At 34.5% G+C, this 144,179-nt stretch overlaps 2 long non-coding RNA genes across 4 annotated transcripts; both read left to right on the top strand.

The window, feature by feature from the left end:
- The first annotated feature begins 57,474 nt into the window (after positions 1-57,474).
- On the top strand, positions 57,475-83,986 carry LOC112653741 (uncharacterized). Of its 3 annotated transcripts, none has more exons than XR_004814508.2 (4): positions 57,475-57,551; positions 67,158-67,448; positions 69,894-70,116; positions 83,885-83,986. It is a non-coding gene; the product is annotated as an uncharacterized LOC112653741 (long non-coding RNA). The 3 variants fall into 3 exon arrangements; XR_003132470.2 differs by lacking the exon at positions 83,885-83,986 and adding an exon at positions 70,766-70,940; XR_003132469.2 differs by lacking the exon at positions 83,885-83,986 and having other exon boundaries at positions 69,894-70,940.
- Positions 83,987-84,342: 356 nt separating this feature from the next.
- Positions 84,343-116,977, top strand: LOC118354176 (uncharacterized). Its single transcript, XR_004814191.2, has 5 exons — positions 84,343-84,624; positions 90,485-90,660; positions 107,595-107,689; positions 109,393-109,588; positions 116,847-116,977. It is a non-coding gene; the product is annotated as an uncharacterized LOC118354176 (long non-coding RNA).
- The last annotated feature ends 27,202 nt before the right edge of the window (positions 116,978-144,179 follow it).

The following is a 144,179-nucleotide window of genomic DNA, read 5'->3' as shown; positions in this document are numbered from 1 at the left end:
AAGATAAATGCTTCTAAAAAAGTATCACTTTTATACTCATACTATCTATCAGCACAAAGCAATGTATATTGCTATAAAATAAAGGAGTAGTATAAGACAGCATCAACCACACTTCTACTTGTTATGTCCAGTTGACTTAAAAATATTTGTTTTCCATTTGCATTAAACAGACCTGCCTTAATTATATGTACTCTTCTATTTGATTTGGTAGAGATGACCTGAATGCTTTTGAAAATGCAAAATAATGAAGGTGATGATTTTTAATGTTTAAACATTCTTGTCTCAGGTTAAATTGTCATTAGATAAATGTTCTAAACATTTTATTCCAATTAAAGCAGATTAAAACTATTTTAGAAAAGTGATTCTCTATTTCCTCAGTTCTTGTTTTTTTGTTGAGTAGTTCAATCAATTTAATGTCAATGCCCCAAATGGGATTGAAGCTCCATAAACTAAATAATAGACACGTTTCCTGTGTACATTTTTTGGCCATAAAATATGAAGCTGAAAGTCCACTCTTGAACTGGGTGAGTAAGCTTGATGGACTTTAGATCAGAATATCTCAGGTTGGAGAAGTATACCTTATACAGGAGGGAGAAGGAAAACACTTTCCAGATATAACTATCAGAAATTATTTCTGTGGGGGTCTTAAATGCACAGAAAATTGGGAGGAAATCAGTTTTTGTGGCTCATGCTCCAGTTGGTTTTTAATTGGAATTTCTAGTTTATAAAACATTTTAAAAGTCAATGCACTGATTGTTATTTTATACACTTAGGGTGGTATGAGAATGAGTGGAGACATAAATGCTGCACACGTTGTAAATTAAAGTGTAAAGTCTCACAAGTTTAATTAAAAATGACAAGAAAGCTGAAACTCCAGTAGTACTCTTAATCAATGGTCAAATTTCAATGGATATGTTATCTTGAATCAAGAGCAATGACTAACCTGCAAGAATCATGGTTCATGAAACAATGCCAAATTAATATACTGGCCAAGAAAACTATTATTTAATAAATTAAGGAGAATATATATATATATATATATATATATATATATATATATATAGCAAATGAGAAATTCAAATCTTTCTCTCACTGAAAACTCTTTATCTTGGTACAGTTAATTAAGTCAGACAACACTTTCCTCCAGCATTATCTCTAACCTCCTTTACATGATATTCATTATTCATACTTTTGGTCTTGACTTGCGGACAATTATGGTCCAAGTCCTAATTCTGAAGTGTTCCTTAATCACTTCATTTTCCCTCTTATTAGCTGTGCTTTACATAAGAGACCACTGAGTGCCAATTCATTTTGCTCTGAAAGGTCAATTTTATCTAAAAATAACAAACTTTGTCTTGTTTGATTTTCTAGTAGGAAGAAGTAAGATCTTCTAAAATTATTATTGTGAGATAATACATATGTTTTCCAGGAATTTCCTGGACCCTTTAGAGATTATATGGTGGTAACAAAAGCCAGTAGAGTTGCCCCCACCTTGTCTGCAGGCAATATGTTCCAAGACCCCCAGTAGATTCTTGAAACCACAGATAATACCAAACCCTATATATACTATGTTTTCTTACACATACATATATGTGACAAAGTTTAATTTATAAATTAGGCACAATAAGATATTAAAATAAAATAACAAAATAAAATAATTATACCGATATATTGTAATAAAAGTTATGTGAATGTGGTCTATCTCTCAAAATATCATACATATTGTATTGCACTTACCCTTTTTCTTCTTATGGTGATATGAGATGATAAAATGTCTACATGATGAGAAGTGAGGTGAATGATGATGGGAAGCATTGTGACTTAGTGTTAGACTTCGACTGACCTTTTGATGCTAAGTCAGAAGGAGAATCATCTGCCTCTAGACCACAGTCTACCATGGGTAACTGAAACTTTGGAAAGTCAAACCACAAATAAGGCAAGTGACTGGTGAAGACCACAAAATGTGCTTTACTCTAGGCAAACTGGTATCCTCCTAAAATTTACATGTTGAACCTTTAACCCCCAAATTGACTGGATTTGGAGATACAGCTTTTAGGAAGTAATTAAGATTAAATAAGGTCACTAAATAAATAAATAAATAAATAAATAAATAAATAAATAAATGTTACAGGATGGGATCTAATCTAACAAGACTGGTGGCCTTCTAAGAAGAAGAGATCTCTTTTCCACATGTGTGTATGCACTGAGGAAAGGCCATGTAAGCACACAGCAAGAAAGCAGCTGTCTGCAAGCCACGAGAAGCTCTCACCAGAAACCAAATGAGCTGGCACTTTCACCTTGGATATCCCAGCCTCTGGAACTGTGAGAAATAAAAATATCTTGTTTAAGCCACTCAGTATAGTATTTTGTTATGGCAGCCCAAGCTGAGTAAGACAAGCTTATACTTCAAATCATTAAAACAAATGAGACTAAATAAATATATTTAAAAACCCAATATTTAGGTTTCTTCCTTCTTTTAAATGGAAACCAGAACTCTTTGTCACACCAGCACTCAGACCCTGTAGTTACAGAGCAGTTACAGTGGTTACAGACCACTTTGATACTTACTAGCTCTGTGGCTTTAGGTAATTTAGTGAATTTACATAAATTGACAAGAGATGTTATATAATTTAGTCATTTACTTGAATTCCATAAATATATATGAACATGTGATTTTGAACATGTTTATTTTTAATAAGATTTACAAACTTTCATAACTTGCTTGTAAAGATTTTGTTTTGGGGAACATTTTAATACTGAAAATAATTTTTTCCATTCAAATATCTTTTTTGTATATTCATGATGCAAAAGGAAACTACCTAAATCCAACTGAATAGGAAAATCTGCCTACAGATGTGAGTTTGCTCAATATAAGATGTTTGAGTAAGTTTCAAACTTCTATCATAATTATTAAAATATTTAACCCATTTCTTAACTGGATTATTTGTTTTCTGAGTGTTGAGTTTGATAAATTCTTTATAGATTTGGAAACTAACCCTTTATCAGATATGTCACTTGCAAATATTTTCTCCCACTCCCTAGGTTACATTTTAGTTTTGTTGAGTGTTTCACTGTGCAGAAGCTTTTTTATTTTGATTAAGTCACAATCACTCATTTTTGCTTTTGTTTCCCTTGCTTCTGGAGACATATCTAGTAAGATGACATACAGAAGGCTAATAGACACATGAAAAGATGCTCAACATCACTCATCATCAGGGAAATCCAAATCAAAACTACAATGAGGTATCACCTAACATCTGTCAAGTGTTGGCGAGTCTATTGACCTCAAGTTCCCAACCATAATCCATGGAGCTTCTAAAAAATGATTACAAACCACCTTCTTTGTGACTCATGTGATAATAGGGGATTCTAACATAATAAATTATGTAACCTGAGCATAATAACAACACTTTCATGAGGAAGTTGAGATTTTTTTTTAAAGATTTTATTTATTCATTCATGAGAGACATAGAAAGAGAGAGAGGCAAAGACACAGTCAGAGGGAGAAGCAGGCTCCATGCAGAGAGCTCGACTTCGGACTCGATCCTGGGTCTCCAGGATCACGCCTTGGGCTGAAGGCGTCACTAAGCCAGAGCCACCCAGACTGCCTGGAAGTTGAGATTTTAATACATATCCCACCTCAGAAGTGTTAGGGACACTCTTAGAATAGTAATTGATTTTCAAGGATGAAGTTAGGTCACAGTTTTATATCCTTGAATCAGGAGAGAGGTGATAGTGAAAGAATGTGGCCCAAGATTGCAACATGCTAAAATTATATTAATAATATTAGCTAGAGAAACACGGGCAATCTCTTTGGCAGGTAGAGTAATAATTCATTCTATCCAGTTTCTAATGATGTTTGAAAATGCACAAAGTATGTAATTATGGTTGGTTTCACTGAACTACAAAATGATTATGAATCTATCTGATCATATTGGCAGCCTACTATGAACAAGAGAGTTTGATTAGGTCTGAGGAAGTGTGACTAATTTGTAAAAACAAATGAAAAATGTTTTCTGCTCTTAAACAGTGTCAAGGTTAGACAAAAACTGACAAAAATTAGTCAAATAGAGGGGCACTGGGAGGCTCAGTCAGTTAAGAGACCAACTCTTAATTTCAACTCAGGTCATGATCTCAGGATTGTGAGATGGAGCCCCATGTAATGCTCTTCTCCCAGCATGGAGTCTGCTTGAAATTCTTTCTCCCTCTTTTTCTCCCTCCCTCAAAAAAAAAAAAAAAATCCTTAAAAAATTGTCGGAGGTTGAGGGCTTTTATCAGGTGACGCACATCGAGAACACCTTAAATCAAGAAACTCACAGAACTAAGAAAGATTGGAGTTCTATACAGTTTTATAGTCAGTTTTATACTATTTTATGGGGGATCTTATAGGGAAGGGAAGGTTGTTTGACTTAGGGTCTTTCTCAGCTTGCTATTTTATTTTTAACCATTACAAAAGTTGTGGTTGGTACATTTGGGAGATTATTTGTTTTCCTTGTCTCTGGTTCAGAATCTTTGGTATAGTTTTATTTTGGCAGCTGTCAGAATAGTTATTTTGAGAACTATCTTTGTAAGATTTATGAGTTATCTATAAAATGTCTAGTGCCAATTAAGTTTCAAGGGAGTGGGAAAGGAAAAGGAAAGGATGGGGAGAGAGAAGAGACAAGAGAAAAACAAAAAAGGTCAAGAGGCAAAGAGATGAAGCCAGGAAAGCTGGGGTTTAATTCATTAATAGGAGTTTAGGAGCTAATAAATTTTCAGTTTAAATTCTGTGCACTCTACTTTGCCAACTCAACTCAAGCTAAAAGTATTAAAATTCTTGATTGTCAGTGTTATCATTTGTAAAGGGAGAATAAAAGTTATTGTTATAATCATATGTCATAATATATTTCAAAGTGTTCTGTAAACCACCTTTTGTAAAACTATAAATAGTGAGAAAAGGTATATCATTGTAATTGCCATTCAGATATTTTAAATTATAGGTTTAAAGAAAAATAGAAGTCTTTATAAAAATTGTGGGGAAAAAAATTGAATGGTCAAAACAATTGTTAAAGTCAAATTGTTCTATACTCATGAATTTTCCAAAAGACCTAACTCAGTTCTGATGGTGAATAGATAGGTGGAGAGAGATAATAATCTATTGGAAAGTTAATAGTGTTCTTAAAAGAAAATCAATGGCACAGCAAATGCTAGCCTTAGTTTTGAAGTAGAGTAATACAGAAAAGATCCAGATTGTTATCTATGACTTAGACATTCCTGATAGAGGAAAGAAATCCATTGACAGCAAGGGAGGAATTATTAAGATGGCTTTGTAATGCTTCAGTCTATTGTTGCAATATCATTCTTATTTGAGCATCATTTTATGATTTATAAAAGCCTGACTTTTTTTTATATCTTGTTTGAAATTATTGTCTGTCTTGTATTGTAGGTGGACCAGGTATCAGGGTCATTATTTTGGAGTGTAGAAAAATGAGGATATGGGACTTCAAAAACCTCTTTCAAAGTTATTTATCCAGTCACTGCTGACAGTAGAATTACTATTTGTTCTGACATTTAGCCTAGTATTTTTTTTTACTATTAGACTTTAGGTGCTAGGTAGGCACAGGGAATGTGGTAAATGTTGTTTTGTTTTTATTTATTTAACTATTAATAATTGAGCCTATTTCATGCCAAGTATAATACTAGATACTGGTTCCAGAGGCGAATGGAGATCACACGGTCATCATGTTCATAAAACCCACATTCTAGTGGAAGGAAACTGACAATAAACAGATTAAAAAATTAGACAATCCTCTGAAGTATAATGAAGACAATGTTGTGATAGCTAAGGTCAGAATGAACTGATTATGATGCCACAGGGAGAGCAAAGCTGTCTGAGTTGATAAATTCATGCTGGAATTTGAACAATGCCAAAGACACAGTGATCTAATGAGTCAAGATATTTTAGAACAGAGAACATAGACTGTGCAGTGGTATTAAGATACCAAAAACATACAAATGTTGGTAGATTTCAGAGGCGAACAGAGACCAATGTGGCTAGAGAAAATGAATGGTGGATAGTTAACTCGAGATGAGAAAGGAGAAGTAAGAGGGACAGAAAGATCCAAAAGGATCCTATGGATTTTTTAAAATTTTCTTAAAGATTTTATTTATTCATTCATGAGAGACACACAGAAAGAGAGACAGAGACAGAGGCAGAGGGAGAAGCAGGCTCCACGCAGGGAGCCTGACATGGGACTCGATCCCAGGTCCCCAGGATCACACCCTGGGCTGAAGGTGACGCTAAACTGCTGAGCTACCCAGGCTGCCCCTGTATAGATTTTAGAAGGAGGAAAGAGGGATGCTTTTGTGGCTCAGCAGTTGAACATCCTTCAGCTTAGGGTGTGATCCCAGATCCAGGGATCGAGTCCCATGTCGGGCTCCCTGTGTGGAGCCTGCTTCTCCCTCTGTGCCCCTGTCTTTCTCTCTGTCTCTCATGAATAAATAAAATCTTAAAAAAAAAAATAGGAGGAAAGAATTTGAATTTATTTTATGGTTTGGTAAGCAATTAATGTTTTAATATTTATTTTAAAAAGTAGCTTAATTGTGATACAATTCACATATCACAAAATCTACATATTTCAAGAGTAAATTTTGATGGATTTTTTACTTTCTTCATGAGTTCTGAAAGTATCAAAATAATCTAATTTTAAAATTTGTCCATTATCCCCTGCTCTCCCCTCAAAACAAAACAAAACAAAACAAAACAAAACAAAACAACAAACTCTGTAACTACTAGCAGTCAGTCTTCTCCCTAAACACTCTCCTGAGTCCTAAACAACCAGGAGTCAACTAGTCTGCTTTTTATTCTTTAAATTTTCTATCTTGGACATTTCATTTAAATACAGTCATACAATATATGGTCTTTTATGACCGGTTGACTTCACTTAGTATAACATTATACTAAGTGAAGGTTCCCATATATTGTGTATTTCATTCCTTTTTGTTGCTGAATAATATTGGATTGTATGGCTATCCCACATTTTGTTATCCATTCATCAGTTGATGGACATTTGGGTTTGTCTGCTTCTGGGCTATTATGAATAACACTGCATCCCCATCGGGATTTAATTTTATTTTTAGGGACAGAAGTAAATTTATGTAGATATCCAGGGTTGTCTTGATAATGATGTGATCTAATGGAATGAAAAAAAAAAGGAGACAAATATATTTCAATAATATATGTCAAGAAGTCAGTAGGGATATACTACATTTGAGATACTTCTGAGATAAAACTTGTGGAGGTAGACTGTATTGGAGTTCAGAGGATTAAGTGGGATTCATCAATAAAAATAATAAGTCAACCAATAGGCAGACACAGTCAAATAGGAAGAGTGAAAACAAATAAACAAAACACAGGAGTAGGGAGCCCCAGGAGGTTCTGTATAGAAATTACAGTGTTTGAATTTGAATAATAAAAATGATCAAGGATTGGCTTTTGAATTGAAGAGAACTAAGAAAAGTTATCAAGAATAAGAGAATGGCAAGTATGTTCACCATATTTGGGAACATTGAGTCTGTTTGTAATTTTAGAACTAAATGGGACTTGTGGGTAAGGAAGAAATATTGTATGTTGAACAGTTATTTAACTAAGGTATTAGAAAAAACAGAAAGAAATAACTGCTTATACAAGTTTACCCATAAACATGAAGCCGAAAAATAGAGCAAAAGCTGGAAGGAAATGAATTATCTATGTTATGGTTGTTTCATGTATTATGTACAGTTTAATATGTCCATATATATGATTCATAAAGTAATAAAAATACAAGCATATTTTGTCTACTCTCCTTTACTTAAAGGTTATTCAGGGAATTAGCTTCCCTTGTTCCTGCATGACAACTTTTGTTGGACCCATGGATCCAACTTTTTCTTATCACTTGCTCTTAAGAAATATATTGTCCTAAAGATACTTTTGGAAATAAGCACAGAAATATTGATTCAGAAAATGAGATGTCTAGTTCCATGTGATAAACAAAGCTCCAAGTCCCACACACCTACAGCTGAGCAGAGAGGAATGGTGGTGGGACAGTTCCTTCTTAAAGAGGAAATTTACAAATCTATCTTTGTTTCCTTGTTGTGTAGGATTCCAACAATTACTTAAATATTACCCATTCTTGTCCAGAAGACTCTGCCCTACCTTGACTTTGCCTGACTTCTCTCTCTACTCGTCCTGACTTGGGGAGAAGCAACTCTATTCTGAGTGACGGTTCCCGAATCCTTCTTTAGCTCTGGCATCTAATGACACAACTCGGACATCTTTTTGTTCATGTTTCTTTGTCCCTTCAGATCCCAAGATGACTACATGCACTGTATTTATACAAGACAAAAGGCCTGCATCTGGCCAGTGGGAACATCCATATATGTTTAGTTTACTCACACTCCGACAGAACACTCAGCTCCCAACACCCACCACATTCTCTCTTCACAGTCACTGATGCATGTAGGCATCATTTCCCATTCTCTTGTGTCTTATCCACAGTCTATACAGATGCAATTAAGATTTTGGTACTCTGTGTTTCTAATCTAAAGGGAAATCCTTTAAAACTTTGTAAGCACTCTTTGTGAAGTCTCTTTCAGTAGTTTTGAGCTCAGACTATGTAGCACATTCCTCCTTCTTCCAAAGAGTAGATGACGATTCAGAGCACAGTGACTACTCTCTCTTTTTTTTCTTTCTGACCCCATTGTATATTTTCTATCTGAGTTGTCAAAACACTAGGAAAGAAATTGTTGGAATTGTTGCTTCAAAATCTTACACAGGAGAGATTTCATCCCAAAATCTTTTAGAATCCTGTAAGATGTTTGCACTTTAATTGATGGGATCCAGGTGAATCCCATTCCAACAGTGTCCATTTATTACCAGGATGAAAGTTTTTAAACCACCAGATGAATCATTTATCCCAGAAAAAGTGTAGCTATGATCTTGCAATTTGGGATTTTTTTTTAAAGATATTTATTTATTTATTTATTTATTTATTTATTTATTTATTTATTTTTATGTATTTATTTATTGATTCATGAGAGACACAGAGAGGCAGAGACATAGGCAGAGGGATAAGCAGGCTCCCTACAGGGATCCTGATGAAGGACTCGATCCCAGGACCCTGGGATCATGCCCTGAGCCAAAGGCAGATGTTCAACCACTGAGCCACCCAGGCGTCCCTGCAGTTGGGATATTAAAATTATATATGGGAAATAATTTCTGATCTAAATATTGATGAAGGATAAAAAATAGGTCAAAATAAATATGCAAAGAGCAATGTTCCAGACAGAGGGTACATAATAGAGTTATAGGAGATTATGAGAGGAAGAGTTTTATATCTGCACCAGTGAGAACTCAGTGTAGGAAATTTAAGCCACCCTATGTACCTTAAACAAGAAGAGCTTTAATACAGGGATTTAGTGCCTCTGAGATAATAGAATGGACTGAATAACAAGTTCTAGATTGATATCTTAAAATTACTCCAGAACATTGTCAAATTAATGTTCTGGACTATTTGCAGCCAATTCTAGAGCTAGACCAGAAAGAAGTCATTGCTACTATAACTGTCAGGAGATTGGAGTATAGACAGTTAGGCTCTCAGTATCTAGGAATATATAGAGTAAATACTAGTAGAATAAACATCCCAAGAAGACCCATGGTATATATAAACTTTCTTACAAGAAGAAAATAACCAAGGCATGCAAGAAGAGAGCCATCACCACAGTTCTACAAGACGCCTAATTGGTAGCATGTATCTAATATCTAGAAACCTAGTTGCAAGGAGTTCTGGGAAGCATACTTTTCCAGATAAGAGTAAAGAAATTGAAGGGTAAATTTAGAGATTTATTTGAGGAGCAAAAATGTTTTCTTTTTGTCTTGTTTTATTTTGTTATAAGCTGAGTATGTCGAAGTCCTAATTTCCAGATGGTCTCTGGAGTAATTTAATTAAGTGAGGTCTTTAAGGTGAGACCCTAACCCCATATGACTAATGTCCTTATAAGAAGAGACAGCAGGGCCACACCACAGGAAGAGGCAGCAAACGGGCAGCCATTGGCAAAGTAGAGTGACATGGAAGGAAATCAACTCTGCTGACATCTTGAACTTTCAACTTCCAGAACTCTGAAGAAAAACAAAAAATGTGTGTGGCTTAAGCCACAATGTCTGTGGAATTTTGTCATGCAGCCATGACAAACAAATACAGCATGTTCATTTCTTTTGGCTGGGTGTTTCACTGTGTCAGAGACTCATCAAAGTTTTACATATACTTGAAATGAGGAGACTTGGTATTTGAAGTAAATGCTTTATCAGACAGGAAATTATATCAGTAACAACAATAAATATGCATCTCTCCAGAACGCGTGTCTCTGAGCCTTCAGGTTGAAGCAACTGTACCAAATCATTAGCTATACTTGACAAATCCTTGCAGAAGTAATGCTCCATGGCCATGTCCGATACTTATTCTGTAGTAGGTTTATATGTTAAAACTGCTTCAGTTTCAGTGATTTGATTATAATGCAGGGCCCCACATTCATTTTTGAGCTTTTTGAAATGGGTAAGTATGAAAAGAAGAGATATCAATACATAACAGAGGCACTTGCAATATATTTAGGCATTTGTGCGACTATGTAGCTAAACTTGACTTTCAGTCTTATGTATAGTTCTATATTAAAACTAGTAGCCTCAACCAGTAGGTATTGCTATATGGGGCAGAATCAGTTATACTAATGGAATATTCCTTGTAAGTAATTTCCTTATCTGATTGTCATTTGCTTGGATGTGCTGAATTTCACTTTCTTTTATCAGAGTCATAGTCAGAGTGGTTAATTATTTATAATTTTCCCCTGAAAAATTGTGATTAAGTCATTTTATCTAACTCCATTCCTAAAGAGGCCAATATACAATTAATTGTGTTCAGTGATGGATAAATCCATTTTGTTTTCCTCGGAGCCCTATCAACTCAGTGGCTGAAATTAAAAAGAACCAGAACAGCACTTAAAGAATGTGAAACATAGATTTAAGTATTTCCTTCATGTGACAATGTGAGTCCAAAGATGATTATTGTGGTATAAATCAAATAATATGTTTTATAATCATAAGACTTGATTGTGGGTGGTTTGCAATGGTTTCCCCAACTGAAAAAGATTATTGAGTTCCCTAAGAAATAAGACCTGGGAAAGTTGTTCTAATAATGAGATAAATAGGTTTAAGCCTCAAAGCAAGTTCAAAATGGAATGTCAATCTTGATTGGAGAGACATAGTGCTATAGTCAGAACATAGTAGGCATTTACCTCATAAAAATGAGTACATAATTAGCCAAAGGGCCTAAGACAAGTATAAGATGAAGAATTTCATGCACAGAGAATAAGTGATCTGTGGAAGAACTATTATTAGTATTCAATGTCACAGCAGAGTTTTATTCATAGGACACTCAGACTCTCAGATAAGTTATTTGTGCCTCAAAGATCAGTTGTACAATAAGAACCCAATATGTTAAAACTATGCTATAAGGCAGACATATAGATGTTGAGGTGCTAGGATAGCAAAATCGGAAGTGTATCAGGGCACTATCTAACCTTTAAGAATTACTAAATAAGTGCATCAAAACGTCCTTGTCTAGATTGAAAATTGGTTTCAAAATTTTAAGCTATAAATAAGCACACTTTTAATGGGGTAGAAATGTTTCCATTACCAGTGGATTAGTTCTAGGGATAGAATGATGGATTTACTTGACATAGGTCACTTTAATTAACTCTAAATAAGATTTATGATGAAAAAAGAGTTCATAGAATTTTTTTTTCTACTATAAGATGGACACATTATGTCTCCATTCTCTGGGTAACTCATTTGATTCAAGAAAATACCCAATAGGCTTCCATCTGGATTTTGATTCTATTATTTACTCAAGGCAGAAGAAAACTTTTCCATCAAAGCACATAATTATATGTGACCTCTTTTTTTTTTTTTTTTTTTGGTCAATTTTTAAAATCATACTAGTCAAAATAAACCATTGTTGTATGATGGATGCTGGAATTACATTTTGCACATCATTTCATATAACTCTTAAAAAGACTATAATATACATATTATTATTACTACCATAATTTTAATGATGAGATATAAAGGTTTAAACATTTTGAACAACTTATTCAAATCATGGGACTCTGTGGAAAGGAATGTGACAACTGTAGGAAATCAACTGTAGATCTGAAATTCTTAGCCACTATGCCTCTGATGCCAGACAATAAATATAAGTCAAATATTCAATAAATGTTTTATAAATATTAACACAATTAAGAGCTTTTCTAAACATTCCACTTGAGGAATGATTCAGTAACTCTTACTGATTTCTAATATTTTCTTATCTATTTGCTATTATTTCTTTTGTTACTGCTTATTCTGATTACTTTCACTAGAATTAAACCTCCATGATCTTAAGGACCATTTCTATTGGCTAGCTCAATAATTAAAATGGTGCTGATTGTATTGTAGATATTTAATAAATATCTATAAAGGGAATTAAAGATAGAGAGATCCTTAATTATGTGCTGCTGAAGAGATATGAAAGGGAGAGCCAGGTGCTATTAGTATTGTTTTATTTTTAACATTCATTAATTTATGATAAATGCATGTCTATTATACATTTATATTATTGTTAACATTTAAGATAATTTATTGAATGCCAATTCTGTATAAGTTTTAATGTAGATCTGGTTAAATATGGATATTATGTCCATAACTATATAATACTTTTGTGAACATTATTTTTCATATTTTAGAAATAAAGAAACCAAATTTTCAAAGAATGTAATTTACTAGTACAAGAACATAGAACCCATAAGGAGGATATCCTTGATTTATACTCTTCACTTTGCTACCTTCCTACATTTTCACTTACCAAACTAATCTATGTGGAATCTTTATTTTCTTTCCTAATCAGTTTTTTGGCCATGCATTTTATTGCCTAACTACATTGCTTAACTCTATTCTGGCTAAAGTGCTATTTTTGAACTGCTCTACATGTTCATTTGAGTAAAACATGAGAATCAGACCAGGTGGCAGTGCAGTTTAGACAACAGAACAGCATTTGAAAAATAACCTATTTGGTGCTGGATCAGATTGCCTATTTACTTAAGGACAAAACTGAATTGAAATTCTGCTTTTGAATTAGATGTATAGGCACTATTTGGTGAATTCACACTGGGAGTGCCACAGAGATTTGGGAACAGGAGTCATTTAAGAGCTCACAAAAATTATTCCTATATGCAAATTAACAATTTTGTACACAGTGATAAAAAGGTTTTTATACTTTTCAAAGATGAAAATGCTTTGCCTTTGATAATCTTGTCTCCAAATGGATATCATTTCAGCCTATCATAATTAGACTTAACTTTTCCATGCAATTGCAAGGACTGTGTTAACTCTACTGAGTGGTTATTATTTGCCTGGTACTTATAATGGTGAGCATTTCTTAATGTATATAATTGTTGAATCACTGTGTAGTACACCTGAAACTAATATAATATTGTATGTCAATGATACTTCAATAAAAAAAAAATTACCTTCCTCCAAGAGGGGATAGTATTAAGATATACCAATTTAATGCATACTCTTTACTTTTTTTTAAGACTCTATTTATTCATGAGAGACAGAGAGAGAGAGAGAGAGAGAGAGAGGGGGGCAAAGACACAGGCAGAGGGAGAAGCGGGCTCCATGCAAGGAGCCCAATGTGGGACTCGATTCCGGGACCCCAGGATCACACCCTGGGCCAAAGGCAGGTGCTCAACCACCGACCCACCCTGGGATCCCCATTAATCCATACTCTTTTCAATAAAAATCAAACTAGTCTGTCACTATTTAAGTAATACAGGTTAATGTTAAAAATTCAAACAGTGCAGAAGCATGAAACAGAAAAGTCCTTTCCTCTCCTCCAAAAATTAAATATTATAAATTATTAATGCACATGAGATTGTTTTATATGGAACATCAACATTTTTAATGTGCTGGAATTAGAATATTATCTTCCCATTTTTGCTTGAAGGTAACAAATAATTCTGACCAACATTTACAGATCATATAAAACTATACCAACCCCAGGATTTCATGAACATATTCACATTAGAAAAATAAGACCAGTTGTTATATGACTCAATTAATTTTAGAAAGATAAATAGGACATTTTTTTTATAACACTGTGATATTTTGCATTGAGTTTTTATTTAATTAGCCATGCTCAGGAAAATTAATTCCTAAATAACTCAGTATATTTGTTCTTTAGTGGGAATAAGGGAAGCTATAATATGGTCTGTAGACTTTTAAATGGGAAAACTGCCTCTCTTCATTATTTCTTCCCCAGGTAAACATGTATGTTTTCTTGGTTTAAATCTCTACTGGAAGATTGTGTTTTTTGATCATGTTCATCTTGAATTCAACTCGTTGTCTAAATCAACATCAAAGAAGTGTGAACTCATTTAATCTTTTTGCAGAGTTACAAACAAGTTTGTGTATACCAACTGCAAGTTGGCTAACATGTTTGTGGAAAAATTTCAGACTTGAGCTATGTCTTTCTAAGCTATGTAAGTAAGCACGCTCCAAGTGGAATGGAAGAAATGATGTAGAAAACCAAAAAGTAGAGAAAGAAAGAATACCACTGAGCTTATTGGGTAGTTTGTTGTGTAGTAACTTAAGGATAACACTTAAAAGATAATAGATATATATATCTCATACTTCAAAATGTGATTACATAGGCATTGGAACCTTATGAAAAAATAATGTGTTGTTCTTTCTTATTGGCTCTATGGCCAATTAATATATGTAGGCTTTTTCTTTCTTTCTTTTTTTTAAGATTTATTTATTTTGAGAGAGAGGTGGAGAGAGAGAGAGAGAGAGACAGAAAGAGAGAGCAAGCACAAGGGTGGGGGCAGAGGGAGAGAGAAAGTCTTAAACAGACTCTGCCGCTGAGCTCACAGCTGGAAGTGGGGCTTGATGGGGGCTGGATCTCAGGACCCTGAATCACAGCCTGAGCTGACAGGAAGAGGTGGATTACACCACCCAGGCACCCCAATTAACCTATGTAGAAATTTACACAATCTCTCTGTATCTTAGTGACCTTTTTAGTAAAATGGAGATAATGATAATATTACTCATAGGATTTCTGGGAAGATTAAAAGAGTTAATGTGGTTAATCTCTTAGAAAAGTACCTGGTGCATAATAAGTTCTATGCAAATTTTAGCAATTGTTGACCATATTCTACCAAGGTAGGTATTTATTCATCATGATAAAGGTGCTATTGTACTAAGGATCAAATTAACAGTTAAGAAAGCTGTATTTTTATTAAAATGTTATGTATGGTACTGGTGGCCAATAGTGAGGCAGTAAAATCTATGAATCCTGTGTAAATGTTTTAGAATAGTGTCCTAGATAGTGATATACATAAAACAGGCATATTCTTTGAGAAAGTAGTTTGTAGTGATTAAAGAGTAAAAAGGAAAAAAGTATTGATTTTCATGAAGATGATAGGTACTCTTTGTTAATAATCATAAGTCCATAAATATACTTTAATTATTACTCTATTAATAGAATTTAAAGTCATGTTTAACTTATTTTGAGTTCTCTTTGATGAACATCCTTGTATGAAGTCTTCTCTATCTTGATGCATTACTATATTTCAGAGACATATTTTCTATAGTATGTTGCAATGTCAAGAGTCCAACAAAAAAATCTCCCACACCAGAAAGTGACAATACAATTGGAGAGAAAAGATTGATTAAAAGAGTTACAATGTTAGCTATTGGATATAAAGGATACAAGGATGGTTACAAGTGATTTAGAGGTTTAGAAACTTCATAGATTACTTCTGCATGAAATTTCAAAGAGAAGTTAGAATATGGGTTCAACTGAGAAGGGGATACACAATGCCCTTCCTTCAGATCTGAGAGGGGTACAATACCCCACTCTTGATCAGCTATTTATTAATAACAAGCAGACCTAAAACTTTGTAGCTTATAAGAAAAATGATTTATTGTGTCTCAATTCTTCAACTGTGTCAGGAATTTGGGGACAATTATTTTTTGCTCCATGTGGTGTTGGTTGGAATAGCATGTGCAGCAAAATTCAGCTGGATGTTTAGCTAGGGTCTTAGGAAAGGCCAAGACCTACCCTCCAGGAGGGTAGCCAGGCTTCTTACATGGTGGTTTAGTGCTCCAAGAGTGAAAGCAGAACCTGCCAGACCTCTTCAGAGCTAGTCTTAAAGTTGACACAGCATTACTCTGACAATATTCTCTTGGCTTGGCTTAAAGCAAGTTTTAAGCCAGTCCAAAATCAAGAGGAGAAAAAAATATATTCTATTCTCAGTGGAAAGTGTAGTAGGTATACATAGAACTTCAGGGATTGAGGATTGGTTACCTTTTCGATCTGAAAGCTACCATATTAGTCCAAAAGTACCGATTTTATCTTTAATTTTCATTGACTCTATCCAACATTTTGTAGTATTCTCTTTATTATACTCATCTAGAATTACCCAGCCTAAGTGCTTCCTGCTAAGATATTGATTGATACAGCAATCAGTACCTAGAAGTAGCCCCAGGAGATAAACTTTCACAAAGGGATCCTGGGTTTGGATTGCTCATATATTTGGGAGATGCACCATAGATTCTTTGTTTGGGAACACAGATATCTGTAGCATGCAATTAAAATTACAAGGCTTGTACTTGGAGGCCATGTACCAGCAAATTGTAAATGCTTAACAATTTCTATCAGTTAAGGGACGCCTTGGTGGCTCAGCAGTTGAGCGTCTGCCTTCAGTTCAGGGTGTGATCCTGAAGTCCAGGGATCAAGTCCCACATCGGGCTCCCTGCATGGAGCCGACTTCTCGCTCTGCCTGTGTCTCTGCCTGTGTCTCTCTGTGCCTCTCATGAATAAATAAAATCTTTAAAAAAATGGTTAAGAATGGAGGAATATTATGGAAATGTATGGGTTCTAGGATATTGAGTCAAGAAGGCTAACACATAATACTGTATTGGGTTGAATTTACTGACATTGTTTCACCAAACAAAACCTCAGTATTTAATGTACCAGCTTTGGTGTGGCATATGTACTAAATGAAGTCTAGACTCTTTAATGGCTTAGGGTCAATGAGGTAGAAATCCCAGAACTTCCTAGGCATGCTATAAGAAAAGAATTCAAAGCAGGAGAAGAAAATGTTGCATGCAATCTGTTAAGCCACTCTTTCCATACCAACAAAAGGAATCAAAGGCTACTATCTAGAAGATATTAAGAAATGCTTTGGTGGGAGAACTATAAGCAGCCTTGAAATGTTCAGTGGTGGCTGTCTTCTGTGGGCCAGGGATCACTCTGTGGTTCTTTATTGAAATTGATCTCACTAGGAGTAAGGAGATAATAAAGCAATAAAAGAAGATGATATCTATTAGCCATCAGAAACAAGGTAGGAGGAATTATCACAATAAGTCATAAACAGGAAATAGTGGTCAGTGTTTGTGCCTACAAGTATATATGATGTTGGCTAATTCATCACAGCCCTGCTAGAAATGAAGCTAATATGCTGCTTGACATATAACAGCAAAAATATATTAATATCAAGTGGGTGAAAGCTTAATTCACTGCAGTGAGGATTCATAGTCTTGTATTCAGTTCCTATATATAAACCAATTCACAGAATTGGTAACTTGACCTGGGGGAAGCTGGGTCCTTTTGAGGAAAACAAAACAAAACAAAACAAAACATTGCAACATGGCCTCAAACACACATTGTAAATTGCCTCCAAGTTTTCCCAGGAGTAATACTGATATTATTAATATTGTTAATATCGATATTTGCAAGGGCAATCATATAGTGGAGAAAGCAATGGACATTCCTCTTGTAGTTTACAAGATTTTGATTCTTTACTCATAATAACTTCCAGATATTCAAACTTCATCCTTTGTAGGTTGCTTCAACTACACATGTCCTTCTACAAAAGCTCTATTTTTTTTTTTCCCTTTCCCATCGAGGTTGGGTAATATCACTCCTCTTTACCAGCCCAGGTGTCCTGAACTGTCATCCGTTGGTTTTCTTAAATCCCACCCACATTAAAATAAATTCCTTTTACTACAATTGCCTCAAATTACTCACTCTGTCTTTGACATTTGTTTCCTTAAGGAATCCTGACAAAATCAATTTATTATCAAAATAAACCTCATTTTCATCAGCAAGGGCTAAGCAAGCAAATAAGAAGGCACTCTGACTGAACATGAATGTGACAGTCAATTGTGTTAATTCTTATAGTTTTCATAATTATTATTATATATGAACATCTTTGGTGTCTTTGGTAATTGAGTCTATCCACTGATATAAGTATTGCTTCAAAGAGTTGCCATTTAGCCAGTATTTCTTTCAATAACTAATATTTTCTTTGCTTTACATTTTTCTTTCAAATTTTGAAACATGTTGCACAGAAACATTTTTTTTCAATGTGCAAAATTGGCTCCTTGTATGAAGACTGTTTACTTATAATGTTTTCTGGGTATTTTGCTGATTTCGTTTCTAACAGAATACAGCAGAAGACTGTTCCTTACTACAGCTCTGCTTTCTCTACAGCACTTTTCCCTTAAGGCCAAGATAGAGGCTTGATTGAAAGAACAATCTGTGTTTTCATTTTGCATAAGGGCTGCCCCTAGAACCTTAATTTGTTCTGACTCATAACTATTTGGGGTAAAAATAGCAACATGTCAAAATATATTGAAAGGAATCTGCCATTTACATTGATATGGTTGTCATATATTTTCATAACTACTAGCTGGGAGAGTGATATCCTAGTTTCTGTGTATGTGTTCTGTAAACTGAACATTTCAGCAGGTTAAAATGACTCCTGATGAACCAAGTATGTATTTCCAAAATTTCAAATGTGTTCTCAAAAACATGACAAATTTTAAATATAAAAACATGACACTAATCTTTCAATGCTGAGGTACTCCATTTTTAACAGTGTTCCTGTTACTAGTAGGTATTAGGGTATAAAAATGATTAGATTAGAGCATATTCTCTATCCTTGTGAATTGATAAGATATGGGCTCAAGGTTTTGTCTTTTACTAAATTGTAACTTTCCATTCAGACAACACGTATGCATACATATATCCTAACAGAAAAATTATAGACCTTGAACTTAAACATAAGTTTTGAATCCTGGACAGAATTTTTACCTGTGTTTTCTTTGGCATATTTCTTAACTGTTCTGAGTTTCAAATTGCTCATCTGTATGATGAAGATAGTAAAACTCACTTATTAGTTTGTTCTAAGACTTCATGAAGAGAGGTAATGGGACTAAAGCATCTAGAGCCATGCCAGATATAATAGGAGCAAAAATTAAATGTTTCCTTCTCAAAATCAATTGAATTTAATTTAAAGATATGTTTACCTACTTTAAGTATCTCTTAATTGCTTAATGTTTTTTTCTGATTATTGAGATCAACTATTTTACTTTTTTATTGATTTGTAGGAATTTCTTACACATTTTGGACACTTGATTTCCTTTTTTAAAAAAACTTTCTTTGGGATTGGGATTGTCCCCTGCATATTCTCAGACCATAATGCCCTGAAATTAGAACTAAATCACAACAAGAAATTTGGAAGGACCTCAAACACGTGGAGGTTAAGGACCACCCTGCTAAAAGATGAAAGGGTCAACCAGGAAATTAAGGAAGAATTAAAAAGATTCATGGAAACTAATGAAATGAAGAAACAACCGTTCAAAATCTTTGGGATGCAGCAAAAGCAGTCCTAAGGGGGAAATACATCACAATACAAGCATCCATTCAAAAACTGGAAAGAACTCAAATACAAAAGCTAACCTTACACATAAAGGAGCTAGAGAAAAAACAGCAAATAGATCCTACACCCAAGAGAAGAAGGGAGTTAATAAAGATTCGAGCAGAACTCAACGAAATCGAGACCAGAAGAACTGTGGAACAGATCAACAGAACCAGGAGTTGGTTCTTTGAAAGAATTAATAAGATAGATAAACCATTAGCCAGCCTTATTAAAAAGAAGAGAGAGAAGACTCAAATTAATAAAATCATGAATGAGAAAGGAGAGATCACTACCAACACCAAGGAAATGCAAACGATTTTAAAAACATATTATGAACAGCTATACGCCAATAAATTAGGCAATCTAGAAGAAATGGACGCATTCCTGGAAAGCCACAAACTACCAAAACTGGAACAGGAAGAAATAGAAAACCTGAACAGGCCAATAACCAGGGAGGAAATTGAAGCAGTCATCAAAAACCTCCCAAGACACAAGAGTCCAGGGCCAGATGGCTTCCCAGGGGAATTCTATCAAACGTTTAAAGAAGAAACCATACCTATTCTCCTAAAGCTGTTTGGAAAGATAGAAAGAGATGGAGTACTTCCAAATTCGTTCTATGAGGCCAGCATCACCTTAATTCCAAAACCAGGCAAAGACCCCACCAAAAAGGAGAATTACAGACCAATATCCCTGATGAACATGGATGCAAAAATTCTCAACAAGATACTGGCCAATAGGATCCAATAGTACATTAAGAAAATTATTCACCATGACCAAGTAGGATTTATCCCTGGGACACAAGGCTGGTTCAACACCCGTAAAACAATCAATGTGATTCATCATATCAGCAAGAGAAAAACCAAGAACCATATGATCCTCTCATTGGATGCAGAGAAAGCATTTGACAAAATACAGCATCCATTCCTGATCAAAACTCTTCAGAGTGTAGGGATAGAGGGAACTTTCCTCAACATCTTAAAAGCCATCTATGAAAAGCCTACAGCAAATATCATTCTCAATGGGGAAGCACTGGGAGCCTTTCCCCTAAGATCAGGAACAAGACAGGGATGTTCACTCTCACCACTGCTATTCAACATAGTACTGGAAGTCCTAGCCTCAGCAATCAGACAACAAAAAGACATTAAAGGCATTCAAATTGGCAAAGAAGAAGTCAAACTCTCCCTCTTCGCCGATGATATGATACTCTACATAGAAAACCTAAAAGTCTCCACCCCAAGATTGCTAGAACTCATACAGCAATTCGGTAGCGTGGCAGGATACAAAATCAATGCCCAGAAATCAGTGGCATTTCTATACACTAACAATGAGACTGAAGAAAGAGAAATTAAGGAGTCAATCCCATTTACAATTGCACCCAAAAGCATAAGATACCTAGGAATAAACCTAACCAAAGAGGTAAAGGATCTATACCCTCAAAACTATAGAACACTTCTGAAAGAAATTGAGGAAGACACAAAGAGATGGAAAAATATTCCATGCTCATGGATTGGCAGAATTAATATTGTGAAAATGTCAATGTTACCCAGGGTAATATACACGTTTAATGCAATCCCTATCAAAATACCATGGACTTTCTTCAGAGAGTTAGAACAAATTATTTTAAGATTTGTGTGGAATCAGAAAAGACCCCGAATAGCCAGGGGAATTTTAAAAAAGAAAACCATATCTGGGGGCATCACAATGCCAGATTTCAGGTTGTACTACAAAGCTGTGGTCATCAAGACAGTGTGGTACTGGCACAAAAACAGACACATAGATCAGTGGAACAGAATAGAGAACCCAGAAGTGGACCCTGAACTTTATGGGCAACTAATATTCGATAAAGGAGGAAAGACTATCCATTGGAAGAAAGACAGTCTCTTCAATAAATGGTGCTGGGAAAATTGGACATCCACATGCAGAGGAATGAAACTAGACCACTCTCTTGCACCATACACAAAGATAAACTCAAAATGGATGAAAGATCTAAATGTGAGACAAGATTCCATCAAAATCCTAGAGAAGAACACAGGCAACACCCTTTTTGAACTTGGGCACAGTAACTTCTTGCAAGATACATCCACGAAGGCAAAAGAAACAAAAGCAAATATGAACTATTGGGACTTCATCAAGATAAGAAGCTTTTGCACAGCAAAGGATACAGTCAACAAAACTAAAAGACAACCTACAGAATGGGAGAAGATATTTGCAAATGACGTATCAGATAAAGGGCTAGTTTCCAAGATCTATAAAGAACTTATTAAACTCAACACCAAAGAAACAAACAATCCAATCATGAAATGGGCAAAAGACATGAAGAGAAATCTCACAGAGGAAGACATAGACATGGCCAACATGCATATGAGAAAATGCTCTGCATCACTTGCCATCAGGGAAATACAAATCAAAACCACAATGAGATACCACCTCACACCGGTGAGAATGGGGAAAATTAACAAGGCAGGAAACAACAAATGTTGGAGAGGATGTGGAGAAAAGGGAACCCTCTTACACTGTTGGTGGGAATGTGAACTGGTGCAGCCACTCTGGAAAACTGTGTGGAGGTTCCTCAAAGAGTTAAAAATAGACCTGCCCTACGACCCAGCAATTGCATTGTTGGGGATTTACCCCAAAGATACAGATGCAGTGAAACGCGGGGACACCTGCACCCCGATGTTTATAGCAGCAATGGCCACGATAGCCAAACTGTGGAAGGAGCCTCGGTGTCCAACGAAAGATGAATGGATAAAGAAGATGTGGTTTATGTATACAATGGAATATTACTCAGCTATTAGAAATGACAAATACCCACCATTTGCTTCAACGTGGTTGGAACTGGAGGGTATTATGCTGAGTGAAGTAAGTCAGTCGGAGAAGGACAAACATTATATGTTCTCTTTCATTTGGGGAATATAAATAATAGTGAAAGGGAATATAAGGGAAGGGAGAAGAAATGTGTGGGAAATATCAGAAAGGGAGACAGAACGTAAAGACTGCTAACTCTGGGAAACGAACTGGGGTGGTAGAAGGGGAGGAGGGCGGGGGTGGGAGTGAATGGGTGACGGGCACTGGGGGTTATTCTGTATGTTAGTAAATTGAACACCAATAAAAAATAAATTAAAAAAAAAAAAACTTTCTTTGGGATGCCTGGGTGGCTCAGCAGTTGAGCACCTTAGGATCAGGGTGTGATGAGTCCCACATTGGGCCCCCTGCGGGGAGCCTGCTTCTCCTTCTGCCTGTGTCTCTGCCTCTTTCTATCTGTGTCTTTCATGGATAAACAAATAAATCTTTTAAAAAATCAAAATATTTCTTAAAAAAAAGATTTTTCAAGAGCACTTTAGATTTAGAGCAAAATTAAGAAGGAAGGTACAGAGATTTCCTATATATTTCCCCTCCATACACATGCATAGCCTACCCCATTACCAAATATACCCCGACCAGATTGGTATATCTGTTACAACCAATGAGCTTATATTGATACAACATAATCACCCCAAATCCATATTCTACATTATTGTTCACTCTTGGTCTTGTACGTATGTGTGGGCAAATGTATAAAGACACAATTCATTATTATGGTATTATAGTAGATATTTTCATTGTCCTAAAAAACCACCTATTGTGCTCCACCTATGTATCCCCGGCAGCAATAAATGAGTCCTTGCTTTTTCACATCTTCACCAGCATTTAGTATTGTCAGTGTTCTGGATTTGGGCCATTCTGATAGGTGTATAACGGTATCTTGTTTTGATTTGTTTTTTACATTGCTTAAAATTCTTAAATTTCTATCTTTAGAAATCACAAAAGTACTCATAAGAGTGTTGATTTTTAAGGAATTTAAACTTTGTAACAAAATTATTATTTGAACTGGGCTTTATTTTCTTCACATATAAAATGCAGAGTTCTGATCAGATGATTTCCAGAATTTTAAATCATGGAAAGAAAATACACTATTTTCTAAAATATTAGAGAAATTCTAATTTTTATATAGTCTTTTTAATTTCAACAGAGATTGCTACTTCCTTTACTGGAGTTATACACTTGTTTTTACACATTATATTGTACCTGTTCCCTTTATACACATGTAGAATTGTCACGGAGATAGAGAAAGAAATTAGTAGGGGACACACTTAACGTGGTTTTAATTTTTCCAGATCTATGGCTGGGTATTACGTAGCCTGTTTTATATACAAAAACACATTTTTTTAAACTGTTGTGTAGTGACTAATTACTGAAATCAGAATTATTAAAACATACTTGCAATAGAAACCTTTAAAAGTAATGAAGTTATTACTGATATTTTTCTAAAAGTTTTCAGAGAAAAATTCAAAATAAATCAAAAATTCTAATTTTAGTTCAAGGATTAGTTTGATGAAAATTTCTACAACATGCATTGTAGTTCTCTTTCAAGTGGGGATTTAATTCAGAATTCCAAGAATAGGAGGGAGGGTGTCAGATCTTGGGTTCCTCAGAAAACAGACCCTCAGGCAAAGATTTGAGTCATGATGGTGTATGGGGGAAAGCTGGAGGGATCATAATTATAAAGGCAGAGGGAAGCGGGGTTGGGCAGGACAAGCAGTTGAACTGCAATTTGGTTCCAACAGAGGCTCCAACGGATCACATAGGAATTCTGGGCAGATGGACCTTCTGAGATGTCCTGAATTAGAAGAGGAGTCAGATTTATATATCACTATGTTGACCAAATATTGAATGAGCACTGCCAACTGGGAAATTCTCAACCTTAAGATAGGCAGCTCCTCTCTGCTGAGGGGAAATCTCTGGAGGGGGACTCAGCTGTGAGTCCTCAGCAGTGACATTTCACAGTCACTGGAAAAAAAGAGAGCTTCAGTCCTGCAGGGCAGTCTGGGCGGCACATCTCCCAACCTATATAAATGCATTAGGGGAGTCTATGCACAGATAGTCAGCTTTTTCTTGATTTTGTGTTCAATATCATTCTTCCACATGGGATCTGCATATCAGTGGATACACAGGTAGACAGAAATACCTGAATCTTAATCATAGTTTAGAGATATGAACTCAGCCAAATGGTTTCATTTTTCTAAGCCACATTTGTTAAAATAAATTTTTATAACATCCACCTTACAATATTTTTCAAAGGTTGAAATAAGATGGCATATGTAAAATTCAACCCAGTGAGTAGAAATTAATATGTACTCTGCAAATGGTATCCATAATGGTATTTACTTTTTCTTTTTTTTAAGAATATTTAAATTGAAGAAGGAAAGTCATTGTATATGATGAATATAATATATAATTAATGTATATAACATATAGTTAAATGATAATAATTCTTAACTTTTTACTGAGTAGGTTCTGTGGTGGCACTATTCTAGTTGTTTTACACATGATAATTGACATTATCTTCACATCAACTCCAAAATATAGATATTTCTCTTTATTCAAATGAGTGAACCTAGACACAGAGGTGTGACACTATCTCACAACTAGCAGGTGGTGAAGACAGAGTGAAAACAAAGGCTGATTAGCTCTAAGCCAGTGTAAATCCTTATACTGTATATCAAATTTGGTAGAGAAGCTTTAAAATGGGAAGACATGAGATGCCTAAGTGGCTCAGTTGGTTAAGCATCGGTTAAGCATCTGACTGTTTTGGTTTCGGTTCAGGTCATGGTCTCAGGGTCCTGAGTTAGAGCCCTGAGTCTGCTCAAGGATTCTCTTTGCCCCTACCCTCTCTCACACATTCTTTCTCTCTCTTAAATAAATACATCTTTAAAAGATAAATAAATAGATAAAAAATAAAATGGGAGGAGGTGATTTTGTGAACATAAACACTTAAGAAAACTTAAGCACAGTGATGACTTTGATCTGGTTAGCAAGAAAAGAAAGAATAGAGTGTAGGATAATTATGTTATCATGTTATAAGTGCTATACACCAAGGAGACTCATTGATGGCACATGGGGAAAAACTACACCGAAAATTAATTTATACTTGAATCTCTTCTGGTTACTAGGATTACAGATTTCTCTTATTCATATATGAAAACAGAACTTCTATTAATTTTTTTTTTCATATTGGGCTACTTGTTTGTACTTCCCCCTGCCTCCCAAGGTTTTATGAAGATTTTCCAAAGTGTAAACATAGACATATGTTTAAGAGACCTAGCTTTAAGAAAATAAATTTCCAGACCTTAACTTTCCCAAGTATTCTTTCTAAAACTTGATCCCCAAGTACATATCATGGCTGCTGCTTTTCCCACTTCCTCTTCCCCAATTGCATTTCTGCCACCATTCCCAATCCTACAGTGGACCATTGTTTTTAAGCAAAAATGACCTGTGGTATCAAATCAATGGAGGGTTCTAAATATTGGTATTGGCCTTATGAAGTGAATGAGATTAATGATTGGGTAGCAAATGCTTTAGAAATTCAGATGTTTGTGATTCTTTATTTTTGCCAAAATTAAAGGAGAACCTAATCAAGTTGCCAGCTGACAGATCATAAAATAATTTCTAATGATAGATCGCTATGTGATTTTGTTTATAATTCAAAAAGAATTCAAAGTCTTTGACATTTAGCAAGATCCAAATTATTTTATTTTGTTTCATTTTATGTATTTATTTGTTCCCCAGGGTTCTCTTCTGACAAATTGTGATTGATTCAATATTTTAAGTCTTATTCGGGAATCAGACTACTTGTATTTTAATTCTAGCTTAACCAATTACTAGATGTGTGACTCTGTGTAAGAAATTTCACTCCTCTGTACCTTACTTTTCTCTTCTGTAAAATGGAGATTATAATAGTACTTATCTAAGATTTGTTTTGAAAATAAATAAGTTCATATCTAAAACATGCAAATTACCCTTTGAGCCATACTAAGAGCTACATAAGAGTTAGCTACTCTTCTTATCATTGTAATTATTACTATAATTATTTGTATATGTCAGGCTTATAAAGCTCATTGCTTTACAGAATTGTCAGAGAAACTATGCTGTTCTTTGCATTCATCTCATCCCCTTCGGGAATGAGCTCCTTTACGCATAACTTTCTTAAAGCACAATACTCTAAAAAATTCAGTTTGTGTAACTTAGAAGCATGGAAATTTTTAAATAAGAAAACAATTATACATAGTAACCATTCAGAAAAGTATAAAAGCTAACAAATATTCAAATGCTTCCTAACACAATTTTCTTTACAATCCTACTCTTTATTTTCTTTAACCTTTCTGTAGGTGAAAAAAAAAAAAAGTTTTGTCAAGAAATTATTTTTGGATTGAATTGAGTGATGCAAAGGATGATTCTTTAGAAAAGAACAGTGTTTTAACAGTTTAACCAATTAATTACACATTGGAGGGTGTGGATGAATGCAAAGGCTTAGAGAGAAAATAATAAGAGGAGAATAATTAATGAAGAATTTGAAATTAATAAATAACTAGCTATTCACCAAGTCAGCCATGGATGTGGGTAGTTAATGAGTAATATTAGAGAACAAAAACAAAGGCTATTTTTGTGTTAGTCTTCCACTCAGCAGTTACAGTCCTAGAGTCCACATTTATGTGACCATGAAGTCTCTGAAGGCATCAGTGATTGATTACAGGGGGAATCCTGAGCTCTCTAAATGGTACTTAGAAGGCCCTTATGGGTTGTTTCCCTCTTCTTGCCTTTCATGCTGAATGAATGAAGTCTCTAATAAATAACCTTTGCATAACTGTAATTAAATTACCCAACAGGTTTAAAACACATTTAATTTTCAATAGAAATAAATGTGTGCATTTCCATCTATATTTTGAACTTCCTACATGTAAAGCAATATGCTTCCAAATGTCATACTTGCAATATCATCTTGTTTTTTTTTTCCCCTTGGTTCTTAAGACCAAATAAAATATGTTGCATTTGTCAAATTGTTTGCAGTGCTGAAGAAGCATATCATACAGACACACACAAACATATGCATATATACACACACTGTTCCCCAGCTATACTTTTCTCATGAGCCACAATTTTAATTAAAAATGAAATGGTTTCTTAGAGCTGGTCAATTGCTTAGAAAATGTTAATTATCTGATGAATACTCACTGGGCACATTGTTAACTTTATCTAACTATGTGTGAGGACATTTTATTACGAATACTTGCATCCTGTTCCTTTAAAATGTCATTTTATCTCATTGAGAAACATTACAACCCATAAAACTTTCAGCTTCCTCTGAGACTATAAAAGAGTATCTTGTATGGATTAATAATAGTTTCATTGAAACATTTAGTGGGTGTCAATTGATAAGATTTTTTAATCGTTAAAGAGTTATGAAAACAATATCTGATGAAATACTTAACCATTATTCCACTTGATTATAAGGTTTTGTAATGAACTACAATTGATAAATCTAGGCCTGGTTATTAGTCGTAAAATAATTCATCTGTAGACTTCACAGCCATTAATAATTGCAGAAGAAACCTGAGTGAAATCCAGAACCCTTTTACAAGAAATAGTATACAAGGAAGAAAATATGATCAAATACTAGAGCTGACATTTTGTTTGTGGAGCCTGAGACAGAAATATTTAAAGAAACTTTAAACACAGCCAGGATCTGGCCATCCATTCTATTTCTTATATTGGTCCAGAGCCCACATTTCTTTTAATGTGGAATCTGGCCCTAGGCTAATATGATCTTACTTTCCAAACCATATAAACTTAGAACCAAAACAAAAAGATGTCTTTATGCCATGAAGCAGCTGGAAACTTGCTAAAATGCATATTTTTAGGAACCACAGGTAAATTATATGATCCATTTGATCCCAAATCAGACCCAGAAATCATCATTTATAAATTATCCCATCAGGAGATTTTGAAATAAATGGTCCATGGATTATTTTTAATAATAATATTAGTTTAATATTATTAAATAATAGTCAAATAATAATATTTTGATAATAATTATTAGTTTATTCCTCTAAACTAATATGTTTCAAATACCTATAATACTAAGGTTGTTTATCTTTAGCACTTAGAAAAGTACCTGGTATATAAGTTTCTCAATAAATATTTATTGAATGAATGAATTAATGCACACCTAATTTTTAAAAACCCTATTGTTCCTAAGTTATTTTTTTTTTTAACTATAAACTCTAGGGATGCCTGGGTGGCTCAGTGATTGTGTGTCTGCCTTTGGCTCAGGGCATGATCCCGGAGTCCTGGGATAGAGTCCCTGCAGAAAGCCTGCTTTCTCCCTCTGCCTATGTCTCTGCCTCTGTCTTTGCCTCTGTCTCTGTGTCTCTCATGAATAAATGAATAAAATCTTAAAAGAAAAAGAAACTATAAACTCTAATAATTTCATAAAAAGTTTTAAGTCAGTCTTGAAAAAATTGTAAACAATTTATTCTCTTTAAAAACAAACATCATTTGTGATTCTTAACGTACCATTAAGCTTGGTTGAGCTTAGAACTTACACAAAGCTTGACAATACACACATAGGCTTCAAATGATGATGGGGGAGTTGTTAAGATTCCCCCTACGAACTCAAGGAGAGAGGTAAGATCAATAAAGTAAACCTTTGGAAAACTAGGAGGCTGATATTTATATAAACTGGGGAAATTTATGTCAACATTTTTGCAGTCAGAGATTTTTAAATGTCAAATAGCTATTCAAATGTGTGATGAGACAATCTAGACCATAAATTTTTAATATTTGCTATCCTCCAAATGTACAATTTTCTAGCTTAATTATTTTTCTCCCATTCTCAGGGAAGTTTTAGCAATGAATCCATAACCAGAAAAAAAATACTTTTGTATTTGAGAGATTGAATTGTTATAGTGGGAAAAAAAAAAAAGATACAAAAGGTGTTGGGGAAAATAGATGCTCTGCTTTCCAGGTTCATCCATCTGGAATGCGTTTCACATTCCAGTGGCTAAATAAAATTGGATTTCTTCAGTCACATAAACATAACCCAAACTTAAGAAGAACCCCCTGCCTGTAATGTTGTGACCTAAATACCCACTCAAAGAACAAGTCATCGTGGCCTTAAAGGAAAGCTATGCATCCCATTTTCAACCCAATGAGCTTTATTCATAAGGTGATTACAGTAATGTTATAAATCATATTAACTTGTTGGAAAAGAGAAGGAATTATGGAGCCAAATTAACAAATTTGGTATTTTTTCCTTTAAAAATACAATAATATTCTTTTTTTGTTTTGTTTTTGTCCAGGTGATAGGGGTAGGATAACAATATGAGGCTGATAAGTTAAAATGCTAAGAACATCCGTTCAACTTTTCAGATTATAAATGAAATGTGAGATATTTTTACTTGAAGAAAATGTAAATTTCTACCACAAAATCAAGAATTAATGGTACAAACAACTTCATGCATTTTACCTAGTTTCTACCATCTCCCTATAGTTCCTGAAATTATTTTTATAATCTACCTACATCCACTCACTCCATAACAAAGGTCAGTGCTGAAAAAAAAAAAATCAATTACTACAATTGGAAAAAAAAGTTATCAGCATGGCATTCACATTCTTTGCCTTTTTGTCAGTCCTTAGCTAGACAAATAATAGCAAATATCTACACAGCTTACTGAAATCCAGTCATGGCTACTTATATATTTAAGGTTAAAAAGAAATATACTCCAAATAGCAATAAACATTCAGTCAATATGGTATGCTATATATTTGCATATATACTACTTTTTATTTATACTATAGGGACCAGAAATTATTTAAAAGTAGCATTCACTTTATATCTTTAGATGTGTGAATTTCTTATTCACTTTTAAAGTCATATGTTTTCTACTTCAGCTGTGTTTGCTTCTCTTTCCAATTAGTAGCTTTAAAAAAATACTCTTGGGGATCCCTGGGTGGCTCAATGGTTTAGCGCCTGCCTTTGGCCCCGGGCGCGATCCTGGAGTCCCGGGATCGAGTCCTGCATTGGGCTCCCTGCATGGAGCCTGCTTCTCCCTCTGCCTGTGTCTCTGCCTCTCTCTCTCTCTCTATGTCTATCATGAATAGATAAATAAATCTAAAAAAACAAAAAAAACAACTCTTTTGGGCAGCCCCCGTGGCACAGCGGTTTAGCACCCCCCACAGCCCAGGGTGTGATCCTGGAGACCAGGGATCGAGTCCCATGTCAGGCTCCCTATGTGTGTCTGCCTGTGTCTCTGCCTCTCTGCCTGTGTCTCTGCTTCTCTCTCTATCTGTGTGTTGCTCATGAATAAATAAAGAAAATATTAAAAAAAAAATACTCTTTTATCCCAATTATGGAATATGTCTAGGCAAACATGGACTAACTATATTATTGGTGTTAAAGAAACTTTATAAATAAATCAATTTCTATTTAAGGCATTCCTTGATTTATTGACTCTTGCATTATGCCTAATTAAAAAGAAGAAGAAAAATCAGCATCATGAATGTACCAAATATTTGTGCACCTACTTCCATACCATGGTGAAAAGCACAAAGTAGAAATATTTTACAACATCCCTGTTCTCAAAATAAAAGTTTTACTTGCTCTATTTTATCTTTTTTTGTTGTAATTCCAGCAGAAACTGTGGCCTCTGCCAAACGTGGCCTTTGAATTCACCCAGGCTCAGCTGGATTCACTCCTAGTAACCCAGGAGAAACTAACACTTCAAATAAATAAAAGAAACTAAATTTTCTCTTAAACTCACCTATGTGCACAGAAGCAGCTTTTCCCCGTTAAGCAGAAATTTCTGAGTTAACAGGTATATTAGCCAGAGCCTCAGATACTTCAAAGACTTCTTATAATTTAAGGAACATGTGAAAAATTTTAATGTGAAAGAATATCTAATTTTATCAATGACTGGTCATATAAACTATATAATCATCTCAAAGGGTTAGTTCCACTGTTGAAAACAACAAAACATGTAAATTATAAGTATTAGAGCTGAGCAATAAAATGTATAGGATTTGTCATTCATTTTTAAAATAAATATCAAGAGAAATTTTGAAGAAAAGGAAAACAAAGAAAATTAAACAGCCGTATTTAAACAATTGATTTCATATTCTTTTAAGTTTATATGTAGTTTGTTAATATAGAGATAATAGGATCTTGAAAAGGTGAAGAGCCTATACAGAAAATTTCCTGATAGCTGTGTGCTCAGTAGAATCATCTGGTAAGCTTCCTTAACAACTGATGTCTGAATTTCACCTTCAAATCCCAAGTTGATTGGTCTGAATAGGATAGGTCAAAGGATGGAAAGTTTCAGTTGTGCAACAAGAGTAAATTCTGGGGATCCAATTTGCAGTCTGGTGACTATGATAACAATACTATCCTGTATACCTGAAGTTTGTTAAGCAGGTGGCTCTCAAGTGTTCTCACCACACATGGAAAAAACAAAAGAATAAAAAAGGTATGTGAGACAATGGGTATGTTAATAAGCTCGATTGTTGTGCTCATTTTATAATGTTTACATATTTTAAAACATCAGACTGTACACCTAAAATGTATAAGATTCCTATTTGTCAATTTTACCTCAATAAAACTAAAAAATAAGAAAAAAACTTATGTTGATTCAAATCACAGTCTTGAGAACTGTGCTTCAGAATGAAGACCAAATAAAACAAACAAATTATCCTAATATTCGTTCTTCTGCAAAATGTGTCACATTTTATTCAGTAAAATTACTGTGCTTTGTTTTGTGACAGTAAATTTCCATAAAATATATCCTGGTAACTTCTTTTAATTTTTGTATTATTGCTGTTATGTTGATTATAAATTTATTTCAGTTTATGAAGGACCAAAATAAATTAATGAATTCCTAATATATTTTGTTTATATATGAAGCAAAATATTTCATCCAATTTTTATAGTCAGTTATTTGTTAAGCTTCTAAACTTTATGTGTGCTGTATTAAACATTCTTTATAAAAATCAAAACAATAAATTGAGAAAGGAAATTTCTAAATGTAAAGAATAAACAATAGTCAATGAAAACTGCATTAACTGTTAAAGCACAATTTTAATGAAAAATGCCAGTATTCCCCTTTGAATTGAGTAGTTTAACTAAGTGTATATAACCTATATTCACTAAATAACTACAAATTTCCTACTTCATTCTGTACTCTGAAATGTTATCAAGAGAGTATAGTTTCAGATTACAGTTCTTGAAGAAAAGAGGTAAAATTTACTTTCCTAATTTCTGTATTTTTTTCACCAATTACATTTTCAGTTCATTTACATTTTCATTTCATTCCTAACAGTTGTGGTATTCTGAATATGAAGACCGAATGCCTGTTACTTGAATATATTTAGCTTAGTATCTTATCATGGTGCACTTTACATTGAAATATCTTGATAATTAAAGTTTCAATGGGTGATTTCTTAAATTTATTAACTACATTATCATTTTATGTACATTTTAATTTACAACCTGAATTAGTAGCTTGTATTATTGTCATTAAGAAAAATAGAAAAAAAATACTAGCAATTATAAGCAGTATGAGTTGATGTAAGCATTTTTGTTAGCCCTGAAGCAGTTCTGATAGTTTTATTGTCTTAATCAACTTAGTCAACTCTCTTTATTGCTCTTTGGAGGTGGTAGTTTTGAACACATGCTGGGGTGTTAGTTCACTGCTGCCAAATTAAAAATGATAATTCTCATGCGTGAAATAACTGTATGGACTAATGACCAAATATCTTTATAATGTGAGACACTGTTGCAGCAGGTGGCCAAACAATTGCACAACATAACATAATATATCCCTAAGGTAAAGGAAAAATAGACACTTTGATACAATCAAAGCAAAGGCATTAGAAAGAAAATATACGTATAAATAGATAATATCATCAATAATTAATACAAACTGAAGATTTAACATTTTATTTTAAATAATAAAAAATCAAACCTCTATCCTAAATGTTTGATTCCATAGGTATTTATAGAATATATATTTATAATGCATACATGAGAAAAGTGAAAATGTAATTAAAGAACCAAAATGATCAGAGCTCTTGACCTTGTGGAATTGATAATCATTTTTCAGGGGATTTACCTCTGGTTAAGTGCACCATTGGCTAGAAAAATTTCTGAAAATAAGACTGATTATGGCAAATAAACGTCTGGGAAGAGTGATTTGGGGGTAGGCAAAGTGTAGATCATGAAATGTGTCACATTTAAAGTTTGACATTGAAATTTATCTTGAAGGCAAAGAGTAGTCAAATAAAAAGTCTATATTTTTGGATCAAGATGTTTGAAGAAAGTAGATTGATTAGGAGTTTTCTGTAATAATCCAGATTAAGTTTTAGTGTAGGCAGTACTGAATTAATGGCTATGAATGGAGATCAGAGACCAGATTCAATTACTTTATAAAAATTAAATGTACATAATTTTTACTTTAGACTCCCTAAAGACCTGTTGTATCAAAATCTATACTTGGGACACCTGCGTGGCTCAGCGGTTGAGCGTCTGCCTTCAGCCCACGGCATGATCCCCGAGTCTCAGAATTGAGTGCCACATCGGGCTTCCTGTATGGAGCCTGCTTATCCCTCTGTCTATGTTTCTGCCTCTGTGTGTGTGTGTTTCATGAATAAATAAACAAGATCTTTAAAAGAAAAACAAAAAACAAAACAAAACCCCTAAATCTATAATTAACATAATACCTAGGTAATCTGAAACCACATATATGATTTAGAACATGTAACATTTTGGGGCACCTGGGTGGCTCAGTTGGTTAAGTGTCTGACTCTTGATTTTGGCTTAGGTCATGATTTCAGGGTTGTGAGATTGAGTCCTGTGTCTGGCTCTGCACTCAGCAGGGTGTCTGCCTGAGATTCTCTCTCCCTCTGCCCCTCCCCCTGCTCTCTCACTCTTTCTTTCTCTCTCTCTTTCAATCTCAATAAATAAATATATAAAATCTTTAGAACATGTTAAATTCGAGCAGCTTATATCACACAAGGTAGAGAGATCACAAGGTAGGTGTTGAAATCAGAAATTCAGAAATATAAATATCAATTTTAGTAGAGAGCACAGAACAGGAATATAAATTTGAGGAACAGCAGAAGATATAGCCATGAAAAGAATTAAAATTTTCTGAGGAAAATGTAGAAAAAGGAAATAGATTGGGAACTTTAACATTCAAAGAGCACTTAGATGAAGGAGCAATGTAAGAAGCTAAAAAGAAAGTCTCTAAAAGGAAATTAAGATTATAATGATGTCATAAAATTCATTCCAAGGGGAAAGAAAGAGAATCTTACTAAGATTGATATTTTCACTAAGAAAGCATCTAAAAAAGATCTCCTGGATATGATAATCAGAGAGTTATTGGTCTACAGTGCAAACACTTTGAGTAAAATAATAAAGTCAGAGGACAATAGGTTGAGTGATTGGCAGGGAAGGAAGAGTATAAAGAAATTTCATTGTGTCTTAAAGAAGAGAGATAAGATGGTGGTTAAGTGTAATAGTGAATCTATAACATGACCCCCAAGGATTTCGACCCTGGTATAATGCTCTCCTCCTGAGTGTGAGGTGGCTTTATTGAATGGCTTCTAATGAATAAAATCTGACTGAAGACATGAAATGTCAATTATGAGATTATATTACAAAAAGACTATGGTTTCCATTTTAGGCAACTGATCTGCTATTTTGTAAAGTTGCTAGGCAAGCGATTGAGCTTGGAAGCAGAATCCAGCCCAGAAAACCCTTGAGATACTGCAACCCCAGCCAATAGCTTAATTGTAGACTCTCAAGCACCAGACACAGAACCACTCAAGCAGCACCCAAACTCCTGACCAAGAGATACTATCAGGTAACCAATGATTGGGCTTTTCTTTAAGCCAATAAGATCAAGGGTAATTTTTATGTAGCAACAGATCATTATTAAAGGATAACAGTTATAATGGATAATATAGATTTTGGTACCTAGAATTGGGCTGCTCCCCTAATGTTTATGTAGAAGAAGCATTGGAATCAGATAGTAGACATTGAGGAGAGTGATTGTAAAGGCTTAAAAGTGCACTGAACACATTTCACGGAATGTAGGAGTTTGAGGAGCCTGTGGATGGGTAAGGAAACTACTACTGAAAACTGAAGGAAAGGCGATCACTGTTATGTAGTGGGAGAAATTCAGTAAACATTGTCTTCTGCAGTTATTCAGAAAGCTGAACATATGACTAGTTATCTACATGATCTATGTAAGATTTCAAAGCAGTGTGGATGGTGCTGGCTGGTTAATTCTTTTTTTTTTTTTTTTTTTCAGGTTTTAAAAGAAGATTTATTTGACAAGTTTCACTTAGCGCAATACACCTAAAAGGAAATCACGATACAAGGAAAAGTTTAAATCAAGGCCTCAGAATTTCATACAAACACCAAGACCAAAATCCTAACGTATGGTGTTGCGTCTCAAAGTTGCCCATTAACTTAAAAAAAAAAAAAAGCTTAAACTTACGTGCCTTAGAGGTTATTAAATGAAACTAGAATTAACAAACATGCCAAATGTGTTCACTTTGCTATTTAGAGTAAAGTGTGAGAGGAAAGAGATAATTCGAGAACAGAATTCATGAAAAAAGAAGCCAGGATTGAAAGGTTTGAAGAAAAAAAAAAAAAAATCAAGTGCTAAAATTAAGAAAAGACTTCAGGAAAGATTAAATCCAGGGCATTACCTGGAAAATATGGTCTGAAGCTAAAGGTGTGACTGTGAAATCTTTTATTAAGACCTCACAGAGATCAAAGGTAGTGCCTCAGAGTACTGTTCAGTCACATAAAAGGCCCTTTAAAAAGATTAAGAGTGCATTACCCAGGCCTTCTCAATCAAACAACAGGGTCTCTATGAAGTGTAAGGGCTTGCCCGTCAGCCTCCTCAACAGGAGCCGAAGGTACAGATGGACTTGTACCTACGAGATTTGGTGGTGTGTCTTTTGTCTAATGGAAAGAACCCAAAAAGATGTATAAAAGACCCACAAAGTCCTTTTAACATTTATATATGCAGAAACATTACCAGATTGAACTAAAAAAAAAAAAAAAGACCCCCCAAACATCTATGGTCAGAAAGTGGCTCTGAGAGCAGAATTAGCCCTCAAAAGGAAAGATCTGGGAAGCCCAGCCTCCCCTCAGTCTGGACTGACACAACCAGAGGGTTTCTCAAGTTGTACTGTAACCTTTTGTGAGAATCTGAGCAAAAGGCACCTAGTCAAGTCTCACTGGATTTCTGAGTCACGAAAACTGAGATAATAATAAATAGTAATGTGTATTATTTTAAGTGGTTAAATTTTGGCATAATAGATAAATTACTGTTAGAGAGGGAAAGATGGATACTAAACAGCATTCTGGATAGATAGGAGTTTGTAGAAAAAGCAAGAGCATTGGTGTTTGGATTAGTCTTGACTATGAGATGTGATATTTCCTTCCTGAAATAAAGAAGATCTAATTATTAATTTGGGGATAGAGTTTGAGAATATACTTTGATGATGATCTGTATTTCCTTTTGTAAAAAAGATTTTATTTATTTATTCATGAGAGATACACAGAGAGAGACAGAGACGCAGGCAGAGGGAGAAGGTTCCCCATAGGGAACCCGATGTGGGACTCGATCCCAGGACCCCAGGATCACGACCTGAGAAGAAAGCAGATGTTCAACCACTGAGCCACCCAGCCATCCCAATGATCTCTCTTTTCTTGAGAAACTAAGATGTAGAGGCCGTCTGCTTAAACTAACCAGTTGGAGTTTGGATAAAAAGAAAACCGGAGGAAGTTTGGGCAAGACCAAACCAGAGACAATACATAAGAATGGTCAGAAAGTGTTGAAGGCAAAACATGAATTAGGGTTAATATATATTGCACAATGGTTAGAATGGAGGCCCTTGGGATGAATGGCCTACGTGTAGTTTCTGAGGAAAAAAAAAGAAAAGATGCTTTACTTGACTCAAGAAGAATAGGGACAAGCTATTCTTTGATATTGCCAAGCAAATATTGAAGTGATAAATTAGGGGACCTATTACAAAAAAGAAAATGCCCAAAGCTAAAAGGGCTCAGCAGATTTGAAGGAGGTGGTGGGGTCTAATACTTGATCTATTGGATCTGGGGCATAAGAAAAAGAAAGAATGCGATGGAGATTGTGATTTTGATTTTGAGTGCTCAGAGCTTAAAGTGCATGGTTTAGCCATTACAGTGCATGATAAAGAAAAAAGTGCACTTCAGTGATACCATATAACATGAGGCCTGGATTTTATGGATACGGCAGGGGTGATTATAGATTGCAGAGATGAGTCAAAATGCTACGGAGGATGACCAATCCCAGAGTATAGAAAATATGTAGATTATAGATGTGAAATATTTTATCTGCTCTGTGACTATACAGAGAAGAAGCATACTCCTAGGACAATAGTTGTAAGTATTAACAAGTTAGTGAGGCTGGTTAGATGCTAAAATATCCACATTTCACAATATTCTCTGGGCCTAAGAGAAATAATAAAAAATAATTTGTGTCACAAATGATATTTATTGTTAAAATACCTGAAGTATCTCTTTGTTGTATCCTTCTAAGCTTAATAAAATATATCTTTGAAATATAATTAAATATGTTTTATCATTACGAAAGCAATAGAGACAGAGAATTTGGAAAATAAGAAATTTAAATGCAATAATACCACTTATTATCTCTGCATTAAGAAATGATATTCTCTTGATATGAAATATTTTCATTTAGCCTTTCATTCACTTACAAACTTAAACCCAAGAATGCACAAATATATATATAAATTGTTCTTGCATATTTGACCCCACTATAAATGATCAATTATAGCAGTAATATTTAAAATATTAAATTATACCATTGGTATTTTCCTACATTGATATTTTCTTACACCTGAGAGACTTCTTTTAATAATTCATAAGTTTTTCATCATACGGATTTATCCTAATCTACTTAACTATATTATATTCTATCAAATATATGGATGTTTCTATTATTGTTTAATTTGAAAGTAATACAAGCATCCAAATTTAATATCTTTAGGTGCAATACTATTTTTTAGGCTAAATGGTGGAAATGTGCTTGTTAGGTTATAGGGCATGATTTTTTTTTTTTTTTTTGACTGAAGATGTGTGCTGCCAAATTGGGATTATAAATGTTTTCCCTCATATCTCTCAGCTTTGTAGTAGTGATTTTTCTCAATTTGTCGTGATCATTATTGAGTGTGTCCTCTGAGGGTTGACAGACCACAAAATTCAAATATATAATATAATATATAATTCGGCATATATACCGTCTTATTATCTGGCACCATAATTACCAGTGGCTTTTCGTTAAATGAAAAAAAAAATAGCTGAAGTAAGAATCGCAGGCAAATGAATTGAGTTGAACTCACAGCATATTAAATTACATGTTAAATTTGAAACAGTATACGTGTCACCTTCATGTCTAATGCTGGGGCTTGACTTCTGCAGGATGGGCTGTTGGAAAGGGAAGATGAGCTTGAAGTGGGGGAGAACTAGCACCACAGGAACCCCGCAAGCAAATGTGGGAACCCAGGTAAGGACTGGATCCTGTGTCAGGTCTCACTAACGTGATGTGGATGTGGACTCCTACAGGAGAAGCTGACAATCTTCTCAGAGCTAAACACACAGGTGAGGCAGGAATCAGTCTGAAGGACTGAGGGAGGTAGAAGAGTCGCAGGCTGAGCTCCACGCCAACAAGGTAAGTCACCAAATGACTGACAATACGAGTCAGCTACAAAAATGCCCAGTGACCCTCACTTGATCTTCTGAGCATCAACAAGCAATATGTGTGCTGCTTTCCTGCAACCCTTTAGACCAAACTCAAAAATCTTTTTTGTAGGGATGCCTGGGTGGCTCAGTGGTTGGCTCAGGTCTTGACCCCGGGGGTCCTGGGATCGAGTCCTGCATGTGGCTCCTTTGCAGGGAGCCTGCTTTTCCCTCTGCCTATATCTCAGCCTCTCTCTCTGTCTCTCATGAATAAATAAATAAAATCTTAAAAAAAAAAAAAGGAAATAAAAATCTTTCTTGTGGCCTTCCTTAACCAGAAATCTACAGGAAAGAGAATTCTGGGAAACCAAGTTCAGCCAGGCAAAGATATAGCCTCCACATACAAAGTCTTTTTTTTTTTTCCTTGATTTACTATGTTCTTCACATTATTATTTTATTGCATAAAGCATACCGTCTTTGACTTCAAATTTTGATTTAAAGGGTGTACTTAATAACACTTAAAAAATAATTTGAATGCAGAACATTCCTAGACTTTTAAAATATATATTGCCCAATATTTTATAATTTTCTTGTCCTCCCCTGAAAATGACATCAATGATTTTTTTTTTAATTTGACATTATTAGGTTATATAAAATTACTTAATTTTGTTTTTACAGAAATAACAAAGCTCTTTCTTTCTCATTTACATTTTATAGGCGATTTTGATTGTTAAATAAATGAAGCATTTATTAAGAAAATGTGCTACCAGTCAAAACAGACTTGGGAACAATACAACAGAATGTTGTTAAGCACACAGCTCTTTTGGTGGGAGGAGAAGTTCATGACCATAATTGAGAGTAACCTACTAATCGCTAATTTTCAGTCTGCCTTGGGCAGCCACGGTCAACATATTTCATGGATGGAAAAGAGACACTGGCTAGTGTGTTGTGCCTTTGAAACAGGGATCTGTCAGGAAAACAACTCCAAATTTACACCAACTTCAGTAACTACATAGAAATCTTTTTTTTTTTTTTTAGTTTTTTTAAGATTTTATTTATTTATTTATGAGAGACATAGAGAGAGAGGCAGAGACACAGGCAGAGGGAGGCAGAAGCAGGCTCCATGCAAGGAGCCCGACGTGGGACTTGATCCCAGGATTTGGGATCAGGCCCTGAGCCAAAGGCAGATGCTCAACCGCTGAGCCACCCAGGCGTCCCTAGAAATCTTTAAATATATGCACATGCCTATAAAGACACACTTAGATATATAAATACACACAGTTAATGTTGGCAGAGTGATAGATGCATAGATATATAGAAAATTAGAAAGGAAGGCTGTGAACTCTATAGCTATATTGTATGTTGGAGCTGGCTCATACTGCCTTACAAAAGCATTTTTCCCCCAAATCTAAGTTAAGTCACATTTTGTTGGTGACTTGATATGAGCTATAATGGAAATATTTACACTATGAAATTGATAAATACTATAAATGTGGACTTGGGAGAGAGTCACTGTAAGGGAAAAGCCAGTTCCCAAACTTTTGCCAGCATGCCACCTGTTGTGTGTATGTGTACACACATATGCACAAACACCCCTCCCAACTCTTTTAGAACTATTGCAAGATATATGAAACATTTCATTATTTTAAACTACCCCCCCTGGTAAACTATATTTGTTTCTAATATATAGACTTTTCATGTTTACATATCAGATTCTCCTCTGATTCTGCATTCAACCTGTTGTATCTCTTGTTTTGGTTGAAGTACATGAAAAAAATCTGGCCTCATGCAGATGCGTGGTTAAGAAAGGGAGGAGCATTTTAATAGTCTTTTCAGAGAAGTGTGGAGAGTTTTCTTTCCTACCACACCAAAATTCAACAAGTGGCAGTTTCCAAATGTATGGTTGTGATGTGTAATCTGAAACCCTATCAGTGAACATTTTGTACTCTGACCACAAAACCCATTGGGCTCTTCTGCAGTTAGAAAATCTTTTATTTTTGCATTTATCACACCTTGATCATTTAGAAATAATGATTCACTGGGAAATGTAGATTATCCAAATGTTGATGGGTTTCATGATGCAATATCAAACACACATTCATTAATGTCACCACTGATCTCTTCAGAAAAATATTAGGAAATTGACAAGCTAATGATAAGTTTTCCAAAGTTCTAGTGTTTTTTTTTTCCCCCTTGAGATTGTGTATATTATCATTGGCAATAAATACTGTTTCTTGAAAAAAAATAATAAATACTGTTTATTTATTTATTTATTTATTTATTTATTTATTCCCTCAGTTTTCTTTTCCCCTTGGTGTGGTATAAATAATGGCACATCTCATGATCAGCAGTGTCACATGTGTGACGTTTTATGCACTAGGACACATGAAGTCTATGGTTAATCATTTTATTTCTGCTGAATTTTTAGTTTCCAGATTTTCATGATTATAGATGATACAATGAATATATTATTGGTACACATTTCTCAATTGGTCACCAATTTAGGGACCTATCAAAAAGGCTCAGATGGCCATGGAAACTCCTGGTCAACTCTAGCAGAAGCAGCCCAGAACTTGAGATCCCACACAGAGCAGGACTGCATTCGGGACTCAGGTGGCAAGAACTGAGAGCCAAAGCATCTGTCAGTGGCAGCTGGGAAGCCAGGCACCTGAGTCCAAGGAGTAAGTTTCCACCCATCTGGGGGTACCTGGAGTCTACTTCACTTGCTGGCTCACAGAGGTCAGCCTAAGGGAGGACCAGCAGGGTGCCCAAATCAAAGAGGCCATTCCTTCATACTTTTCTGCCAACCCGGTGGCTGCCTCCAAAATAATGATCTGCACATTTAACAGGGCAAATGTGAGACAAGGTGAAGCTGGGTGTAGACATTATTGTAAATACCTGGACAATGTCTGACTGCATCCCAAGGAGAGGTACCAAAAGATCAAGTGGCAGAACAAGGTTTTCCAGGAGTGCACACACTTTCTAGAAGGGACCCAAGTGTTTTTTGAGGCCAGCATTTCCAGAAGGCAATACTTCTCAATTAGGAGGGCACCTCAGAATTTTTTGTCTGAGCCAAGTTGCCCCAGCCCAGCCCCAGAGACCAGAGAGGGACAAGGAGCAGCTGCTAAGCCTGGTGCCAGAGCCAACCAACTGAACCTCCAGGGCGGGATGGTTGGCCCTCACACCCCTGCCAACCAGTTCCATCTGCTCTGGGGACTCCTTCAACCTCAAGACAGAGTTGATGAAGCATGAAGAGAGGCTCAGCTGGACCCTGAGGTGCTGGAGGTGCAGGGTGCTGCTGCCCAACACCAGGTGGGAGAAGGAAGATGGTAAGAGAATTGAAACTGCACCTACAAGCTGCTATATATTTGCTTCACTGAAGGCCACCTCCTCTTGGGGACCTCCTCTGCCTAGGAGGCAGGTCAAGTCAGTCCTGTACAGGTTCCTCCCTGGGTCTTACAGAACCACTGGCCACCTTTTAGCTGCTGCCCTCAGGAGAGCAGGAGTTGCTGCAGGATGAGGATCTGGCTTTTAACAAGTATGAGCAGGTGCCTTCAGCCCTCCTGATTTTCTCCTGGGACACACCTGGGCTAGAGGACATGAAGGCCATGGGGACCAAGGCAAATTCATCAGTCTTGAAGCTCGAGCTTCTGGGGGCCATGGAGAAGCTCTTCAGAAATAAAAGCTAGATTGGCTTCACAATAAATAAAAGCATACATACTAACATAAAATAAAAATATTACTAATAATATATTCATTATATAGCTATAGCTGAAGGTTAGATTAAAGGAGTAGAAAAAAATGGAATTAGTATTTCAAGGGCATTTTTATCTTAAATCTTGTTAGATAACGCCACTTTTTCAATCTAAAAAAAAATACCATCAGATATGACTGCAGCAATGAATATTATAATCATATTTAGTTTCTATACAAAATTTCTTTTAGTGAATATTTATTGTTTACCACAGAAATCACTGAGAAAGATTGTTGAATAAAGTAGAGTGGAATTTACATTATTTTAGGGAGTGAAGAGCAATGTATAAACTAAATGAATAAGAATAAGAATAGATATATCCTGTATAAAAAGAAGATCACTGAAATAAGATGCTATAATTTAGAATGAGATAGTGGCTAATTTAAATTGGTGAGCTTCTAAGATGAATGACAATGAGCCGATGAAGCAAAGAATAAAGGAAGGATATTTTCTGTTTGGAGTTCCCAATATTGAGATAGTATTCATGTTGAAGGTATGATAAGAAAGCCAGTATGGCTGGGACATAGTAGAAGAGTAGAATAATATAACACGAGATCAGACAGGCAAATAAGAACAAGGTCAGGAAAAAGAGTTGGGGTTTAATCCAAAGAGAAGGAAAGCCATTAGAAGGTTTTATACAGAGCAAATATTTAGGTATTTAAATTATCAACCTGGCTGCTAAACAAAGAAAAGGTAGTAGGGAATCAAAAGTGGAAAAAGGGGGGCCACCTGGGTGGCTCAGTGATTAAGTGTCTGCCTTTGGCTCAGGGGATGATCTTGGGGTCAGGGATCAAGTCCCACACCGGTATCCCTGAAATGGAGCCAGCTTCTCCCTCTGCCTATGTCTTTGCCTCTCTCTCTGTGTGTCTCTCATGAATAAATAAATAAAATCTTAAAAAATAAAAATAAAAAAGTGGAAAAAGGGAAGCCAAATAGTCTGCTTGGGCTGCCATAACAAAATACCATAGACTGGATGGCTTAAACAACAGAAGTTTGTTTCTTACAGTTTTAGGGACTGGAAAGCCCAAGATCAAGATGTCAGCATGGTCAGGTTCCAGTGAGATGTCTCTCTTTGGCTTCCAGATGGTACCCTTTTGGCTGTGTCTCCAGGTGGCTGAGAGAGGAGGAGAGGAGCTGATTGCCGTCTCTTCTTATAAGGTACTAATCACATCATGAGGGCTCCACCCCTAAACCAAATTATCTCCAAAACCCTATATCTAAATATCATCACATTGAGGGTTAGAGCTAGAACATATGACTGGGGCCAGGGTGGGGGTAGGAGAGAACAGGACAAAATCCAGTCCATACCACTGAAAACAACTGCAATAGTATGGATGAAAACAGATGGTGCCTCAGACCAAGGTCAAATTGATGGCAGAGAGGAACAGATAACATCTCTTTAGAAGTTGCCCTCTACTCTAATGGTAGAGCTAAGAATGGTCACTAATAGAACAATTACGGCTTGAGGAAATTAGATGATTCAAGCATAACTCCAAGATCTTTGACTTGTGTGTTCAAAAGTGGTGCCATTTATGAATATGGAAGACTCAGATTTAAAGAGAAATATTAATAATTCTGCTATAGCCAACTTGCCTTCAAGCTTCTGAACAGGGATCCAACTTGTAATATCAAACAAGTCATTGAATTCATGAGTTTGTGTTTTTTTAGGTATTCCTGGGAAAACACAACATAGAGGTAGTATATAATATTAGGCAATTGGACAGATTCACCTATGTAAATGTGTAATTAGAGATTAGTAGGAAGTTCAAGGCTGAGCCAAGACCAAAGAGTACACAAGTTGAGCAGATTGAGGAAGGGCCAAATTGGATAGTAAGGGAGATTGATAAAAGAGAAAGAAAAATGGGAGAATATGAATTTAGGAAGTCAAAAGAAGAAAGTACTTAAATGATGAAGTTAGGATCCACTGCTTTGACAACTTAAATGGTGTGCTGACAGTAGAAGACTTAAATCATAAATAGAATGTGAGGTGGGGAAATGAGGATGCTGAATATGAACAACTATCCAAATGATTTTAGCTGGGAAAGGGAATGGAAAAAAAAATGGGGATATAGCTAAGGGGAGAGTGAGGCCAGAAGATATTTTTATCTTAATTGGAGATAATAGTACATATTTATATACTGATGGAAATTATGGCATGGAGGAGAAGAAATCAGAGATGCATGAAGAGAATAATCAAAGGGCATGTGTTGAGAAGGCAAAAATAGATGGGATCCAGAGCAGATGCCATCGACAGGAGCAGGGCACGGATCTGTAGAAATAGGGCTGAAAGCAGAGGATATGTATGTAGATGGACAGAGATTGGAGATTTGGTGTGAGGGTGAGAGATTACCCAAAGGATATTCATATAGTGCATTTCCATAATTGCAGAAAGTTTCATCATGCAGCACTAATCTAAATGATTCTTATTATCCTAAATTTATACTCTCTTCTATTTTCTCTTAGAATTTACCTTTTACATATTTTATTTTAAATCTGAAAATTAACTAATTTGATTTTTCCCCAATAGTTAGCCAAGTATCTTTAATCCGTATTAAAACCCTCATCCTTTCCCCATGTCATTAAAATTTCAGCTTAGTTATATATCATGTCACTCTTTCGTATGTGCATAGGTTCCACTTATAGCATATATGAAATATATAAATGCATATTAATATCTGATATTAGTTATTTTGCGTGTTTCTGTCTTTGCTGTTAGGTTTCAAATTGTTTGTATTTGATAATTCATTTGTCCTATTTGTGATACCTTTTTTTATTACTGTAGATTAAGGTATAGTATGACAATTAACCTGGCATTATTTCCCCTATTCAAAAAGTTATCAGCTTTTCTGCTATATTTTTCCTTACCGGGGAACATTTGAATAAGTTTACTATGCTTCCATGCATGTGCATATATTTTAGAAAAGTTCTGTTTGATTAGGATTTAATTATATTATAAATTACTTTGATGATATCACCATTTTAATGCTGTGATATGTTCCTTAATTTATCAGGAACTCTTATTTGATTAATTTTAATAATTCTCTATTCATAAATCCAACATGTTTCATTCCTAATTAATAGTTGTCCTTCCCATAATAAATATTGTATATTATTTTATTAATTTTTTTCTTATCATATGTTGATTTCCTATGCAAATAACATACTATATGTACCACTTTCTTAATTTTCATTATTTAACATTATCTTGGGTTTTCAAGGTGTAGAAGTATCTTATTTCCCGAAAAAGACCAACCCTACAAATGATGAAAACAATTTTTGATGATTATATGGTATATATAGCTTTTCCTTTTCCTTGGCTAAGATTTTAATTTCCTGTTGAATGTAGTGGAGGGATTTCTATTCTTTTATTTCCAACTAGAATTTCTTTTTAGTATTTTCCAAAAATACTACTGATCAGACTAGAGATATTTTTTTGATAACTAACTTATTATGAGTGAATATTAGAAATGAATGTTATATTTAATATAATAGATTAAAAAATAAAAATAAAAAATAAAAAATAAAATAAAAATAAAAATAATATATAAACAAATATAAATATATGATATATAAAATAAATATATGAAATATATAGTATTAGTATATTTTATGCTATACAAGATAAATTTTTAACATTATAAATTGGATGAAAGTATTTTATGATGTGAAAATATCATTTAAAAAATATTCCACATCCTTTGCTTTCTTGAATGATTTTCAAATTTTTGTTCCAGAACAGTTGTGGATAATTCTTTCAGAGTACATGGTAAACATCTGAATCTTTGCCTGGATGAGAATATATTTTGCCTTTGGACTTGAATACTTGGTTTCCTTGACTTAGAAGTCTTTGTAAAATCACTTCTCGGCCTTTTGGCTAAGTTCAAGTTTAGAAGTCTTTGTAAAGAACGTCTCCTGGAGAATGCTGACTTATTATATTTTATCATCTGGTCATAAAAAAAAAAAAAAATTCTGGTGCCAATCTGATTATCCACACATTGCAGACAACTTTCTTTTCCTTTCTGAAAAATTTGACTTCTAATTTTTTATTTGTTAATTTCTATTTTGTTATTTTATTGGATTTTATTTTTGCCTTTGGGTCTGAAATTTCATTCCTCCAGCCATAGGTAGCTCTGATGATTTGTTCTTATTACTACTATTATAATTTATTATTACAATGGATTCCTTCACATCATTTTTCCTTCCTCTCATTATGAATTTGCTTTTAGATTGTTATGAGGAAAATCAGTCTGTTCTCTTTTTCATAACCTTTCTCTCACCCTTTATACCTCTTTGGCCTTTTACACTTACTTCTTAGTGAATGCCACAACTCAGGCTCTCAACATACAATGCATTCATCAGATTTGTCCATCAATGTTTTTAATTCATCTAGTAGGACTTTGATATTTTAAATTTTCACATACTCTGTTTCCTGTAAGGCAGTCAGCCTTATTATTTATTTTGATTTGGATTGTTTATATTGTAATATTTTATACATGTAACATAATCTATGTAACACAGCAAAAGCCATAAATCACAACATAAAATGAACAAAGACAAAAAAAGTCAAAGCTGCTTGTGTCCCTTTCTCAAATCCCATTCAACTGCTTTTATGCTTTGAATTTTTATTATTTATTCTTTTGCAACTATTAAAAACTGAATTGTCATATTTGTATATAATTCTAAGTATATTGTTAATTTTTAAAAAAAAAAAATAGTGTCATATACTGTTTTTCACTCAGCTTTATGTTTCTAAGATTCATGGATGTTGTATTTACCTTTTCCTCAAGAGTGTATAAAAGTCCACTATAAAAACGGTCCCCAATTTTTGACTTACATCCTGTTTATGAACAAGTGGTTTGTGTTTCTGTTTTATTTTTATTTTTGTTTACCATATCAGTCAATGATGTGCATGTCTCTTCATGCACATTTGTAAGAGTTTTGTAGATAATATACCTAGGAATGGAATTTTCAGAGTGTACATATTTTCAGTTTCATAAGATAATACTGATGTTTTTGCGAGTGTTATACTAACTTGAATCTAATGTTGAGTTATTACAACTCCATAATTTTGTACATTTTAAAAACAGTAAAAAAAAATCACTCTATTTTTTCAAAAGCATTGAAGCTAGGTTTTTGCATTCATTCTCCTGTTTACTTTTCAATATTCCACGTCAAGTTATTGTGATTTTTGAGCAGAATGCCATTAAACTTTGCAATTTATCTTCCCATTTATTTTATGCAATGCTGCATCATTTATCTCAATATTCTTTTATGACTATCAAGAACACATTATAGTTCTTAGTAGCTCATTCCTATTCTATTGATTCAGTGTTATTGGATATCCAGATTTCTTTCTCCCTTAGCACTTTATAAGAATATTTATTGGGGTGAATCACTAAAATCATATCGCAGAATGCTACATGTTTGTTTTTGTTTGCTCATCTGTTTGTTTGAATAATCCAATCTTAATATACCCCTTGAAAGGCCAGTGCTTGTTCTTTGAACATTTTCCACATCATCCTAACGTTGTGGTAAGATCCTTAAAGTGGATCCTGCCTGGGATGAAAATACTGTATTCCCTTGAATCATTCCTTATTCATTTGGCAGCTCAGGTAAGAGTCCATATCTGACCCAGTAGGGGTATGGATTTAATCTGAAGTGCAGTTGGGGACAATGATAGAATATAAATAATCTTGGACAAAATTTCACATTTTAACCCAGATATTGGCTGTTAAGTAAAATCTCAATAAAATTGATTTGAACACTTTTCCACAGCATGGACATTATTCTATTTCCATAACTTGAAGCTTCTTGAGTTGGGTGTTGCATCATTTCCATCTTCACAGTTACCTCTGCCTATGACTTGGTGCTTCTATTCTCTTTTAATTCTCTGTTCAGCATCATTTGTTTCTGGAATGTTTGTTTGCTTTTTGCATTTTAAAAATTATTTATATATATAAATCGCCTTGTAGTGAAGTGGTCGTAGGATACCACTTTCTTCTCATGCATGATCTCTATGGGTCAAAAAGAGAAGACTATTTGGGTAGGAAGGAGAAGGGACAGTATTTTGCATCTCAGCCAAATTCGGTATTTTGGAACATAAAGAATGTTCTAATATATCAGAGTTTTGTTTGGATATACAGTCTTTCACATTTTCTTTCAAGCCAACCCACTTCTCAGAAAAAAAAAATAAATAAATAAACATAGGCTCTCCCATTTTTGCATGCAAAGAAACTTTCTTGCTCTTTCTAAAGGGGCTTTTAAAAATATATTTTACATAGTAATTTTATTTTTTCTTCCATATCTATGTTGAATCCATTGCTGCTTTTAACAGGCTTAGCCAAAAGTAAAGATTGAGTAATGAGTAGGTAGGTGTGTCAAGACTCTTCAAATTGCTGGCATGAAAGATCAATCAGGCAAGAAAGAACTGAATGAAAAGACCATCATCAGGAAAGAAGAAACTGTTGAAAGAATAAATACTTTCTATATTTTCAGAAAACAGCCATGTGGAATGATAGAAATGATTTTTTTTTCTACCTATGTTGCATTTATTTACAACAAAATAGTGAAAATAAAACAAAACAAAATGTCTTCAAAAATCAAGCAGGTGAACATGGCAATTTCTGGGTTTGGAGAGACTCTCCTTTATTAGATGGCCTTTTCCTAAAAGTAGCATGAGTGGAGGACTTGAATCAAGATGATTATTGTCAGTGATGTCACAAGAAGCAGAGATGAGGAACCAGAAAGAAAAGAAAAATTCAAAGCAGGATAAGGGTCCATTGTATAAATGGCTGCTCTGTTGATCCCTTAACTTTAAAAGTAGCAACTTAATGGAATAGCCAATTGAAATAAAATCTGGAAGAGGGAAAACATGTCATAGATATTACTAAATCAAAGACTTCAACTATAACCTGGAAAGTCCTACTTAGGGAAAAGCTAACCAAAACAATTCTCTAATTTTCTCCTGCTAAAGAATAATTCAGGCTTTTGGAAGGGTGATAACACAAAGTTCAAACACTTAATTTCAGAGTCAATAAGCCTCGCTTCACTAATTTATATACATGTTGCTTATTTATTCTTCTCAATTTATCTTTTAGATGAAAATGTGAAGAAACAATTTAGAATTTGATGCCAGTGGGGAGAAAAGTCTCTAATGATTCTGGTAAGTTTCTTGTCATCCTGTGTTAAAATTTGTTTTTAAATTTCAAATGTTTCTCTTCCGTTGAAATTGATCACTTATTTTGAACAATCAAGGACATCTCTCAAATTATTTCCCTCTCATGTGTTTCTTGGTCTAAATCTCCTCTGTTGAATTATTTTAAAATTGATTTTGAAAATAATAAGAACCACTATTGTTGCTTATACATTTTATAATTCCAATATGCTCTAGATGGGATTTATCTATTTTCAGCTTCCATCTTCCACAAATACAGGGTATAAGTAGTATACATATTGTTTTGCATTTAAACACCCAGGCAAATGTATTCATGTTTTCTTTTTTGTTTTTTGCCTTAGACAAAAACCATGAAATTGAATGCTTTAAGAAATTATTATTCCTTTTTACAAAAGATCAGTACTACTCAGAGTATTTATGCATATATTATATGTGCAAAGTTACAAGGTACAGTTGAAGATATTATTCTCCAATGTGAAGATGATTTACAACTCTTTAAACCCACCCCAACTCACACACAGATAGATAAAATATTCAGTGTACATACTGTGTTTAATTTGATTATTTTAACCACTGATATCCTTTCATAACTTGTATTTTTAATGCCATTTTAAATGTAGGTAGCAAAGCAACATCTGTTTACTATCCTTGTTTTAAACCTTATATAGATAAAGAAAAATCTGAAATCTGCAGAAGGTATTTTCAGTTATAGTAACATTGGGCATGTATGACAGAGGTGTTCATTCGCCTGCTAACATTTTCACACAAATGTGGGAATGGAAGCCTGAGGCAATGTGAATAGCAGCTCTTCAAACTTCAAAGGATCTGTGAAGGATTCTTGCTCTGCTCTTGCCATCATGAATTGGCCTATGCTTGGGGAGCAATTAAAATTAAATAGCCTCTGAACAGCAAAAAGTGAAAAGCTCTAGTTCTGAGTATGAACATACTCTATCACAGTAGTGGCAAAGGAGAAGTGTTAAGAAAAAGCAAAATAACTGAAGAGAGCGGGACATGACATTTTGTATTTAGACTGTATATTTTCCAGGCAGCATTTAACTGTAAACATATATCTTCATGTTTCCTACTCTTTTAGAAAAAATACCTGTGTGCAGTATAGTGATATGTATATAGACACACACACTATGTATATAATAATCATTAGTGCACTATTACAAGATCAATGAATCCTTGGAAATTAATCCTTTAAGCATGTTAAGCAGTTATACCTCCTCACTTTGGGACTGTAAAGAAATCCCTCAGATTAGGGCACCCGGGTGGCCAGTCAGTTAAGTGTCTGACTCTTGATTTGGGGTCAGATCATGATCTCAGGGTTGTGGGATGGAACCCCAAATTGTACTCTGCACTGCTTAAGATTGCTCTCTATTGCTCCTCCCCAGCATTAAAAAAAATAAAAAATAAAAGTGAAAGAAAAAAAGAAATCCCTTAGATTAATCACAAAATTATAAAATGCCTATTAGAATACAATAAATTCTCACTTTTTTGAGATTAGCATGGATAGTGTGTTCCCCTTCACCACAGAAAGCAATAAACTTAGTCATGCCCTGTTAGAAGTTTGAAACGGTGGCATATTCATGATGCCAACATTCAGTAGTTGCTGTATATCTAGTCACCTGAAAGGCAAAAGCAATCGAGAGGGGCCGAAGCAGAAGATATGAGCCTAGGTCCCTGACACAGTTATTCAACAGTTTAAGAAAAAAAAAAAAAAATGACATGATGGTCAACCCAACATACATATATGGGATCTAATCACAGAACTTTCACACACAAATGAAATATTTATATACATCATCTACAATGCTGAAGTCCAGCTTTCTTTAAGATACCGTCAATTTTAGAATTTTGTCATATCGTATACAAAATTTCCCTGTATTCCTCTTAACTCCAATCCATCTGAAATATACAAATTCAAAACCAGAAAGGTTGAAGAAGAGGAAGAGGAAGAAGAGAAGTTAAAAATGATGAAGAAAAACTTATACTTGATTGTCTAGGAAATTGGGAAGGGTTAAAACAAGGGAGTGCAGAAACCTAAGCTTTGGACAGCAAATTAACACAAATTTATGATCAAAGAATCTCTCTGGGAAACATACTTTTTTGAACAGTGCTAGAAATTATGGTTACCAGAGGAAGTTAAAACTGATTAGGAACATTATTTTAAATGAAGTACTAAACTGTTTTCATATATATTGATTATATTATGTTGTAATCAATATATATATTATGTGCATACTGATTTTATTATATTGATATTATTTTTAATCTGATTCCCATTATTACAGTATTGCTTTTATTTAAGATTGTTGCCTTTGTTCCCCCTGTTTATTTCTCTTTCCTGAGACTTACCTCTTTGGGAGAGAGGATGCAATTTGATAAAATTGAAATTAAATCTTGAAAATTCAATGAGATTGTGTAAATTCTTAGTAAAGCATTACTTACTAGTACAAAGTATCATTCACTAAATGGGGACTGACATTACCCTTTGCTTTGTGTTTATTCATAAATAGAAGTTTAAAAAATATCTTAAGAACCTCTATGTTCAATGTAAAAAAATTGGAAAACACAACAATATATAATGGAAAAATCAATAATTATCCCACATCCCAGGATAAACATTGTTAACAAACAACTGTTATATTTCGTTTTTCAAAAAACTTACTTTTCTGGGCAGCCTGGGTGACTCAGCTGTTTAGCTCAGCCTTCAGTCCAGGGCATGATCCTGGAGACCGAGGATCGAGTCTCGCCTTGGGTTCTGGGCATGGAGCCTACTTCTCCCTCTGCCTGGGTCTCTGCCTCTCTCTCTCTCTCCCTCTCTGTGTTTCTCATGAATAAATAAATAAAATCTTTTAAAAACAATTTACTTTTCCAAATGCCTGTTTGCATGTATATACATGATTCTAAAGTTTAAATATGTTGAATATACATTTAATATTCTGTCATAGTTCATACAATATTTATGAAAAAATTTCTTGGTCTTAATACTTTCTTGAAAGCATGCTTTTTTGGTTGAAAGCTTATGAATGTTTCTTAGAAACTACTTGTGCTTATATATATATATGTATGTATATATCACATTCATCTTGAAATATGGAATATTTTTGCTATACTAAAGGATACAGAACTATGTTTAAAATCATCATAACTGCACTAAATGGCTCTTTTTATTCCAAAATTCTTACATTGTACCATATTTTTTAGTACATCATTAATCTTATGAGCTCTGAATTCAAATTGCCAGCACTTGGTAATATCAATTATTATCTGTTTCACTTTGAATTCTGAACAACCCTTTTACATAGGTATTATCTGGAAAAAAAGAAAAGAACACAGTTCATAGAAATACTGTACAATTAAGTAATGTAAATCATAATATTTATTAAGTTACATAATAACTGCTCAATAAAATTCATCAATATGCCTAAGGTCATTTCCTCATATATACTTTCAAAAGCAAATAGATTAATTATTACTTAATAAGAGAAATTATAATAATATTTTGAAATGTATGCTTTAGTTACTCTAATCACTTGTTTGAAAATAAACTATAATTTAAACTTTTATTTGTATATACTTATTAGCAATCTTTCTGGAACTTTCTATATATCCTCTTCTAAACTTCCTCCATTTGCTATAACTGCCCTCTAAATTTTTTAGTAGTTCAGCCATGATGACTTATTTGAAGAGTGTCATTTTCTCTTTCCTATCATTACTGTACAACTTTTCTGTAGGTAACATGGTATCAGTAAACATTCTCAATATTACCAAGAACATACTTAAAATTCAACTTGGATTCCTATTTTACAAATTTAGCTGGTAGTCACTGTAAATAGAGGTCTATAAAATAGTTTCATTCATTTTGTTTTTCTAGAGTTAAACAGAGAAAAGTATTCAAATACACATACACACATACACACACAGAGCTATTGAAATTCTCATAGGGTAGATAGATGCAGACAAACATGAATAATGCAAAAACACCATCTCTGAAGCAAAATGAGCGTCAAAAGATGTGAAATCAGTTACCCCTAAGGAACAATGAAACTGTAGGTAGCCTGAAATATTTAAATTAAATCACATTCTAATATGCAATATACTCCCTAAGAGAAATAACTGAAGAGGAATTAGCTTTTTTAGTCCTCTGGGATATCATTTATTACGTACTTGAATTAAACAAAAAAGCATATTTATGGGATTATATATCTGTATATGCATATGTATGCATATAAGGTGGATGCTTTCATTTGCTATTACTGTTGTAACAAATTACCACAAATGTGGTGGTTTAGAAAAATATAAATTTATTATTTCACGGTTTTGTAGGTCAGAAGTACAGTGGCAACTTTAATTCCATCTATAAAGTCTCCTTTGCTGTGGAAGATAACATATTCACATGCGTAACATCGGGCAGTGAAGGTCATGGAAGTCAAGATCTTACCCACTATAGCAGAAGAATCTTAATCTTTTATTATTTTATTCAAAACATATTTTTTATAATTGTAAATTATATGACAGGAAACATGCTAAAGATTTTACCCAGATAATTTGATTTAATCCTCACAAGAATCTACTAAGTATTATCACAGATATTTCATAGATGTCAACACATCTTTTCAAAATGATTACCAACTTGTCCAAAAACACAAAATGAGCTTAAGATCAGCCTGAATTTGGACTAAAGCACAGACTAACTACTCTGCTTTTAATTTATGCCATAACAAACACACACTCACATGCAGATTCTTATAAATTAGTTCAGTCTTAATATGGAGTAATGAATCAATCATCAAATTAATTTTTGAATTTGTCAATATATTTAATAATAATGTTATATGTAGGGCCATCATGACCACAATTATACTCACAAACACAAACACATGTATGTACACATGCATGATGTTGTTGCCTAAAGATTTTACTTTAGAAAAAAAATGCTTAGGGGCACCTGGATGGCTCAGGTGGTTAAGCATCTGCCTTTGGCTCAGGTTATGATCCTGGCATCCTGGGATCGAGCTCCATGTTAGGCTCCCCTGGTCAGCAGGAAAGTCTGATTCTCCCTTTCCCTCTGCTCATGCTCACTCCCGCTCTGTCTCTCTCAAATAAATAAATAAAATCTTTAAAAAATGCTTATTATTTTTAAAAAGCTATATAAATCCACCAAAAAATGGTGCAATTAACTCTCATTTTAAAGTCTTTAGAAAGCATTCAAATACTCTCCTTGAATTTTATTTCTAATGAAGCAAAGAGAAAAATTCAAAATTAACAGCGTTCTACTTTTCCAAACGTATTTCCTGATGAGCTCTACCTCTATTTTTAGGGGCCTACTATCAGCACATTAAAACTGCAAATTTATTAGAGGAAATGATAAATTTATGGAACCTATGGTCTACTATGTTTTGGTTACTGTAATTACATATCCTTCTTATGTCAGTCACCAAGGAGCAAATTATTTTTTAATCGCCCAGTATTGCCCTATGCATTTCAGATGATATTAATTCATGATCGTGGGAGCTTGTTTCATGAACACAAGAAAAAAGAGAGTTTTAAATAATTTATTTTCCAGTAAATAATCATGCTGTTTGCTTCATTTGATTTTACTCACTTTTATCCTTAAAAGTAGCTGGGCAAATCGATTCTCAAGCTTGTCTACCTTTGCCCTATCCTGGAAATATCTAGGGCTCTTATACTGTCAGTTATACGTCTGTGTCCTTTCAAAATACATAGCAGACCCTACAGCCTCGCATATCTATGAACACAGTCAATGTGTGTCATGCCTGTTTCCCACAAGACAATGATTCTGCTCAAGGGAGACAGTAACGTTGCTGTTCCTTGGTTTTTATCTGTCCACAAGTAAGCGGCTCGCAGAGAAGAGTTATGTTGGATTCCACTTGCTTGTCAGCTTTGTCACATCTTTTTCTTCTGGCTATATATTTTGTGATTACATTTTCATCATTTTCTGCTGATTATATTACTGAGAGTTGTTTCTACAGTGACAGTTTCTATTTGACATTAATTTTAACTATGGATCTGAGTATGGGGCAAGTGCTGAAAATTTGGAGGAGGGAACTGTTCTTTTTATGACACACAATCCCCCTATGAATTAGAAGTCCACTGTGTAGTTCAAAATGACCCCAAATTATACACTGTGTTTATGCTGGGGGTTACAAGATTGTGCACACAATTTTCAGTGAATTTGTGTTAGGTTTTTTTTTTTTTTTTTTTTTTTTTTTTTTTTTTTTTGTGTTAGGTTTTATGAATGTATTTTCCAATCATTTGGTTTTGCACAATGAACTTTTGGTTGACTTGTCCTAAGTGTATAATACAGTATCATAAAACTCAGAGATGTCAAACTGCTGAACTTGGCATTCTTATCCTATATGGTAATAATAGCAAATACTACAGATATTCTAATTCTTAAAACTTCCATCAAAGTTTAAAAAGAAGTTTTTGGGATTTTTCAGTCAAGAACTACTAAAAGCTGTATCATTTTAGTTGATTAGGGATTGACTTTAAATAAAATGAAATATATTTTATTGTGTTTTTATCATCACATTGATAAAACACCTCGTGATTAGGTATTCAGTGAGTATTTGTACTGTTAATTTAGAGGTATTCAATATGAAAAGTTATTTTTATCATCTTCATGAACCTTAAAAATACCCTGTTCAAAAATAATAATGAAAGAATAGCAGAAGCCAAAGTCATTTCATGTGTCAAATAGCCCCTGTAACTCTTTCCCATACACAATATTCATGTCTGCCATTTTAATTTACTTATTTTGCTTCTTTTCTTCATGGTCCTCTTTCTTAAATCGTAGGCATAGTAAGCAGTAGGGTTTTATAGGAAGATTACACCCCAATATGACCTTCACCCCAATGTTGGATCTCTTTTCTTATTTGATACATTTAATTCTATTTTATGGATCAAAACTATTTCAGTATTATTTCTTGCTGTTATCTACAAAGAAGCCCTCATGGTTGGAAAAGGTGAAGCTAAAATTCTGCTGCACTCTATTTCCTTTCAGTCTTTCCTAGTAAAGGGGATGGTTGCCATCAGAATTGATCTGTTCCATGTAATAATGCTGTTCTGGAACACTACCTGAGAGATGCAGACTCAGGTATTGGTTCTGCTACGAAGATAATGGAAGCAACAGGTCTATATCATCCCAGGTAGGGTTAGCTATTTCCTTGTTGCCTGTCTCCCAACTACCTAGCCAATGCCACTTTAGATTGTTTTGGCGGGGAGGAAGAACTTCCCTTCAAACGACCAATTTCTATATTAGTTAATGTAGCCCTAGCTACTACAATGAAGAAAGTATTAGTAGAAGCTTATTTCTTTTTGACAATCCCAGCCAGAGTTGCTTTTCCACCACAAGATGACTGGGGGAAACGGACTCTTTCCATGTCATGACTCCTTCAGCACTGTCATCATAAGCAATCTGCAGAGAAGAAGGAAAGAGCAAGGTGAAAGTAAACACACACCCTAAGTGCCTTAGCCTAGAAATATTTCATTTCAAATCATCTCACATCTCATTGGTAATAACTCAGTACCTGACTGACCCATATTCAGAGGCTGAAAAATATAGAATCTGGCTGGGCAGCTGTTTCATGGCAATAAAGCTGCACTATGGATGGAGAAGCAAAACATTAATAAATGTGTAATTCTGTCTAGGAGATAAGTATTGGGGGCAGGTATAGGTGAGAAGGAAGTGTGTTTTGTGTTGCTTGGGAAGAATTGACAGCATATTATATATACTATTTGGAAAAATGGTTTTTTAATGAAAATGTATTTTTTCACAGAAACCAAAATATTTTAAACAAAAGAAACATAGGCCAACTTCATAGGGTCGCTGTGAGAATTAAACACAATTTTCCATATATGAACTCTTCTTTGCTATTGTTCTTTTTGTCCTTGTTACTATCAATAAAGTTGAAGCTGTAATATATACATATGTATATGGAAAGAGAGTATCCTAACTATATTTTGAATATTGTTGTTTAATGATATCAGGTCAAACCATATGATATTGTCATTTTTATAGTGGAAACAATGTCAAATATCGGCTAATAGTGGTCAGACCAAATGTGATAAGCAGGACATTTTGGTTCCATGGTCTTTGCCCATGGGTGTAACTACTGTGAATGTGTAAATATGTTATATATATACATATATATATATATATATATATATATATATCAAAAGGGACTTGCATATAGAATTAAACTTGCTAACCAGCTGAGCTTCAAATGAGAAGACTATCTGGATTATATACAGCCCAATATAAACACATGGGCCCTTAAAAATCAGAAGAGGTGGGCATGGTGTCAGCGAGAGAGATGTGGCAAAGAAAAAGCATAACACAAAGGCATGAGAAGAACTCAAGCCATCTTTTCTGGCTTTGAAGACAAAAGGACTTGAGTACAAAAGAATGCAGGTGGCCTCCAAGAGCTCAGAACCAAACTTGGCAGACAGACAGCAAGAAAATTGGGACATCAGTTCTCCAACCACAATGAACTGAATTCTGCAAACAACTGGTGTGAGTGTATAAGTAGATTTTAGAGCCTCCAGTAAAGAACTCACCTCTGCAGACTTGTAGCCTAATGAGACCCAGGTCAAGCTTCTGATGTGTAGAACCATGAACCTATACATTTGTGCTTTTTAAGTCACTAAGTTTGTGGTAGCTTTTCAAAGCAGTGATAGAAAACTAATGCATTGTTTTTAAAAATATATTCTGAGACTATTCACTTATCCCATCTTTTCCCTCTGTAGTAGACACAACTGATCTCCTTGCTTGTACTTCACCTAGTCAAAACTATTTTCCATAAGGCAGGCTGGGGAACCCTTTATGTGGGATCCCCAATATGTGAATCAAATACTGGCATTGACCTATCTCAACCTCTCCAAAGGCTTCCTATCAGAGTTTCACTGAAATCCAAAATTTCCTTTGTTATCTATAAAGCTTACATTTTCCACCAACTAAGCTCTTTCTGCAAGGAGATTCAAACACAACGGCTTTCTTCCTGTTTCTCGAGCATGCTAAGTATATTTCCACCTTAAAATGTTTTGCCTGCATTCTTTCTTTGCCTGGAGAGTTCTCTCTCCAATATTGGCATGTTTTCTTTCTACATATTTATTCAGATCTCTGTTCAGATGTCACCTGTTCAAAGCTATCTTTTACATGATTGACATGAAATAGCACCTCTTTCTGATTATTCTGTACCTTCCTATCCTACATTTTTTTCCTGCATAGTAGTTGTCACCACCTGATATGTTTTCATATGTTTATTTCTTATTTTTGCTTATTTATTTGTATATGTATAATTTTGCCATGAGAGCAAAACTTCTTATTTCATGCAGAATTGTACCCAGAAAGCCAAAAAAGTTCTAAAAATATAGCAGATGTTCAACAAATATGTGGCAGACCAATGCTGGCTTATGAGAGAATAATTTGGGTAAAGAATTTTGTATCACATCCACCTTAGAGTACAGAAGAGGCAGTGTAGCTAAATATTGATCAGATAGTAAGATAGTATCCACAAAGCTGGAAAACAGCAGCAGGACTATTACTACTTCTGTTCACAGATATCTCTGGTTAAATTTTGACTCCTGCTGTAAGCCTCTAGATTTACATTTGGTGTTTTTTAGTCTTTTCATCTACTCCTGCTATGATCTCCCTTTGGAGTAACTATAACCCATTCGTAGTTGTTTCCCAAAGCCACATTTTTTCTTCTTGGTCCAGATCATTGTAGCTAACTTTTCATTATCATCGTGAATTCATAGCAGAAAACAGTATTGCCTCTTATTTCATAATGGAAAATAATCTAAAAGAAAGCCATCAATAAGTCAATAATCTTCACAATGCTCCCTCTAAGACAATGGCTACTTATGTACCCTACCTCAGTGATTACTCAAAAATCCATCCAGATTCCCACTATAAACTGACTACCATCCTTCATTACTACATATGCACCCTCTCCCTTAACAGGACCCCATTAATCATTAAGATCTATCCAACTTATTTATTATCTCTCAAGTCTATCCATTTATTTCCATTACTACCATTTGAGTTCAAATGTTCATCATCATCTCAACTGTCTTCACTCACAACTAATTCCATGTAACCAGATGGTATTCTATAATGATGTTGGTCACTCCTTGTTCCTCTCTTTCTTTAAAGCCTTTCAAGATTTTACCATATATGGGTAATAAACTATCTCAAATTTGTTGGCTGGAAATAAGAATCATATTATTTCTTCACAAATCTGTGGGTCAGTTTGGGCTGGGCTTCTCTGGATTGGTCTTTTCTTGGTGTCTCCTAGTCATATATCTGGCTGCACTTCTCTGGTGGCTTCAATGGAACTGAATGATCAAAGACGGTCTCACTCACATATCTGGTAGTTGGTTCTGACTTTTGGCTGGACTTCCCTGTTCAGAAGCCTTTGAGCTTCCAGTTAGACAGATAGGGATTTCTTTTGCGGCAATTCCAGGACAGCAAGAGATGGAGAGCAAAAGCTTCAAACTTCCTGATGTTTAGACTTGGCAGTAACACTAAATCAACTCATGTTTATTGATCAGAACAAGTCACAAGCCTAGATTCGAGCATGGGTAAAATAAATGTTATCTTTTGATTGGATTTAGGCAAAATCACATTTCAACAAGCCATGCAAACAGAGATAGGAAGAATTTTTTCAGGTCATCCATTCAACAATTACCATAATCTTCCACAAAGCAAAATTAAAAATTACATTGAAGGTGCTTAACACCTTGGCCTTAGGCTTCCTTTCCTACCAACTCCATTTCATAATATGTCCTCCACTCATTTGCTAGTAGCAACAAGAACTGCTAGGACTCTGATCAAAGTACATCCCTTAAAAAAAAAAAAAAAGTAATTATTTGAGAAAGGGAGATAGAGTGTGTGTGTGTGTGAGAGAGAGAACACGAGCAGAGAGGAGGTGTAGATGGAGTAGCAGACTCTCTGCTGAGCAGAGAGCCTGATGCAGGACTTGATTCCAGTACCCTAGGATCATGACGCAAGCCAAAGGCAGACACTTAACCAACTAAGCAACCCAGGTGCCTTCAAAACATACTCTTATAACTGAATTTTCTAGATTTTTCTCCGTGCAAGACCCCTTTTCAACAGTTAATTTGTTTGATTTTTACAATGTATAACTTGTTACTTCACACCTGCATAATTGAATCAACATCTAGCCATTGCAAGACTCATGGCTAAACAGTCACTTTTATGATTCTTCAACCAGCTTATCACCCAGCTCCCTTTAAATCTCTGATGAGGAATTATTTCTTCCAGAAAACATCCTTTAACCTGCTGACTTTCCATCTAATATTTGGTTAAGTGCTGTTCATAGTTCTCTCAACATCATGGTTCACAATAAACTTTAATTTATTTATATGTCTATCCCTCCTTGTAGATTTTAAATTTTTTGAGGGAAGCCATTGTGTCTTACTCACCATTGAATCCATGGGAATCTAGCATCATACAAAGGACATAAAACAAGTTCAATCAATATTTGTCAAATGTTGCCTTGAATCATATTCCAATTGAAAAACCACTACTTAGCTCTGGTGATGCCACTGCTGAATTTGTTTCATGAAAATACAGAGATATAAAATGCCCCCGAAGAACTTACTACTGGGGTTGCCTGAGTGGCTCAACAGTTGAGCATCTGCCTTTGGCTCAGGGCGTGATTCTGAGGTCCTGGGATCGAGTTCTGCATCAGGCTCCCTGAATGGAGCCTGCTTCTCCCTCTGTCTGTGTCTCTGCCTCTCTCTCTCTCTCTCTCTCTCTGTCTTTCATGAATAAATAAATAAAGTCTTAAAAAAAAAAAACTACTACCCTATTGGCTTAAGGAGTGGGTCTGAATTATAGAGAGTTAAGTCCTATTCTCACTCTTTTTTAAAGAAATACTATAGCAATTTTTTGATCACTGATTCTACTATACAAATATAAACCTTGAATTGTGCTTTATAGACAATAAAATGATCTCCAAATACATATATTTTATTATATTTCTTTTAATTTTGCCATCATTACATCAATAAAGAATGTCAATAATGGATTCTACAAGCTCATTATTTTATTTTATTATTTTTAAAAGATTTTATTTATTTATTCATGAGAGACACAGAGAAAAAGAGGCAGAGACACAGGCAGAGGGAGAAGCAGGTTCCAAGCAGGGAGCTGGATGTGGGACTGGATCCCTCATCCCAGGATCACACCCTGAGCCGAAGACAGATGCTCAACTTCTGAGCCACCCAGGTGTCCCAAGCTCATTATTTTATGTTAAAAATTGCTGCCAATTTTTATTATACTTGTGATTCCTTCTTTATCACTCTCTTTGTTATCAGTATAGTTTAGTGTCTATAAATGTTAACTTACATCCCTATAAGTTTTTTTTTTTTAATAAAATACCTTTAGAAGGACAGATTTGATTGAATGTTTACAATTGTTAAACACTACAGTTTTTTAAACAGCTAATTACATCTTGGAATTTCCCTCAGAAATCCTTGGCAGAATTTATATTTATCTTTTTTTTTTTGATGCTAGTTTTTTTTATTTGTTTCATATGCAATTGTTTCATCTATCAACTGTTCTGATTGGTTTGTTCCTGCACTGCTTGCTAAAAGTTTTTTCTATCATATGATTTGCAACATTGCTCATGATAAAAAAAAAAAGATCCTAAATACTCACTAACAGGAAACTGATTAAATAAATTATGGTACATGAACATTATGAACTATGTAGAAATGTTAAGCTATTTTAAGCTTTATTGTTGACATGAAATGTTCTGGCACACGAAGAGGTAAGAAGACATCACTACACATACAGTGTGACTTCAATTTACACCAAAAGGCTAACAATGCATAAACACATAAGTTGGGGATAAATTTATGATAAAAGAAATAAACCCAACTCTTCTTTGTTCTCAAAAAGGAGAATGAGGTGATTTTCTATGGGTAAAGAGTAAATTGTGTGCTTTATGTATTTTTGTGAATCAGTTAATATTTATCAATAGCAACAATAGCTAACATTTGTTGGTAGCTTACTCTGTGATAAGATATCCCAAATTCTAAGCAGTGATTTCCTTAATTTTCATAAAAACTTGATGAGACATCTACTAGTATCTCCATTTAGCAGATTTTGAAAAGTGAGGCACAGAGGTTGAATAAGTAATCTGAGGTCTAAACACTAGAGAGCTAGTGTTTCTAAAAGGAGTTTTAGAATGAAACCCAGGAGTTTTGGGATGAGTTTGTTGTATCACTACAGTTTATGTAGTATTTGTGTGACTGTTTCAACACCATACATTACAGAAATGCCTGGAAACCAGTATTAATCTCAAACAATATTGTAATTTTTAAATTAATACCAAGTACGTGGGGTTTCACTTATTGTTATGCATTGATTTAAATATAATTTTGTACCTATTCTTGATAATGATAGTGTTTAATTGGAATTTCTTTAAGATTTATTTTTCAGCAATCTTTACACCCAACATGGGGCTCAAACTTACAATCTCAAGATAAAGAGTCCCAAGCTCTACGACCAGCCAGGTACCCCTGGAATTATTTTTATTTTATTTTTTTTAAGATTTTTATGTATTTATTCATGAGAGACAGAGAGAGAGAGGCAGAGTCATAGGCAGAGGGAGAAGCAGGCTCCATGCAGGGAGCCCGACATGACTTGATCTTGGGTCTCCAGGATCACGCCCTGGGCTGAAGGCAGGCACTAAACCGCTGAGCCTCCCAGGGAATCCCCTGGAATTATTTTTAAATTCAATTCCTTTTGTTCCTGTAGGTCAATCTACTACTTACAGAAATACTTTTCTAAGGCAAGTATAAAATCAAAATATTGCTGTCACAGCACTTTTCTATTAGAATTGCAACACTTTAGATACAGATTGCCATAAGAATACTTGTTTCTTTTTGAAACATCCAGCTAAAATACAAATTTTAATATATTCCTAATTGGATCCTTTAATAATACAAAATCCACATAGATCTTTCTAAGATGTTGGAGTTTTCTCCAAATTTTCTCAAACTTACCTTGTAATTTTTGTTTTCCCATTGAAGACTCCCAGCTCCAGACAGACTCACTTGAATGATATTGCCTGCTCATTGCCACCAGCAACTAATTCAACAAACAGATGGCATTTGTGAGACAGTGCTAGACACCATTGTGCATGTGATTTTGCCCATTTGATATTCTTCTGTCTCTTTCTTTAAAATCCAACTCTCTTTCAAGTTTCCCCAATATGTTTTTTAAAAAACCAGATGTTTCTAACTGTTCACACTCTCCTCTGGATGCCTCTGGCATTCATGAGTATGGTTTTCACCTTGTATATTTGCACTTGTTTGTGCTCTGCTTTGGGAGCATGTGGAGAAAGCTAAAGAGCCCATGCTCTTTATGTACAGCTAGTTCGTATGTTCGTTAAAAGCAAAGACTTTTTCTTATATCTTTCAACCGTGACTCCTATACATAGTTTCAGATGGTGGACTCTGAGTAATTGGTAGTTGACTATTTCTTGAAGTGAGATTAAAATGGGATGGAAGAAAAAAGAGTAATAAATAATGTAGGAAAATAAGCAGAAAGTCAAGAGAAAAAAAAAAGAATAAACTCAAAAGAAGATTAAATGGAAGGAGATGGATAACAGAAAGAAACTATCCATATCCTTAGCTAAATATAATTAAATATGAATTGCAAAGAGATCTTTACACCACAAGAGAATAGTTGTACAGTTTTTAGATATCCGGCTTCTTGTTTTATATTGATAATAAGTCAAGCTCCATAAGTGGACACTGATTTCCAAATTTTAAAAGAAAAATAAAGTAAAATCCTACATATTTTTTTACTATTCCCAAAGAAATATTTTATCATTTTAAATATACTTGAATGTACTTTTGAGCTTAATAAACATATGTAGTGCCAAAGTCAAGCTAAGATACACTCAAAATTTAATTTAGAGGCTAATTTAATAACTCAGCATGTCATCCTTAGTCTTACAGATTTACTTCATTATCAAAACCCCATAGGACACTTTATAATCAAGTAAACAAAATTTAGGAATTACTTAAAACCTCGAAGAAGACTGTAAGAATTTCCCATATCTAGATAAGTTTATTTTTGCTTTAGTTCATATAAACTTTGCTTTTGCATGCCTTATTAAAAAGTAACAGATATAAAGCAAGTCGAGAATAGATTTGTTGTAAAAAGATTCAAATTTACATGGGGCTACTGATAACTATAACATATGAAAAATTCATTTATTGAAAATCTAAACACAGAAAGCTTCTAGTTGGCTAAAATAAGCAATGTGAACTTAAATAAATTTGTATATACCATCTTCATACCAGATACCATTTATAGAGTTAGTTTCTTACCCAAACTGCTACCTGATCTGCCATAACAACACCAAAATTTACATATTAAAAATTATTGACTATTTCTCTAATCTTAACCTTGACATCTTTATGGGTTTTCTATATTAATTAATTCAATGATCATTCCTGGCAGTAAAGCGATAAATCTGGAAGTCATCAAGACCTTTGCCATTATCATTTATTACAATTACATTCCTTGCTTTTCCTTTAGAATTTTTTAAAGATATCTTTTGCTTCAGACTATAGCAAATGGGAGTTAAATAAAAAATAACAACTTACAAAGTGGACTGTACTTGTTTCTCAAAACTACTTTCAAGAGTCTCAACACTATACCAAACAATCTATGATATACAACACAGATTGAGTTCAAATTCCTTTTACACCAGTTTGCTCTGAAAAGTATTTATGAGAATGGGTCACAAACAACTTGATTTAACAGTAACTCAGTATAAGCTTACATATTTTATTTTACTTAAAAAAATTTTAAAGATTTTATTTATTTATTCATGAGAGACACACAGAGAGAGAGAGAGGGGGGCAGAAACACAGGCAGAGGAAGAAGCAGGCTTCATGCAGGGATCCTGAAGCGGAACTCAATCCCAGGACTCCAGGATCATGCCCCGGGCCGAAGGCAGGTGCTAAGCCACTGAGCCACCCAGGGATCCCCACGCTTACATATTTTAATGTAACTGCTGAATTCTTTAGAAACTTATCTTCTTTTGATTAATTATTTGATTAATTTTGATTAATCTAAGTTAAGACTATAAAACATCCAAATCCAAAAACCCTGATATATTTTCCTCAACTCTCCTCTTCTGAGAAGATTTATAGTTCTTTTTGATTATAGTATCCTTTGCTACAACAAATGGCAAGGCTTTGTATTTTTAATTACACATATGTTCATTATAGTCTTCGAATATTACTTAGTTCTAGAATTTCTTTATAATTCTTTTTATAATTCTTGATAAAATTCTTTATGTGGACTTATATTTTCTTGAGCTTATTGATCACAGATATTTTAAACTATGTCTGATACTTCCAAAACCTTATTTATCAGTGGATATCTGTAACTACATTTTTACTTTTTGTATTTAATATTTAGATCTTCTTTCTTGAGTGCTGTGTAATTTTTGATCAGGTACAATGGACTTTTCAGAAAAATTATGGAAGTTTGGGACCATGTTCTTTTTCTTCAAAGTTCAACCAGAAAGATATAGTGAGAAGATAATTTCAATCTAAAGAGCTACTTCGATTTGGGCTTGCAGAGTTTGAAAGACTGTGTAATTCTGTTTTATTAATACTCTTAGAATGCACTGTACCCTTCCAAATTTTTGACTGAGAACCTGGGGTATATAATATAGTACCTCTCCCTTTATCAGGTCCATACTTCCAATATATGTCTCCTCGGGACTCTGAAACTACTAAGTCCTGTTCTGTATTTCAAAGACATTCTGAACACCTTTCTCTGAAGAGCTTCAGAAATCTGCAAATACCTAAGAAAGTCACTGGAAACAGCACTGACATTCTCAGCAAGAAGCATTGGACCAAGTTGTTCTCAAGGGTTCACCAGTAATTCTCACTACAGTAAACACCTTGAGGAAACTACATGCTTGAAGAAGAGAGAGGAGTGACGAAATGAGAACAATGAAGTGAGAGAAAGAAATAAACATGTAAGTACTTTTAATTACGTAATTCAAGATTATTACTCAATAATTATTATTCAATATTATTAGAGAAAATGTATTATCTCCTCATGTACCTACAGAGAACGTGGCTTTCATTTCTCTACTCTCTATTCTAAATTGAGTTCTTTAAGTTGGTTCTCCAGAGATAAGAAATATGTACCTTGATTGATAAAAACCTGAAATTAACCTGATTCTATATTCACTCTTTGGTGGAGCAGATATGTTAAATGTCAATACACACAATAAGAGATCCAGCTTCATATTGTGTCAGATGTTTATTTTTAAACTAAACTTATGGTCAAACTCAAGTTTATATCCAGGGTTACATGGTCCAAGGATGTATTCCAGCAAGAACATAGGAATCTTTTTCCAGATAATTCATTCAACTGGAAACACATCAATAGTCTTCCCATAATTTTTTTTCTCTTTCATATTTTCTCACTACTGAGAAAAACAGGTCAGGTTTGTATTGTGTGTTCAGCTGTCTTCTACTGAAAAGATAACCTCCAGAAGCTCCTACTCTGACTGATAAACCATGTGACATTTGGGGTCTCCTGGAATTACTGTCAATTCAGAGCCAGTGTGCAGTAATTACTGAACTGTGATTATTTTCTTTCTCCAATGCACAATGACTCTGGCAAATGTCTATGTGTCCCTTTTCAGAAGGCTAAAAGAAAGATTAACAGTGTGAATTCTGGGCAGTTTTTTGAGGCCTTTCCTTAAGGAGACCTAGCCTCCCCTTTATTTAAAGAGATTCTATAAATTGGCTCATGTCTGGGAATTGATTGAAGGGCCATGACTCTGTTTTTATGATTCAAGTTAGACTTGTTCACTTGTCCTAGAACTTTTCTGCTCATACAGATCAAACAAGAATTTAAAAGAATCTCCATCTATTTCACTTCTAGAAACACCAAGTTAAAAAAAAAAAAGATTATATTGAAGAAAGGATATGTGAAGGTAGCATTTATCTAATGGAGTAAAAGCTAACAAAATCCATGTAGTATCTAAAATGATCAACTAACCAACACTATAGGTCTCGTGAGTCAGACTCTTTTTTTTTTTTTAAGATTTTATTTATTTATGAGAGAGACACACAGAGAGAGGCAGAGATACAGGCAGAGGGAGAGGGAAAAGCAGGCTCCGTGCGGGGAGCCTGATGCACAACTCCGTCCCAGGACTCTGGGATCACGCCCTGAACCAAAGGCAGATGCTCAACTGCTGAGCCACCCAGGCGTCTCAAATCAGACTATTCTGATTCTGATTTTATTCTGCTATCCATTATGGTACCATAACTACCTTGCCTTTGGGGACTAAGTGCTGCCACTTAGCCCCTGACACTCAGGGATCCAATTATTCCCATTGCATTCAGGTTTACCAGTTCAGTGACAGGAGTTCCCATTGGAACTTCTAGATGCCTGGGTGACTCAGCGGTTGAGTGTCTGCCTTTGGCTCAGGGTATGATCCTGGAGTCTCGGATGGAGTACCACATTGGGATCCCTGCAGGGAGCCTCCTTCTCCCTCTGCCTGTGTCTTTGCCTCTCTCTGTGTCTCTCATGAATAAATAAATAAAATCTTAAAAAAAAAAAAAAAAGAGTGATCACAGATCACAGAGGTCTTCAAGTTTCTGGGGTTCACTTCACAGATTTATTCTTCACAGCCATGGTAAAATATATATTCTCCAGAGCCTTAAATATAGTGACCTTAACGTTGCAATCTCCCTAAGCCTTTGTATCTCATCCACTATGGTATACCAAGGCAATTTTGACAATTTAACTTAATTTAATTTAGGCCACCTTTTGTTCCATGTTTGAGTCAACCAAACAAACCAATCTTTATAGTTTTTTAACCACTCAAACTGCAACATTAAATCCAGAATCTCTGCTCAGTGGTCCCATATCAAAAAATTCAGCCTGATTCAAATTTATGTTCCACTGTTATCCCACATCTTCAATATCTATTTGTACACATATTCCCAAGGCTTTTTTGTATATTTGGAGAAAAATAATGTGGATTTTTGGAGTGTAGCATACTTCCTCATGGGTCACATATTGTACCTCACCTTCATGTGACTCGTGTTTAGTTATAGGTCTAGAAGGAAAAAGAGGTGTTGGTATGGGTTTTGAGGAGAATCAGAAATGTCTTGCAAGGCAACAATCTCTTGAGATACCATTTCAATTTACTTGGGGAAAGCAGAATTGATCATTCAGAGGTGGAATAGCTAATTCTATTTACAAAGATTCATCAAAGTTTGGGCTTTAATATCCCTGGTTTCATCAGGGTCTTTTCATTTGTCCTCATTCCGATTTTTAGAATCACATTTCTTTCCAGCAAATGCCATCAATTTAGCAACAGATACCTTGTGAGGTTAAATATTCAATTTGCATTGTAATTAAGGCACTTGCTGAATGTGATTTTGGATTTGTTTTTCAGCAATCTTAGTTCTGGACCTATAGAAGATAATTATTTCTTTCAAGGAAAAAACAGTAAAGTACTAGAAGAGAGAGATCAACTGAAAAAATAATTTGTAAACCAAAGGGGACCAGAACTTGATGATTTTGAAAAATCAGCTTCTCCAAGTGGCAAAAGATATGAAAAGGCCAAAAGAGTGATCATACCACCTCTTGCAGAAACTTCATAAAATCAAAAGTTCAAGGTCAGCATGTTTAGATACACAAAGGGCCTTTTTAATAGACTAAGGGTATACCTCCTTAAACCTATAAGTCAAATTTTGGAGCACTAGAATATTTGAGAATACTATTTCTGAACCATCTCAATAGAACACCACTTTAAAAAAAAAGATTATATTGAAGAAAGGATATGTGATGGTAGCATTTATCTCATGAAGTAAAAGCTAACAAAATCCATGTAATATCCAAATACACTCATTATTATTTTTATAATATCCAAATACACTATTATGAAAATAGTTTCAGCAGAAACACTGCCAATTTGGATTAAAAACGACAGAAAGATACACATTTTTAAAAAATCCAAAATTCTACTAACCGGAAGAAAGTTTATAAAATTATTCAGTGGCAAGCATGTGTCATTTTCCATGAAAAAGAAAGAATAAATAAGTAGGTAGGAGCAAGATCCCATAAGGTGGAGCCTAGAACCAGTGAACTACTTTGAAGCCTTGCAGGGTAAGAAACTCCCTCACCTTTGCTTGATTATATTTCAGAACTTCAGTGAAGACTGACTCTTTTGCTTTTATTTTATCTGGAATATAGAAAGCTTTTATCCTACATCTATTCTATCATTGAATGTTGGGTTTATTGAGGACAGTCATCTCATTTTTTTAGCTTCCAGGTCATAGATAAGGAAATTTTTCTGCAGGAGATGAACTTAATGGATTACATTCAGAAGCCTCATCTGTATCTGTATCAGACGTATGTGATGAGATCCTGAACAATAAATAGATGCTGATATGGTATGAAATTTTCAGGAAACTTGGAAAAGAGTGAATGTATTCTGCAGGTATGAGAGATGTGAATCACTGGGGATATGAGGGAGTACTACAGAAGAAATGCCCTAAGGTTATACCCAATGGGTGTTGATTTGCTCCACTTGAGTATGGTTGGCTCTGTGACTCACTTCTTAACCTTAACAAGGCACTAGGATGAATCTCGCATGATTATGTTACCCTAAATAAGACTCCAATTTAGCCATCCAGAGCTTTGAAGAAGCAAAGTTGCATGAAGTAGAGAGGATCACATGGCAGGGAACTCTGGACCACCTCTATATACAGAGGATCCCAGCTCTGTAGCTGCAAGGAACTGAATTTTGTCAATAACCATGAAAACTGGGAAGAGGACCCTGAGCCACAGACAAAATTTCAGCCCCACCTCACACCTTGGTTACAGCCTGATGAGACCTTGATCAAATGACCCAGCTAACCCATGCCCAGATTCCTGATCCACAGAAAATGTGGGATAATAAATACGTCTAAAGTCACTAGTTTTGTGGCAATTTTTATACAGTGATAGAAAAATAATGCAATACTTACTCTGACTTAGGCAATATAATAAGGGATTTAGATCAAGTAGATGGCCACCAAAGTAGAATTTGGCTTTAAAATTCATGATTTTGATGATGTGACATTAACGATAGTGTTCAGTACAAGGTAAAGTAATAGGTTATCTTTTAAATACATTGGATTTCAGGATATATTTTCAGTCTGTATTAGCACAAGGAAATTCAGCAATAACAAGATAGAGATATGCCAGTTGAGTCCCATATCAATTGTAGATTAATACAAAATACATTTGTGTCTTTAATTTGCATTTGGTACATGGAAGCTAAAAGGATCATAAGCTAATCAAATCACAGCCTGAAGACATTTTCATGAGTACAGGTTAAGTGTGTATCACTCCCTGAGCTCAATGCAGGCACTTTCACAAAAATAGGGTATTTTTATGCTATTCCAATGATTGGCAATGAGTGTAAAATCAAGATAGAAATGCCCTAATTTAAAAAGTATGCTTGTAAATTATTATACTGTCATTTCTTGAAACATTTTACCTGATTTCCTAGATATCACCATGATTCTTTCTTCATGGTAAGCAATTGCTTCTGTAAAGTAACCCTGATAACCAGTCAGAATTCTATATATTGACAAAATAAAATCAACTTTATAAGAAAAAAAATATGTAAGAAAAGTGAGGATTTGTAACTTTATAAAATTTTAAAAAATAGTATTCTTGCAAATTATCTGAGTACATACATACTGTACTTGTTTGATTTTATTACATAGAATAAACTTTATGTAAATAATTATATTAATATGGAATATATTAATTTATATGGTATATACTTATATATAGGCATTTCTGTATAAAATATATTGAAAATCTAAAGATATTATGATGCTATAAAGTAAAACAAGAAAAGTATTTAATATGATGTTAAATGACTTAAAAAAATCTTGCAGCAGTAATATTCAGATATAATTAGACCTTTTTTAAAGGTTTTTTTCTTTTTTTTAAGATTTAAAAAAAATTGTTTATGAGAGACACAGAGAAGCAGAGACTCAGGCAGAGGGAGATGCAGGCTCATCACAGGAAGCCTGATGCGGGACTGGATCCCTGGACCCCGGGATCATGCCCTGAGCTGAAGGCAGACGCTCAACTGTTGAGCCACCCAGGTGTCCCTAGACTTTTCTTATTATTCTTCCAAGGATTAATGGAAGCAGAATACATGAAATGATACCATGAAAAACTCTGGTGTTTTGAGCATGCCTCCTTAATTCTAGTAATGGGCAGTAACAGAATGCATGAGTAATTTTAGAAGTATTTTAGATCACATGCTGAACATATCTAAAAAGTGGAACCAATAGTTAGGAACTTAAGTCTCCATGGATTCTAATCTAAATTCCCGCTTTCTAAGTAGAATTTAAGCTCTATGCTATCTTCCATTGGAATAGGAACTGCATGTCTGAAGGACAGATGCTGTACCAGGAGTTTTAAAGATACAGTGGATACTATTTTTATGGATAAAAAATTTAAAAATCAAAATAGAGATAATTATACAGACTTCACCTACCATAACATTAAGAAATTTCCAGGCTTCCTAATTAAAAAAATAAAATAAAGTAACTAACTAACTAAATAAATAAATACATCTAAAAATAAAATACATATAAGCATTTTAGGAAAGAGAATTCAAAAGAATTGAAGAAATGGAAATTTTTAGAGCAATATAATTGTAAGTAACTTGAAAATTACTATTAATATACTTACTTTTAGAGGGAATCTTGTCTACTACTAAGATTTAAAATTACTTGCAGTCCAAACCTTATGCACTTAGTATATTTTTCAGTGGTTACCATATGATGGATATTTATTCAAAATTTGCTGAATGCTCAACTAATCTTTTTTGTTTTGTTTTATTTTCTTTATGCTACATTTAATTATATTTCTTTGTAATACAACCAGGATGATTTTGTTCTGTAGGGGACATTTGGCAATGTCTGCAGACAGTTTTGAATGCTATAACTGCGCAGGCGCTATTATCACTGAATGGAGACCAAGAATATTGCTAAGCATTTTACAATGCACAGGATTGTCCTTTACCATAAAATGTATCTGGTGCAAAACACTGTAGTGCCATGGTTAGAAAACTCTGCTTTAAAGAAAGCAAGGTGTGAAATTATTTAATTGCCTGTAAGAGAGAGGTAGAATTGGTGCAAAACACCTATTAGAAGATTGTAAAGGAGCATTTAGTTTATTAAAAATTCTTTTCTTGAATTAGACAGACAATTTCATATCAATACTGCTTGATTTCCTCAACTATTCCTGAACCTGTTCTGCTCTAGATATAACATTTCAAAGGAAGGTTAAATGTAAAGATGATGAAAATGGAGAACACATTGGCAAATCTTCTAATTCTAGAATGACAAAACAGTTCTGATTGCCCTGATGAGAGATTAATTGAAATTGATTTGGGTAGAAAAATAAGATAATTTATTGATATGAATATGGTAATATGAATAATTTGGTATTCACAGCAATAATTTGAGTACTGTGGCTTTTATGCTGGAAGTTTCCCATTAGAATGTGAATCTAAAATTTTAAATGACTTATAATGTAGTAGGAACTCATGACTACATGACACAGATAAACTATTCTAAGGAGTCTTTTTAGGAATTCCAAATAAAATTAGACTCAGCAGGATCAAAGCTAAAGATTTGATTAGAAATATAAATAGCCCAACACAAATTCCTTTGATTTTTAAATTGTTACAGAGTATTACACATCCGTGAAACACTTCTATTTAGTTATACTCACGGTACATAAAAGAAATCCCAATATTAGTATGCTTCAGTCATCCAAGGACAGAATTCAAAACACAGATTTGAACAGCCATTTCTTATCTCTGTCATCTCTTATTTTAAAAAGGGAACATTAAGCTGATTTTAATATTTTATTTGAAACATACGTTGCTGTAATTTGAATATTAAGATGAGTTTTGCCACTCGTAACTTTATCCTCAGTTCTTTTTTTTTTTTTATTTTTTATTGGTGTTCAATTTACTAACATACAGAATAACCCCCAGTGCCCATCACCCATTCACTCCCACCCCCCGCCCTCCTCAAAATCCTAGAGAAGAACACAGGCAACACCCTTTTTGAACTCGGCCACAGTAACTTCTTGCAAGATATATCCTCAGTTCTTAGCACAGTGCCTGGCACATAGTGAGTGCTCAAATAAATGAAGATAATCATAATCATTCTGTATGAAGATTATAAAGACTTTTTATTAGCAAATTAGTGACTACTTTCCACTTAACATATTTAGATAGTTTCTTTTAATTTTTATTTTTTAAAAATTTATTCATTTTAACCTTAGCAGTGATTAATCGTGTGTGTGTGCTTTCCTTCTTACTTTAGAGTAGGCCAAAGGAGGCATCTTGTTGCCTCTCTGGCTCATTTATTTCATATTGGTTTGCTAGATGTACAAGTATACCAAACTATAATAAACAGATACCAAACATTCTGCTTCAGAATTAAATGTGCATTGTGAAATTATTTATTTTATATGATTTTTCAAAAGGTTTTATTTATTTATCCATGAGAGACAGAGAGAGAGAGGCAGAGACACAGAGAGAGAAAAAAGCAGGCTCCATGCAGGGAAGCCCGACGCAAGACTCGATCCTGGAACTCTAGGATCACACCCTGAGCAAGGGCAGACACTCAACTGCTGAGTCACCCAGGTGTCCCATTTTATATGATTTTTAGAATGCTTGCCATGTTTCTAATCCTCATAAGTATGAATACAAGTAGGATAGTTCTGTATCAAAATGGGGCTCATTGTTATAGAAAATGTCTGTGTTTCAAGTACTATTTCAAACATAATACTTCATTGTATGTTTCTTGGGACCAAATAGCCAAATCAAAAGTTAAATCTACCCTAACACCTGTGAAGACAACATGAGTGATTAAACTTTGGCCTGACAGGCTGCTCTAGAAAGGAAAACTGGAGAAAAAAAAATATTATGATTACCATCATACCTTTTACTATAGACACACATACACACACATGTGATAAATGAGTATGGGATAAAGTGGCTGAGTTGATATAGTGTCATAGGCAGAAGGTTTATAAATTTTTTTGCTTTTATCTCCTCAAGTTTGAGAGAGAAAACACAATAAGAACTTGCTCCTTTCCTACTTCCCAATTCAGGAAGGAACTGAGATCATTAGGACTTCATTTGAAGAAAATAATAGATTCTAGATTCTAGATTCAGAAAACTCACTGATATGTGTTTCTAACATCCAACTGGAAGGGGAAAATAACCAGCTACGGGTCACTGCAATTGGGAGTTTGGAGCATTCCAATGACATGGCACTCAGTAGATACTTTGTAAATCACAGGGGCCCAGTGAAAAGACAAGAGATTAACTTTGTATGTCGTGATATATCAAAGGGGAGACGGTTCATAGTATTATAGCATCAGAGCTGAGAATGAACTGGCACAATTCAGCCACAGCCAAGAATGATATAAGAGATGTAAATCAAAAATGTTCTGTCACTGGTAAGGCTGGGATCTCTGTGAAATTTTTTGGAACCAAAGACACCAGGTGAGATGGAGTGGTTAATTTTAAATGCATCAGACATGGTTCCCCTTTTGATCTTGTCCTCTCATAGAGAGTCCATATAGAGGCGATGGAGGGAGGGATTTCTTTGTAATCCAATACCTAAGAGGAAACTGAAATTAGTGCTAATAGGAAAGAACATTGGGTGATTATATTTGTACTATCCCCACACCCCAATGTTAAGCAAACTATTTTCTATACCCCTTATTTATGTTATGAAAGCTCTTGGAAGCATTTCAACACTTTAAAACTAAGGGATAAAACTACATTAATATAAACTTACATAAACATGACATTAAAATCAGCTAAAATCTGTAGATGCTTTAACAGTCCTACAATAGATTAGAATATGGATGTGTAAATGAAAATGGATTAAAAATCACAATAAAAGAGATAGTTGAAAAGGTAGCTGCTCTCTTTAAATCAGCCGCAATGACTTGAAATCTGCAAGCAGCTACTTAGAAGAAACTTTTTCTGTATAGAAAAAAGTGAAACTAAAGAAGAGATATGAAAAGAGAGAAGCCTCTTTTGAACTGGCCTGGGCTGTGGGCCAGTAAGAAGGCAGTTTAAGGGAATTTCTAGGCAAAAGACCCAGGCAAAGCGAAACAACCTTTATTAAGAGTGTCAGGTGGCTTTAAGGAATGCAGATTGACCTTGAACTGTAGCAGGTACACCTGGGAAGAATGCCAGAATGGACTCTGTTTCATCAGTGGCCAGCGCAGCAAAAGGATGGTGTTAACTTCAACTGGGGTTAGATACAAAGGTGAACTCAGTAAGTAAAACTTAAAACCCCTGATCAGCGTGTGTAGTAGAGTCAAGTTGAAAAGTGTAACATGATCATGCATTTTTAAGTGTTATGTCCCTCCCAAGGTAGCAGAAGAGTTTTGCTCTCTAACCTAAGTGTTTTGCCAGAAACATTGCCAACGAAAGATTAAATAAAATAGAGAAAAGCCCTAGTTTTATTTTTGGATGAGAGTCACAAGCTCCTGGGCAAATACTGGACAAGTACTAGGGCTGGAATAACAGCAACCTTACTTGACTGTTTCTAATGTTTCAGACACTGTGCGAGGTAAATTACATGTATTATCTTATTTAATCATAGCTCTAGGATAGGTTGAATTTCTATGTGACCTATGAAGGAAATAAGACTTAAAACAATGAAGTATTAGAAGAAGACCTCAAATATTTTTAATAACAGAGATAGGATTAAAAATAAGGTGCATCTCTTTCCAGAGTCTGTGTTCTTAAATTCTGTACCACGTTGTACATTGGTGAACCATGTGGTTTGTGAATCAGTCAGGTTGCTTTGATACAAAAACCACCAAGGGGCCAGAAGCACACAAGTGTGAAAACATTTAGTCTATTGGTAGAGCTAGAATCTCCGCTTGACCCAAAAGTTCTAAATATAGAGAATTTGCAGAATAAAAATAAACCTGAAATAAATATAACGTTAGACTTAAGAGAAAAAGAAGCAAACTAAAAATCACTAACAAAGCCTTACAAGCATAGTATTTATAATTTGATTTTTAAAGTACTCAATTAGTACTGTGCAAGTGAAAATATATGAAGTGTAGACTACTGTACTGGAAAGGAAATGTTTAGCAAAACACTTCACACCATTCCCTCCCTTTACTGGGTGACATTTCCTTGGAAAGAAAGACAGCATGTAACCCCCTCAAATCATCTTGTAAACATGCTGAAATCAGACCTCCCTGTGCGTTGTACCCAGGTCTTGATTTACAAAGATGACCGAGTGGCCATAGACAGAGTTCGATTCTACTGAAAGAAAAGTTTAATGATACTTACAGTTCCCATAGAAATGGGAGCCATGGCTCACCACACAAAGTCAAAGGAGGAACACCAGATTTTGGGAAGGAAGTCGAAGCAGGGGTGAGGGAAGCACAAAGACCTGACCTTTCTTGGGGTTTCTATAAGAAAGACAAAGGCCAGCTAAATAGTTTAGGATTGGGTACTTTGAATAATTTCAGCTGACTTTAGGTTATGGGTGTGCTACTCCTCTCTAGGTGCCTAGAATCTGGCCCTGGGATGATTAAAGCTCAAGGATTTTACCTCCTGGGCTCTATAAACAAGATAGAGGAGGTGTGGATCTGGATTGCTTAGTTTGCATATCAAAGGTGTTCTCCAGGTTGTATTCTTTACTATCTCTAAGAATAGGCTAACTCTGAAGGGACAGTCTCTTCCCCACCCCAGAAAGTTTTTTTTTTTTTTTTTTTAGATGTCAAAATATCATAGTACACAGAAAATAAAAAATATATATACAATATACTAGACAAATGAACTAATCGCATTTTCTGGCAGGAGAATCCTTATCTAAGACATGCTTTTAGCAGGATATATTTATCTGTCTACAGTTGCCTATGTGGGGGCCAGCAAACTATGACCTATGAGTTAAAATGTTTTTACCTTTTTTAAGTGTTGTAAAAATAGAATACAAAAATTAACAGAGACTATGTGTGGCCCACAAAGTCTGCAACATTTACTGTCTGGCCCTTTGCAGAAAAAAAAAAAAAAAAAAAAAAAAAAAAAAAAAAAACCCTTGATTTACCATAATCAAGCAGCAAATCTATGGATTTATGGGGAAAAATAAATTTGCTAGAAACACTGATATTAGAAAGAAAGACTTCTGTTACATTAGGGAGGTACAAAACACTTAAAAATGCATGATAGGGAGATGTAAAGGAGTCTCTGAACCTGTTGAGTGACTTTTTCATTCCAGTTCATGGGACACACCCCGGCCCCACTGCTGCCTTAATGCCCTCTCTCTGTGGAGCCATCAGCCTTCAGCTTCCAGAGAGGTGGAGCTAGATCTTCCCAGCTCTGTTTGGGGTTTGATGCACTGGAACTGTATATGGGTTGGTGGTGGGAATTGATCCCTGTCCCTCATCCATTGAGACATAAGGACTTGATGTTCCTGAGTCAACCCTCCTGTCAGACGTGCCATCTGACCAATGGTCTTCCTCCTTTCTCATGCGTTCTCCACCCTCTCTTGTGTTTCCTTGGGGACAGTTGTTTTGTGGCTGTCTACAAATGCCCTTTGTGACTAATACCATGCAAAACATCTTGTATTTCCCAGGGCTTCCAGGGAAGACAGTTGCCAATTTCACAAAAGTATCATCTGTCGCTCTTCTTGTGTAGGCATAGAATTCCACATCTTACAAAACCTAACTGGTATGATTTTATGCTGTAATAAAATGACTTATAACAATACTTATTCTCTCTCAGGATCTTACAGTTTCAAGTCAGTGGATCATGAAGGACAAATCTTTAAATTTCTTATGTCTGTAGCACAATGCTAATAAATTTCACTTTTCTGAAAAAAAATACACTTTTCAACTTGACTCAATTAACTACACACAATGATCAAGGGTTTCAAGTTTTAGTTATTGAATTTATCTATGGTTTTATGTGGAAAATGTCATCTAAGCAATGCATATATCAGAATATAAATGAAGATAATTCATGACCCAAACAACTCCCTTCTGTACAACTGATGATCAGAACTGGAGCTTAGTTATCTTTTATGTTAATGGGGGCCCAGAGAATGCCCTAATGTGTCAAGGAAAGATTTGAGTTGCTGCTTTTATGGTCTTATACCTCCCTGCGCTTTATCAGTAATCACAATTTGTTGTATTCTTGATATTGTTGGTAAAGTTTACTGGGTAACAACCTTGATTTTCTAAATCTCTAATGACCTCTCTGGTCAAACACAGTTCATATTCAATAATTTTCATGCATGAAAATGTAACGATGTGATTTTTTTTGAGACGTTAAAGAATGAGAAAGGAAAACAGCAAACCTGAACATTTAGGATTATGTTATGGACTGAATATGGAAACCTCAAATTAGTTTGAAGCCTTCATCCCAATTATGAGAGTATTTGGAGGTAGGTAGGACCTTTGGGTGGTATTAGGTTGAGACGAGGTCATGAGAATGAGGCCCTCATGATGGGACTAATATCTTTACAAAAAGAGACACCAGAGAGTATGCTTTTTATCTCTCTCTCCAACCTGTGAGGGCAGAGAGAAGTGGTAGCCTGCTGGAAGCCAGAAAGAGCCTTCTCATCAGAACCCAAACACTCTGGCACTCTAATCTCAGACTTCCAGACTCTAGAACCGTGAGAAAATAAATTTCTGGTGTTTAAACCATCTAGTGTATAGAAAATGGTGACTCTGCTAAGATGTGTATGCTGGTGCAGAGGCAGGGATAATGTGTGATGATCATGTTGAGTAGAACAGCATCTACCAAGTGAACACTGAACAAATGAAGATGGATGCTGTCCACATTATAATAATTGGTATTATTTTTCCTCTGACTTCACCTGGTAGGTGGAAGGTAGAGCATCATTGTTGATGTCAATATAAGAGGTGGTGAGCCATCAGCCATCAGAATGAGATGTGATAGTCCTTTTGTGTCCTCCCTGATGCTGATGATAATTCTTGGGAAAAAAAAAAATGGTGTCCTGTAACTGTCATGTATGTTAAGCTGCCTATAATTTTCCTGAAATAATACTGAAGGATTCTTAATATTGACTGGCATATTCCTGCTATATTTCATAATTTTCCTTTTTTTAAGATTTTATTTATCTATTCATGAGAGACATAGAAAGAAAGGCAGAGAAATAGAAAGAGGGAGATGCAGGCTCCCTGCAGGGAGCCTGATATGGAACTCAATCCTAGGAGCCTAGGATCATGCCCTGAGCTGAAGGCAGACATACAAACCCTGAGCCACCCAGGCGTTCCAATATATTTCATCATTTTCTATAAATGTAATCTCAAAAGTTTCTTTGCCTCATTGTTAATTAATGTTTTAGTTCAGCCCTCAAGTCATCAACTTCTTTTTTGAAAATGTTGATGAAACGATCACAATACATTATTCTATCCACTTACTTGAAAGTGCTTTTCAACTTTATAAATGACTAGATTTATTCAAACACTATTTATACCGCTATCACCAAAATTCTTTAAATTGTCCATATTTGGCTTTTTTTCATCGTTCTCTTTAAATGTAATGGTGCAAAGATGACTGCTTAATGCCTGGCAATATTCTCTCTCTTTCAGATCCATACCATAGTAATGCAGAATCTGAACAATATAATCCATAAATATGTGATTTTGAAACCTGATATTAGATGTTGGAGAATGCACAAGGTGGAGGTGGTAATTTCCAGCCAAATGTGCAAATCATTCCTCAGGGGGCCAGATGCATTGTGTATGACCAGTGACATTGCAATCTGCAATCTTTTCTTTCCTAGGGTGCCAACTGCCCTCCAGAATGAGACACTGTGGCATTGATGTAGAGGCATAACTGCTGTCATAGTTTTTTGTTTTGTTTTGTTTGTTTGACCACCAGAACAGAAATATGCATTTTTGGAATGGCAATATCATTTCCCTTTTATTTATTTACATATTTAATCTTGGTGCACATGTAGTAATACATGAGTAGGATGATATAATTTTACAGCAAAAGATACATGTTTTTCTTAAATTCATTTCAAGATCATTTTCTTTCTCTTTGGGTAAAATATTCAGTATTTTTTAGAGCTATGCTACGTAATTGTTTGTTTGTACCACAATGGAGTTTCAAGTGTTCAGATGATTAAATGAATTGTCCCTTGAGGAATAGAAAAACTGAAGCACTGTTGTGCTGCTTCATTAGACTCCTAACCAAATAGTGAAGGAAAAGTAATTTGAAACAAACCATAAAAGGTTACCTTATTAAAACTACCCAAGTCAACTTAAGACAAATGAATGCAATATAAAAAATTAATTATCTGTAGCATTTTTCATCATTGAATATGCTTAGAATTGTAAAGCCTGCTTATTAAAATAATTTCGATTCTCATTGGATACTTGTTTATATTTGAGTTGGTAGTCCTAGACTTAATTTTAGTTTTTAATTGTTTTTTTTTTTTAAATCTATTTAAAGTTCAGTAGGCAAAGTCCTATTTTCACATTTTCAATATACATTTACTGAGAACTACTGTCAGCCAGGAAATTAGGCCTGATAATAATATCAAAAGCTGATATTAATGAAGCATTTAGTATTTTCTAAGTCCTTTTTTTTTTTTTTTTTTTAAATTTTTATTTATTTATGATAGTCACACAGAGAGAGCGAGAGAGGCAGAGACACAGGCAGAGGGAGAAACAGGCTCCATGCACCGGGAGCCCGATGTGGGATTCGATCCCGGGTCTCCAGGATCGCGCCCTGGGCCAAAGGCAGGCGCTAAACCGCTGCGCCACCCAGGGATCCCTGTATTTTCTAAGTCCTGTTGAAATATGTTACAGGTACTAACTCATTCCCTTGTTCCAACATGTAGAGGTAAATGCTATTATAACCACATTTTAACCATAAAGAAACTGACTATCAGAGAAGTTAAATTACTTGTTCAAGGGCACAGTGAGAAATTAGCACAGACAAGGCTCAATCAAATGCATGCATGTTAGAACTTTGCTCTTAAGCAGTGAATGGAACACACTTATTAAAAGCTGGCTGCAAAATAACACATTACCCAAAATATATAGTGCCCTGAGGCCTCAGAACAAACAATCAGCTCTGGTAGAGAGGCTTCCAGAAACGTAATAATTGAGTAGGATGAATAAGAAGGAGTTTGCCAGAGAACTAAAGAAACTAAGAGATTCAAGACAAATGCAAGGCCATAGGACACAAGTGAGCAAGAATAGGAAAGGTCAAAGACTGTGTGAGGAGAATGGTATGACTGGTGCTGAAGATGTGTGTTGGAGAAAGCCGGAAGATCAGCTAACCATTTGTGTGATGACATAGTTGTGATAATCTGCATAACGTTTACTCATCTACTAAATTTTAAGTGCCCTGAAGGCAGGGAATATTTCTGTATCATTTACTCTATTCCCATCAGCTATCTCAATGCCTCCTGCTTCTCAATAAACACATCACATGAGTGATGTAGATACAGTTGAGTGGATGAATTGAAGTCAGATTCTGTAGGTCTAAGAAGATTCTTTGTGTGTTTATGAAGGAAAGGGACAAGATTGCTTTTTGTTTGTTTCTTAGAAACATAACTCAAGGGGAGTTTCAAAGGAGTCTTTAAAGTAGTCCCTCTGGGCAGTCCAGGTGGCTCAGCGGTTTGGCACGGCCTACAGCCCAGGGCATGATCCTGGAGACTCGGGATCGAGTCCCACATCGGGCTTCCTGCATGGAGCCTGCTTGTCCCTCTGCCTGTCTCTGTTTCTCTCTCTGTGTGTCTCTCATGAATAAATAAATAAAATCTCTAAAAAAAAAAAAAAAAATGAAGTAGTCCCTCATGGAGATAAATGATCATTTATATATGTTTCCACAGTACTGTTATTGCTGACTAATTCATGAAAAGTCTCTATTTCCTCCTCTGTCAAATGAGGGGATGAGATCACCAGGTCATGGGTCATGTAGTACATATTAGAGCCTGAGAACATGGTCTTACTGTGTTGATATTTATACATAACAGACAAAACTTGCAACGCAGAGCATCTAAGGCTAGAATCTGGGATGCACAGCGTTGAAGCAAAGGTCATTTATGATAAAAAACACAAAAGCAACTTCAGAGTGGTTATACCTGGCTTATCCCCAGGTTGGGTATGGGAGAAGATGGTGTTTGAACTTTGGGTAAGTTTTAGAAAAGGAGTGATGCTTATTTTGAGGAAAGTATCACTAAATGATTCGAAAATAGAATTCATATCCTGAGCAATAAGGTCTCCTTAGTACAGCAATTTACTGATACATTGCATAAAAATCTTGTTTTGTAAAACTGGCAAACTTACTCCATCCCAACTCCCAATGTCTTTTTATAACAATAGCTAAGGAAACAAGGGCTTCTGGAAGGTAAGAGAGAAACCATGGCGGGAGATGAATTCCAAATGGCTCCAACTACGTGAGTTCTAAGGTCATGCTTTTTATGATTCAAAACATGAATTGTTTTCCAAAAAGAAATGCCTCTTTATTAAAATAACAATTGAAAATGGTTCATTCTTCTCTTTTAAATATATATATATATATTAATTTATAATAACGAGCAAAACTGAAAATAATATTTATTCTAGGGGAGTAATTTGTGTTGTATAGAATACCTGCTCTTACACTCACAGGCAACCTGTAAACAGGTGGGTCCTGTATTTCTTTTCTCATTGTATAAAAGATTCAACTGAAGGGAGCAGTAGCTTTTAAGTAATTTGCCGCAAGTTACAAAATCACAACAAATATTAGAACTAAATACTAAATTTAATGTAAATGCCTCTCAAAGGACTAGAATCTCATTTTCTCTCTGTTAACTCTGACTTTAGCTTCTCCTCATTACATATTTTAGATGTTGGTATTCTCCTGGAGTTATGATACATACTTGGAGTGTGAAACCTTTGGCACTGCTCACAGAACCAGCAGCTGGAGTTCTTCTGGCTTGATTTATCTCAACAGCTGCTTGCAGAATTACTGAAGCCAGATTCCTTTCTCTCTCTACTTTGCTCTTCTTGGGAACTGTTGATGTCATGTTATCTTTTCTATAAAAGCTGTTATGCATCTTTCCATAAATAATGCACTCATGGTAAGGCTTCAACTTAACTTTTCCTTAAACTTCTTTGTTTCTTCTCCTTCCCTTCCCCAGTGACACCTAGTGGTGTTTTGTTATTTACCTCTGTTTTGTTTTCCAAGAAGATATCTTCACCTTGGTGATAGAGATTGTTATTACTTCCCAGTATTTCTCATTAGTGTATTTAGCACTCCATTAGTTTCTTACTTGAAGTGAATAAAATGATTTCTTTTGCTCTTATTTTTTTTCCTTTTATAAGCTTGTACTAGTAAATTGCAGAGGCCATATTTTCTCCACAATCTCTCATCATATATTTTGAACAACAGACCAAACAATTCTTTTAGAGACCATCGCACACATAGCAAATGAGATGTATGTATTATAATGGTGGCATAGATAAGCTGTTGTGAGAATTCACTTGAGTAGGGGATAACGTGGGCCTGGAGTGAGCACGGAAGACATGGAAAGGTCGCATCTTAGATCAGCCTTGAATAAAATTATGGTTGTGCTGTTCATCAAGAGCATACTGGGGTGGATAACTGTTAAAGAGTCTGAAAAATTAATATGATTTTGATCCCCAAGATCTGAGTAATCTTTGATAGAGTGCTATGATGCATTAAATACACAGTAAGTATTTGTTGATTAATTGAATCTAGCAACACAGTTTGATTTAGTTCTCTTTTGATGAAGTAGAAAATGTAATTTTTGTATAGGAAATGATTCAGAACCCTGCTAAGGATCAGAGAAGTGAAGATAAGAATAAGTCATCTTTTAAACAAAAGCTTATATGGGGTACCTGGCAGACACAATCAGTTGGACCTCTGGCTCTTGGCTTCAGCTCACCTTATGATCTCAGGGTTGTGAGACTGAGCTCCATGTTGAGCTCTGAGCTTAGCGCAGTCTGTTTGGAATTCTCTCTCCCTCTGCCCTTTCTGCTCATGCTCACTCTCTAAAATCAATAAATAAATCTGCTAAAAAATAAATAAAACAAAAAATTATTAAAAAGCGACATCTACTAACCAGGATATACTATATCCAGAAATGCTTCTCCTTCAGGAATGATTCATAATAAATAACTGTTTGTCATTGTTTACTATTTGCCAGATATTGTGCCAACCTATTCACATACATTTTCTCATATATGCTTATAACAAACTTGCATGGTCCCACCAAATACTCTAATTTTCAAATAAAGAAAAGCAGGTGTAGTGAGGCATAGTGAGGCATACATATACATATGTATATCACAGACATACATATGTGATCTTTGCCAGAAATGTATCCAACTTTCTCTTTTAATCCCAGAAATAATATACTTTAAAGAAAGTAATTTCTGGAATATAATCAAAACAACAGCAATCGTATGATTTTCAGTTTTGTTCCTGCTCACCTGAAAAGAAGCAATTGTAGCCTGTGTTAGGTTGAGGAAAAACTGGAGATTGGTAAATAAATTCTTACTAGTATTTGTCAAGACCAGTGGAGAAGAGCTTTGTCCTGATCCTAGAAAACCTGGCCAAGATTTGCAAATGAGAATATCCATATTTTGTTCAGGAGCATAAAATAATCTGTTAATCTATGAATCTAATCTTTATTTCCTTTACATATTCTCACCAGTGAAAACCTTGCTTAATAGATTGGTCTCTTTTGTAAATTTATCTTTAAATTCTATTCATAGGTGCTGTCAATTATATTTTCATGCCATATGTTAAATTTTGATTTTAGTGGTAAAGGCAGTCATATTTCTACCTGCCTATTTTTTGCCATCTAAAATTTAGTTTCTTGAGATCTTGAAATCTTTTTGGTCTGCCAGCTAACTACATGTTTAGAAAGAGCTGTGAAGACACCATTTGTTTTTTTGGGGGGTCGGGGGGTTGGTACCTATTGACTACTTCAGCCCACAAAGATACCATTTCTTAAACTCCTTTTAGCTATTCGAGATGTTAAATATTTCATATATATAACAATTATGTATCCCAGCAATGAATTCCAAAAGTGTCATTATTATTGCTCAGTATTTTTTATTGTAAGTTAAACTACAATAGATCTCCATAAACATTCTTAACTGCTAACTGCAGATATCACAACTTTTTAAAATTTAACCTGAGTTAAGTTGAACATCTATCTTTTCATCTTATTTTTTAAAATAAATATATTCATGAATTATTTTATTTTTGCAAATCTTATTGGTGCTATTTATATCAACCTAGGTATTAAAATTAAGAAGAGATTTTTTCATTGCTTATCAAATAGTATGCTATTATAATGGACTTTATATGGTTATTTGTTGATACAATAATGTTTTGTAACCAACGACCACAAAACACATATGCTTAAAACAATAAGTTTTTTTAAGCTTATTCTTTTAAGCTCACACATTTATGGGTTGACTGGGAGATTACCTGGTCTCAGAGGGCCTAGAGATATCCAGGTGCACATCTGTGATTAGCAGTCACTCACCTAAAGAAACCAATAATTGTTTTGTTTTGTTTTGTTTTGTTTTGTTTTGTTGTTTTGTTTTCTTGGCTGGACTTTCACTTGTTTGGGGCCTCAATGAAGACACCTCAGCTCTTCCCCAGTTTGTCTCCTATTGTCTAGAAGGCTAGCTTTCATTTACTTGTTCTCCCAGTGAAGTCAGAGAAGCAAGATAAAGCACATAAGAACACAAGATCCCTGGACCCCTAGTTTGGAAATGGAATATTGTCAACTGTTCCATACTCTCCTGACCATAGCAAATCACAAAGCCAGCCCAACTTCACAGTTTCAGAAGAGAAGATCCAATTCTTTCACAACTACAATATTATGAAAGCCTGATGTTCAGAAGAGCAAAGAGTATTTCTATAAGCAGAAGTGAGCACCATTTTAAGGCCAGGCTATAGTGGGCATCCATGAAAACAAACTCTTTTTTTGTACTATAATCATGCTTAAAACACAAGATTTTAGACTCCGTGCAGATGTGGTATAGGACAGGACAGCCCTTTCCTGAAGGGGTTGAGGAGGCCAGCCTTTCTTCCTCTGGAGAAAATGGCCTGAGCTGTGCTATGGGGCAGGCCAACTGATGTGTATAGTAGCAGGGCATCACTTTTGATCTTTTGTTGTTTCTATTAAACTTGAACTGAGATTTAAAAAAAAAAAATTAAAAAAAAATTTTAAAAAAAAATTAAAAAAAAAATTAAAAAAAAATTGCTACAGGGAAGGATGTAGAATACAGGATATTTTTGTAATTTTTTTTGTTTTTACTAATTTTGGTAGGTATTCTCTGAATACTAATCATTGAAGAAAAAAACTTATTTCTGAGAATCTTTATAATTCTATGTGTGTATCTGTTTTGTTTATTTCTAGTCTAGTTTTTATTATTTCCTTTCTATGGTTTTCTGGAGTTATTTTAGTAATAGTTAACTAATTAACAATTTTGATGCCTAGTACTTAATTTGTTGCTATTTTTCTTTTCTTATATATAAGTATGTTTAAATTCTCATACAGTAACAAGTTAGCATCATCTCATAAGTTTGGAGAAACAATAATTTTAAAATATTTGATTATAAATATTTTTTTCTAATTTTAAGTGTGGTTCTTATCTGATGTAAATTATTTATTAGTGTATTCTAAATTTCAAATATGTGTTTGTAAAAAATCTAACTTTTAGATAGTGTTTTCTCATATAGTGGCATTCTGTCCAGAGAAATTACATTGAGTCACAACATAGATGATTCTCACAAACATATGTGGAACAAAGTCAGAAAGCACAAAAGAGGGATCCCTGGGTGGCGCAGCGGTTTGGCGCCTGCCTTTGGCCCAGGGCGATCCTGGAGACCCGGGATCGAATCCCACGTCGGGCTCCCGGTGCATGGAGCCTGCTTCTCCCTCTGCCTATGTCTCTGCCTCTCTCTCGCTCTGTGTGACTATCATAAATAAATTAAAAAAAAAAAAAAGAAAGCACAAAAGAACACATATCTATGTTTCCATTTATATAAAGTTCAAAAACGAAAAATTATCCTTCATGTTTTGGAAATATGTAATGACAAGGTGGTGGCATAAGGGGGTTATGAGAATGCTGGTAATTTGTTTTTCTTGATCTAGGGTCTAGTGACAAGGCTGTTGGTAATTTATGAAAATTCATCAAGCTGTATATATTTATGATTTATGCACATTTTTATATTTTTACCACACTTTACCAGACTTTACCAGACTTTCAAGTCTACTATTTGGGAAGCCTTGCAATCAAGTAGTCCAAAAGCTGCTTAGCAGGTGCTAGGTGGACTCATCACATTTGCACAAATTTAGTCACTGGGAATACAACCATACCAAATGATTTTACAGTTTGTAACTTCTGGAATAACAGGCAACTTGAACTTCATGCTTTCATTAATCTTTCTTGTCCCCTAAGCTCTGTAGGGATGATTCAAAATGGGCCGTGGTGAATTCTGAGCACACAGCTAACTGGTGTCCAGCTTTGAAACCCTGAGATTAGAAAACCCTGGATTTCATAATGTGCCGCTAAGAAATTTACCCAAATTTTGTTCCAAAGAAGACATGGTATTTGTTACTCTATAACATAAGAAAATATCTGATAGCAAAGTACTACCTTATATTTCCTTATACAAACATTTTTAAACCAGCCACAGAAATATGAGGGATTCATGCAGAATTGTCTCTCATAGGCAACTGAATGCATCTATAATATAAAAAGAACTAGTCTAGCATCTAGAGGAGGGCATGTGAAAAATCAGGAGCCATTCCTTCCAACAACTCTTCTATAAGTAAATAAAGAAACTCAGTGAACTTCAGCCCAAATTGCTGATTCACATATGGTGACCAAATAGTACAGTAAGCTTTTTGTATGATTTGTTGCCCAATATTAGGTAATTGAAACAAAGATGTTAAGATTAATAAAAGATATATTTCAAAGCACAGCTGGCTACTTTTCAAAATAGTCATGGATTATTTGTGCAAAATAATTATCGATAATCTCATTCTTCTTCTAGGACAATTTTTATAAAAATATTTTCCAGAAGCTATCTGGTATACCATTCTACTCAATAGTGCTTTATTATCAGTGGTTAAGTTATAACTAAAGAAAAACATATTTATAGATATCACTATTTTTTTTTCACCAAGATTTTGAGCCACTAAGAATATAACTACCAAGCCAATGCAAATGCATATTCATAGCATCTGTATTTATTTGATATGGACCTGATGAGTTCAACTGTAAGTTTTTCTTTTGGTTCATGGCAGAATGAAGTGGAACATTTGGAAATTTGTTATTTTGGAGATTGTTCTTTCATTTGTTCAACAATCATGAATTGTTCACAGTTAAGTCTTCCTCTGTCCCCCTGTGATTCTATGGTTCATCTTTCATTGCACTGCCTCTGTTGCTCTGCACCTACTATGTTAAGCCTACTTACTATTCCAGAGTGGCATAAGGTTGTTACTTTTCACCAAAATGTTCCTTTTTCAAATACCTGTGTACCAAGTTTCCTTTTATCTTTCAACTCTTTGGTCAAATATCATTGTATCAGATCCTCACTCCTTGACTACCCAGTCTAATCCCCATCACTCCCTACTATAATTTCATTCTTCTTTCTGTAATATTTTATCACCATTAATAGACAACTTTAAAAAAATATTGTGTTTGTTTTTCTTTATTAGCTGTCTCTTTTTTTTCTGAAAATAAGCTTCAAAAAGCATGGGTTTTTGTTTGTTCACTGTAATTCTCTTAGTGTTTGAATCAGTTTCTAGTACAAAGCAGGTGTTCAAAAATGGTTGTTAAAAAATGAATACGTGAATTAATGGAGTATAATCAGCCTCAGTTATTTGAAAAATAAACCCAATACCATAGTAGCTATAATAACATTTTATTTGTTGCATTTGCTAGGGGTTCCTGTTTATGTCTTCTCACTTCAGGAGCTGGTGGATCCTGAACCATCATAAACATTGCTGCCAATGTAGCAAGGAAATGAGGGTTAAGCAAACCACACACTCATTCTTAAACTCTCTTACTCAGAAATGATAAAGAGAAAATCCAGTCATATTTCAATGGCTTGGCCACAGGTAGGTAAATTTTATCTACCATTTGCCAAAAGAAAAGAGGTTGTTATAATGGCAGAGATAGTATTTGTATATGGTGGTTGGGGAACACCTCTCCTCGAGAGTAACCTTTGAGCTGAACTCTTATTTATTACTGGAGGCTGACAGCTCTCATATCCTAAGACATGATTGAGATCCCAGTTGTATGGGATCTGTCAAAAATGAATAGAGTTATCCTCACCTCTTAGTGTTGCTGCATTAAATAAGATAATTCACTGAAAAAAAAAGATAATTCATACAGAGCACTTAGCAACTGGAAATTAATAATGGAAATTGGTCTGAAAATTAGTAATTGTTCAAAAATGGTATCCATTATTAATATTATTATCACTACCATTTGAAATCATTTTGAATTACATGGAATGGTAAGTCTTTCGTAAAACACTGAAATATGAAAGCGTAACTAGAAGGGAGTTAGACCAATGCTAAGTGGATTTTGTCATAAAAATGGCCATCCATGGTAGTAGGATAGTCATTCAGAGGTAAGTTTTGAATCATGTTTGCTTGAATAAGTGGCTACACACTGATTGACATATAAGGTAAGTAGCTCTTGAAACCAGGGCAATGATGGGATGTATTGAAGCAAGCAATATTTTGAAGACCAGGCAAAAGAGACCTGCCAGAAATACAGAGACAAATTCTATTCAGAATTTATGTTTTAGAACCCACCTACTACTAGCAGTTGCCTGAGGTATTAGTAGGGATATGTTGTTCACTGGGCACCTGAGTGGCTCAGTCAGTTTAAGTGTCTGATTCTTGATTCCAGGTCAGGTCATGATCTCAGAGTCATGAGATTAAGCCCTGCCTTTGGCTCCATGCTGAGTGTGGAGTCTGCTCAAGACTCTCTCTCTCTTTCTCTCTGTCCCTTCTTCTCACTTGTGCATTCTCTCTCTCTAATTAAAAAAAAGGTGTGTGTGTGTGTGTGTGTGTGTGTGTGTGTGTGTGTAATATGCTAAAGTAATCAAGTTATCTTTGGTTACTTTGAGGTAGACAACAGATTTTACAAAGATGATCATGTGCGGGTATGTGCTGTAAAATAGAATGCTTTAAAAAGATTAAAATGATAATATAAATAACTGTATAATACCAAGGTGTTGACTTTAACAACAAGGAGGAGAAACATTGGTACTAGATTACAGGAGGAAATTACAAGAGGAGAACCTTGAAATCATAGATTGGAGGAAATTTTTTTTTTTTTTTAGGAAATTTTGATAAGATGCCTTTACAGTAGAGAGAGGAAATGATGAATTTGCATATAAAAATAAATAAGAGAAAACTATAACATTCTATGCCTCCAATATTGTTTTAAGCTCAATAATCAAAGTTTAAAGTAATTAGGCATATTTGTTAAACACATAGTACTTATTAATAGAATAATTAACATATATTTCCACAGTAAGGTAAGAGTGTATATCTTAATACTTGATTTATTATACAAAGGCATTATGCTGTTTAACTCATTGTTGAAAATCATGAACAGTACCACAATTTAAGTCATAAAGTAACTGGAAAGCCTACTTGAAGTTATGCTGTACAAAGAAGAGTTAAAAAGATAGAGGAATAAGATCCAATATGGTTGCTTATAATCATATGGTACTAATTAGTGTTTCACTGACACTGATTATTAAGGAGCACAGTGTGACTTACATTTCCATTTTGATTTAACACATTTTATCTAGGTGTTTAGTTGTTCATGGGTATGAGAACTTATTTTACCATTCACTGAGATCTCAGTTGTAACTCTGATATTTCTGACTTATCTGAGCTTTTCCCACCTCAAGTTTTAGAAAAAAATAAATTACCATTCCTCAAGGCACTAAATTACTTTTAGTATTACAATTTCTAGTCCTTTGTCTCTCCTTGATCCTCTGACATTTTTTTCATGTCTCCTCTTGTAGTGCACTTAAGCAGAGCTATTTTGATTAAATAACTCCCCAGAGAACTGAGATTATAATACAATAGTCTTCCAAACAGGTTATTCTTGAGTACATATTGCCATTATGCAGTGCAGATATAAAATCAGTATTTCATAAATGCATGTTTCTATGAAATCTGCCAAGTAGATGAATATCTCTTTCATTCTTCCTGACATCATTGAATTATAAATAATAAAGTGAAGCTCAAATTGTTTATTTGCAATGGAACAGCTCTGAGAAAAATCTCAGTTATCAATGATATAGTAACCTCTAGGAAAGACAGTAACTTTAAAATTACAATGAACATGATCTGAAATAATTTCCCTTAAATTGGGCAATTGCTCAGAATTGCCATAAATCAATTCTCCAAGTTCAATAGAGTTAAAATGAGTGGTGAGTACATTCTCATTCAATTCATTTTTTTTTTTTTTTAGATTCAATCTACTTCAGTGTTTTGGAGTTAAGATGGCATAAGATTGGTAAAAGTAATTACTAATTAGCACAATTTCACAGGAACAGAGCATTTCACAATTAGTCAAATAATTTACTCTTCTGAGTAAGAATTGGTTTATACCTTTTAGAAACAGCTCTCAGAAAAAGTACTGTTCCTTCTTTATGTCAAAAGATTACTACCATCATGCACTTGGAAAATTTCAAATTTTAAAGTAAAACATGAGATGATTTAATTGACTCTTTAGAACTCTATTTTTTAAGTAAGATAAAGCCAGAGATAGATTTTTTATCAGGGTGGTTAACTATTAATCTCTTCTCACTTTTTATGTAGTTTGACTTTTAATAAAGACCACTGTATGCTAAATCTTTAGCACATAACAAACGTATGAAGCTTGATATCAGTATTAAAATCCCCATTTCATATAGTTATCTTACTCCACTGGCTTCAGAAACAGTAAAAAATTCTTGAAAGATTAAAAAGTAAGCAAAATCACAATGTTTTGGTTATGGAAGAAAAATAAGTTCTGGATATTTGATGTACAACTATGTGGCTATAATTAACAATGGTTTATGGTATGCATGAAATTTGCTGAGATAATAGATCTTAAGTATTATTACATACACAGACACACAAAGAAAAAGAAAAATAGTAACTATGTGAGATGATGGACATGTTAATTAGCTTTATAGTGGCAAATGTTTCACAGTGTATAGGTATATCAAATCATCAAGTTGTACACCGTAAATATATGCATATTTTAAAAGATTTATGTATTTATTTATTCATGAGAGACACAGGGAGAAAGGCAGAGACATAGGCAGAGGGAGAAGCAGACTCCCTATGGGAACCTAATATGGGACTTGATCCCAGGACCCCAGGAACATGACCTGAGCTAAACCATTGAGCCACCAGGTGCCCCAATATATGCAATTTTTAATCATCATTTATCCACGAAGCTGATAAAAAATTTATATGCAAAGAAAACTGTAAATCAGTGACAAAGTATAAAAAAATACTTCTTTAAGGAACAAATCACTTAGAAACTGTTTTGTGTTGTATATATTCTCAAAGTGATTTATTTTGAAAAACAAAAATCAGAACGTCCTTTCTAGTTGATAAATTAGAACACAATCTGGCTGTTAATTTTGAGAGATTTTATATACTTTGGTAAGAGGTTAGAAACTTAGATTAGTTTTATATCTCTTTCTTGTATTAGGGCTAAGAAAACAAAATAAAGAGAATGATAGCAGAATTGTAGAGTAGTGAAAGGAAATAAAAAGTCCTTTTTGTTATTTAGCCAGTTAAGCTAAAAGTAAAATTTGGAGGTTTATTCCACTTGCTATTTTCTTACTTAAAATCAATAGGTTAATTGTGGTTGGGTATCTACCTAATTTTTTGCATGAAAACATATACTTCCTAATAATGCATTCCCAAATTTTTGTCAATTTTGGAAGGGCACAAGAATTTTCCCGTTGAAAAATATGCCAGGTACATTTAACTAAAAATGTTTGAAATGTAAACTTGGTTTCTAGAATTTCCTGAGCTGTGATTATACATTAACAATGAATAAGATCAATAGTAAGGAGGAGAAAGTAGTTGCTTCAAGGATAAAATTCTTTTTTTGAAAAAAAAGAATTAAAGCAAAAGACTACTGTATCCTGATTCATCTCCACTGACAGACACCAATGTACCTGACTTTCACCAATCCTTCATCATTTTACCTGCAATCCTACAGCTATTACTGTCTCTTCTGACTTGACCAAACAAGAACACTGAAAAAGAACATTTACTGTATATCTAAATTAATGAAACCAGGGATGGAAAAAGAAGCACTGTGCCACTTGAGATATTTTTGCTCTCATAAAAGATAGAGGTGCTCTTGAGGTCAAGAGCTCTTTGGTTATAACTTCCAAGCATTCTAGCAATAAGAAAAAAATTCTGTATTTTACTGTATTTCTTAAAATTCTTCTTTTCTCCTTTCTTTCTTTCTCTTTTTTTTTCTTTCTTTATTTTTACTATTTGTAGCACTCTTGAAATATAATAGACACAAAAAATCAACTCTCACTTTTTTCTTGGCTGAATATAAAAATTCTGAATATTTTCACATCTATCTTTAATCATTGATCATTTTGCTCTCAGTCTTGGCAAAATGGTTACTGAAAATTTTGTACATAACAGCACGTTTTAAGTATATTTTACTCTTTTAATTTTACTTTAAAATGCTCTTTCTCTTTCTCATCAATTTATTTCATACTAAGTGAAATACGAAAGAAAAAAAAGTTTATAGAATGACATTAAAATTTATATACATTTCATATATTTATCATTTGACATTCCCACTGTTTCATTGTTAAGTGTTTTTTTTTTTTTAAGATTTTATTAATTTATTCACGATAGACATAGAGAGAGAGGCAGAGACACAGGCAGAGGGAGAAGCGGGCTTCATGCAGGGAGCCTGAGGTGGGCCTCGATCCCAAGACTTCAGGATCGCATCCTGGACCAAAGGAAGGCGCTAAACCGCTAAGCCACCCAGGGATCCCCTTGTTTCACGTTAAGTTTATGTTACCTTTAATCTTAGCTAAATAGCATCTAATACATTGTGTTTTCCTTATAAAATATAATATCACCGATTTTATGGCATTATTATTTTAATATACTAATATTGCAAATCCTATGCATTTAAAATTGTAGAATATTTATCCCAAAGCTGTTCAAGATTTTTATCTATTTGGGTTTTTAAAAATTGAGCCTTCAAATATTATTTTGAATAAATGAAGTTAAAAGTGAAAATCAAGGTCAGAAATAGAACCTAAAATTACTAAAATTTACTCAGGTATCCATGGCTCTAAATAAATTTGGGATTGAGAAGTCATCTTTTAGGGAAAAGAATTTGAGGATGTTTAATATGCTTAAGAATATCATTTTGATACTGATACTGTTAATAGTTGTTTTTTTTCCCTCTCTAGTCATGGACTTTACTTTTTGATTCTGAATACATGATATGTATCCAATGAAAGTAGAATTATGTAAAGTAATCCAGTTTTCAGAAGAATTATTGTTTCACATAAACATAATCAGAAATTTTCCTCCTAAGTGAACATTCCTACCATGTAAAGATATTTAAACAACCAACTTTTACAATATTATCATTATTTTTGTCATTATTATAAACCTACTATAATAAAATTCATTACACCTAAAAACTAAGAAAAATAACCACATCATATATGTCTATATTCTAAGTGAAGTAACTTCCATTTTTCCACAAATTTCTTTTCAGACTCTGCCCACATACATCCATGTTTTACATAATTTCTTCTGTCTTCAATAATTTTGTTTTCACTTTACATTTGACCACAGTCCCATCTTCTCTATTTTTCAATTCCTATTGTTGGCGTACTCATCTTTCAGTATTAAGGCTACTATAGATGAGTTTAGTTTTGTTAATGTGACAACTCATTAGTGCCTACCCACCCTCAGTGCAGCTTTTCTACTTTATGTAACTGACTATTCACATGCCCAACTGCGTTCCAGTTCAGGCTAAATTTTGGTACACAAAAATTGAAGAGTAGCAAAATATGCCACTTTGGTATAGTGTTTATATTGAAGTATAGGCAGTTTAAAAACAGCAAATACAGGGAGAGACTTTCTCTAAACTCCCCTTATTTGCCTTAAGACAGATCCCCACCAGGAACTCAGTTGTCATAAATTCCCTGGAGTTTCACAAATTCTTATCACAGGACAGGAGACTAGTAGTGACACGATATGCACACAATTTTTGTCACAGCTGTTACATCTTTTATCCAGTCTTCTATGGACCCATTCATCTTTCCTAAAAAGCATTCACTCTCCCCTAAGAGGCCTATGCAACTCCTCCCTTTTTCTTATTAAGATGGTGTTTAATCCTGAATTCTACACCACCTCGGGACTTCCTTTTTCTGGGTATCTCCCATGCATACATCAGGTATACATGTTAAACTTCTGTTTGGTTTTCTCTTGTTAATCTAACATTATAAAAGGGGCTCAGCTCAGAATTCAGAGGGTAGAGGAAAATATATCTCTTCTCCCACAATATCTGTGTCTAAAATCATTTTATTTCTTGCTCTAATATCCTATATAAACACATTCTGGCATTATCTTCCAGGAAATACATAGAATCAAGCCTATTTCCTATTTTTATAATAATTAAATTCTTAAAATTGAATTTTAAAGTATTTACAATAGCATCAAAACTATGAAACACTTAGGGATAAATCTGGCAAAACATGTTTATGAATGTGAATGATCTACATACTGAAAACTATAAAACATTGAGGAGAAATATTAGAATAAGTAGGGAAAAGCTTTTTCATAGATTTGAAGACTAAACCTTATTAAGATGTCAATACTCTCCAGATTTATCTATAGGTAGATTTCTCAGTCAAAATCCCAAAAGGCATTTTTGTAGAAATTGAAAAGCTGATTCTAAAACTTAGAAGCAGCCAACACACAGAAATTAAAATCTCTAAAATAATCAAATAATTTTGAAATAGAACAAAGTTAAAGGAGTAACACAACCTAATTTTTAGACATATTATGAAGCTACAGTAGTCAAAACAGTGTGATATTGATGTCAAGATAAGCAAATAGATCAGTGGAATAGAGTGCTCAGAAACACGCACATGAGTCTATTTCAGACTTCCCGTAAGCAGTTGACACTGGTTTTTGTCAAAAGTAAACCAGCAATTCAATGAGCAAGGCTTGTCTTTTCAACAAATAATGGTCAAACAATTGAATAATTATTGCAAAAATATGATTTTTAATCCATACTTCACACTATATACAAAGTTAATTGAAGATGAGTTAACCACTTAAATGTTAAAACCTAGCGCTACAAAACTTCTAGAAAATAAACAGAGAAAATCTTCGTGATCTTGGATTATGGGGAGATTTCTTAGCTATGACACCAAAGGTACAATCTGTCTTTCAATAAATACATAAATAAATAAATAAATAAATAAATAAATAAATAAATAAATAAATATTAAGATAGTTTGAAGGACCATGTCAAAAGGTTAGAAAAATGAAAAAGCCAGACATTGGGGATAGTGGAGTTAAGATGGCAGAGCAGTAGGAGGACCCTAGTTTTGCATTGTCTTTCAAAAATAGCTAGATAAATGTCAAATCATTCAGAATACCCAAGAAATCTGAATTTTGAGAGAACAAACTGCAGAACTAGAGGGAGAGAAGGAGCTACATCATGGAAGATAGGAGGTGTGGAAACATGATTCCAGTGAAAGGAGAATCACAGATGCTGAGGAAGGAAAGGAATCTTGATCTCTGAGAGATGAGAAAGAGAGATAGAGAAACAGAGAGAAAGTGTTGTGCAGCATATTGCACAAGAGAAACATTTCCCCAAAACCGTTGTCTGGGAAAACTAGAGTGGCTGATTGTCACAAGTTTTTATAGGCAGAGAGCTGAAATTTTGAAGTATTAGAAGATTATATCACCATTGGGTGAAGCCTGGGGGCATAGCTCCTGTAAGGAGGAGAGCAGAGGCCCTGGAAGGAACAGCATGCTCTGAGTATCCCCTGGGTCACACTGGAAAAGACAGTTCCCCTTCTTGGAGGGGACTGGGGATAAGGTACACAGCCTCTCTAGGGTCAAAAAAGCTGGCAGGCATCAATGTGCTGCCCTGTTCCTTAGCATAGGAACAGAGACACTTGCTAAAGGTTGCAAACCTTGGTGCTGGCTTGTTGCTGTGCTTTACCATAAACTGTGAACCAGTGAGTGGTTGTGTGATGGTTTTTCTGGGACTAACTGGCACCAGCCACAGCATGGCAAGACCCTCCCCCAGAGAATCAGAGTGGGCCTGTGCTGTGTTGGATCCCTAAAATTTGGAGTTTTGAAACCCAGCCACATGCCTGAGATAAAACACAGTAGTACTGTGCCCCCTGGCAGACAGCTCAGACACAGACAGAGTGAAGGCAGGAATCTGACAAAAGCCAGGGACAGAAGAGAGGAGACTTTTTACTCTTCTGTAAGGTTTCTGGAAGAGTAGCAGGCACAAACTCCCTGCTTTTGGGAGGAAACAATGGGCAAGGCCATTTTCTCCCCCACTCATTAGCACTAACCAGCATCAATGGGCACCACAGCATCCTCAGTGGAGGTTGGAGCTGCTAACACTACTTTCCTCCCCTACTGTACCCTACAGGTGCATCTTTACTAGGGCAAGTAGGCCTGAGACCCAGTGCATCAGGCTCCTTCCCCAGAAGACCAGCACCAACCCCACTAGTACACCAAGTACACTGATCACAGAATGCTGCAAAGCTTCAGCTCTAGGGGAAATAGGATCTAGCCTCTTTTAACAAGCAGACCAAAACAGACTTGGTTAAAACTTGTCAGACAATGGACAAAAAGCTGAACACTCTGCACTGCAGGCAAGGAGAAACTCTGCAGAGGACTGACCTGAGGGAAAGGACAGCCAAGACACAACAGAAGAGCACACACTCTGAAACACTTCCTGAAGCACCAAGCCCAAGACAGAACAGGATGTCTTCTTAGTATAGCCATTACTTTCAGAAGCAGGAATATAACAGGCTTTCCTAACACACACACACACACACACACACACACACACAATAGTGACCTAAACAAAATGCCAAGACAGAGGAATTCACCTCAAAAGAAAGAACAGGGAGGCATACAACCAGGGATTTAATGAAAACAGATATAAGAATGATGCCTGAAGCAGATTTTAAAATAACAATCATAAGGATACTAGCTGGGCTTGAGAAAAGCATAGAAGACACTAGAGAATCCCTAACTGCAGAGATAAAAGAACTAAAAACTAGTCAGGTTTAAATAAAAATTGTTATAACAGAAATACAAAATTGATGGATGCAATAACAATGAAGATGGATGAAGCAGAGGAAAGAATCAGTGGTATAGAAGATAAAATTATGGAAAATAATGAAGCTGAAAAGAAGAGTAGAAAAAAAAAAGTATTGGGTCACAAATGTAGACTTAGGGAACACAGTGACTCCACAAAGTGTGATAACATTGGTATCATAGGAGTCCCAGAAGAAGAAGAGAGGGAAAAGGGGTCAGAAGGTTTATTTCAGTGAATCATAGCTAAAAGTCTCCCTCATCTGGGGAAGGAAACAATCATCCAAATCCAGGAAGCACCGAGAACTCTCATCAAATTGAACAAAAGCCAGCTATCACCAGAGCATATAATAGAAAGTTTTGCAAAATTTAGAGATAAGGAAAGACTCCTGAAAGCAGCAGGGGAAATAAATCTCTAACCTACAAGGAACAACAGATCAGGTTTGCAGCAGATCTATCCACAGAAACCTGGCAGGCCAAAAGAGACTGGCATGGTATATTTAACAAGCTGAAGGGGAAAAATATGCAGCAAGAATACTTTATCCAGTGTTATCGTCATTCAGTATAGAAGGAGAGATAGAGTTTCCCAGACAGATAAAAACTAAACATGTTTGTGACCATTAAATGAACTCTGCAAGAAATTTTAAAGGGGAACCTTCCAGTGGGAAAGAAGAAACAAAAGCAACAAAGACTGGAAAGGAGCAGAGAAAATATCCAGAAACAGAGACTTTTTTTTTTTTTCAGAAACAGAGACTTTACAAGTAATACAATGTCACTAAATTCTTACCTACCAATAATTACTCTGTATGTAAACGAGCTAAATGCTGCAATCCAAAGACACAGAATATCAAAATGGGTAAAACAAAACAAAACAAAACAAAAACAAAAAACAAACAAGACCCATCTATATGCTGTTTACAAGCATGTTAGACCAAAAAACACGTCCAAATTGAAAGTAAGAGGATGGAGAACTATCTATCATGCTAATGGACATAAGAAGTATGGAGTAGCCATACTTATATCAGACAACCTAGATTTTAAGCCAGACTTTAACAGGAAATGAAGAAAGACACTATATCATAATCAAGGGGTCCATCAAACAAGAATATTTAACAATTATAAATATTTATGTCCCCAACTTGGGAGCACATACATATATAAATCAGTTCACAACAAACATAAAGAAACTCATTGATAATAATACAATAATAGTAGGGGAATTTAACTCCCTATTTATAGCAATGGACAGATCATGTAAACAGAAAATTAATAAGAAATAATGACTTTGAATGACACACTAGGCCAGAAGGACATAATAGATATATTCAGAACATTTCATCCTAAAGAAGCAGAATACACATTCTTTTTGAGTGCACACAGAACATTCCTCAGAGTAGATCATACATATTGGGTCACAAATCAATCTTCACCAAGTACAAAAGATTGAGATCATACAAACCATATTTTCAGACCAAAATGCTATGACACTTGAAATCAACCACAAGATAAAATTTGGAAAGACCATGAATACATGGAAGTTAGAGAACATCCTACTAAACAATGAATGAGTTAACCAGGAAATAAACAAGAAATTTAAAAATACATGGAAACAAATGAAAATGAAAACATGGCAGTCCAAATCCTGTGTGATGTAGCAAAGACAGTCCTAAGAGGTAACTACATAGAAAGACACCTACCTCAAGAAGCAAGAAAAGTCTCAAATACACAGCCAACCTTCCACCTAAAGGAGATAGAAAAGGAATAGCAAATAAAGCTTAAAGCCAGAATAAGAAGAGAAATCATGAAGATTAGAGCAGAAACAGATGATATAGAAACAACAACAACAATAACAAACATAGAATAGATCAATGAAACTAAGAGCAGTTCTTTGGAAGAATTAACAAAATTTGTAAACCTCCCAGCCAGACTTATCAAAAAGAAAAGAGACAGGAAAAATGGCCCAAATACATAAAATCATGAATAAAAGAACATAAGAGAAAAACAATTATAAGAGAGGATTATGAAAAATTATATGCCAACAAACTGGGCAATCTGAAAGAAATGGATAAATTCCTAGAAACATACCAATTACCAAAACTGAAACAGGAAAACATAGAAAATTTTAACAGATCCATAACCAGCAAAGAAATTGAATCAATATCAAAATTCTTCCAACAAACAAAAGTCCAGGCCCAGATGGCTTCCCAGGGGAATTATAACAGACATTTAAAGAAGAGTTAATTCTATTCTCAAACTGTTCCAAAAAAAATAGAAATGGAGGAAAAACTTTCAAACTTCTTCTATGAAGCCAGCATTACCTTGATTTCAAAACCAGACAAAGACCTCGCTAAAAAGGAGAATTGCAGACCAATATCCCTGATGAACATGGATGGAAAAATTCTGAACAAGTTACTAGCAAATTGAATCCAACAATACATTAAAGGAATTATTCACCACTATCAAGTGGGATTTATTCCTGGGCTGCAGTTTTGGTTCAATATTCATAAATCAATGTGACACATTACATTAATAAAAGAAAAGATAAGAACCATATGCTTCTCTCAACACATTTGACAATAACAGCATCTATTCTTAATAAAAGCCCTCAACAAAGTAGGGATAGAGGGAATGTACCTCAACATCATAAAGGCCATATACAAAACGCCCAAAAGCTAATATCATCTTTAATGGGGAAAAACTGAAAGCTTTTCCTCTAAGGTCTGGAAAAAAAGCAAGGATGTCCGCTCTGACCACTGTTATTTAACGTAGTACTGAAAGTCCTAACCTCAGCAATCAGACAGCAATAGGAAATTAAAAGCATCCAAATTGGTAAGGAAAAAGTCAAATTCACTATTCACACACGGGTATGATACTTTATATAGAAAATCTCAGAGACTCCACCAAAAATTGCTAGAACTGATACACAAATTCAGCGAAGTGGCAAGAAACAAAATCAATGGCAGAAATCTGTGGCATTTCCATACACCAATAATGAAACAACTGAAAGAGAAATCGAGGAATTAATTCAATTTCCAATTGCACCAGAAACCATAAGATACTTAGGAACAAACCTAACCAAAGGACTAAAATATCTGTACTCTAAAAACTAGAATAGTGATGGAAGAAATTGAAGAGGACACAAAGAAATGGAAAAACGTCCCATGCTCACGGATTGGAAGAACAAATATAGTTAAAATGTCGATACTACCCAAAGCAGTCTACACATTAAATATAATCCCCATTGAAATATCACCAACATTTTAAACAGAGCTATAAAGCAAGTAATTCTAAAATTTGTATGAGACCGTGAAAGACCCTGAATAGTCAAAACAATATTGAAAAAGAGAAGCAAAGCTGGAGGCATCACAATTCTGGACTTCAAATTGTGTTACAAAGTTGTTGTGATCAAGACAGTACGGTACTGACACAGAAACAGATACATAGATCAATGGACCAGAATAGAAAGCCCAGAAATGGCTCCAGAATGCTATGGTTAAGTAATATTTCATAAAATAGTAAAGAAAATCCAATGGAAAAAAGATAGTCTCTTCAACAAATAGTGCCAAGAAAACTGGACAGCAACGTGCAGAAGAACGAACCTGGACTACTTCCTTACACCATCCGCAAAAATAAATTCAAAATGGGTGAAAGACCTAAATGTTAGACAGGGCACCATTAAAATCCTAAAGAAGAACACAGGTAGAAACCTCTTTGACAATGGCCATAGCAACTTCTATGAGACATGTCTCCTGACGCAATGGAAACAAAAGTAAAAATGAACGGAGACTTTGTCAAGATAGAAAACTTCTGCACAATGAAAGAAACAATCAAGAAAGCTAAAAGGCAACTTTGAGAATGCAAGAAGATATTATGACATAATATATATACATATATGTGTATATATATGTATCTGATATAAATGACATATCTGATAAAGGGTTTATAGGCCCCCTTCATGGAGCCTGCTTCTCCCTCTGCCTATGTCTCTGCCTCTCTTTCTCTGTGTGTGTGTGTGTGTCTCGAATGAATGAATGAATGAATGAATGAATGAATGAATGAATAAAATAAAAATATAACTATCTTTCCACCTGGCAATTGTGCTATTAGGTATTTACCCAAAGGATGCAAAATATTGATTTGAAGGGTCATATGCACCCTGATGTTTATAACAGCATTATCAACAATAGCCAAAGTATGGAAAGATCCCAACTGTCCAACAACTGATTAATGGAATATTAGTGAGTCATCAAAAAGAATGGAATCTTGCCATCTGCAGCAATGTAGAGGGAGTTAGAGTATATTAAGCTAAGTGAAATAAGTCAGAGGAAGACAAATACCATATGATTTCACTTATATGTGGAACTTAAGAAACAAAACAGAATAACATAGTTGGGAAGGGGGAAAAATGAGGGAAAAGGAAATAACCATCAGAGACTCAACTACATGGGCATCCCCAATGGCTCAGCAGTTTAGCACTGTCTTCAGCCCAGGGTGTGATCCGGGAGACCCGGGGTCGAGTCCCAAGTTGCACTCCCTGCATGGAGCCTGCTTCTCCCTCTGCCTGTGTCTCTGCCTCTCTCTCCCTCTCTGTATGCCTTTTATGAATAAATAAATAAAATCTGAAAAAAGAAAAAAAAAGAGACTCAACTACGGAGAAGAAACTGAGGGTTGATGGAGGGAGGTCAGCAGGGTATGGATGATGGATACTAAGGAGGCCACTTGTGATGAGCACTGGGTATTATATGTTAGTGATGAATCACTAAATTCTACACTCAAAACCAATTTACCATATAGATTTACTAAACAAAAATTTAAATAAAAAACATCCAGTGACATCTGGGTGGCTCAGCAGTTGAGGTCTGCCTTTGGCTCTGGGCGTGATCCTCATCTGGGGATTCAGCCCCACATCGGGCTCCCTATGAGGAACCTGCTTCTCCCTCTGCCTATGTCTCTGCTTCTCTCTGTGTCTCTCAGGAATAAATAAATAATATAGTTTATAAATAAATAAATAAAATATAAAATAAAATAAATAAAAAATAAAATAAAATAAAATAATAAAATAAACTGAAGGAAAATAGAAAGCATGTATTGGGGGCGGCCCGGGTGGCTCAGCAGTTTAGGCCACCTTCAGTCCAGGGCATGATCCTGGAGACCCAGGATCGAGTCCCACACTGGGCTCCCATCATGGAGCCTGCTTCTCCCTCTGCCTGTGTCTATGCCTCTCTCTCTCTCTCTGTCTCTCAAGAATATTTTTTTTTTAAAGCATATGTTTGATAAACACATTTTATCCAGAATGTGCAATAAAATTTTAAGACTCAATAACAACAGCAACAAAAAAAACTCAATAAAAAATGGCAAAATATTTAATATTTAAACAAATTTTATCAAAGAAAATCTCTTATGTAGTGATAAGAATTTAATCAATTTAGCAGGACACTTTAGGAGTTTTCAGATTGTTTCAATTACACTTCTAGCATTAGTATCTAAAACATAAATATAATTTTACTTATGTTTTTATTGGACTTCATAAAAGAAAGATGAGACAAATGGACTGGTCTTCAAGTAGATAGCTTGTTTTAAAAATAAAAGAGCGGCATGTATCATTAGTTAATTGGAGCTTACTCAGTTTTTAATTTATATAAAAGATCTGTAACTAGTAAGCATTTTGGAGACCATAGTAGTTGGGGAAAATAAAACTAAACCAAATTTGATTTTCTTGGACAATAGAATGTTTACATTAGTTTATACAACTTAATTAATCTTCTTTAGTTTTAATGCCAACATAAGCACTTTCATGTTTCAGTGGCCAAATACAAAGCAAGATATTTGACAAACTCTCCAAGTAGGGAATATTTGTTGCTCAAAGCTGGATATTTGATAAAAAGCCTTTTAAATTGAATCTGATTTTTAAAATAGCCATTTTTCCCTTTTTTCATCAATTTTGCTTTTATGAATTTTGGTCATTAAGGAACACAAAATGCTGAATGGCTCCCAGTGTTTTATTTAGCACGGACCTTAAGCTTTGGGGAGGAATTTTATTTTCTTATTCAAGATATAATCATGTTGATGCTATTTGTCATGGAGCAAAACTAGACAGCTTAGTATTTTAGAGCCAGCCCTTTCCATCAATCATTTTTGAAATAGCAATGGCATTAGCACTGCCGGCTTCCCATTATTGATTATTCTTAAAGTTATAACTCTAAAAGTTCAACGTGATAACATAACCCTATTTTACCAATCAAAAGGTTGAAGGAGAAAGGTTAACACTTTTATCAACTCACCAAAGAAATCTTTGGCATAACCAAACTGCATATGTCAATTCAATATATTGCTTCTAATTTTTTTTCAAATGTATTTTGGGATTTGAAAAATACTGGAATATGAATTGTATTTAATTTTCTTTTTTAAATAAGTTTCTCTATACAGTGCAGCAATAAGAAAAAACATCATAGTGCTACTTTATTTTAATTGGTATAAGATACTCAAAATGATTCCTACAAAATTAAATTTTAGACTTCTAAGACATGGTCTCCAAAAATATTTGAATTAGTCTCATAATAAATGAATTATGTTGTCCTTTCTCTCTACCACAGTCCATTTACACATGTGATGCAAAATCCATAGAGCCAATTCTCAGGTATCTTCATTTTTAGTAATAAAATTTTAATGTTCTCTAACCATAATAGTGCTGTGTTGTCCACTTAAATAGAAGAATCCTTGAACACTTATATGTATGTTCAAGGTTATTATTTAGACATTTGGATATCAAAACATGAAAACTGTAAAAGACTGCTATAAGTTGCTATTTTATCTTTCAAGATTTTGGAAAGGACATAAAAACATACAACAGAATATTACTGTATATTTTATTACTATTGTGTGATTGAAAACAATAGGGAAAGGCTGGCCAAGGGATACAAACTTCCAGTTATAAGACAGATAATTTTTTTAAAGATTTTATTTATTTGTTCATGAGAGACACAGAGAGAGGGTCAGAGACACAGGCAAAGGGAGAGGCAGGCTCCATGCAGGGAGCCCGACGTGGGACTCCAGGATCCTGGAGTCCCAGGATCATGCCCTGAGCCAAAGGCTGACACTCAACCGCTGAGCCACCCAGGTGTCCCTAGACAAATAAGTTCTGGGGAATCTAATGTACAGCCTGGTGACTATAGTTATCAATACTCTTTATACACTTGAAAGTTTCTAAGAAAGGAGATCTTAAATGTTTTCATCACAAAATATAGAGTGCTGGATTTGTTAACTGTCCTTATCATGGTAACCATTTTACAATATATATACTTGTATCAACTCATCATTTTGTGCATCTCAAACTTACACAATATTAAATGTTAATCCTGTTTCAGTAAACCAGAAAAAAATAATTAAAAAGGGAATTTAAACTGAAAAAGTGGGGAAAATATAATCTTAGGGGGAAAAGTAATTTTTCTTTAAGATCCACCTGATTGTCCTTATCCTACTTCTTTCTCCACATACTAAAACAAATCAGCAAAAACAAAGGAACAAATTAACAAATTGCCATTGATTAGCAATAGATTTAGACCAGCAAATGGACATATAAATGTACCTTCTGATGATGGTTTTAAGAATATAATCAAAGCCTGATTCAGATAAGCATTCTCCTCATTGTTTCCTTTTTACAGATTCCAACTTGCACAGGTGTCCATTGTGAAGTTATATTATGTGAGCCTATTGATGTAAAATTTTGTTTTCATTGAATACCTTTGGGTTCACAGAAGTAAGTGCTCATCTTTTCTGTATTAGGCCATCTTGACCTTTACCTTAACTTTGTGTTATTTAGCATGGTTAGAGAAAAGAAATATAGAACATGGAAACTCACTCTCCAACAAACAATTAAAATATACATTGTGTATTATATCATCTCTATCTTTGACCCCATTTATAATTCTGACTTTTATATATTGATTATAGTTAATAATAACAATTACTCCATGATTTGTATTTATGAGAATATCCATTGTGAGTATAAGAAATGCTTCTGTGACTTTTCTACCTTAGAGCCGGAAGGAACTTTATAAACATTAAATAATTAATTCTCACAACACTCAAAGCAATGTTTAATATTCTCACTTCATAACCAGGGATATGAGAACAGAATCTTAAAGTTACTTGCCAAATGCATTAGATAAAATGCTTGTCAGGTCTAGGATGAGAATTTGTAGTGCAAACGCAGATTTGCAGATGTTGAAACTAGTCTTTTAGAAGGATTATAGGTTATTATTTGCAATTAATATGCTCAGACTTCTTGAGAGGATGATATCTTGTACTTTGTTATAAGTTGGTAAGTAAAATTGTCTTTTTGAAGGAATTGGAACATAGGTAAATTGTGTTAGTAGATGACACAAACCATAAGCTACATTCTACTCTATCCACGTGGTTTTGGCATGAATATGTGATTTTTGAGCTTGAGTTTCACATTTCACTGAGTTTCACATTCCATAATTCATATTTTTTTTTGTATTCACAGTTGTAATTTGAATTACTTAAGTAAAGCTCATACAAGTAATAAAATAAAACATATACTATGATATACCAATTTTTGTAGTTGAAAGGGACAAGTTTTCTTACAAAAATTATTTTATTTCTATTCAATAGAGCTATGGTTATAGGAAGAAAAAATTCTTGATAATATAAAATTCATTTCAAAAACATCTTACTTGATTCTGTCTTAAGTAGATGAAAGAAGTACTTTAAATGAGAAGCTCTTATAGAAACCAGAAGTCTAGAAAGCATTTATCTTTTTTCATACTTCATATAGCTGATGAAGGATAAAGATTCTAATACAGAGAACAACAACAACAAAAGGGTAACAAAAAGGGGCTGGATTTCAAATTTCAGGTGGTCTGAAAATGCCTATTAAATTGTCTCACACAAAATCATCCCTTTTTCCCCCTATGTAAGTGAAGAGGCATGGGATGAAGGAATCTTGGCTGTAAGAGAATATGAAATATCTTTGTACACCTGAAACTAATATCAAACTGTCTGTTAATTAAGTAGAATTAAAAGAAAAAACTTAAAAAAAATAGAGAATATAAAATTTAAGCAGAGCTTTTGGATTAAAATTTTCGGAAAAAAAATATTTTTCTTCCATTTCTAAATCTCCTATGTTTCTGAGACATAAACATTTGCCTCTCTACTGGTGACTCTGGGAATATTTAGATTATGATAATATATTAATTGTACGCATGTGCAAAGGTTTAAGAGCAGGCGTTGCTGGTATTGTCTGAGCTTTTAAAGCTAAAGGAGAACTTTATCTTCTTAGTTACAGAAAACGTGTTGAAACGAGTGACTGCCTTATTTGCTTTATTGCTTTTGCCTCAGATTCAGATTGTTCCTATTTCACTTTAAAGGGTATTTGGATTTTTTTTTCTAGCTAGAATGTTATTCTTGCACTATTGCTTTTTTTTTTTTTATCTCTAGGCTTCTATCAGCTTATTACATGAAGATGAATCTTAGAAGAGTAGAGAAATAAAATTTCAAATTGAAAGAGACAAAGTTTGAAAAGAAATATTTGCCCAAAGGAAATTTATTATGATTTGCAAAGAAAAACAACTCAGTTCTATCCTGACCTTTGGTTGGATTTCTAGATGACCTTTATAGGCACCTTCAAATTCAGGTATGTGAAGAACCATATAATACTAACTTTATAACTCTTACTTAGTGATCGTTTTTAAAAAGTAAAAATCTGGGATGCCTGGGTGGCTCAGTCCATTAAGCATTTCCCTTTGACTCAAGTCATCATCCCAAGGTCCTGGGATTGAGCTCCACCTCCCTGAGACTCCCTGCTCAGTGGGGAGCCTGCTTTTCCCTCTATTCCCCACTTGTGCTCTCTCTCCCTATCTCTGTTGTTATCTCTGTCTCTCAAATAAATCAATAAAATCTTTAAAAAAGTATAACCCCCTTTTAAATTACTGACATTTACTGTAAAAACTGGTATTCTGAAACTTAATTCTGACTAGAAATGTGAAGTGAGGGAACATAGATCATTTTACAATTAAATGGTTTTCTATTTCTACCTTTTAGAATGTTCATTATATGTATGTCTAAAATACATATGATTTTAGATTAGAAAAGAGGCCAAGTGTAGACTGTTTGACTCTAAAAAAGACTCATACTCTCTGTTGGAAATTTATTTACACTGAAATGACTGCATAGCAAAGAATTCCATTCTGAAATGTCTTCTGAGGGCATCATGATGATTTAATTTATTATTTTCATGATCACTTCTAATTTCAGAATACAGGGACATATTAATCAATCATACAAGACACAATTAAGTACTTCTCATAAGTAAATAAATTTCTCCAGTTTGGGTAAAGCAACACCTGAATTTTTATCTAATAAGTTTATTCTCATTTAATATTCAAATATTGTTTTCCAAACCTACTTTTAAACAATTAAAGTGATCTATATTGCAGAAAATAAATTAATGATTCACATAGTAAGAGTAATCTTAGAGGCAGCACAATTTTCCATGGTGGAGGGAGATAATTAATCAGCAACTTAAATAATTTTTTCTCTCTAGTCTACACCACCTCCTGATAATTAACACCCTACCTCTTACAGGATACATAGTAATAATGTTCACTAACACACAAACTCGAATTTAAAAAAATATTAATTGTAGTTTATTAGATAAAATAATTAGTAAAAGTATTTGTTTCCCTTCTTGAAATTGATGATCTATTTTATACGGTCCTAGGTAAATATACTTCATATTCCAATCCTAATGCATTGGCAACATTTTCTGGAAGCATTATTTTGAGAAGACTGGAACCTACCTTGACTTCATATGACAGAATTACATGATAGAAGTGATATCTTTCCAAAGTAAAAGAAAAAAACGTATGCCATATGAATCGTGGGTATGCTATCTCAAACTTTAGAGTCAATCTAACTAGTATACAAAATCAAGGTAATTATTTAAAAATGAAGCTAAAATACTTCTCCAAACAGCAACTCATTCTTTGCATATTATTTGCTATCTTGCTAATATTTTGAACCTCGTCAAATAAGACATTGATGTTTAATAAATAATTCAATGTTCTCTGTAAAGTTGCATGTCCAATAGTATATCTTTAAATTCTGGTTTCCCGTCAACATTTAATTGCTCAATCGTTCTTCCCTCTGCCTCTAAAAATAACTAGCTTATAAGCTAAGAGTGGGAAAGATGAAGTTAAGAATGGAGAGAGCCTTTTTATAATTTTTTCTTCACAAAAGTACAGGATTCTGGGATATATCAATTTTATATTTATGCATAGATAATGTTAAGTGAGAGTAAGTATAACCTGTTTTTTTTTTTTTCCAATTTAATTTAGTTGTATTCACTACACATGATTAATCATAGGAAAAAGTATCTATTTTGGGGTTGATCTATATGAAATGTAAAAAAAAAAAAAAAAAAAAAAAAAACCTTCCTAAGACTTACATTAAGTAGACTCCATTAGTGACCTGTCATGAGCTCATGCCCATTAAACCTTTGTAAAATATTTCCAACGTTCTAGGATCTGACAAGGCCATTATAAGTTAATTTAGTATGCAATATTTTTGCAAATACACACAACTTTTATTATTTTCAGGAATTAAAAGTCATTTATAAAAGTGGTTTACATAAAACAAGTTTAATTAAGTAATTTGTTCATTCCCCCATGACAGTCTTCACACATGATTGAAGACACAGGCTGAATAAGCATCATCATTTTTAATAATTTCAGCATGTTCTGATAAATGCAAAAAGACACAGTTGTTGCTAGAAAAGAAATATAATAAAAGTCTCTGCCACATGTTATTGAAATGTAATATTAAGAATGAAGTACATACATGATGAGTGATGCAAGGTAGCCACATTTCATTCTTAAAAACCAGGGTCAACAAAAAAGCAAAATACTAAAGGTACGTAAGCCTTGATTACTTTGGGTGTCTCATAAAAAGTACTTGATTTCACGAAGATCATAATTACCATTGCATGGTAATTATGGAGAAAAACTATCAAAGAAACTATCATATTGGAGAAAAACTATCAAAGAAACTATCATATTGGAGAAAAACTATCAAAGACAACTGTTTTCTGTTTTTGTTTCTTCCAATAACATTCTTGAATATTAAGCACTTGCAATTCAAGACTCTAACAAGAGAATATTAGATCTATAGTATCCAATCTAAATAGGAAAGAATTAAGAGAGGCTAATGTTATGGTTGAAGTGGGTTAATAGTTATACAATTAAGCAAATAATTTTGATATTAATGCAAAAGCTCTTTCTAGTTTTATGTCATTTGTTCTTGCAGCTAGCAGCCTCTTATAAAATAATATTTGAGGAAGACTGAGAAGACTATTCTCTTTATCTGATGTATTTTCCCACAGTTTATTATTTTTCCACAGTTCTGTCAAGTTATGCTTTTTTTTAAAGTTCTTATTCTAATAGAATTTACCTATATTTGATATAATAATTATATATAAATCCCCAGGAAAATATATTAAGCATGAATAAGTTTGTCAATTTGATGGAAGAGAGAGTGAAAAAGAAACACAAGGGCACTGGGTCAATGCAAACAAGGTTAATCAACTTGATATATCTTGCTAGGGCAAAGCTGGTTACTCATAGCCTACATTTCCAAATGCTTAAATTTTCACTGAAGTTAGCAACTTTGCTTCCAGAAAATTGACGATTATACTCTATTTCTCTGAAATTTATGACTTTCAGTAATGAAAATGCTTTTTAATATAATAATATTTATAGTCTTGCTCTAAAGCACATTCAAAATTTCCCCCAGATGATGGAAGATCTTAGATGAGTAAAATAACTTCAACAAATGTAATACTATATTGAGGTGATTTTTATGAATAATAATAAAGACCATTCACTAAGGCCCTCTGTATACCAGGCATTGGACAAAGCTTTTTGCATATATTATTCCTTTTAATTCTCTTCACAGTTCTATGCTGTGAAGAGTTGTATCACCTTTTTCCACGTTGGGAATCTGAGTCAGAAAGGCCTTTGGCCAAAGTCAGACAATTAGCAAATTAAAAAACAGAGTTTTGTCCTCAGGTTTATTTAGCTTAAAGGTCAATATTTTAAAGAATCTTTTAAACATAAACTCTTTTTTGCATGTTTCACCAAGCCCAAATTGTCCTTTTGCATGACTTAATGTTATTTTATTTCTGAAAAATTAGATTAGAAAGTTAAATATTGCAATCTCATCTAAGTTTATTCAAGTCATATACTCTATGAAATGCTCTTTCCTTTACACTGTTAACCTTTAATTAATATTATTTTCAATATTTAATTAATATTAACATAAAATTAAAACAAGGAAGTACACATAGAAATAAGGATATACATATCCATACCTAAGTAATTTATTAATTTAATGGACTGATGTTATTATATAAATACCGTGTTTATATAAAGGTAATTCTACACCATGCACCAAAATCTGAAACTCATTTTGGGTTTTTTTGTTTTTTGTTTTTTTTAAGATTTATTTATTTATTAATTAATTAATTAATTAATTTATTTATTTATTTATTTATTTTTCATGAGAGACACAGAGAGAGGCAGAGACATAGGCAGAAAGAGAAGTAGGCCCCCTGTGGGGAGTCCCATGTGGGACTCAAACAGGATCCCCAGAGGACGGTCACACTCTAAGCCAAAGGTAGATGCTCAACCACTGAGCCACTCAGGTGCCCCTGAACCTGATTTTTATATGAAAACATGCTGTCTTGGATACAAAAAAAACTAAGAATGGCATCTCACAGCCTAACTGAAATGTAAATGCTAGATTCCACGTGTGTATATTACATTATATGGGACACTGAAGTCACACAAAATTTTCCAAGCCAGAATAGGCATCTATCAATTAATTTACCTTATACACAATGCTGATACAGGATGTATGAGGAAAAATTGGCTCCTATTTTGGTCATGCAATAGATATGATACAATAATCTATAATCAAATACTAAAAGAGCTAACCACAAATTCATTTTTATTTTTATTTTTTTAAAGAATTTATTTATTTATTTATTTTAGAGAGATAGCATGGGTAGGAAGAGGAGTGGAGGACAAGAAGATTCCATGCTGAGCATGGAGTCCCACATGGAACTCCATCTCAGGACCCTGAGAGCACAACCTGAACTGAAACCAAGCATCTGGTGTTCAATGAACTGCTCCAGTCAGGCACTCCAAAACAAATTCATTTTTAGATTAAGATGAATAATTATTTAAGTTTCCATTCAGCATAGCATTGAATATATTCATAAGGCTACTAAAATCTAACTATCTCCAAACTGATTATTTTGGGGTTTTTAAATGTCCCATGGACATGCTTCCTATATGCCATAATTGCCATGAGTTATTCCTATATTTTCTTTAAAATTAGAACACATGTGTTCTTCATACTTAAATTTCCTTTTCTCTGTTTTGTCAATTAAGTTTTATCCTTCCATTAAGCTGTATTTAAGTCCATTTTTTAAAGACTATACAGTGATCACTTGAATGTTTGAGTATTTTAATAAGGATATTTAAAAGTGTATATATTAGTTTATGATTATTTATGGAACAACTAAAATATGTGACACATTATTTAAGCATGGGAGCTATCAAGATAAAAGTGACAAAGATAGTCCCAAACTCATGGATATAGAAGAGACAATGATCAAGAAAATAAGTAAATATTTAAAGTACTTGCTATATGCTATTGAGAAAATAAAGTACAGAGAAAAACACTCAGGATGTGGAAAGTTAAAATGGCAAACATCCTTAAGAGGAGGTTACAAGGAAAGGCTCTTTCAAAAAAATGATTTTTACCTGAGATCTGAGGGATGAGCGTTAGCAAATGAAGAACCATTTTTTGCCCTGTGATAATATCAAATTTGCATATGAAAATGTCATGATTGTGTATGAATATTTAAATTTCTCGTAGGATTTTTTACCCTGGAGAAGGACAGTGATTAGTAGATTGCAAATACAACTTTAAACTCCCTGCAGTAGAAAACATTTTTCACATATATATTGCTAATGGGAAAAAACACCATTTTATGTATTATTTATTTTTTATAGTGTCTTTATGTGATGCAAAAGTTTTCCTTATAGCCAGGTGGGTTTATGTTTACTTAATTCAGTTTCAAACTGGGAATGGATTTCATACAAATGTTTAGGCTCATTATCAAATATAACCATGTAAGAGCAGCGTAGTGGACAATATGAGCAAAGCTAAGATTATAATGCATTTTTAATGTTCTGGAAATTCAAATAAGCCAAAGATGAGCACAGTAAAAGTATGTTAGGTCTAGTCCTACATACAACCAGATGTATTTTAATAAGTAATAAATGTAGCTTGACATCCAAAATTCCAATAGAATTACTGGATCACATTATATTGATTTTTAAAACATTTTGTTTCAATCAATGTATGTGATTTCATTTTCTTTTGTACTGATTTGTAGGATTGTGCATTAGATTAGCTTTCCAGAGAAAAATGGTAACATATAAGATTAGGTTACAGCAACAATTCTCTACATTTTATATGTTTTTTTTTAAATCTTGTTGATTTCTTGGATAGGGTTGCCTTGATTTTAGGTAAATTATTCCTGGGTCCTTGACACATACTCATCAAATGAAACCCTAATTTCACTTTAATTATAAACATAATCTTTGTATTTATTATAGTCCTTCATTGTTAATTTTATTTCCTTTCTTGTCCATATGTATTTATAATCTTCCTATTTATATGCATTTTATCAGGTATTTGAAATTGCATTTGGAATCTGACAAAAAAAAAAGGTAGGATGGAAAAAGGATAAGAAGGAAGTGAGAGAGGAAAAAAAATAAGGACTATAGTTACTTAGTTCACATCACACTGAGAACAAATTTTATATAAATGCTTAGGCTGTCTCTCAAATATAACCATGCAGAGGCAGGAAATTAGACAATGTGTGCAAAAGTTAAGTGACTAGAAATAGTCCATAGAAACACTCATACAGGGCAGCCCTGAATCGAGTCCCACATCTGGCTCCCTGCATGGAGCCTGCTTCTCCCTCTGCCTGTGTCTCTGCCTCTCTCTCTCTCTGTGTGTCTCTTATGAATAAATAAATAAAATCTTAAAAAAAATAAAAAGAAACACTCCTACAACAATTTAGTAAACAGAGGTTTCTAATAAGCTCTTTTTTTTTTTCTAAGAGTCTGTTTATTTGAGAGAGAGGGAGTACAGGTACATGCATGTGGGTACCTGTGAGCATAAACAATGGGAAGGAACAGAGCAGGGAGGGAAGGAGAAGCCAGTTCCCCACTGAGAGGGGAGCCAAGTAGCAGCTAATCCCAGGACCCATGAGATCATGACTTGGGCCAAGGTAGACACTTAACTGACTGAGTCACCCAGGTGCCCCTCAGATAAGCTCTTTAAAACTGACATATATTAGGGTAAGTTTGGTTATCTATGTAAAATTATAGAACAATAAAAAGTGCAAATGACTACTATATACAAAACATAAATAGCCTTTAGACATGATATTGAGTAAAAGAAAAATAAGTAAAAGAGTAAAAGGCTCAAAAGGTCATGTTTGATGAGTTCATTATATGAAATTCAGAACCATGAAAAGTTAATCTGTCTTGCTAGATATCAGAATTTTTTTTCCTAAGAAGGGTCATGAATGAGCTTGTTGAGATAAAAGAAACTATATATTTTGATCTTTGTGATGGTACAAGTTTTTATACCTAACTTTTAAGATAATCAACCTGTATATTTAAACTTGTGCATTTTACTATACTATTATTTCAATAATACAAAAAATACAAAAATAGATACCATAAGCAACTGTATTAAAAATAATATTAAATATATATAACATACCTAATTTGAAATATTTAACATTACAGAACAATGAAACTTGACAAAGATGACACAAGAAGAAATAGAAAAGAAATAGAACACACGAATATTCTAAAGTACCGAAGATTTATAGCAACAATCAAATAATTTCTCAAATATAAAACTGATACAGATGGATTTACTGGTCAGTACACACAAACTTCTAATTAATACCTCCAAACATATAAAATTTCTTCCCAATATTTATCCCAAAATTATGGAGAATTTAGCATATTGTATTACCTGAATAGGATGAGAAATGAACATTACAAAGCAGTTACCTTCATAAGCACGAAATACAAAAATAATGAATTTATTATTAATTAACCAAGAAAGTAATCCCAAGAAAATTACAACCTGCATATCATGTATATATTACAATAATCAAGTTAAATTTGTATCAACTATTTAACACTATCTTAACTTTGAGAAATTATTATATGCAGTCCATCAAATAAAAATTAAAAGAGAATTTTCATATGATAATCTCAATAGACTCAGGAACAGTGTTTGATGAAATTCAACATTCATTCTTGATAAGATCAGTTATCAAGTCAGTAAGAGAAGGGAACTTTTTTACACTAGTCAATATGTGTTAGTAAGAGTAAGCTAACTGATTTAGCAAATGCCACACACACACCCTACTCCCATCTTCCCCAGTTTAGGTAATTGCAAAATACACTTTTTTTTCCTGCAAATAATGGTTCAGTGTATCGGCCCCTTGTTAAGGAACTCTTCTGCGAGGCTCTTCTCAAAGTAGTAACTCAAAAACCTAGGTCTCCTGTGATACTTCACAAATATACTCTATGGCCTTTACTTTCAGCTGCCAAAGGTAGAAACAAAAATTGATGGTGCAGTTTTTATGCGCCAAGTCACAAAGTGGAGCGCGTCATCTATTCCTGTAACTATCTGAAGCAAAACCGATCACTGCTAGTTTCAAGTGAAATGTAAACCTACAACAGTCTTATTTCCAATTAGGAAAGAAAATATGATTTTGTGAATGCCTACCAATTTCAGCTACAAACTTGATCTGCAACATAACTAGAGAAAATATTATACTTCTTATAAGATCTGTTAACTTCCTTTTTGAGGAAAGAACAAGATATGGACATCTGCCATCAACATTTCTTTGAACATTGTATTGGAGGTCTTTTTTTTTTTTTTTTGTATTGGAGGTCTTAACTAAAATAAACTTAACACTTACTAATTAAAGGGCCCTGGGTGGCTCAGTTGTTTAAGCAAAACTTTATTTTGGCTCAGGTCCTGATCTCAGGGTCCTGAGATCCAGCCCCCAAGAGGGCCCTGCTCAGTCTTCCTCTCCTTATCTTTCTCTCTCCCTCTACCCCTTCCCCTGCTCCTGCGTGCTCTTTTTTTCTAAAAGAAATCTTTTTGAAAAGAAAGTTACTAATTAAAAGTAACAAAATTAATGTTAACTAAAATTAACTGAATTGCATTAACTTAAAACACATACAACATAGATTTATATTAAAAATAATTGAAATTAATTGTCTATCACCATCTCTTATTTCCAGCTGTATTTTTATCATGCAGTATTATTCAGAAATACTGAAAAAGAAAGATAGCACATAACAATTTCAATACACCCTAATTAAGAAATTTGTTTTGTTCTCATTTAAGAACAGAAATTAAAATTGGAAGATAGGTTTGTTTTGATTATCCTTAACTGAAAATTTGCATGAAGAGGGCTTTCTAATTGGAGGGGGAGGGGTAACCTAGCATTTATCCAAGTAATTTCATCAATTTGGGGGGAAAGAGAGTCATAATAATAGATTCAATTCCTGTGCCTTACCAATTCCAAACAAATTTCTGTTGATTTTATTATCCATTTAAAGTAAAAACTGAATATTCTACGGCTCCTCCTAAGCTCACCCATCTTTTCAGTGTTTTTCCTTGTTGTGGTGGTGGTTGTTGTTATTGTTAATTAAAAGGCTTTATTTCCTAGAGCTTTAAGTTTACAAAAATAAATAAACACAAAATATGAATATTTCCCATATACTCTATCTCTCCAAATAGTTGTCCCTATTGTTAACATACTGCTTTGATGTAGTATACTTGGTACACTTGATAAAGCAGTAATGATACAGTATTATTAACTAAAGTCCAAAGTTTATATTAGAGTTCACTTTTTATATTGAAAAATTCTAAGAGTCTTACAAAATGCAGAACATATGATTCCACCAGTACAGTATCATACAGAGAAGTTTCTAGTCCAAACAACCCCCTATGCTATACTTTGCCAATTCTTTTCTCCCTCTGAATCCCTGGTAGCCATTAATCTTTTCATTGTCTTTACAGTTTTGCCTTTTTCAGAATGTCATAGAATTGAAATCATACAGATTGGCTTCATGCTCTTAATAATAGTATTTAGTTTCCACCATGTCTCTTCTGGTTTAATGGGTCTTTTCTTATTGTTGCTAAGTATTATTGTTTTGTATGAACATCCCACAGTTGGTTCACCCATTTACCCATTGAAGGATATCTTGGTTGCTTACAACTTTTGGCAATTACAACAAAGTTTTTACAAAAATTCATAAACAGATTTTTGTAAGAACATAAATTTTCAACTTATTTGGGGGAATACCTAGGAGTGTGACTGCTAAATATGGTTTATGCTTAGCTTAATAAGAAACTGCTAAATTGCCTTCCTAAGTGACTACCAATTTGCATTCCTACCAGCAGTGAATAGTTATTCCTCTTGCTCTGCAAATTCACCAACAACTGATAGTTTCAGTTTTTTTAATGATTTAAGCCAGGCTAATAGATACGTAGCAGTATCACATTGCTATTTCAATTTGCGATTTTCTAATCACATATGATGTTGAACATCTTTTCATTTGCTAATTTTCCATCTCTATCTTTTTGGCTGATATGTCCATTCATGTATTTTGTCCCCTTTTTATTCGGGTTGTTGTTTTGTTATTGTTGAGTTTTGAGAGTTCTTCGTATATTTTGGATACAAATCCTTTATCAGATATATCATATCTTTTGTAAGGGTGCCGAGGTTCTTGGACATTTGATTCCATATTTTCTTTCTGTTGTTTTTGCATTTCAATTTTGGAAAACCCTATTGATAGGTCTTCAGGTCCACTGATTATTTTTTTTGGCTGTGTCTGGCTTATTGATGAGCCTATCAAAGGCATTCTTTATTCCTTGTTACAGACTATTTTATTTCTAGTATATCCTTTCGACTCTTAGTTTTAATCTCCTTGTTTACGTTTTGCATCTGTTCTTATTTCATGTCCACTTTTTTTTATTACAGTCCTCAGCATGGATGGTAATCATGTTAAATTCCTAATCTGATAATTACAAAAATTCTTGCCATAGATATGTCTGGTTCTGATGCTTGCTTTGCGTCTTTAGACTCCTTGTTTGTCTTTTAACATGACTTGTTACTTTTTTGTTGAAAGCCAGAGATGAAGTATCCAGTAAAAGAATTGTGGTAGATAGGTCTTTTGTGTAAGATTTTATGCATACTTATATTCACTATTTGCTTTACCAGTAGGAGTCAGTGTCTAAAATTTCTTCTAATATCTTTATTCTTATCTCACTTGTTTCCTTTAGATTTTCCTAGCGACTCCTAAATTGGATCTTGCAGTTTTTCATCTCTAATCCCTGTTGGTATCCCTACTGATATGGTAGTAAAGGGTTAGGAGATGGGAAGTCTTCTAGAGTTCTGTGATGAGGTCTCAGTCTTTTCATTGAGCCTGAGTTGGGTATTCCTGTCTCCATAGCAATGGCTAGAGTTGGATTTTTCTCTTTCCACAGGTTGGTGAGGCTTTGTTAAAATTCCAGTTGGTTAGGTTCTTGTAAAATAGTTTTTTTCAGGCCTTGTTAAGGAGACCAGAAAGCATTATACTATTTCAAAATGGCTATTTTCTCCCACTCTCTGTGGGAAAGAAAACTTTTTCAAGTTTCCAATGTGAGAATCTGGCGCCCTCCTGTTGGTAAACTCATGAAAGCGTGGGGGCGAGGCCTCCTTCTGACTGAGCCCCCTGAAGTTTTTAAGTCACAAGGTAATCTACATTAAGTCTCCAGTAATTTACCACTTAAAATTTAAAGCATCCCTACTAATATTGGCTCCAGCTGCAGCCTTCTGGGCTTCTCCTTTTATAAGCTTTGATTCTCTGTATGTGCCTGCCTGTCCCTCTAGTTTTCATGGGAGTAATCTGTCCTGGGACCTCAATTCCCAGAGGCATCTAAGAAGAATGTTTGATTTTCAGTTTGTTCAACTTCTTTCTTGTTGTGAGGATGGGAGTGACAACTTCTAAGCTCTTTATAAGACAAACTAGTATTTGGTAGCTTTAAAATAAAGGTAATACAGTCTCTTTTGTTACAGATTCTTTATTTACAATGATAATTTTGTCTTACTTTCCATCTTCTAGCTTTCATAAGGCATATGACTTTGGGATAATAGAACATGTTCCTCATTGTATTATTTGCTAAACATAATGACTCTATTTTGAATGACCTCTGACTAATTTGAATTAACTCCACGAGCATTGCTTGATAGAACCAGAGAAGTGTCTGGGGAAAATATACAAAATTTTGTCTATGACAGTATGACAAGTATGACAGTGCTTCATTATGAATAACATGATTATAAAATTAACCATTTATTTTTTTAAAAATATGTTATTTATTTCACAGAAAGAGAGAAAGCATGAGCTGAGGGGAGGGGCAGAGGGAGAGGGAAAAGCAGATTTCCCACTGAGCAGGGAGCCCAACATGGAGTTCAATCCCAGGACCCTGGGATCATGAACTGAGCTGAAGACAAACATGTAACTGATTGAACCACCCAGGCGCCCCTAAAGTTAATCATTTAGAAAAACTACATCTCTGATAAGACATTTCACAAAGCTTTTAATATGTGTGTGTTTTAATGTATGGCAACAACTTCATTAATACATCCCCAAAATAAATTATTTTCTTTGATATTCATTTATTTTACTAATATGCAGAAATAAATTATTAGCCTGTTCTGTTAAAGGTTTTTATGTTTCTGGACTCGTTATCTGTTGAAATCACATCTGGACTCTGTTGAAATCACACATCTTCTTATACCATGTTTTCAAATAAAAGGAAGTGCTGCTAAAATAATTTATGCAAATAGAGTTGGATTTTTTAACAAACTTATTTTTTAACAATAATGAAAATGGAATCTACTTTGGTAGCAAAGTTTAGGAAAAAGTCCAAAAAAAATCTTGCATGATTCTGAAATACACAATAGAGGGAATAGAGATATTATTATTATTACTTAAAGATATTATTTATTTATTCATGAGAGACACAGAGAGAGAGAGGGAGGCAGAGACACTGGCAGAGGGAGAAGCAGGCTCCATGCAGGGAGCCCAAAGTGGGACTTGATCCTGGGACTCCAGGATCATGCCCTGGGCCGAAGGCAGGCACTAAACCACTGAGCCACCCAGGGAACCCCTAGATATTATTTTTTTGATAAATAATGAGAAATATAAATTATAAAAAGAGGACACAATGCTGATGGTGCAAGTTTCCAGGAAGGTTGTTGGGGATTGGAGCATGTCAAAAAAAATTTTGGAGTAAAAGATTAAGATTGGCTTCACTGGTCATTTTCTATGACTGCATAATATTCCTGTGTGTGTGTATGTGTGTGTGTGCATGCATATTTAGCCATTCAGCTACTGATGGACATTAGATTGCTTGCCTTTTGTGATAACATGAATGGACCTAGAGGATATAATGGTAAGTGAAATATGTCAGACTGAGAAAGACAAATGCCATATGATTTCACTCGTGTGGAATCTAAAACACACACACAGAAAGTGAATAAACAAGGAAAAACAGAATCAGACTATACATACAGATAATAAATTGATGGTTGTCAGAGGGAAAAGGCTAGGAGGGTGGACAAAATGAGTGAAGGGGAGTAGGAGATACAGGCTCCCAGTTTTGGAATGTATAAATCACAGGGATGAAAGGTACAGCATAGGGAATTTAGTCAATGATATTATAATAGCATCATATGGTGCCAGATCATAGCTACACTGTGGTGAAGATGGTGTAAAATATAGAGATGTAGAATGCTGTACTATTTGTATACCTGAAACTAATGTAATATGGTATGGCAACTATACTCAATTTTTAAAAAATTAAAAAAGGGATCCCTGGGTGGCGCAGTGGTTTAGCGCCTGCCTTTGGCCCAGGGCACGATCCTGGAGACCCGGGATCGAATCCCACGTCGGGCTCCCGGTGCATGGAGCCTGCTTCTCCCTCTGCCTGTGTCTCTGCCTCTCTCTCTCTCTCTGTGTGACTATCATAAATAAATAAAAATTAAAATATAATAAAAATCAAAAATCAAAAAATAAAAATGAGGGAAAAAATGGTTTCACTGTAGAGTTTAATTGTTAAAGAACAATCGAGGCAAAGTGAATGGAATGTCTGGGGTTGAGGGAAACAACCGGAACCTAGGGTTCAGACATCATAGACCCTAAGAGCTGTGGAGGAGAGAGGATGGTTGATGGTTTTTGGTTTTTCAGAACTGTCACTGGAGACTTCCACGAAGAGAATACTGTTGCGTCTCTCCCAAATAAATCAAGCACCTCATATTTATCTGACTGACATATGCTCTATGAGTTGATAGCAGGAGGCTGCCCTAGTTCCTGTACCTCCCAAGGAAAACCACTCCAATGCCATACCTGCTTCCACTATCAGTCACATTAACAGAATTCTTTAACATCTTAGAGGAACAAATTCAGACTTTATCCAAAATAAAACATCTGCTTTTGAAAGACACATTAAAAAATAAGTAGGCAAGTGACAGACTAGGAGATATGTTTACAGTACATATATCTGAGTTCCAGAATACGTGTTACACATAAAACAAATTCCAATGTTATAAAGGTGATCCAGGGAATCAAAAACATTGACAATAACAAAAATTTAAAAAGACATCAAGAAACATTCTATACAGGAAAATGACAAGTAGGTAAATAAGCACATGAAAAGTGAGCAACATTACCAGGGAAACGTAACGAAATACATAATGAGATAGCAAGACACATCTATCCCAATGTCGGTGAGGGTATATTACAACCAGAACTCTCTTACTTTGTTAGAATGGGTGTTAAAACAGACCATCCTTATAAAAAATAACATGCTAATTTCTTATAAAATTAAAAATACACCTTCCTTATAATTAAACTTTTCTACTGGGAAGTGTTCAAGTAAAAAAATAAAATCATATACCAATATAAACACGTTTACAAGAATGTTCCTAGGAAATTCATTCATAATCACCCAAAAAATAAGTAAATAAAACTTAAATGTCTATGACTAGGCATAGATAAATAAAATGTGCATGTTCACACAATAGACTAGTACTCAGGAATCAAAAGGGCAAATTACTGATTTGTGCAATACCGTGTATAAATCCCAAGGCATTCAACTGCATAAAAGAAGACATGGGCAGAAAAGTTCATACTTTGTGATTCTATTTAAATGACATTTAAAACTGAGAAAGCTGTTATACTGTGAAAGAAAACAGAATGGAAGCTACTTCTATGGACTTGGTGAGAATGAGGTGATTATTGACGAGGAACTGAAACAAAGGGATATGTGTTAAGAAAGTGTGCTTTGGATGGATATGTACATTTGTCATAATCTATCGTACTCATATTTAATATTTGTTCATTTCAGTGTTTGTAAATTATACCTCAAAACAAGAAAAGCCACTGGAAGATATTATTTCAATATCTTATTATATCCTTGGTGTTTCAAGAAAAGTTCTTGAAAGAGGAGTTAGGGATAAAGAAAGACACGCTTTCCTGGTCTGTTTCCCTGGCCTTCAAGCTGCAAACCCACACTTGTATATCATAACTCATTTGTACTTTCTTCTTCAGAGATATTTCTCAGGCAATTTTCCCACTTCTCTCCTGAACTTTTTTTTTTTTTTCTCCTAATCCTTATCATCAACATAAAACATACTCTAATTTCTTTTACCTAAGGGAGGAAAAAAACTATCTCAGCTTCCTATCTTACTTGCCATCACATTTCCCATGCTAGGTTCTGAAATTTTCCCCTAAATGTAATCTTCCTATAGAACTGGAAATGAGAATACTGTGTTCTCCACTGGTAACAAGGACACCTCTGATTTGTTTTTGATTTTTTTTTTTTTTTTCTCTCACACCCTATATCGAATTCTTTGACAAATCCTCTTGTCTCGACTTTGGAGATACATCCAATTTCTCTCAACAATTTCCTACCTCCATGCACTCCAAACACTTTGATCAAAGACACTGTTGCCTTGAGTCTTGATTATTCCCATGGCCTCCTAACTAGTTTCTCTGCTTCTAGCATTTCCCCTCCTGTCTGTTGTCAGAACAGTAGCCAGGATAATCACATTAACATATCACACCTCTGTTCAAAGTTCTCCAATGCCATTGTAGTGCTGACAATATCTTAATAACCTAAAATGCTTTTTCCTTCTGATATTTTTTCACTCTGAGCATTTCTTCTACACATCACGTCTCACTGTCTCCCTTTCTTTCTGTTGGGTAGTACTTTGAGTAGATTTTTCCCTTCCCTCCTTCAAGACTTTGATCAAATGTCTCTATCTCAGTGATGAGTCCCAGTAACATATTTATAATTTCATGTCCCCCTGTGTGTGTGGGGACATCTCTTTCTCTGTTTTATTTTCCTCCATAGCATTCATCAGCTTTTAACATAATGCATATTTTATTTTATTGTCTCAACCTTCTCAGTAAAATATAAGCTTGATGGAGGCAAGAGTCTTTGTTCTGTGTTAAGCATTTAGAATCATGTGTCATATATAATGAATATTGAGTCAGTAAGTCAATTTTGACAATTGCTGGTAGTCTTTTGGTACCTCTAAGATTGACATCTAGTTCTATCCTTGCAATTTTTTTTTTTTTATTTATGATAGTCACACAGAGAGAGAGAGAGAGAGAGAGGCAGAGACATAGGCAGAGAGAGAAGCAGGCTCCATGCACTGGGAGCCCGACGTGGGATTCGATCCCGGGTCTTCAGGATCGCGCCCTGGGCCAAAGGCAGGCGCTAAACCGCTGCGCCACCCAGGGATCCCCTATCCTTGCAATTTAAAGTTATTCATGTTTTCCAAATTCTGTTGAACCTTTGACAAAACATAAACTATCTTTACACATAACATTTCCAATGAAAAACTCTAAACATTAAAAATAATTCAAAAACATTATCATCAAAGTATATTTACAACTGCCTGCTGAAATATGTATAATTATACATATATGTATATATAACATGTATAAATGATAATATGATCATATATATTTCAATCATCTCATTAAAGTTAGTGGTAATGGCATCAGGGGAAGTTCATTTTTCATCTCTAACTCACTATAATAAAATATGAAGTCATTTTTTATTGCAAATTGAAAAAATATTTTAAGGAATGAAATCAGTCCACCATCAGGGAAAAATTGGCATAAAAGTTAAAATATTTATCATATCTTTTACAGCCAAGCTTCTCAGCAGCATAAGCAGAATACATTGTCGTGCTAAAGGCAACAACATACTACATCTGAGTGTCTGAGAGGTAAACACTGGGAATTCCCTCTTTTCTCTGAAAAGTTTGAAAAAAAATGCAAAAATAAAATCAGAGTTGGTATGATATTGTCTTCTGGCCCAATTATGACTGGCCTTTTTCATCTTAATGCTATATTTCCAATATGTTGAGTCATGTTTGTGGAATAACTGTGCTCATTTGAAGGAAATGGATAGTACAATGGTGCTTTTAGACAGGCTGTTTTTTTTATTTTGTTTTGTTTTATCCCTGACACTTTTTTGTTTGTTTGTTTGTTTTGTTTTTTGGCTTAAACTACCAGATAAATGGTTTATAGAGGTTAGCATCAAATTTCTTTGGAGAATTACATGTCAAAAAAATTAGGAACTCACAACAAGCTGAAATACTGAAAAGAGGATTCAAATTATTGGCCTGAAGGTGCAAAGATAATTATGACCTCTGTTGCTCACTGCATCCTGGAAGTAACAAGATATAAGAACAATGTAAGTCATTTATGCTATGATATTTTGCATAATTTATTTGTATTTTCTGAAGAACAGCTAGATTAACACTTCCAACCTTTTTTACATTTCCTTAAGGTAGTCATTTACCATTCTGGTATTTATAATTCCTTCTTTCTGGACTTATTTCTAGTCTGTAAATTTTTATTTATGAAGTAATTTTTATCATCAGACAGGAAGCTGTCTATAATCTATTATGGAGTCCTTTCTACTCTTGATCCTGAGTATAATTACAGGGCATATCATATTCTTTGCTTTAGGAAATTTATAAAATATAAAATTGCCATTTGACTGATTAGCAAATTGTTGAAATACTGAGAACTCTTACTTACCCTAGGTGTCATGAGAAGTAAGGAACAAAGTTTTCTGATTTCTTAGCTTTGTACATTTTATGAGTCTTGTGACTACTTGTAAATTTTAGGATTTTTTTTTTCATAAAGAGTATTTTTTCCCCCTAAGTTAAGATGGGCAGCGAAAAACAATCATAAATTGCAGTGGTGGGTTAGTTCTATGCCAACATATCACATGACAAGATAAATCATCTGATTGCCATACATGCTCATCCTTGCTCCCTCTTACGGTTTATGTCCCAAGTTCGCTGTGCCATGGTGCTCAAGTATTTAATTAAACATTTCTCTGAATACTTCTGTGAAGATTTTTTTAGATGAAATTAACATTTAAGTCAATGGATTTTGAATAAAGTAGATTATCCCCCAGAGTGTAGGTGGCAATCATTTGAAGGCCTTAAGAGAATAAAGATTCATCTGTCTCAAGCAGGGAGGAACTGTGCCAACAGACTGCCTTTGGACTCAAAAGGTAATTCTCCTGGGTCTCTAGCAACTGGCCTACCTTTCTCTCTCTCTCTCTTTCTCTCACCCCTCACTCTTTCCTTCTCTCAGTCTCTGTATCTATCTCCTTTTATGGCTATCTCTCTCTCCATATATGCATATTTATAGATATGGATACACACACACACACACATACACACACATCCAGTGAGTTATATATTCATGTCAATTGCTAAACTTTCTGTTTCATAGAGTGTGTCCTTGGTTCCAAGGTATATTATGAGGAATCCCATGTCAGTCTATCAGAGGTTCTATGAAGTTTTGACTAGTATTGAAGTTCAAGGTATTGTTGGCAAGGAAGGAAAACTCATACCCATGAGATTATGTGCTTATCTGGTCAGAATGAGTCACTGTCCTGTCCCTGCCGAAAGGGTGAAATGAATCTGACATAATCAGTTTGTCTCTGTGTATCTGACTAGTCTCCTCAAGAAATCAAGAGCTCAATATCCACCTCTGTTGCTGAGTCAAATATCAATCACCATCAATAACTATGTCAGCTTTAGTAAATGGCAGCCCATGTTGTTGGGCCCACATATAGATTCCATCTCTGTCACCATGGCTACTCTGTTAGTGTATTTTGCAAGTTTTGGGGTGATAAAGAACAGAGGCTGGTTGACACTGACTGGCTAATTCATCTTATACTTGATTAGTACCTCTTCTGCAATAAATGCTCTCTAATGAGCATTAATGTCCAATACTGAGATTTTTTAATTCATTTATAGATAATTTCAAATGTCTAATTTGTATGCCTTTCCCTTTCTTTAGTCTTCAAATTTTCTTTCAGGCCATTAACAAACCAACTAAGCCATCTTTGAACACCATAAACTCATGTGTATCCTTAGCTCAAGACCATTTTCTCTATATAAAATGGAGATGACCAGGTATAGCATCCAAAAATGCCAACCAGTGGGAGGAACGACGCTCACCATTGTGTTCCAGGGTCACTCCTGAGTGCAGCTGTAATGCAGCAGCAGCTTATATTTAGCATGCTTTCCTAGACTGGGCAAATAATCTGTGAATGAAGCAAGACTTTCCTCCTCCTTTCACAACTTGTCATAAGGACCTCCCATTAGGCAACAGGTATGAATTGAAGGAAAACTATCAGCTCAGCTGATGGTAGAAGACATGGAGTTCACTCCCTGTTTCCTTTCTTTGTGACTCTGGACCTGCTCAAGTCACTCCCCATATGTAGCTTTTCAATATTAATGATGAGTTGAGGGATTCCTGGGTGGCTCAGCAGTTGAGTGTCTGCCTTCAGCTCAGGGCATGATCCTGGAGTCCTGGGATCAAGTCCCACATCAGGCTCCCTGAATGGAGCCTGCTTCTCTCTCTCCCTATGTCTTTGCCTTCTCTCTGTGCCTCTTATGAATAAATAAATAAAATCTTAAAAAGAAAATGATGAGTTGCTTCTGGGCCTGCCCAATCTTATTATCAAATGAGACTGATATTACTAGCTCATGACAAGTGGTTCATGTAAAATATACGTGTAAACAAGTATACATGTAAAAAATACATGCAAAGTATTTTTTTTAATTTTATTTATTTATTTGACAGAGAATGAAAAAGACAGAGAGCACAAGCAGGTAGAGCGGCAGAGGGAGAGGGAGAAGCAGGCTCCCCGCTGAGCAGGGAGTCTAATGTGGGACTCTATCCCAGGACCCTGGAATTATGACCTGAACTGAAGACAGATGCTTAACTGACTAAGCTACCCATATTCCCCTGGAATGTAAAGTATTTTTTAAAAAGACTTTATATTTTAAAGATTTCTTTAAAGATTTTAATTATTTATTCTTGAGAGACACACAGAGAGAGAGAGAGAGAAGCAGAGACATGGACAGAGGGAGAAGCAAGCTCCATGCACAAGCCCCACATGACACTCGATCCCAGGACTTGAGGATCATGCCTTGAGCCAAAGGCAGACAATCAACCACTGAGCCCCCCAGGTGTCCCAAGATGCTTTAAGCTTTCAAAAAAAAGTGAAAGGCAGGTACAGAGATGTCTATACACTTCTTTCCTCCACACATATAAAACTTTCCCCATTATCAACAATACTTATCAGAATGGTACAATTTTTATCAAGGATAAACCTCTATTGACACATTATAATCACTGAGAGTCCATAGTTTACCTTTAGGTTCACTCTTGGTGTTGTGCATTCTATGGGTTTGGAAAGCATATAATACTTGTATCTAGCACTTTAATATCATATAGGATATCTTCACTGCCCTAAAAATCTATGTTTTGCCTATTCATCTCTTCACCCACCCACCTCCAACCCCTGGAAATAACTGATCTTTTTTTTACAATGCCCATATTCTTGCCTTTTAAGGATGTCATTTAGTTGAAATCATACAAAGGGTAGGCTTTTCATATTGGCTTACTCACATTAGTAATGTGCACTTATGGTTCCCCCATGTCTTTTCTTCACTTAATTTCTTATTTCCTATTAGTGCTGAATGTCACATTATCTGGATGGACCACAGTTTATTTATCCATTCACCTAATGAAGGACATCTTGGTTGCTCTCAAGTTTGAGAAGTTATGAATAAAGTCACTATAAACACCTTGTGCATGCTTTTGTGTGAACATAAAATTTAAATTCTTTCAGATGAATACCAAGGATAACAATTATTAGATTGTATGGTAAGAGTATGTTTCATTTTGTAAGATATCACCAAATAATATTCCAAGGTGACTATCATTTTGCAATGATTGAGAGTTCCTGTTGCTCCACATCCTCATCAACACTTGATGTTGACACAGTTCTAGATTTTGGCTATTTTAATAGTTGTATAGTGGTATCTCATTACTACTTTAATTTGAATTTCTCTGATGACATATAATGTGGAACGTGATTATTTCATATACTTATTTGCCATCTTCTTTGGTGAGGGGTCTGCTAAGGCCTTGGGTCCATTTTTCAATCAGATTTATTTGTTTTCTGATTGTTGAGTTTTAAGTGTTCTTTGTATATTTTGGCTACATTCCTTTATCAGATGTTGTCTTTAACAAATAATTCTCCAAACTGTAGCTTGCCTTCTCATTCTCTTGCTTTGTCTTTTCAGAACAACAACAACAAAATTTTAGGGGACATCCTAGTGGCTCAGTGTTTGAGTGTCTGCCTGTGGCTCAGATCGTGATCTCAGGGTCCTGGGATCGAGTCCCACGTTGAGCTCTCTATAGGGAACCTGCTTCTCCCTCTGCCTATGTATCTGCCTCTGAGTTTCTCAGGAATAAATAAATAAAATCTTTAACTTTTTTTTTAATTTTAAGGAAGTCCATTATGTCTTTGATGCTGTATCTAAAAAATCATCATTATATCCAAAGTCATCAAGGATTTCTCCTATGTTATCTTCTTATAGCTTATGGTTTTGTGCTTTATATTTAGGTTTATGATCCATTTTGAGTTAATTTTTGTGAATAGTGTAAATTCTAGGTCATAATTTTACATGTGTATGTGCACATGTTCTAGTGCCATTTGTTGAAGGTAATATCTTTTCTCCATTGTATTACATTTTATCTTTTGTCAGAGATGAATTGACTGTATTAACAGGTCTCTATTTCTGGGTTCCTTATTCTATTATATTGATCTATTTGTCTGTATTTCACCAATGACACACTGTGTTGATGAGTGTAGCTTTCCAGTAAGTCTTAATGACTGGTGGTGTCAGTCCTCCAACTTTTTCTCCCCCTTCAATATTGTGTTGGCTATTCTGGGTCTTTTGTCTCTCCATATAAACTTTACAATCAGTTTGCTGATATTCATACAATACTTGTTACAAAACTAAATATATTCTTATAGTACAGTCTAGCAATCGTACTCCTTGATATTTACTCTGGGAAGTTAAAAACTCATGTCCAAGTAAAAAATCTGCACATGGATGTTTATGGTAGCTTTACTCATTCACACTTGCCAAAACTTGGAAGCAATCAAGATCTTTTAGTAGGTGAGTGGATAAATTATGATACATCCAGACAAAAAGATGCTACTTAGCACTAAAAGGAAATGAGTTATCAAGCCATGAAAGACATGGAGGAAGGTTAAATGCATCTTATTTAATTAAAAAAGTCAATAAAGGGGATCCTTGGGTGGCTCAGTGGTTTGGCACCTGCCTTTGGCCCAGGGCGTGATCCTGGAGTCCCGGGATCGAGTCCCACATCAGGCTCCCTGCATGGAGTCTGCTTCTCCCTCTGCCTGTGTCTCTGCCTCTCTTTCTCTCTCTTATATACATAAATAAAATCTTAAAAAAAAACAGTCAATATGAAAAATCCACATGCTGTATAATTCCAAATATATTACACTCTGGAAAAGGCAAAAATATGGATATAGTAAAATGATCAATGGTTGCTAGAGATGGGGGAAGAGAAGGATAAGCGGAACACAGGATTTTCAGAGTAGTGAAAATACCCTGCATGATGCCATGATGATGGAACTATGTCATTAGACCTTCATCTATGAACACATAGAATGCACAAAACCAAATGTGAACATTCAACTATGGACTTTGGGTGATTATGATGTGCCAATGTAAGTTCATTAATTGTAGCAAATGTACCATGCTGGTAGGGGATGTTGCTAATGGGAGAGACTATGCATGTGTTGGGGAAGAGGCATAAGAGAACATCCTGTATCTTTCCCTACTTATAAGCCTAAAACTTCTCTAAAAAAAATAATCTTAATAAAACAAACAATCCATTGGCCTATCCTGGATTTTTATTTGATTATTTATCTATACTAATTTTTTGACATCCTGAATTGGTTATTTGGAAAGTATTGCATCACTGAAAGTATGCATATTTCCAAGCACAGACACATATTATAGAATAATATAAACAATCATATTAAAGTCTTTAAGGAGCTTAAAAAGTATGAAGATTTTGGTGGGAAATTGTGAGTTTCTCAAAATGTTAATATTTACTTGAAAACTCTAAAATTATCATTAACTTTAAATACTGTTACTTCCTTTCCTCAAAGTGACGGAACAACTTATTTGAGTTTTAAAAAATAAACTCTGCAAATACTGAAGTAGGAGTAACCCTAGTTTGTCTATCAGTAATAATTTTAAGTAAATATGGTTTCCTTTGAAAAAAAATTGCTGCTTCAACACACAACTCAAACAATCTGGCATGAGGCTACAGTTAAGTGATAATGCCATTTGTGTAACAAGGTAAAGTAGTGGTATCTATTCTCCAGAACCATGGGTTCCATAGATAGATTTTAATAAACTGTAGCTGATGTAATCAGTTGCTCATTTCAAAAGAAGAATACTGATAGCAACAAAGAAATGTTTTTGTTTTGTGGGTGTGCATGCATTCTGTTTTTGATTTTGTAGAGATAGCAGCATGTAGCAGAGGCAGGGATCCCAGATGCAAAGTTACTGAAGAAATCCAGGGGAGATCTGATGGTTCCTGAACTGAGCTGTGTCAGCTTTCAAAAAAAGGGAAATAATGTAGCTCTCCCATCCCCACCCTCCAAATGTGAAAACCAAGAAAATGCTTTATTGACCTATGTACTTTGTTCAGCACATTAAGGCAAGATGAAAACAAACTGCATTTGTTTTTTAAACATAGGCTTAGTGTTACTATAATTTTAGATTCTATGATCTCTTCTTTGACTTCTATTGCTTAATTCTCTTTGTCTCTTAATCAATTCTTTCCCTTAGTTCTTCCCTTAAATCAAATACATCATCTCTTATATTCTGGGGCAGGGGCGATCCAAAGTCGATGTACCTGAATGATTTTTCTACTCAACTTAAAATGGAACTTACATGAGGAAGAGAGACTTTATAGTATGAGATGATGTGTGTGCATTATCCCAGCTCTGTAAGAGTAAAGTGTATGTGCAATCATCCTGAGTTCCCGATCACCATTTTTCTTACATTCTCTGTAGACACAAACTTAAATGTTCAAACATTATTTCAAAATATATTATCACTATTTTTTCCAACTTCCATATATTACCTGGGTTGTTTAAAGACTACAGCTCTATTAGCTACCTCATTTTTTTATAATATTTTGTACAGTTCCTATTTTTTACTATCTGGTAATGAAAACTGCCTTTGTTTCCTTAGTATGTGTTTTTCTCATTCATCAGTGAAATTAAATATATATTAAAGGTTGCTGTTTATTTGTTTTTTAAAAAGATTTTGGGATCCCTGGGTGGCGCAGCGGTTTAGCACCTGCCTTTGGACCAGGGCGCGATCCTGGAGACCCAGGATCTATTCCCACGTCAGGCTCCCGGCATGGAGCCTGCTTCTCCCTCTGCCTATGTCTCTGCCTCTCTGTGTGTGTGTGTGTGACTATCATAAATAAATAAAAAATTAAAAAAAATTTATTTATTTATTTGGCAGAGAGAAAGATAGCACAAGCAAGGGGAGTGGGTGAGGGAGAAGCAGACTCCCCACTGACCAGGGAGCCTGGATGCTATGCCAGGCTCCATCCCAGGACCCTGAGATCATGACCTGAGCCAAAGGAAGATGCGTAACCATCTGAGCCACTCAGGTGATCTGAAGGTTGAAGTTTAAAGTCTTAGGTTTATTATTTTCAGAATCGAATTTTAAGAATAATTCTTGTATAAGTAAATGAAAGAATGTAAACAAACATATTCTTCCTTTGGCAGCAAGATTATGAAACATATGTTAAAAGATTGCAAGGACCCTTCAGTCCCCTTTCAATCGGATTTTGTTAAAACAACTTCCCAAAGACAGCATGCTTTCATTCTAGTGACTCTTAAGTTTTATTCACAGGTCACAGGAATGGAAATGCAAATTGCTTTGCAAATATGAGTTTCTGGAGACTCCTCAACAATCTGACTCCTTAGATGCTTTACAACCTCTTAAATCATTGGAGTTACCTGAAGCAGAATTATGAGTTATTCTTGTCCTTCACTCAGAATTCTAGGTTAGCAAGTGCCTAAGGCAGGGAGGAGTTCGAGTGAATAGCAGGAGTTTTGCTGGCCTATGATTCAGCATGTGTTCCTGGCTGTTTCTTTGTTGTTGGCTACAGAAAATGGGATGGATCTGTTATGTATCGATGCTGATGCTCTCTAGAGATGTTGACAGAGGTGAAGAAATAAATGGTTTGAGATGGGTACATAAAAGTGGCTCTCATGTTGGCATCACTGTTTTATGGTTTTAACAGAGAACTATCTATATCCAGTTAATAATCTCATTTTATCTTGAGTTTCCTGCATTGTTAGACTAAACATAAAGAGCCTTTTGGAACAAAGCTGTGCATAGGTTTTGACTGTGCCTTTTATGTGAGTAGAGCTCACTCTGGTAGGTTGAGAATTCATTAGGTAAATTGGCACTGCAATTGGTTGTGTTTCTATTGAAGAAAAAGAAAACACGGGCATGAAAATTCTGTGAAATATTGATGTTTTGTTTTTTTTTTCCTTTTTTGAAAGTTTTTCAAGTAAAGCTGTGAAACAGCATAAATTAAAGGTGAATTCTTTCCTCCAAATATTCAATCTCTTAAATTTAGTATTTGCTTTCAGGCAACTGAATTTTTTTTTTTTTCTAGCAAGTTCAAACCAAAAGGGAATTATTACGAAGTATTAGGGAGATACAAATTATTGGAAGTAGATTATAAAAGATCCTGGCCACATTTCCAGGAATGATTTCACTTTCCAAATTAAGTGATCTCTGCCATGATCACAGGCTCCATTGCAGAAACATTCAAACAACTTAGAATCAGAGAGCAGAGGTGACATAACTGCGTTCTCTCTGTCCTGATCTGGCTCAGCTCAAGGGATGCCTCAAGTTTCACATTCCTCTGCCCTTAATTCAGTTCTGAATCTATTTCGTGTGAGTTTATCTGACTGAGCAAACCTAAAGTACATCCAGAAAACCACCTGCAAGGACATCGGAGAAACAGAGTTTTCAAGCTCTCCAAATATGAATGCACGCAATGGCTCCTAAGCATCAATATATATCACATATCCATCACATCTTTAAATAGAAACACTTTTGTAAAGTTTACTATAAATTGAAATTATGTATATAAGACCTTCATTGCCATTTATATTATATAATTAAAGATATGTTCCTGTGAGGAACAGAAGAAAATCAGTATCAAATTTTATACTATATGAGGTGGAAAACCCTGTTGCCTTAATTTCCTTAATTTTTTTTATTTTTTATGGAAAGTGAGGATCTTTGCCTTTTATATAGCACACAGAACTAGGAAAAATAAATCACTGCTCTAGATTTTTGGATAACTTCACTTTAATTAACTGAATGGTATTAAAGTTTTCATGGAAACAGTAATTGGAGCCTAGGAATTTCATTAAGCAAGATACATTTTATTTGTAAATAAGATAAAAATAGATGTCATTATATTATAATATTCTTTCCCTCCCATCTATGGTGGGGTCCTCAAGACCTACCTCAGTCTCCATAATTTTCTAGAAAGACTCACCAGTCTTAAAAAACAAAAACAAGCAAAAAAACTGCTATATACCTGGTTGTGGTTTATCACACAACAAAGACACAGTTTAAAATCAGCAAAATAAAAAGATGCATGGGGTGAAGCCCACATAAAATGGTGCAAGGTTTCCGTTGACACCAACCAATGGAGTCATACAGATAAGCACTTAATTCTCCCAGCAACAGTGCGTGATGATATATGTGAAATAATGCCATGTGACTGACTTCAACTTCTCAGGCTCCAACCACATTTTACCCCAAACCAAAAACAGGCATTCACCATCAGTCACATTGTTAGGACAAACATCTGGGCATGACTCAAAGCTACAGTCATAAAAAAGATACTCTTTTCAAACAAGTATAGTAAGAGCTCTGAGGATACTTCCCAGGAGCGCACCAAAGACAGGGTCTGAAGATAAGCTTTTCTTTGGAATATATGCAGTTTTAGCAACCCAGGTTTACTAAGTTCACTTTTTTGTCCACCATCTTTGATGTGCATGTATGTGTCCAAGAAGTTTGATGAGATGCTCCAGGTTCAGAAGCTAAACATTGCTTTTAGAGACATGGAACTCATCAACACTCTGATTTTCTTTATTTAAAGAAGTAGTCCAGGGTTGACTGGGTGACTCAGTTATGTGTCTGCCTTTTGGCTCAGGTCATGATCCCAGGGTCCTGGAACTGAGCACCATATGGGGCTCCCCACTCAGTGGGGAGCCTGCTTCTCCCTCTCCCTCTGCCCTTCCCCACCCTGCTCATTTTTTTTCTCTCTCTCTCAAATAAATAAATAAATAAATAAATAAATAAATAAATAAAATATTTTTAAAAAGAGAAATAGTCCATTTATGCTTATTCTAGAATTTCATTTGTTCCTTTAAACTTAAATTTTCCCATGATTGCACACACACACACACACACACACACATAGACACACACATATATTTTGCTGGAGGGTAACTTATTGCTTATTTTCTCTAGAAAGATTCTTTTGCTTACTTTTCCTAGTCTTATAGACACATCAATCAGAAGTTGGTGCAATACTATAGGAGGAGCATTGAGTCTCTGCAACTGGCTGGCTTGAGTGTGCCACAATCTTCAGATCAAAATGAGTAGAAAACACTTATCTCTCTAGGAATGAACTGTTCATAAAGAAACTAGTGATGTCTTACAAAAATGCATTAGTTTAAATTCTGGCAATCAGAATTTCATAATGCATCTTACTGGACCAAAAATGAGGTATGAACAATATGCATTCCTTCTGAGGGCCTAGGAGAAAATTTTCCAGTTTCTTGAGACTGTCCACATTCCTTAGCTCATGGCTCATCTTCCTCTATTTTCAAAGCCAGCACTGTGGGGCCTAGTCCCGCTTATGTGACAATCTCTCTGATTCCCCATTTTCCGTCTACCTCTTCTTTTTTTTTAAGATTATTTTTTTGTTTGAGAGAAAGAGAGAGAGAAATATCATGAGCAGAGGAGAAGGGTAGAGGGAGAAGCAGGCTACCCCTGAGCAGGGGGCCTGTTGCAACACTCAATCCCAGGACCCTAGGATCATGACTTAAGCCAGAGGCAGACACTTAACCAACTGAGCCACCCCGATGCTCTCTGCCTACCTCTTATACTTTGTTTTTTTAAGATTTTATTTTTAAGTAATTTCTACACTCAACACGGGGCTTGAATTCACAATACAGAGAGAGATCAGGAGTCATGTGCACTACCAACTGAGCCAGGCACGTGCCCCCTACCTCTTCTACTTTTAAAGATCATTGTGATTACACTGTCTTAACTCAAATAATATAAGATAATTTCCCCATTAAGTCAACTGATTAGCAGCATTAATTTCACCCACAACTTTAGGCTATTTCCTTTTGTCATATAAATTAGCACATTCACAGATCAGAAACACCTAAGCCTCTTTGGCCACCATTATTTGTAGACATTTTTGAGTCTCATATGCTTCCTACAGCTGGGTAAAAGTCACAATGTGCAAAATTGTGTTTGAAATTTACCCAGTATATTCTCTAATGCTGAGATACAAAAAAGACATTTTAAATTCATGATCAGGCAATTTTTTTCAAGAAGTCAAGATTTTGAATTCCTCAGAAGAGTTTAATTGAGTGGAAGTTAGGGAAATATGACTATTCCTTTCTCTGTATGAATATTAGGACAGATATATTAACATAAATAGAGGCAGGTGTAATTACAAATACATTGCTATTTGTAATTCTTTGTACAATAGCCCTATGATAAGTGACTAAATAATAAAAGCATGAGGCAATTAAACTAGTAGTACTCTTGAAAAGAAAAAAACAAATAAATTAGAAAGTCTGATTACCACGATTCAATATTTTTTGTTTGTAATCATACTATTAACCCTTTACTTTTACCTATGCCTATTAAAAATTGAAGGGGAAAAATCTTCTTAAGGAGATATGGGACTAAATTTCAATTTCTTTACCTCTATGCATTTATGAGTTCTGACAATTTGTCAACTCCATTTATGCTGAAGGTATACAATGTTAATATTTGTCATGACATGTACAGAAGAAGAGTGCTTAGTGCTACATTTTCCATATAATTTTAATAACATTTTTCAAAAGGAAGAAAATTTACAAGTTCAATGTCTAAAAATACAATCCCAATCTTTTAAAAAGTCATACCAATTTTTAAATACTTATGTATTTAATTACTTATGTCCAAGGCTTTTAGGGCCAAGGAAATATTTTTAAATCCAAATGTAATCCTAAATATGTAGAAAATAGTGAAAATCTATACTGAAAAAATATTTCTCTAGCCACTAGCAATTTTATTTTTTTTAAAGATTTTATTTATTTATTAATGAGAGACACAAGAGAGAGAGAGGCAGAGACATAGGCAGAAGGAGAAGCAGGCTCCATGCAGGGAGCCCAATGTGGGACCCGATCCCTAGGACTCCAGGATCACACCTTGGGCCAAAAGCAGGTGCTAACCTGCTGAGCCACCCAGGCATTCCGACCACTAACAATTTTAAAAGTTTAAGATTTCTGATCAGATTTAAGACTCTTTTGAAAATTTAGATAACTTAATATTCAAAGACATATAAAATGAAACTAATGAATGCAAATGTAATCATTACCAATGTTTTAGATTTGATCAGATTAACAATATTAGTGGATCAGCAAGTGAACTGGTGATGCCAGTAAATATGACTTGATTTTAAACAGAAAATATGCTTTGTGAATGTTGGCAAACAATTACTTTGAAAGGCAAATGCATTTGAAGTCAGCATATTGTAGGAGGTTTATTTATCTCCAGTTTCATTATAGATTTACATGTCTGTTTCCAGAAATAGTGCTTTCATCTTTGCCCACAATATATAAGAGAATATCCATCAAGTCTAAAATCCTCCCTATAGTACCCACTGGAGTGCTGATAGAGTATATTCCTAATTATTTAAGGTAAAGATGTATATTATCTATAAACTAGTAATAGGTAATATAATTAATTATGTAATCTCAGAGCACCATGGAAGCTTGTAACAGAGAGATACAAGATTTAAAGAGTGAATAAAGGGGGACTAAACTCACACCAGTAGAATAGGTAAATACACTACAGAATATTCATGCAGTACAAGAATAGACTGAGGTCAAATGAAACAAACAAACAACAGCTGTATAGATCAGTATAAATAAATATAACAAATTCGGAGAGAAGAAAGCAACGTTAAAATAGAGTTGCCATGGACTTAACTTATAAAAATGTGAACAGTGTATATTAATCAAAGATATGTTCAAACAAATGAATTAGGCATGAAAAAATGTATTAAAATATAAAGATAATGCATTAAAAGGCATGGGAATGAGGGTAGTGGTTAGTTCTTGGTAGACAGGTGAATTTGTTCAGGAAAGGGACATACAGGATTTTAAATATATTTGTAATGTGTGAATTCTAATGTGAGTTTTGGCTATAATTTTTTTCATTTTTTAATTATTTTTGACCATGTAAATCATTCCATAAACACTCTTCTGTTCCACAAGTAGGATCTGCTAGTTTATGTGTTCTGGGTATCATTTTTCCATGGATGTATAACACAACTCTAGAAAATAAGAGTTAACAGAGCTATTCCTGTCCAAAGCGTTTTGCCTCAAGCAGAATCTCCAAAGTGCCTGTCCTGATACAGCATGTAGAGTGATTTCCTTTAGATAAAAAAACAACTTCTACGTCTGTCTCCCTTAGATATTGATGACAGAATGTGACCAGCAGTACTTCCACAAAATGGAAAAATATATTGGGTGGTAGCTGTCCTTTAACAATTGTCAGTCTGAGGTAAACACTAGACTCTCAGTGCATGAAATATTTTTCTTAACTCATCTGCAATCAAGTAATTTGAAACAAAAATTGTCACTCAAAAACTGTGACATCAGAAAAAAAATTGAATGTGATATTGGAACTCATGGACCTAAAGATTCTTACCAGAAAGTTTGATTGAGGTCATAGTGGGCTCCTTCCCTATAGAGCAGCTTCTGCTATTTCTATTAGCAGTTATATCCTCACAGATTAGTCATTTTTTGTGTGTCCCACATGACCTTATATGCATGTGAAAGATCTTTTTTTTATTTACAAAAGGATTTTTGTTTGCAAGTATGCTTGTAAATACAGGTTAAATAAGGAAGTAAGAACTATAGGAAATAAAGTTTTCTAACCCGGAGAATGTCAGGTGCCTAAGACTGATTTAGTCACTAGATTCAGTCTTAGGTAAGCTTCCAATGCAAGAACACACTTGTCCTAGCTGTTTTGGACTACCATATTTTGGAATACCACAGATTGGAGCTTACAAATGACAGAAATTTCTTTCTCACAGCTCTGGAGGCTGGAGTCCAAGATCAGGGGGCCAATATGGCTGGGTTCTGGTGAAGGATTGTAGACTCCCAACTTCTCACTGTGTTCTCCATGGTTGGAAGGAGCTAAGGATCTCTGTAGGGTCTCTTTTAGAAAAGTACTGATCCCACTTATGAGGGCCCCACCCTCATAACAAGCATTTCCCCAAGGTCCCACTTCCTAGTATCACCACAAGGAGCATTAGGATTTCTACATATGAATTCTGGGGAGACATAAACATTAAAACATAGTAACAGTCATGGAAATACTAGAAATGATGAACCTCCTTACACAATCATGTGTCATTTTATATTTCTGAAATTATTAGCTCAAATTCACTGTCAATGTATCAAATAGTGTCTTATAATCACCATAAAGTCATATGCATTATAGTATACTCTTAATTTTGGATTGCATCCTAAAAACTATGTAAGTGAGGTATGGTAAACCCTAATAATAAGGCTGTTGCTATAAATAATTTGACAGCCTAAAATATGTTGTGTGGTAACTACTGTTTAAAGCACTATGTATTCTAGAACATAACTCTACTAAGGCAGAATTGAAGCAGTGACAGTAAACTGTATTTTTTCTTGATGTCATTACTCAAAGACACAGAGCAGTTTGCACTAATGATAATAGTAATGATCTTTCATTTATTTGGACTTTAAGGCTGCAGTTCAATCAAGCAAACCAAAATATTATCAAAGATTCATTTCATGTTTTCTTTGTGTTTGTTATAAATATTTGAAAAAGAGATGAAAATGTAGTATGATGTATGGTAATATAATATGGAAATAGTCATATATTTTATATAAAGATGCTTTCAGAAAAAGATCTTTTTCTCCTTGAATCAATCAAGTTATAACATAATTAATTTAAAATTACTTTTCACTGTAGCATTGCTTTCTCAGTACAATTAAAATTCCCAGCTATATTTATGTGGTAGTACATTTTCCTAAATTCCACAGGACAGATAGAAAGTTTAACACATTGGCCAGGAAAGTCTTTCAATTGCATGGCTATCCAAAAGAAAAATCCAATTTCATATCCTAACAACCTTTGTTGGAAAACATAGCAGTGATTTCTTAAAAACTCTTCTTGGGATGACTACAGGCACCCAAATTCCATTCTGAAAAGGCTATAGTACTTGTTCCTTGACATTTTCAAAGTTCATGTGATCCTGAGAAATGATTAAAGGTTATCTCTAGAGCATATTGCTGATGACAGTTTCCCTAGTTTGCTATAGTTCATAGGTAGCAAAGAATGTATTGTTTTAAGAATTTTTATTTTCCTTTTCACTCCATCTCTCAAGTCACAATATAAGTCATTCATTTTCTTCCCTAAGCTGATGTAGAGCTCTTTGTACACCTGATAGCATATCACTAATAATAATATAAGTACATGGCTTAAGCCTTAAAAATCATTTTATTTTTATCACTTCCTTTGATTTTATTCTATCTGAACAGCATATTATTCCTTTATCACAAGTCAAGATAAACAGAAACTAAGAATCATCTTGGAAACCTGCTACCAATAGTTTTATTTCTACAAGGGCTATTTAAGATGCAACTAATATAATATATCTGTTCTTAAGATGCTTGCATTCTTAACATGTATTTTTATTCTAATCTAAAGTTGTTTAATGTATTATAAGCTCATTTAAAAAAATCAGACAATAAATGTTGGTAAATCTCATTTACTAGTCTGTTTTAAACAGGTACCTATAACTATAAATATAAATATGAATAGAATTTATATAATTTTTTTTCTTCACCCTCAAGGGGTAAAATTGTCTCTACTTTAGTGACCACTAATCAAACATTTTGTTAATATGCAACCATTAACTGATTATCGTTTGCTCTATCCAAGGATCTCATTCTCATTTCAATTAATAATTAATATATGACAATACTATCTCTTCCTCTTTCATAGTTTCATATGTGAATTTGTAAGAGAAGGTCTTGCTCTACAGTTCATGGAGAAATTGTGGCAACATTTTATTGCACAGCAGATTCAACAGGACAATTTTCTAAGCTTCCACAGTTAGATACCTACTAATATTTTTTCCCATTTTTTTTCTTTTCTCTTACCCTTCCCTTTGTTCTGTGAAGCAGAGATTTTAATTAGTACTCATTTTACAGATAATATGATTGAGGCAGAGTGAAATAAGTTCTTGCCTAATTTTGCACAACCACTAAGTGGCAGGACTATTATGGATGAGCACCTGTGATGGAGAATAGGTATGTAAAGGTGAGTAAGTTGTGGTTTATTACATTAAAGAACTTTTTTTGAAAGATTTATTTTTAATTCAAGAGACAGAAAGCATACACACATGAGTGAACAGTTTATATTCTATTAGGTTAAGATTTTATTGAGGGCAGGGCAATTTTCTATCTCAGAATCACTAATACCCGTGTAGTGCTTACCAACCAAGTTGTAGGTTCGAAGTAAACTTTTATTGAATAAAGTAAGGCAGAAAGAGACAGGCAGACTCCAATCTGAGCATGGAGCCCTGCACAAGGCTGATCACAGCACCCCGAGATCATGACTTGAGCTGAAATCAAGAGGTGGATACTTAATCAATGGAGCCACCCAGGTGCCTCTTCCATTAAAGAGCTTAAGTCTACTTTGAGATATTGGTATCTACACATGAGCTGGGCCACAGTGAATGCATTTAAGTACAGGTTAGTAACAGTGATTAAGAGTAAGAGTTTTCAAATCCAATCTGAGAATGAATCTGAACTCCAACATGAAGTAGCTGGACTGACCTTGGACAGGATACTTAGCTTTCCTTGCTTCAAATCGTTTACCTGTAAGTGAGGTAATTATATGGGCAATGCAAATGTAGTGTGGCAATTAACTGAGTTGAAGCAGATAAATGATCAAAAACAGCTTCTAATATACAGTTAATATTCAATTAAAAATTACTATTATAAGGTGTTTTGGCAACAGTGCAACAACCCATCACAAGAGAGACTATAAGATCATTGTTGAAGCTAGTTAAGTGACATGTAAGAGATATAATATTCCATCTAGTCTATTATTTGTTTACTATCACAAACTATCTATTTTTAACTTATTTTGCATTCATGCATTGAGTGAACAGGTGCATTAGATAATTTGTAAGGCTCTCTTAAACTAC

This window comes from Canis lupus, chromosome 3 (assembly GCF_003254725.2).
Source record: "Canis lupus dingo isolate Sandy chromosome 3, ASM325472v2, whole genome shotgun sequence".
NCBI lineage: Eukaryota > Metazoa > Chordata > Mammalia > Carnivora > Canidae > Canis > Canis lupus.
The sequence above is the reverse complement of the archived record's forward strand: the minus strand, read 5'-3'. Positions and strand labels throughout refer to the sequence as shown.